Source organism: Oncorhynchus mykiss, chromosome 23 (assembly GCF_013265735.2).
Source record: "Oncorhynchus mykiss isolate Arlee chromosome 23, USDA_OmykA_1.1, whole genome shotgun sequence".
In the NCBI taxonomy this organism is placed as follows: domain Eukaryota; kingdom Metazoa; phylum Chordata; class Actinopteri; order Salmoniformes; family Salmonidae; genus Oncorhynchus; species Oncorhynchus mykiss.
Window position 1 is genome coordinate 12,282,572 of NC_048587.1, and position 103,202 is coordinate 12,385,773.

Consider the following 103,202-nt stretch of genomic DNA (forward strand, 5'->3'; position numbering starts at 1 on the left):
ATGGATTATCCTGGCTAAGGTGAAATGCTCACTAACAGGGAAATAAACTAATTTGTGCACACAATTTGAGAGAAATAAGCTTTTTGTGTGTATGGAAAATTTCACTACATGTTGCATTTATATTTTTTTCAGTATACTTAACTTTTTACTACTTTAATACATAATTTTATTTGTTCCAATACTTTTGGTCCCCTAAAATTAGGGGACAATGTACAGAAGTGCTGTATTTTGTAAGCGGTTTATCTGATATGGATGAAAATACCCTTAAATTAAAGGGTCTGCACCTTAACCTCCTTAGTCATTGTATCATTTCAAATCCAAAGTACTGGAGTACTTGATCTCACTCTAATTCCATTTTGACATTATGCAGTATTGTGTCTAGGCCAGTGACAAAATGTATTTTAGCAATTTTAAATTCAGGCTGTAACAACAATGAGGAAAAAGTCAAGGGATGTGAATACTTTCTGGAGGCACTGTAGATGTAATATATAAATGAAAGACAAAATATATTTTAATGTTGTTTTCGTTATTATTCCAAGGCACAATACAATGTATGTGTTGGCAGGCTGTCTGACAGTGTTTTATACGTACATTCACAGAATACACACCCTAACCCTGTGCACACAACACACCTATACATGGACAGGGGGCTCAGTGACTACATGCTCAATATGTAACCATAATAACATAAATAAAGCTTGTTAACAAGTGGAGTATTCCAGATATCGGGACTATCAAGTTAGCCACCAAACTTTAAACGGTCACATTTATCAAAAACATTAAGTTATTTCAAGCAATTTTGGAAAGTTAGCTGGCTAAAAATAAAATTCTACATTTTTAGAACTGCCTGTACTGTACCAGCATAAACCACAGTATTGACAGCCTTAAACCCAGCTTGTAGGCTGCTTTACCCTAAGCTGTACTGTGGTGCTTTACCGGCCTTAACCATTACAGCTTAATACCAATACTTGCATGCGCACACACACATAAACATATATCACAGACAAACACATTCACACTGATAGAGCAGGTGGACGGGATGTGTAACTGTAAAGATTGGCTTTAGTGTTCACTCATGAAAAAGTACCAAACTAACAGTGCAACTGTTACATGGAACATACAGAAAATAATAATCTAATCAGTGTTACAATCACACTGCAAAACGATCTTATTTAATTGTCTTTTTGAACTCCAGAAAACAAGGTTCTAATAAACTTGAGTACATTCAGTGTTTTCTAACTTGATCTTTACATCTGCATTAATTGTGCTTTTAAGGTTGTCAGAAAGTCCTATCATACACTACATGACCAAAAGTATATGGACACCTGCTCATCAAACATCTCATTCCAAAATCATGGGCATTAATATGGAGGCCACCACTCTTCTGGGAAGGCTTTCCTCTAGATGTTGGAACATTGCTGCGGGGACTTGCTTCCATTCAGCCGCAAGAGCATGCATGAGTGAGGTCGGGCACTGATGTTGGGTGATTAGTCCTAGCTCGCAGTTGGCATTCCAATTCATGCCAAAGGTGTCCGATGGGGTCAAGTTCTTCCACACCGATCTCGACAAACCATTTCTGTATAGACCTTGCTTTGTGCATGGGAGCATTGTCATGCTGAAACAGGAAAGGGCCTTCTACAAACTGTTGCCACAAAGTTGGAAGCACAGAATCGTCTAGAATTTCATTGAATACTGTAGCGTTAAGACTTCCCTTCACTGGAATTAAGGGGCCTAGCCCAAACCTTGAAAAACTTCCCCAGACCATTATTCCTCCTCTACCAATCTTTACAGTTGATACTATGCATTGGGGCATGTAGCTCTTTCTTGGGAAACAGCAAACCCAGATTCAGCCATCAAGACTGGTCAAGCGTGATTCATCACTCCAGAGAACGCGTTTCCACTTCTTCAGAGTCCAATGGCGGAAAGCTTTACACCACTCCAGCCGACACTTGGCATTGCACATGGTGATCTTAGGCTTGTGTGCGGCTGCTCGGCCATGGAAACCCATTTCATGAAGCTCCCGACGAACAGTTCTTGTGCTGACGATGCTTCCAGAGGAAGTTTAGAACTCGGTAGTGAGTGTTGCAACCAAGGACAGACAATTTTTACACGCCTCTGCACTCTGTGTTACCGTTCTGTGAGCTTGTGTGGCCTACCATTGAGCCTTTGTTGCTCCTAGACGTTTCCACTTCACAATAGCAGCACTTACTGTTGTCCGTGGCAGCTCTAGCAGGGCAAAAATTCTGATCTCTTCAGTAAGGCCATTCTACTGCCATTGTTTGTCTCTGGAGATTGCATGATTGTGTGCTCGATTTTATACACCTGCCAGCAACGGGTGTGGCTGAAATAATCAATCCCACTAATTTGAAGGGGTGTCCACATACTTTTGTATATACACTATTGTTCAAAAGTTTGGAGTCACTTAGAAATATCCTCGTTTTTGAAAGAAAAGCAAATGTTTTGTCCATTTAAAGTAACATCAAATGGGTCAGAAATACAGTTTAGACACGTTGTAAACGACTATTGTAGCTGGAAACGGCAGATTTTTTTGTGGAATATCTACATAGGCGTTCAGAGGCCCATTATCAGCAACCATCACTCCCGTGTTCCAATGGCACGTTGTGTTAGCTGAAAGGCTAATTGATCATTAGAAAACCCTTTTGCAATTATGTTAGCACAGCTGAAAACTGTTGTGCTGATTAAGGAAGCAATAAAACTGGCTTTAAGTCTGGCCTTAAGCAATAAGACTGACGAGTTTCAGAAGAAAGTTTTGTTTCTAGCCATTTTGAGCCTGTAATCAAACTCACACATGCTGATGCTCCAGATACTCAACTAGTCTAATGAAGGCCAGTTTTATTGCTTCTTTAAATCAGCACAACAGTTTCCAGCTGTGCTTACATAATTGCAAAAGGGTTTTCTAATAATCAATTAACATTTTTAAAATGATAAACTTGGATTAGCTAACAATGTGCCATTGGAACACAGGAGTGATGGTTTCTGATAATGGGCCTCTGTACGCCTATGTAGATATTCCATTAAAAAAATCTGCAGTTTTTTAGCTAAAATAGTCATTTAAAACATTAACAATGTCTACATTGTATTTCTGATCAATTTCATGTTATTTTAATTGGCAAAATGTCTAAGTGACTCCAAACTTTCCAACGGTAGTGTATAGTGTATGTTCATATACAGTGGTGTAAAACAAAGTCTTTGGTGAGGTTTGTGACATGTCAAATAAAATTCAGTAAAAACACAGGAAGCATCTCTTGAGCACCAACCAACACGCCAGCCTGACAGCTTCCAGAAGTCAATAAATAGCATCTCACACTCACTTCATATCATATTAACATCATACAAACAAAGCTGTCACTGTACGTCACATGCTATTCCCTATGTAGTGCTCTACTTTTGATCAGGACCCATAGGGCTGTAGTCAAAAGTAGTGCACTATATAGGGAATAGGGTGGCATTTAGAACCCATTCATTGTGTACCAGTGGTTGAAGTGGGCTGGTGACATTCATTTAGAATGGGACAGGTAAAAAAATAAGTCACCATGTTTAGAAAATATAAAAACTCTTCATGCTAAAAAAAACTCTTGAAACCCAACATACAAAAAATATATATTGAAGCTGTTGTCCTACATAATAACATGGTAACGGATAAATTTAACTTTGGAGCTAACAACTCAAACTTATTTCAACAGGGATGTTGTTAAGTGTACTCTACTAACTACACATACAGAGTATGCCGTAAAACTACACCTGTTTGTTTGTGTGTGTGTGTTGGCACCGGTATGTGTTACTGGTACCAGGGGGTCTTGCGGACCCAGCGCAGGGTGAAGCCTGCATCGGTGCGGATCTTGATTGAAGCAGCTTCGGCCTCTCTCACGGTCTCCTTGACTGACTGCATCAGGTTCTGGGCATTATGGACCAGCATCTCTGTAGCCTGGATGTTGGAGGGAGAGAGTGAGAGAGAGGTTAAACACTGTGGCCATTGGGGGAGCAAGGGAGTTGAAACAGGTTTGAAAATGTATAGAGTGCCTTCAGAAAGTATTCAGACCCTTGACTTTTTCCACATTTTGTTAGGTTACAGCCTTATTCTAATATCGATTAAATTGTTTTTATCCTCTACACACAATACCCCATAATTACATAGCAAAAATAGGTTTTTAGACATTTTTGCTCATATATATACAGTGCCTTGCGAAAGTATTCGGCCCCCTTGAACTTTGCAACCTTTTGCCACATTTCAGGCTTCAAACATAAAGATATAAAACTGTATTTTTTTGTGAAGAATCAACAACAAGTGGGACACAATCATGAAGTGGAACGACATTTATTGGATATTTCAAACTTTTTTAACAAATCAAAAACTGAAAAATTGGGCGTGCAAAATTATTCAGCCCCTTTACTTTCAGTGCAGCAAACTCTCTCCAGAAGTTCAGTGAGCATCTCTGAATGATCCAATGTTGACCTAAATGACTAATGATGATAAATACAATCCACCTGTGTGTAATCAAGTCTCCGTATAAATGCACCTGCACTGTGATAGTCTCAGAGGTCCGTTAAAAGCGCAGAGAGCATCATGAAGAACAAGGAACACACCAGGCAGGTCCGAGATACTGTTGTGAAGAAGTTTAAAGCCGAATTTGGATACAAAAATATTTCCCAAGCTTTAAACATCCCAAGGAGCACTGTGCAAGCGATAATATTGAAATGGAAGGAGTATCAGACCACTGCAAATCTACCAAGACCTGGCCGTCCCTCTAAACTTTCAGCTCATACAAGGAGAAGACTGATCAGAGATGAAGCCAAGTGGCCCATGATCACTCTGGATGAACTGCAGAGATCTACAGCTGAGGTGGGAGACTCTGTCCATAGGACAACAATCAGTCGTATATTGCACAAATCTGGCCTTTATGGAAGAGTGGCAAGAAGAAAGCCATTTCTTAAAGATATCCATAAAAAGTGTCGTTTAAAGTTTGCCACAAGCCACCTGGGAGACACACCAAACATGTGGAAGAAGGTGCTCTGGTCAGATGAAACCAAAATTGAACTTTTTGGCAACAATGCAAAACGTTATGTTTGGCGTAAAAGCAACACAGCTCATCACCCTGAACACACCATACCCACTGTCAAACATGGTGGTGGCAGCATCATGGTTTGGGCCTGCTTTTCTTCAGCAGGGACAGGGAAGATGGTTAAAATTGATGGGAAGATGGATGGAGCCAAATACAGGACCATTCTGGAAGAAAACCTGATGGAGTCTGCAAAAGACCTGAGACTGGGACGGAGATTTGTCTTCCAACAAGACAATGATCCAAAACATAAAGCAAAATCTACAATGGAATGGTTCAAAAATAAACATATCCAGGTGTTAGAATGGCCAAGTCAAAGTCCAGACCTGAATCCAATCGAGAATCTGTGGAAAGAACTGAAAACTGCTGTTCACAAATGCTCTCCATCCAACCTCACTGAGCTCGAGCTGTTTTGCAAGGAGGAATGGGAAACAATTTCAGTCTCTCGATGTGCAAAACTGATAGAGACATACCCCAAGCGACTTACAGCTGTAATCGCAGCAAAAGGTGGCGCTACAAAGTATTAACTTAAGGGGGCTGAATAATTTTGCACGCCCAATTTTTCAGTTTTTGATTTGTTAAAAAAGTTTGAAATATCCAATAAATGTCGTTCCACTTCATGATTGTGTCCCACTTGTTGTTGATTCTTCACAAAAAAATACAGTTTTATATCTTTATGTATGAAGCCTGAAATGTGGCAAAAGGTCGCAAAGTTCAAAGGGGCCGAATACTTTCGCAAGGCACTGTATATATATAGATGTTCAATCGGTGTTCAAGTCCGGGCTCTGGCTGGCCCCCTCAAGGACATTCGGGGACTTGTCCCGAAGCCAGTCCTACATTGTCTCTTTGTCCTGTTGGAAGGTGAACTTTCCTCCCCAGTCTGACATCATGAACGCTCTGGAGCAGGTTTTCATCAAGGATCTCTCAGTACTTTGCTCTGTTCATATTTCCTTCGATCCTGACTGGTCTCCCAGTCCATGCTGCTGAAAAACATCCCCACAGCATGATGCTGCCACCACCATGCTTCACCGTAGGGATGGTGCCAGGTTTCCTCCAGACATAATGCTTGGCATTCAGGCCAAAGAGTTGAATCTTGGTTACATCAGACCAGATAATCTTGTTTCTCATGGTCTGAGAGTCTTTAGGTTCCATTTGGCAAACTCCAAGCGGGCTGTCATTTGCCTTTTACTGAGGAGTGGCTTCCGGCCTGATTGGTGGAGTGCTCCAGAGATAGTTGTCTTTCTGGAAGGTTCTCCCATCTCCACAGAGGAACTCTCGGGTTCTTGGTCACTTCCCTGACTAAGGTCCTTCTCCCCCAATTGCTCAGTTTGGCCAGGTGGCCAGCTCTAGGAAGAGTCTTTGTGGTTCCAAACTTCTTCCATTTAAGAATGATGGAGGGCATTGTGTTTTTGGGGACCTTCGAGGCTGCATACATTTGTTGGTACTCTTCCCCAGATCTGTGCCTCGACACAATCTTGTCTTGGAGCTCTACGGACAATTCCTTCATGGCTTGGTTTTTGCTCTGACATGCACTGTCAACTGTGGAACCTTGTATAGACAGTGTGTGTGCCTTTCCAAATCATATCCAATCAATTGAGTATTCCACAGGTGGACTCCAATTAAGTTGTAGAAACATTAAAAGGATGATCAATGGAAACAGGATGCACCTGAGCTCAATTTCAAGTTTCATTGCAAGCTGTCTGAATACTTATGTAAATAAGGTATTTCTGTTTTTTTACTTTTAATTTAAAAAAAAAATTAATTGAAAAACCTGTTTCGTTTTGTCGGTATGAGGTATTGTGTGTAGATTGCTGAGGATTTTTTTTCTTAATTTTCTCTCTCACTTGTTCAGACTCCTCCTCGCTGATGTTGGTTCGTCCCAGCATGGTGGCTTTGACTGTTGACAGGATCTTCAGCTGAGTACTGATGGTGGGGATACGCTCACACACCTGGATACAAACAGCATGTTACAGTACACCCCCTGAGTGAGTGTGCGTGCAGGTGCGTGTTTGTATGTGCGTGCTTGAGTACCTGCAGCAGGTTGGTTCTGATGCGTCGGTCAGTACACTGCTTGGCCACCTCTTTGGCCAACCTGGTGACCTCATCCGAGGCTTTGGCAATGTCTTTAGCACACTGGATCATAGCCCGCTTATTACCGCTGCCGCCACGTACCAACCGGGACATCTCAGCCATCAGCAACGCCATCCTCTTGGCCGCCGCAATGATGTCATTTCCCTGTGGAGGAAGGGGGAAGGGTGTGATGGGGGAGATTGGGGGGAGGGACAATGGGAAAGAGGGAGTTAGTATTGTGGATGGGTGGGGTACTCCTGAATGCATCTGACGTGTTTCACGTTCCACATCTCCATGCCTCTGTGTTAGTCTTTCATACATGTATGTTCTCAGACATTGATCTTCAATGGTTGACGATCATGGGTAATGAAAATGTGTAGTCCAAAAGTTAGTTTTCTTGAGCTTGATTTAGAATGTTTTACAACACTCAGGCATGCACGTTCACACACACTCACATACATCGCCGATAGCTTATGTGATGATGGTCAGGTGGAGGTTAATATTTATCATCAGGCAAAGCAGGAAGTGTCATCCTACCAACAGCAGGCAGCTAGGAACACTACATCACCCAGAAAGTATTGAGAAACTGTCATCCTTGGCTTCACAGGTTGGACAAAGGCAGAGTCAGAGCGTCTGGCTCCTCCTCTAAACCACTTAGTTACCCAAGGGAGGGACTTGAGAAGCCAGTATCAGTTTATCCAGCAGGTGCAACAAAGGTGCCATTCCAACAACAATCCTCACAGGCAACCTTAACCCCAACAACGCAATGTAAACACAACTGTGTGTCAACTAAGTGTCCAGGAGTAATGCAGCAGCCATAGCTGATTGGATGTCCCCATGGTTACAGCAGGATGCAGAGCCGAGTTTCCATAGTAGCGGTGCAGATGGGATGCAGTCAGGACGTAGTCTACACCTTTCTGAAAACGTAATCCTAGTAAATTACAAGTTCCCATAGTAACAGTAAATGACTTGTTCCCATAGTAACAGTAAGTTACTTTTTCAACAGCAGGATGCAGAGGGGATGCAGTGGCCAGTACCTTGCTGGACCACTTGCGCGCCTCCTGATGAAGCGATTGTGCGGCGGCTAGGATGGGTTGATTTACGGCATTGCCGTTAGACGGCATCATTAACAGCTCTGGCTCATAGTCATCCTCACCGTCAGTAAACTCTTCTTCATCATCTACCTCTACACCCTCCTCTTCCTCAGGCTGGGGGTGGGTGAGGAGAGGAGGGGAGTGGAGTAGGAGGGATAGGGGTGAGGAGAGAGGCAGAGGGACGAGGAGTGTGATAAGATGGGAGGCAGCATGTAGAAAGTAGAGCGTTAGTATGACAGGCACTGAATGGAGAGAAGGACAAGAGGAAGTCTACAGTCGGGAGGAAGAGGAATGAGAGAATGGAGGGGAAAAAGCGATACTACCACTGGGGGAGAACGGAAAGAAGAGAGGAGAAGAGGCAGACAGTTCTATCAGTATCTATCAGAGGAGGGGAAGGAGGAGTTGGGCTAGGCAGGTAGCAATGAGGAAGGAGAACTGTGGTAGGGGGAGAGGGAGTCAGCCTGGGCTACAGTGTTCATTTAGATACAGGTACAAAATTATTCTATAATTGTTTCAATGTTGTGTAGCAGACAGAAACCAAACCCATATTGACTCTGACAGAGAGAGAATTGTGTTTTTGTCCATACTCTGTAAGACTGTTCTGTTCTAGTCCTCTTGTTTAGGGTTAAACAATTCCCGTAACTTTCCCAAAATTCCCAGGTTTTCCGGAAATCCTGGTTGGAGGATTCCTGGAATCAGAAAGGAATAAGCAAGAAATACGGAATCCTACAATTTCTGGAAAATCTGAGAATTTAGGGAATTTTTAGTAAAGTTAAGGGAATTTTGCAACAGACACCCTTCTCAGATGACAGTTTCCAGTTTTCGTCTGAAATTGGAATCAGCTCCCAGATCTTCATATTTCAGCAACACAGTTGTGTTGGAAAAATCCCTTTATTGCACAACTCAGAGTAGAGACACACAGGACATCAGAGAACCGCGTCTGTCATACCCAACCACTCCACATGTCTCCTATATCATAACCATAACCCCTCCACAACTCTCCTATTTGTCATAACCAATCCTTCCTCTGTAGATATTAATACAGTAGCTGAAGTAAAACTCTGCACTAAACCCAATAGATTACATTACCACTGGAACTAAGCCTGCATTAACACAGTAATACCACTGGTAGGGCCTACTTGCACAGCTAAACCGTATACAGTATACTAGTCCTGTATGAGAAATGCATGAACACCTGCACTAACACACATACACACTAGCACATACTTACAGCTGCACTAAAGCTAATGGCTAGCACCCTAACACCAGAGCAGTGTATGTATAGTGTGTGTGTGTGTGTGTGTGTTTGTGCTGACCTTGCTGGACCACTTGCGTGCCTCATCGTGTAGTTGCCTAGCAGCCACCATCATGGGCTCACTGAGCAGCTCTCCTGCCTTCTGCTCTGGAAAGTCTTCATCTTTGTCTCTCTCTTTCTCCTCTGGAGGTGGGGGGCGGGGTGGGGGCACCTCTCCCTCTGGTAGGGGGGGCTTAGGCGGGGCCTGCTCCTGATCACTCACCTGGAGGGGACAGACAAACAGACGGACGGACAGAAAGACGGTTGGACGGACGGAGAGATGTAGCCCCCTCTAAGCCCCAGATAGCATTGTTTTTCTTGTTTTAATTAACAATGCCTGACGCTGAAACAGTTCAAGAGTTTGTGTAACACTGCGTGTGTGTGTGTTTGTACTCACGTGTAGCTTGTCTAGGTCTGGGGGTGGAGGGGGGAAGTCTGGTTCCGGGAGGCTGAAGGCTTCTCTGACCTTCCCAACAGCAGCCAGAATTCTGAGGCAAGAATCTAAAAAGGCCTTCTGAAGGGCTGAGTGGGAGAGTATGGGCATAAATTACAGTCAAATTCTGTACATACAAGTGGCAGAAACAAGGCATATATGTGTGCGTGCGTGTAAGTACCTGGGTACTGTATATTTCCGGCCACAGCCTTAGCGTCTATAACCATAGGTGATATAGTGTGGCTAAGTATATCTGATGCACGTTTCACTGCTTCTCTGAACCATGGGTCCTCTGAGTTCTCCACCTCTCTCTTCGCTACCAGAAGTACACGATTGGCTCGCCGAGCTATGCTGGTCGCCCCGGCAACTAGCATCTGCGGCTGTACATTCGCTATGGCGACACGACACTTATCGATGTCCTTCTTTATCGCCTCCTCAGACGCATCCAGCAGAGACTTGGTGTCTATGGCTTCATCCACCAGACCTGCACACACAAGCATGCAAGCACACAGACACACAAAGAGACATGAGGAAGAGTGAAACATACAGTATACAGCCTTCAGAAATCTTTGTGTGTGTGTGTGTGTGTGTGTGGTTGCGGTTGCATATGCATGCATGCATGCATGCATGCGAGGGTGTGTGTGTGTTACCAGTGAGTTTCTCTACATTGTCGATCCACTGGTTCTTCATGGTGTCAAAGTGTTCGTAGGCCGCCTGGTTACCTGGATTCTTCAACAGGATACGAGCTGCGGAGGTCACCTGAACACACACTCATAATCAACATCATTGTTGTGTCTATCTAAAGACTAAGTCCGTGGACACACACACACACACGTACCTGTGGAGTGAGTTCTCTGGTGTGTTTAACGGTAGCCTGTATTCCCTCAACTGTGTTTTTATTAGCTGATCCCACGGCCGCTGCCTTCTCCGCTGTTGCGCCCAGGCGACCCGCATGGGCCTCAAAGTTACCAGCACGCTCATCAAACACCTGCAACACACACAAATTAGCCTCTACAAACACTGACCGTAACGCAACACAACGTTGTAGAAAGGAAATATACATATATAGACATACACAGACAGTACCTCCTCTCTGTGCGGGGCCTCTGGGGGGGCAGTCGCAGACACAGCCAGTAGTTTAATGGGGGTGGTGGTGTCACTGAACACATCGGATACTTCCTGGGTCATGACTTCCTGCATACGACCCTTCAAGTCCTGACAGACATACAGCATGGATATTTATATCAGTACATGTTTTTTACATTATGTCTAATGTACAGTCGTGGCCAAAAGTTTTGAGAATGACACAAATATGAATTTTCACAAAGTTTGCTGCTTTAGTGTCTTTAGATATTTTTGTCAGATGTTACTATGGAATACTGAAGTATAATTACAAGCATTTCATAAGTGTCAAAGGCTTTAATAGAGTCAATATTTGCAGTGTTGACCCTTATTTTTTAAGACCTCTGCAATCTGCCCTGGCATGCTGTCAATTAACTTCTGGGCCACATCCTGACTGATGGCAGCCCATTCTTGCATAATCAATGCTTGGAGTTCGTCAGAATTTGTGGGTTTTTGTTTGTCCACCCGTCTCTTGAGTATTGACCAAGTTCTCAATGGGATTAAGATCTGGGGAGTTTCCTGGCCATGGACCCAAAATATCGATGTTTTGTTCCCCGAGCCACTTGGTTATCAATTTTGCCTTATGGCAAGGTGCTCCATCATGCTGGAAAAGGCATTGTTTGTCACCAAACTGTTCCTGGATGGTTGGGAGAAGTTGCTCTCGGAGGATGTGTTGGTACCATTCTTTATTCATGGCTGTGTTCTTGTGCAAAATTGTGTGAGCCCTCTCCCTTGGCTGAGAAGCAACCCCACACATGAATGGTCTCAGGATGCTTTAATGTTGGCATTAAGTGTCTTACGTGCCAACATTGTGTCTTACATACTGACCACACCGCTCAAGCGCATGTTGATTTTGTCCACCCACACCAGACGCAATCAGTCCACGCAGAATGAAATATCAAAACAACTGGTCGAAAAGCATTAAGCATTTATGGCAATTTAGCTAGCTAGCTTGCTGTTGTTCGCTATTTTGTCCTGGGATAGAAAATGTTGTTTTTTATTTTACCTGAAATGCACAAGGTCTTCTACTCCGACAATTAAGCCATGATGGGATGTTTAATACTTAATTAACTCAGGAACCACACCTGTGTGGAAGCACCTGCTTTCAATATACTTTGTATCCCTCATTTACTCAAGTGTTTCCTTTATTTTGGAAGTTACCTGTATATTTGCCCATCACTGCGTGTGTGTTACCTTCAGACTTTCCTGTAGTTGTGAAGCAGTAGCTTTAGCCTGCGGGGCTTCGGCCTCTCCCCTCCCCGCTATGTCTGCCAGTGATGTCATCAGCGCCTCGTTGCGATCGCAGCAGACAATCATGTCCTGCCGGTACGGCCCCCCCAGCCCTCCAGCCAACCGGCGGCCCTCCGATACCAAGCCCCGGATTGCTGCCTGACCTTGAGGGTAATGCATGTGTAACACACTGGATTTGATATACTTTGTTGCAAAACATTTCCCATTTCAAAACGTTTTGCTACGGTGTGCACTAATGCGACTCAGAGTTCATGGCCATGTCTCTTATGACATGATAGTACAACTTTAGTATAGTAAAACGATATACAGTGAGCTCCAAAAGTATTGGGACAGTGACAAATATTTAGTTGTTTTGGCTCTGTACTCCAGCACTTTGGATTTTAAATGATGCAGTGACTTTGAGGTTAAAATGCTTGACTGCCAGCTTTCATTTTAGTGTTTCATCCATATCGGCTGAACCGTTTATAGTCCCCCCTAAAATTGGGGGACTATGTGGAAAAAGTGCAGTAGTTTCTAAACAGTTCACTCAATATGTTAGTTCAGTTCACTCAATAAAGCTGACAGTCTGCACGTTAACCTCAGTCATTGTATAATTTCAAATCCGAAGTGCTGGAATACAGAGCCAAAACAACAACAAATGTGCCACTGTCCCAATACTTTTACGAGCTCACTGTACAGCACAACAGCTTTATGGTTCAGTTCTCTGTAAAAGTAGTTACCTGAGTTGTGCTGTGGCCGCTCACACACTGCACTCAGACGGCAGCATGGCAGAAACAGAGTCCAACATAAACACACATGCACATAGGGGTGTGCAAAATAAATATGGACACTGTACTGTATTATCCTCTCCTTTCCTCTCCCCTGCCTTCTCCACTCTCCTCTCCCCACATCCCCTTCTCCCTCCCTCACTCACCCACACCCCTGTCATTCTGTCCAGGGTTGTTGACCCAGCGTAGGGCCTGCTCCATCTTGCCTTGCAGAGTGATGGCTGGTTTGGCAGGTCTCATGTTGGCCACCGCTCTGTTGGTCTTAGCCTGTAGGGTCAGGAGAGCTGCTCCAATGAGTTTACATAGCGCACGCACCTCTGGACTGTCCCCTTTACCCCTGAGATACAGGGAGAGATAGAAGAGAAGGAGAGAAACCGAGACAAAGTGAAAGAGTGAGGGTGAGGGCAAGAAAGAGATAAGCCTTTGTCACGAAGTGCTTTACAGTAGTCTGTCCAAGACAACAAAGAGCTAGCAGAAGCACAGTGGCAAGGAAAATACATACGTATGTAAGAATGCTGTTCATTGACTATAGCTCAACATTCAACACCATAGTACCCTCCAAGCTCATCATCAAGCTCGAGGCCCTGGGTCTGAACCCCGCCCTGTGCAACTGGGTCCTCGACTTCGTGATGTGTCACCCCCAGGTGGTGAAGGTAGGAAACAACACCTCCTCTTCGCTGATCCTCAACACTGGGGTGCGTGCTCAACCCCCTCCTGTACTCCTTGATCCCCCATGACTGCATGGCAAGCACGCCTCCAACTCAATCATCAAGTTTGCTGACGACACAACAGTAGTAGGCTTGATTATCAACAACGATAAGACCGTCTACAGGGTGAGGTGAGGGCTCTGGGAGTGTGGTGCCAGGAAAATAACCTCTCACTCAAGGTCAACAAAACTCTGGAGATGATCGTGGACCTCAGGAAACAGCAGGAAACACCCCCCTATCCACATCGATGGGACCACAGTGGAGAAGGTGGAAAGCTTCAAGTTCCTCGGCGTACACATCACTGACAAACTGAAATTGTCCACCCACACAGACAGTGTGGTGAAGAACGTGCAACAGTGCCTCTTCAACCTCAGGAGGCTAAATAAATTTGGCTTAACACCTAAAACCCTCACAAACTTTTACAGTTGCACAATTGAGAGCATCCTGTTGGGCTGTATCAACACCTGATATGGCAACTGCACCACCTACAACCACAAAGCTCTCCAGAGGGTGGTGCGGTCTGCCCAACGCAAACATCCCGCCCTCCAGGACACCAACAGCCCCCGATGCCATAGGAAGGCCAAAAAGATAATCAAGGATATCAACCACCCGAGCCACTGTCTGTTCACCCCGCTATCATCCAGAAGGTAAACTATTGTACGTTATTTTAGTCACTTTAATTATGTGCAAATATTGCATCACCCATATCATATGTATATAATGTGTTCTATACTGTGTCGTATCTTAGTCCAATGCCACTCTGACATATGTATATATTCTTCATCCATTCCTTACTTAGATGTACGTGTATTTTGGGTATATGTTGTGAAACTGTTAGAGCACTGTCGGAGCTAGAAACACAAGCATTTAGCTACACCCGCATATGCTAAACACGTGTATGTGACCAATACATTTGATTTGGATTTAATTTGAGTGTCCAGGCTTTCCCTCCGCTTGAACTCCTGAAACTAAGTCTACTTTGAGCAAGACCGAGGCCTGGGCAATACTTCCCATGTACCATGCTCTACATTTGATGACACCAGGGCCCAGCTTAGCGCAGTGCGCACAGCTAGCAGCATCAACGAGAGCTGCCAAAGTGTGTTTTTTTTTTATTTGATTTACCTTTATTTAACTAGGCAAGTCAGTTAAGAACAAATTCTTATTTTCAATGATGGCCTAGGAACAGTGGGTTAACTACCTGTTCAGGGGCAGAATGGCAGATTTGTACCTTGTCAGCTCAGTGGTTTGAACTTGCAACCTTACAGGATACTAGTCCAATGCTCTAACCACTAGGCTACCCTGCTGCCCCGTCTACGCCAAGGCAAGTAGCACAGAGCTGATGGGAGTCAGACTGGGTCATGTAGTGGCCGCAGTTGCCGGGGCGAGCCTTGTTAGGCTTGCGTCACTTCCTCTCCCCCTTGATCGGTACGCTGGAGGATATAATTTTGACCGGACAGACGAAACCAATGGAATTACCGGGGAGGAGGCTAGTTAGCAACACCACATGCTGCTGCTTTTCGACAGGGAAGTTGGACAAGACAAGGGGGGGGGGGGGGGGGGGGGGGGGATGTTCACAGCTGTGACTATTACTGGTAGAATGGCCGACATTTGATCGTAAGGAATTCTAGGTCAGGTGAACACCATGAGTTGTTCATCATAAAACAGAGGTGTTTATCTCTGTCGGCGCGATGCATGGAGAAGCCCAGTGACTGGACCAATTCCTACAACATATCCTGAGAGAGCCATGTTTCTGTGAAACAGAGAATGTTAGAATCTCTGATGTCTCTCTGGAAGGCAACCCTTGCTCGAATTTCGTCTACCTGTTGTCAAGAGACTGGACATTGGTGAGTAGTATGCTCGGGAGCAGTGAGCGATGTGCCCGTTTACGAAGCCTGACCAGAAGACCGCTTCATCTGCCCTTTCTGCGTCGCTGTTGTTTTCGGTCAGCTGCTGGGATTAGATCCACTGTCCTGGGTGGTGGTCCGAAAAGATTATCTGCTTCAGGAAAGTCTTATTCCTGGTCGTATTGTTGGTAAGTTGACGTTGCTCTTATATCCAATAGTTCTTCCCGGCTGTATGTAATAAGACTTAAGATTTCCTGGGGTAACAAATTAAGTAAAAAAAATAAAATACTGCATAGTTAACTAAGAACTCGAAGCTAAGCGACCATCATTGTTGGCACCATTCTATATCAACTTGTTGGGAAATGTTAGATTACTTGTTAGATATTACTACACTGTTAGAACTAGAAGCACAAGCATTTCGGTACACTTGCATTAACATCTGCTAACCATGTGTATGTGACCAATAAAATTAGATTTGATTTGGGAGTAACGGGGAGACTGTGTTTTTTAAATGGTACGGTATCATAGTATGACTTTTTTCTATTTCATTTTTTTGCTTTATGAGTAGTGCGTGACCCTAAGGTGGCAACACATACATTTTAAGTGATTTCAATGGATTCTTTCAACTTCAACCCCCCAAAAAATTCTGCATTTTCATACATTTCTGCATTTCCTGCTGTAATTTGAGAATTTCCACGCTGCCACTTAGGGTTGCACGATATGGGCAAACAACCTAAGCCAAATGTTGCAATTGCAATTTGACTTAAGGTTTAGAGCAAAACACTTGCATGAACTGTTGGAATCATGGACATAGAATGATTATTCTAATCCTATAGTTAGAATTTAATATAATAGTGTTGTTTGACATGACAACGAATTGAAATGTCAGGGAGGAGATATTGTGACAGGGTAGGAACCAAAGTGTGGACAAGCTGGCTAAAAAGACTACTGTAACTCTGCTGGAGTCACTTTTATTGATAACTTTGACACCTTCTGGAAACAGAAGATACTCTATAGGAATGATGAAGTCCATCTAGACAATCTGGACCCTCTCTTTCTAAAATGATCCACCGCAATTGTTGCAACCCCTATTACTAACCTGTTCAAACTCTCTTTCGTATCATCTGAGATCCCTAAAGATTGGAAAGCTGCCGCGGTCATCCCCCTCTTCAAAGGGGGTGACACTCTAGACCCAAACTGTTACAGACCTATATCTATCCTAGCCTGCCCTTCTAAATTCTTTGAAAGCCAAGTTAACAAACAGATCATCGACCATTTCGAATCCCACTAACTTCTCCGCTATGCAATCTGGTTTCCGAGCTGGTCATGTGTGCACCTCAGCCACACTCAAGGTCCTAAACGATAAAAGACAATACTGTGCAGCCATATTCATCAACATGGCCAATGCTTTCGACTCTGTCAATCACCATATTCTTGTCGGCAGACTCAACAGCCTTGATTTCTCAAATGACTGCCTCGCCTGGTTCACCAACTACTTCTCAGATAGAGTTCAGTGTGTCAAATCAGAGGGCCTGTTGTCCAGACCTCTGGCCGTCTATGGGGCTGCCACAGGGTTACATTTTCAGGCCGACTCTTTTCTCTGTATACATCAATGATGTCGCTCTTGCTGCTGGTGATACTCTGATCCACCTCTACGCAGACGACACCATTCTGTATACTTCTGGCCCTTCTTTGGACACTATGTTAACAAACCCCCAGACGAGCTGTTTGGCCCTGTCCAGGGGTATCATCGGATGGGGCCACAGTGTCTCCTGACCCCTCCTGTCTCAGCCTCCAGTATTTATGCTGCAGTAGTTTGTGTCGGGGGGCTAAGGTCAGTTTGTTATATCTGGAGTACTTCTCCTGTCCTATCCGGTGTCCTGTGTGAATTTAAGTATGCTCTCTCTAATTCTCTCTTTCTTTCTCTCTCTCGGAGGACCTGAGCCCTAGGACCATGCCTCAGGACTACCTGACATGATGACTCCTTGCTGTCCCCAGTCCACCTGGCCGTGCTGCTGCTCCAGTTTCAACTGTTCTGCCTGTGATTATTATTATTTGACCATGCTGGTCATTTATGAACATTTGAACATCTTGGCCATGTTCTGTTATAATCTCCACCCGGCACAGCCAGAAGAGGACTGGCCACCCCATTTAGCCTGGTTCCTCTCTAGGTTTCTTCCTAGGTTTTGGTCTTTCTAGGGAGTTCTTCCTAGCCACCGTGTTTCTACACCTGCATTGCTTGCTGTTTGGGGTTTTAGGCTGGGTTTCTGTACAGCACTTTGAGATATCAGCTGATGTACGAAGGGCTATATAAATACATTTGATTTTATTTGGAGTGCGTGCTACGGGTGGGTGCTGCTATGGTGACCAGTGAGCTGAGATAAGGCAGGGCTTTACCTAGCAAAGATGTATAGATGACTTGGAGCCAGTGGGTTTGGCAACGAATATGCTCCAGCAGGTATATTTCACTGGTCACCCCCAAAGCCAACTCCTCTTTGGCCGCCTTTCCATCCAGTTCTCTGCTGCCAATGACTGGAACGAATTGTAAAAATCACTGAAGCTGGAGAGTTATATCTCCCTCACTAACTTTAAGCATCAGCTGTCAGAACAGCTTACCGATCATTGCACCTGTACATAGCCCATATGTAAATAGCCCACCCAACTACCACATCTCCTTATTATTTATTTTTTGCTCCTTTGCACCCCAGTATCTCTACTTGCACAACCATCTTCTGCACATCTATCACTCCAGTGTTTAATTGCTAAAATGTAATTATTTCGCCACTATGGCCTATTTATTGCCTTACCTGTCACGTTCTGACCTTTATTTCCTTTGTTTTGTCATTGTTTAGTATGGTCAGGGCGTGAGTTGGGGTGGGCAGTCTATATTTGTTTTTCTATGATTTGGGGATTTCTATGTTTCGGCCTAGTATGGTTCTCAATCAGAGGCAGGTGTCATTAGTTGTCTCTGATTGAGAATCATTCTTCGGTAGCCTGGGTTTCACTGTGTGTTTGTGGGTGTTTGTTTCCATGTCTGTGTTTTTCACCACACGGTACTGTTTTGGGTTTCGTTTATTGTTTTTGTATTCAGTTGTTCATGTGTACTATTTCTTGTTAAAAGAACCATGGACACTTACAACGCCACATATTGGTCCTCTGATCCTTTTCGCCTCTCCTCTTCGGAAGAAGAGGAGGAAATCCCTTACATTACCTCCCTAATCTTACTACATTTGCACACACTGTATATAGACTTTTCTATTGTGTTATTGAATGTACGTTTGTTTATCGCATGTGTAACTCTGTTGTTGTTTTTGTCGCACTGCTTTGCTTTATCTTGGCCAGATCACAGTTGTAAATGAGAACTTGTTCTCAACTGGCCTACCTGGTTAAAAAAAAGGTGAAATAAAAAAAATACAAATCATCTTGGCTCCTGGAATCTGTCCACACATTTCAAGGCTGCGTTGAAACAATGACTGGTAAATGATCCAAGACCATCTCAGTTAACCCCTAACATTGTGACAATGAGTCGTCATAATGCTGCATCAAATGTACATGATCTTAGGGGCATTGGCAAACACAATGTAAGTAATTTAATTTATGTACCCCTAATTGCACCGAATACATCTGTTTATCCTACAGCTATCATAAGCCGTAATCGTGAGCCTATAAACCAGAGTTACACTGTTAGCACGTGTGCAATAGTGGGAAGACCACTTTATGCAGCTTTATGCAGCTCACCCTGCACTATCAGCACCAATGTAAATAACATGAGTAAGTCTACCTCTGATAAGCTTCCCAGTAAAGCATTAAAAACAAATCAAGCAACCCAGAAAAGTGCAAAAAATAGCCCATATTAACATATGTAGCCTAATTAACTTGTTACGGAGGTGGTCCCTGCACGGGGACAGCTCAGCGGAAATTTCAGAGCGCCACCTATAGTACTCGAGTATAGTACTCGATAAATCTCAAACGTTCATAAAAATACACATGCAAGGTACTGAATTAAAGCTACACTCGTTGTGAATCTAGCCACCAAGTCAGATTTGTAAAATGCTTTTCGGCGAAAGCATGAGAAGCTATTATCTGATAGCATGCACCCCCCAAAATACCAGCACGACACGTAAACAACAGATTTTGCGGTAGCCGGCGCTACCCAAAACGCAGAAATAAAATATAAAACATTCATTACCTTGGACGAGCTTGTTTGTTGGCACTCCTATATGTCCCATAAACATCACAATTGGGTCTTTTTCCCGATTAAATCCGTCATTGTATACCCAAAATGTCATTTGCTGAAGGCCAGTCTGATGCTGCAAAAAACCCATTTACAAGACGCAACGTCACTTTTTAAAATTACAAAAGTTGCCTATAAACTTTTACAAATCACTTCAAACGACTTTTCTAAACCAACTTTAGGTATTAATAAATGTTAATGATGTATCAAATTGATCACGGGGCGATCTGTATTCGATAGCAGCAAGTCTGGAAATCATTGTCCATTTTTTCAGTTTCACAACATACTGTGGTGCGCCTCAAGAAAGGAGGGGTCTATTCGTGTTGTAACCAAGGATAAATGAGTCAGAAATTGACAGCAATGGCGACATCGTGTGGAAGCTGTAGGCGTTTTCTGTCGCCTTAAACAATACATTGAATGGCGGACGAATATTTTTTTTGTGTTTTTGGTAAACAGTTTTACCAGGGATTTTTACTCCTAAACACGTTCTGTTATAGCCACAGACCCGATTTAACCAGTTTTAGAGACTTCAGAGTGTTTTCTATACACACATACTTATCATATGCATATACTATATTCCTGGCATGAGTAGCAGGACTTTGAAATGTTGCGCGATTTTTTACAAAAAGCTGCGAAAATTCGCATCATCCATAACAGGTTTTTAAACAAGATCCATGAAGTCAATAACTTGCTTGTAACAGAAGATATTCATATTCTGACTCTCTCTGAAACTCACTTAGATAATACCTTTGATGATACAGTGGTAGCAATACATGGTTATAACATCTACCAAAAAGACAGAAATGTCAACAGAGGTGGTGTTGCGGTCTAGAACCACATTCCTGTAAAACTTAGAGACAATCTAATGTTAAATACTGTTTAAGTAATATGGCTACATGTTAATCTGCCTCACCTAAAGCCCATTATTGTAGGAAGCTGCTATAGACCACCAAGTGCTAACAGTCAGTATCTGGATAATATGTGTGAAATGCTTGATAATGTGTGTGATATCAACAGAGAAGTATATTTTCTGGGTTGGAAAAAACTTTAAACTGTAACAAGTGCCTGCAACCTGGATCAGGTTGTCAGTTAAGCTAACAGTAGTTACAAACAGCACATTAATTAAATCATCAACATGTATTGATCACATCTTTACTAACGCTGCAGATATTTGCTTTAAAGCAGTATCCAAATCCATATGATGTGGTGAGCATTTCACTGTAAGGTCTGCTATACCTGTTGTATTCGGCGCACATGACAAATGAACTTGTATTTGATCACAATATAATAGCCATATCTAGGAAAACCAAAGTTCCAAAGGCTGGGCCTAATATAGTGTATAGGAGGTCATACGATAAGCTTTGTTGTGATTCACATGTTGATGATGTAAATAATATTTGCTGGTCTGTGGTGTGTAATGAGGAGCAACCAGATGCTGCACTTGATGCATTTATGAAACTACTTATTCCAGTTACTAATAAGCATGCACCCATTAAGAAAATGACTGTAAAAACGGTTGAATCCCCTTGGATTGATGAGGAATTGAAAAATTGTATGGTTGAGAGGGATGAGGCAAAAGGTATGGCAATTAAGTCTGGCAGCCCAACTGATTGGCAAACGCACCGCAAATTAAGAAATCATGTGACTAAACTAAATAAAAATAAACTACACTATGAAACAAAGATAAATTATATTAAGAATGATAGTAGAAAGATATGGGGCACCTTAAATGACATTTTGGGGGGGAAAAGCCAACTCGGCTCCTTCATTCATTGAATCAGATGGCTCATTCATCACAAAGCCCACTGATATTGCAAACTACTTTAATGACTTTTTCATTGACAAGATAAGCAAACTTAGGGATGACATGCCATCAACAAATGCTGATACTACACATCCAAGTATATCGGACCAAATTATGAAAGACAAGAATTGTACTTTTGAATTCCGTAAAGTCAGTGTGGAAGAGGTGAAAACATCATTGTTGTCTATCAACAACAACAAGCCACCGGGGTCTGTCAATCTGGATGGAAAATTACTGAGGATAATAGCAGACGATATTGCCAATCCTATTTGCCACATTTCAATTTAAGCCTACTAGAGAGTGTGTGCCCTCAGGCCTGAAGGGAAGCTAAAGTCATTCCGCTACCCAAGAATAGTAAAAGCCCCCTTTACTGGCTCAAATAGCCTGTTACCAACCCTTAGTAAACTTCTGGGAAAAAATAGTGTTTGACCAGATACAATGCTATTTCACAGTAAACAAACTGATAACAGAAATTCAGCATGCTTATACACCTTGACTACTGTTCAGATGTTTGTGTGCCACAAAATAGGACTTAGGAAAATTGCAATTGACTCAGCACGGCTGGCTAATATGCATGTCAATCTTTCCTGGCTGAAAGTGGAGGAGAGATTGACTTCATCACTACTTTTATTTATGAGCGGTATTGACATGTTGAATACACCGAGCTGTCTGTCTAAACTACTGGCACACTGCTCGGATACCCATGCATACCCCACAAGACATGCCACAAGAGAACTCTTCACAGTCCCCAAGTCCAAAACAGACTATGAGAGGCACACAGTACTACATAGAACTCTATTCCACATCAAGTAACTGACGCAAGCAGTAAAATTAGATTTTAAAAATCACCTTATGGACCAGTGGGGACTGTGAAGCAACACAAACATTGGCACAGACACATGCATACACACACACACACACACACGATAACATACGCACTATACATACACATGGATTTAGTACTGTAGATACAGTGGGAAGAACAAGTATTTGATAACCTGCAAAATCGGCAGTGTTTCCTACTTACAAAGCATGCAAATGAATTACTTAAAAATCATAAAATTCCGTCTCTCACGGTTGAAGTGTACCTATGATAAAAATTACAGACCTCTACATGCTTTGTAAGTAGGAAAACCTGTAAAATCGGCAGTGTATTAAATACTTGTTCTCCCCACTGTATGTGGTAGTGGTGGAGTAGGAGCCTGAGGGCACACGGTGTGTTGTGAATGTATTGAAATCTTTTTTAAATTGTTTAAACTGCCTTCATTTTGCTGGACCCCAGGAAGAGTAGCAGCTAATGGAGACCAATAATAAACACACAAAATACAAAGTGTTTCCTAGGGGACCCTATAATCTTTGGCTACATTGAATGTTTTCTTTTAGCTACTTCTAATTCACACTAATTCACTTTGATACTTAAGTATATTTAAAACCAAATACTTTTTAGACTTTTACTCAATTACGATTTTACTGGGTGACTTTCACTTTTACTTGAGTCCTTTTCTTTTAAGATATCTTTACTTTTACTCAAGTATGACAATTGGGTACTTTTTCTACCACTGACATTTATTAGGTAGCTAGCCAGTTAACTTGCGATTAGCATTAGTGGCTAATAAAGTTTCGGCCCAACTTGCTAAGAAAAGACAAACTAGCTGTTTACAGATGTAAGAAACACAAATGTATAGCGTAATTATAGAATGCTAGTGGATTTATATGAAGAAGCAAAGTGAAAATAGCATCATTGTCGTCAACATTGTCACATGTGCTGCATTGACCATGCAGACTGAACGCAACGGTTTCGTGGTCGAAGAACAACAAATGCACTCCTTGTGTGACATAGGGCAGGGCTAGGTCTGTGTGGAAAGCAGCATGGAGAAAGAGAGAGCGGAGAGAGAGAAAGGACTCAAGTAGCGAAGTAAACTATAAAAATAGAGCAGCGTATACCATTTAACAAATCAAACATTCAAATAGGGTTATAGAAGTAAAAACCCAAACTAGTCAGTGCATCAATACCGGTATATCGTAAAATATGGTATACCGACCAGCCCTATTAAAATGTACATATTATTGGTAACAGAAAACATAGCTGAAGAATAACTGTAGATTAAATCATGTAATTGGAAATTGCACACCCCATGTAGGCTACTGCCCCTTTAAGAGCTAGAATAGATTTTTCTACGTTGTGATTCTCACCAAATATGTTGGTGTCTTCTCACACTATTCAAACCCAAGATGGCATAGCAGTTCAGACGTATTTTTGTCCTCGTCCTGTCGTGTCCCGTATATATATATATTTACAACTTTTTTTTTCACATACATTTTTAATTTTCCAAAACTCATCTTCAGAACACTCTCCTGCAATCCGCTTCACCAATTTATATTTATATAAAAAAGTATTATTTACCTCAGATCTGTGATCCTCCGAGAGGCTAGCCAGAAATTAGCCAGAAGCTAGCCGGGAGCTAGCCAGAAGCTGGTCCAGAAGCTACTCTGAAGCTGGTTCAGGGGCTAGTTCAGAAGCTAGTTAGCTTATTTACTGGCTAATCGTTGGTACTCAGCTGACCACGGTTTGTGGTCATCGGCTGTCCTTTGGCTCGAGAATCTATCGCCAGTTTTGCACGGCGCGGTGCAGCGCAGCGCGGCTCGGAGCGGAACATATCGGACCAATTTTTCTCTCCATGTCCCTGGATTTCGGCCGCTGGCTCTGGACGTCCATGCCTGGATCTCGCAGCTAGCTAGCTGCTATCCGTGTGACTATCGGCTTTCGTCGATTCCGGAGCTAGCATCAATTGTTCCGGAGCTAGCCAGCTGAAGAGTTCCATCAATCACTCCTGGGCTGCAGTCACCTATCCGGACCCGTTTTGCTGCCTACGCGGAGCCCCACCGGGCCTTCACGGCTAGACTGCCGACGTTGTCTACCCGAGGGAATTGTCCGGCTGGTTCCTCCGGCGTAACGTTGCCTGGGCGCCCATCTGCGGCCTGCTAGCCGTTGGCTATCTTATCGGCTGCTATCTGAATAGACAATCGGACAATTTTTATTTTATTTTATTTTTATGTATTTATTTATTTATTTTTCTTCTTGGGCCTCTATAACTATATATATTGTTTTTATTTTTGTTGTTGTTGTTGTGTGATTTGGATTCATCCCCTCTACCACACGGAAACCCACTAATCTACTGACGGAACGCAAGAGTTAGCTAATAACAGACCTCCATCTTATGCTAGCTTGCTCCTATGCTAGCTTGCTACCGATTTAGCTGTCTAAATCGCCGTGACCCCCAACCAACCTCTCCACTCACTGGACCCTTTTGATCACTCGACTGAGCATGCCTCTCCTTCATGTCAATATGCCTTTTCCATTGCTGTTCTGGTTAGTGTTTATTGGCTTATTTCACTGTAGAGCCTCTAGTCCTGCTCATTATACCTTATCCAACCTATTAGTTCCACCACCCACACATGCAATGACATCTCCTGGTTTCAATGATGTTTCTAGAGACAATATCTCTCTCTTCATCACTCAATACCTAGGTTTACCTCCACTGTATTCACATCCTACCTTACCTTTGTCTGTACATTATACCTTGATGCTATTTTATCGCCCCCAGAAACCTCCTTTTACTCTCTGTTCCAGACGTTCTAAACGACCAATTCTTATTGCTTTTAGCCGCACCCTTATTCTACTCCTACTCTGTTCATCTGGCGATGTAGAGGTGAATCCAGGCCCTGCAGTGCCTAGCTCCACTCCTATTCCCCAGGCGCTCTCTTTTGACGACTTCTGTAACCGTAATAGCCTTGGTTTTATGCATGTTAACATTAGAAGCCTCCTCCCTAAGTTTGTTCTATTCACTGCTTTAGCACACTCTGCCAACCCGGATGTTCTAGCTGTGTCTGAATCCTGGCTTAGGAAGACCACCAAAAATTCATACATTTTAATTCCAAACTACAACATTTTCAGACAAGATAGAACTGCCAAAGGGGGCGGTGTTGCAATCTACTGCAAAGATAGCCTGCAGAGTTCTGTCCTACTATCCAGGTCTGTACCCAAACAATTTGAACTTCTACTTTTAAAAATCCACCTCTCTAAAAACAAGTCTCTCACCGTTGCCGCCTGCTATAGACCACCCTCTGCCCCCAGCTGTGCTCTGGACACCATATGTGAACTGATTGCCCCCCATCTATCTTCAGAGCTTGTGCTGCTAGGCGACCTAAACTGGAACATGCTTAACACCCCAGCCATCCTACAATCTAAACTTGATGCCCTCAACCTCACACAAATTATCAATGAACCTACCAGGTACCTCCCCAAAGCCTTAAACACGGGCACCCTCATAGATATCATCCTAACCAACTTGCCCTCTAAATACACCTCTGCTGTCTTCAACCAAGATCTCAGCGATCACTGCCTCATTGCCTGCATCCGTAATGGGTCAGCGGTCAAACGACCTCCACTCATCACTGTAAAACGCTCCCTGAAACACTTCAGCGAGCAGGCCTTTCTAATCGACCTGGCCGGGGTATCCTGGATGGATATTGATCTCATCCCGTCAGTAGAGGATGCCTGGATATTTTTCTTAAAATGCCTTCCTAACCATCTTAAATAAACATGCCCCATTCAAGAAATTTAGAACCAGGAATAGATATAGCCCTTGGTTCTCCCCAGACCTGACTGCCCTTAACCAACACAAAAACATCCTATGGCGTTCTGCATTAGCATCGAACAGCCCCCGTGATATGCAGCTGTTCAGGGAAGCTAGAAACCATTATACACAGGCAGTTAGAAAAGCCAAGGCTAGCTTTTTCAAGCAGAACTTTGCTTCCTGCAACACTAACTCAAAAAAGTTCTGGGACACTGTAAAGTCCATGGAGAATAAGAACCCCTCCTCCCAGCTGCCCACTGCACTGAAGATCACTGTCACCACTGATAAATCCACCATAATTGAGAATTTCAATAAGCATTTTTCTACGGCTGGCCATGCTTTCCACCTGGCTACTCCTACCCCGGTCAACAGCACTGCACCCCCCACAACAACTCGCCCAAGCCTTCCCCATTTCTCCTTCTCCCAAATCTGCTCAGCTGATGTTCTGAATGAGCTGCAAAATCTGGACCCCTACAAATCAGCCGGGCTAGACAATCTGGACCCTTTCTTTCTAAAATGATCTGCCAAAATTGTTGCCACCCCTATTACTAGCCTGTTCAACCTCTCTTTCGTGTCGTCTGAGATTCCCAAAGATTGGAAAGCAGCTGCGGTCATCCCCCTCTTCAAAGGGGGTGACACTCTTGACCCAAACTGCTACAGACCTATATCTATCCTACCATGCCTTTCTAAGGTCTTCGAAAGCCAAGTCAACAAACAGATTACCGACCATTTCGAATCTCACCATACCTTCTCTGCTATGCAATCTGGTTTCAGAGCTGGTCATGGGTGCACCTCAGCCACGCTCAAGGTCCTAAATGATATCTTAACCGCCATCGATAAGAAACATTACTGTGCAGCCGTATTCATTGATCTGGCCAAGGCTTTCGACTCTGTCAATCACCACATCCTCATCGGCAGACTCGACAGCCTTGGTTTCTCAAATGATTGCCTCGCCTGGTTCACCAACTACTTCTCTGATAGAGTTCAGTGTGTCAAATCGGAGGGTCTGCTGTCCGGACCTCTGGCAGTCTCTATGGGGGTGCCACAGGGTTCAATTCTTGGACCGACTCTCTTCTCTGTATACATCAATGAGGTCGCTCTTGCTGCTGGTGAGTCTCTGATCCACCTCTACGCAGACGACACCATTCTGTATACTTCTGGCCCTTCTTTGGACACTGTGTTAACAACCCTCCAGGCAAGCTTCAATGCCATACAACTCTCCTTCCGTGGCCTCCAATTGCTCTTAAATACAAGTAAAACTAAATGCATGCTCTTCAACCGATCGCTACCTGTACCTACCCGCCTGTCCAACATTACTACTCTGGACGGCTCTGACTTAGAATACGTGGACAACTACAAATACTTAGGTGTCTGGTTAGACTGTAAACTCTCCTTCCAGACCCATATCAAACATCTCCAATCCAAAGTTAAATCTAGAATTGACTTCCTATTTCACAACAAAGCATCCTTCACTCATGCTGCCAAACATACCCTTGTAAAACTGACCATCCTACCAATCCTCGACTTTGGCGATGTCATTTACAAAATAGCCTCCAATACCCTACTCAACAAATTGGATGCAGTCTATCACAGTGCAATCCGTTTTGTCACCAAAGCCCCATATACTACCCACCATTGCGACCTGTACGCTCTCGTTGGCTGGCCCTCGCTTCATACTCGTCGCCAAACCCACTGGCTCCATGTCATCTACAAGACCCTGCTAGGTAAAGTCCCCCCTTATCTTAGCTCGCTGGTCACCATTGCATCTCCCACCTGTAGCACACGCTCCAGCAGGTATATCTCTCTTGTCACCCCCAAAACCAATTCTTTCTTTGGCCGCCTCTCCTTCCAGTTCTCTGCTGCCAATGACTGGAACGAACTACAAAAATCTCTGAAACTGGAAACACTTATCTCCCTCACTAGCTTTAAGCACCAACTGTCAGAGCAGCTCACAGATTACTGCACCTGTACATAGCCCACCTATAATTTAGCCCAAACAACTACCTCTTTCCCTACTGTATTTAATTTATTTATTTATTTTGCTCCTTTGCACCCCCATTATTTTTATTTCTACTTTGCACATTCTCCCATTGCAAATCTACCATTCCAGTGTTTTACTTGCTATATTGTATTTACTTTGCCACCATGGCCTTTTTGCCTTTACCTCCCTTATCTCACCTCATTTGCTCACATCGTATTGTTTATACTGTATTATTGACTGTATGTTTGTTTTACTCCATGTGTAACTCTGTGTCGTTGTATGTGTCGAACTGCTTTGCTTTATCTTGGCCAGGTCGCAATTGTAAATGAGAACTTGTTCTCAACTTGCCTACCTGGTTAAATAAAGGTAAAATAAATAAATAAATAAAAAATAAAATAAAAAACCACAAATAAACAGCTTAGCCTAAAGATCACATATTGAAAACAAATCAATTGAACTAAAAACTCCACACATATTTTGGAATTTCTGTGCCTCGCTAATCAATAGGCTGTTTTTTCAGTGAATGTTCAATGTTTTTTCAGTGAACCTGCATATCATCATCTTCACTCTTATGTGGCACCAATGTGAAAGGGTTTATGGCAGGGGGAATGGTGTTGCAGTAGACTAGTGTGTGGTGTGGGAATAATTACAAAATAATTACAAGCGAACCTGGGGAGCTTTGTGTTCACATTGCCCTAAAAAAATGGAACCGGACAGCGGAATTCAAGCGAACCGAACTCAGACCACCTCAGACCTCTGAGATAGTCTCAGTTTGATTCCTTTCGGGGGCTCTTTTGAGGGGTCTGAGTTCCTTTGGAGTGTTCACACTGGACAAAAAAAAGTGAACTGCACTGAGTTCACAAAAATGTATGCGAAAACACCCCGAGATGTCAATAGCCGTCAGCAGGCGCTTTAAAACTAGGCAATTCAGATCAATCAAATTGTTCTTAAACTTTGTTGTCTTGTCTTCTGTTGACTTTTTAATCTGGACTGTCTCCAAACCATCCCAAAGAAAATATGATTTGTGGGTGCACGTGTCCACTCTACATGTGTTGAACCTGCTATAGTGGGCAGACAGACTCAGCCAGACAGGGCTCCCTGGGAAGGGAGAACATGCTGGTGGCATGAGGTTGCAGCATGTGCCTAAAACTGAAAAACTGACAATCACACAGATGACAACATTTATACACAGTGTGGCCTGCAAACAGACAACAGTAGTTACCCATAGTATGGCCTGCAAACAGACAAAATATACACACAATACAATATAGACAACAACAGTTACACGCTTGAAAAAACAGGCAACAACAAAGAAACAAACAAATTTACCGCTTGCGTAGCTCCACTAGTCGTGCGGTGAGCCCCGCAATCTCATTGATGGATCTCTGGATGTCGTCTCTCTCGAGGAGGTCTTCGCACAGGTCAGCGATTTTTTGGGCATTGGCCAGCAAGGCTCTGATGTTTTCTGCACCCTCTGGACCCCCATTATGATCTGCCAGCCATGCCTATGAGGCACACACACATACTTTACCTTTTAGGTTTTGTCCTTTTAAAATGTAATCTGATATTTCGACCAACCCAGAAACAAAACGTCAAATATTGGTATGTGTGTGCAGACCTGGGCAGCATCCAGTCTCCTAGCGAATGCCAGTTTAGCTTTAATTAAAGCCTCGAGCCTGCGGGTGGCACTGTCCACTTTCCCAAGCAGCAGGTCCAGACCCTGAGAACACTGACCGGCCCGCTGAACACATAGTGGAGACAGACCATGTCCTCTACAGGAGGAGATTATACACACACACACTTTAACACTTAGCAGCAGGTTTAATGTATTGTAAGATTGTCATGACCATGTATAATGTGTTAGAATCAACTCAACATGAAAATAAATACCAGCCATTAGAAAGTTGAAATGCTGATACATATAGACATAACATTAGGGAAGCACGATATATCGGTAAGTATATCGGAATCTGACGATATTAGCTAAAAAGGGCAACATCGGCCTCGGCCCAATGTCTAGTTTAACACCGATGTGCAAAACCGATGTCAAAGCTGATGTGCATACCTATATAATGTAGGTAGATGACGTAACGACGCCACAAAAAAATACAGCATTCCTAACCTAGCCCACAATGTCTGCTATGTGGATCTATTTTGAAGTTTCAAAGGAAGATAACAAAAAGGCCAGTAGCACAATGTTTGTGCTACTATTATTTCCCAAGAAGGGGGGAAAGTTAAATATTTCAATATCACAAACCTAATTACTCATTTGAAAGTACATCACCCCCAGATGTTCAGCGACTACTTAGGACAAAAGCCCTTGACAATCAACCGTTCTCTGTCGTGGATAATGTTGGCTTTCACCAACTGGTCGAGCACCTCGAGCCTCGGTACACATTATCAAGTAGGCGCTATTTTTCAGATGTTGCCCTACCGGAGTTAATCAAATACCCTCTATTCAGGGACAACGTTTATTTGTCACGTAGACCTTACAGTGAAATGCATACTTACAGGCTCTAACCAACAGTGCAAAAAAAATGTATTAGGTGAACAATAGGTAAGTAAAGAAATAAAAACAACAGTAAAAAGACAGTGAAAAATAACAGTAGCGAGGCTATATACAGTAGCGAGGCTATAACAATAGCGAAGCTATATACAGGCACCGGTTAGTCGGGCTGATTGAGGTAGTATGTACATGTAGATATGGTTAAAGTAACTATGCATATATGATAAACAGAGAGTAGCAGCAGAGTAAAAGAGGGGTTGGGGTCTTATTGCTTGGGGGTAAAATCTGTTGAGAAGCCTTTTTGTCCTAGTTACACAGTATTGTTGAAACGCACATCCATGAGCTACTTGCTATGGGTGTCACTGCTATTAGCTTAACGACTGACATTTGAACCAGCGATGTCCACCCCATGAGCATGTTGAGTCTGACAGCACAGTGGGTCGATTTCGTACTGCGGATATGCTCAAGAATGTGCTGGTTCTCATACCGCTGCTGCCATTTCAATGGCATTTGAGAACATGTTTGAAACATGAACACACTCTTAGCTCCATTCGAACAACTGACTCGAGAAATAAGCTCATCAACTGTGTCTGCATCAGACGTGATACTCTCTGTCATGGCATTGAAACGCCTGCTCAACAAAACTGCCGACAGACCGTGGGGTTAAAGCTTGCAAAAGTAGTCTACTAGAGGCTGTGAAAAAGCAATTCAGTGGCACTCTCTCTGAACCTGTTTACTGTGTCGCCACCATGCTTGATGCTAGGTACAAGGACCGCTACTTCGATGCAGACAAGAAACAGGGTTTATGTGAAATGTTACAGACACAGCTGGACAAGATGGAAACGGATACATTGACAGTGCGCACCGAAGAAGAGAACCCACGACAGAAGAGGCCATGGACAGACAGACCTGAGACTTCACTGCTTGACATGTATGATGAAATCCTGGTTGAGAATGAAACGACTGAACAAATGAACAACGAAACAGCACAGCAAGTACGTGAAAGAAATAGGTTTTGATTATGTTTTACTGGTAATGGGGACATATGTAAATGCCAACAAAATAACTTTTTAGCCAGTGTGTGTGTGTTTCAACTATTTAACTACTACAATGCTTAAAGGGCCGCACATTTTCTTTATATGGGTATCGGGTTTTTTGGCAAGGAAAATATTGGATATCAGTATTGGCCAAAAAGGTCATATCGGTGCATCCCTACATAACATAACGTAAGCCTTATCATGCGAGATTGGAACGGCTTATACATGGTTATTATAACAACGAGCAAGCACACACACACACAGTACCTGACACGTAGCTCTGTGACCTGGTCAGTCATCTGTCCCAGAGTCTTTGCTGTTCCAAGTGTGTCTCTGCGTTCCCTTCCAGCACACAGTTCTCCTACCTTCCCTGCCTCATCCAATATCACACGCACCGCTACATCCCCGGGCTCGCCTACACACACACACAATGAATTAACCATAAGGAGTGCAGTGCTAGTATTGTGAGGATGTCACTATAAGGATGATGGGGCAGGCAGGTATTTGGGTAGACTATCACTGGACCATGGCGGATAGGATTATGGATAGGATATGTGTGTGTGTACCTGGTTGTCCATGGGAGTCTTTGAGCCAGCCTTTCGCCATGGTCATCTTAGCCTCTATCACCGCCAGAGAACGTTTCATACACTCCATGTCCTAGAGAGACACAAAGAGAGCAGTTATACACTCACACACACACGCACTCACGCACCCACTCTCCTCACACAGCATTTACAGACATGCACACACTCACGCTCTCTCTCTCACACACACTGCAGCATGGCAGAGGGGAAAGAGACAGGCTTACCTTCTACAGGGAGGAAAAGAATGAAGGGAGAAAAAAGAAAATAGTTATAACAGAAGCCCAACAGAAGAAAAGAGTGGAAACTAAAGAGAGAAAGTGAAGTATGCATTAAGACAGGGTTTTTCCAATCCAGTTCCGGAGGTCAATAGTACTGCTGATGTTCACCCTGCCCTCTATTCAGGGACTAATTCAGATTTGGAAAACAAGGCGAGTGGACTCTCTGGTCAATCAATTAATTGCCAGGGAGAAAAAAACCAGCAGACCACCAGACCTGGATAGGAACACCCCTGGTTTAGGAAATGCTGCGTCTAGTGTAGAGGAAAATGGGAAGGGAGGGACTACCAGAGACTGGTGTGTGTCTGGAAGGGGAGTCAGGGGGTGAAGTGTGTGTGTATGTGTGTGTGTACCTTGTTGGCCCATGTGTCTTCATCCCAGGTGGTAAGCTGTAGGACTCTGATGATCTCACTAATCTCAGCACTCATCTTCTCAAACGTAAAGCATCTGTTTCTCTCTGCCTCATCCACCCCAGCACTATGTGTGCTCTTAGTCGCTACAAATATCTTTATGGCTGGTGAGAGAGAGATGGGGATTACTGCAGAGTACATGGACTAGTGTGTGTGCGTGAGTGTGCATCTTTGAGAGAATGAGAGCCTGAGTGAGTGTGTATAGCGAAATGGTGGGCTGGGAGTCATTCTGCCAGAGCCAAGTTCTAATTACCACTGCAATTATCAGTGCTGCTATGACAACTCTGGTATCTGCTGGGCGGCTGTGTGTGTGAGGAGTGTGCAGAGAAGACAGGCAGACACACACAAATAAACACAGAGAGACAAAGCTCATATGAGAAGAGGCAATAGTTGTTTGACAGTGTTCATGGAGGTGAGCAAATTCACACACACACACAAACACCAACAGAGAGAGAGAGAGGGAGAGAGAAAGAGAGAGACAGACAGTCCGACAGACCTGATATGAGTACAGGCAGTAGTTGTTTGACAGTGTTCAGGGAGTTGAATAGCATCTCTCTGTGTTCCTGATGGGTCAACTCCTGCTGTCGCTTCTCAATCATCTTAGACATCTTAGTCATACCTGTAGCCAATCACAACACGGAGTGAAAAATATCCTGAACCAATTATCTTCATGGTCAGAGGTTACCTGGTGTTCTTAGTGTAGGTTATCAGGGTTAGAGATCAGGTTAGAGTTTCAACCTGTGGTCTGGTGGTCCACATTTTTTAAGAGATTTTATTTTATTTTGTCAATATTTTTTTTCTTCCAAAATTAATAACAGTATTATTGGTATTCTAAGCAATTTAACGTTACTTTTACATTACTTTTCACAACTCAAATTGTTAATAATAATAGGGCTCTAATCTATTACCTTGTCTAGTTAAATAAAGGCTAACTAAAATAAATAAAAAGACTCCACGAATGGTGGTCCTCATGAACTTTTGATGTTGATTTGGTGGTTCCCAGAAGGGAAAAGGTTGGAAACTGCTGGGTTAGAGGTCAGAGGTTATGGGACAGAGGCTTAAGGTGAGGTCACCTGGTCCCAGTTTCTTTGTATAGGTGATCAGGGTTAGAGGTTGTTCAGAGGTTAATGGTCAGAGCCTACAGGTGAGGTTACCTGGTCCTAGGTTCTTGGTGTAGGTGATCAGGTCCTCCATGGTCTCCACAATCTCAGCTACAGTCAAATACTCCAGGATCCCCTTACACACACGAATGATCTTACGCACCTAACAAAAAAAAAAAAACACACATGTACACAACAGATAGTTAAGCTACAGCAACTCTTAACCATAATAACCTTAACATAACATAGCAGGTGTAAAATAAATGCCTGAAACTAGATCCCCTATATACTGGTCTTGACGCGATGAAAAAAAAAACTGTTGGGGGAGGTTTTCTTCTGCATTGGAGTTAAGATGGAGTGCCGCCTTGTTAACGTCCAAAAGCGTCCGGTTGTTGGGGTATCGGCAGAGGCTACCATAACCCTGACCTTATCTCTAACCCCCTGGCTCTAACCCATAACCCATCTAACTGTGTGACACCACAGCACACCCAACAGGACTGACCAACAAAAATGTAAACGCAACTTTTACTGAGTTACAGTTCACATAAGGAAATCAGTCAATTTAAATAAATTCATTAGGCCCTAATCTATGGATTTCACATGACTGGGAATATAGATATGCATCTCTTGGTCACAGATACCTCTTAAAAAAGATAGGGCCGTGGAACAGAAAACCAGTCAGTATCTGGTGTGATCACCATTTGTCTCATGCAGCGCGACAAATCTCCTTTGCAAAGAGTTAATCAGGCTGCTGATTGTGGCCTGTGGAATGTTGTCCAATTCCTCTTCAATGGCTGTGTAAAGTTGCTGTATATTGGCGTAAACTGGAACTCGCTGTCGAACTCGTCGGTCCAGCGCATCCCAAACCTGCTCAATGAATGGTGACATGGATGGTGAGCACATTTTTCGCTTCCAGGAATTGTGTACAGACCCTTGCGACATGCATGCATCACATTATCATGTGATGGCTGCGGATTATTGGCACGACAATGGGCTTCGGGATTGCATCACGGTATCTCTGTGCATTCATATGGCCATCGATAAAATGCAATTGTGTTTATTGTCCGTAGCATTGACATCAGAAAAAGCATTCCCCGTACAGTTCAAAACAGGATTCATCCGTGAAGAGCACACTTCTCCAGCATGTCAGTGGCCATCAAAGGTGAGCATTTGCCTACCGAAGTCAGTTATGATGCCGAACTGCAGTCAGGTCAGGACCCTGGTGAGGACAATAAAGTACATAGATGAGCTTGCCTGAGACGATCTCTGACAGTTTGTGCAGAAATTCTTCGGTTGTGCTAACACACAGTTTCATCAACTGTCCGGGCGGCTTGTCTCAGACAATCCCACACGTGAAGAAGCTGGATGTGGAGGTCCTGGGCTGATGTGGTTACACGTGGCCTGCGGTTGAGGCCAGTTGGACGTACTTCGATAGCAAATTTGAATTTACAAAAAAAAAATGACGTTTTCATCTTTTGAGCTTCTAGTCATGAAATCTATACAGCCTACTCAAATCACTTTTTATAGCTACTGTTTACAGGCCTCCTGGGCCATATACAGCGTTCCTCATTGAGTTCCCTGAATTCCTATCGGACCTTGTAGCCATAGCAGATAATATTCTAATCTTTGGTAGCTTTAATATTCACGTGGAAAAGTCCACAGACCTACTCCAAAAGGCTTTCGGAGCCATCATTGACTCAGTGATTTTATTTTGATTTGAGTGGGTTTTGTCCAACATGTCTCTGGACCTACTCACTGTCACAGTCATACTCAATGCTGTCTGATCTAGCTGACACCTAGATTTTTTGACATAATTTCCGGTCACAACTTGCAGACTTTTTTACGTGTTGCTGTGCGTTTTGTTGCCAAACTTACTTTGCTACCTGACAACTTTAAGGTTTTTACTTTTTAATAACCGTTTATAATTTTTGTTTTTCCCTTAACTTTATTTTTTCATTCAACTTTTTTACTCCGGACGCTTTATCTGGACATGGTTCGTCAGGACCTCCAACAGCCGAAGCTAAGTAGTAACATTAACATTATGCTTTATCTGGACATGGTTCGTCAGGACCTCCAACAGCCGAAGCTAAGTAGTAACATTAACATGATGCTTTATCTGGACATGGTTCGTCAGGACCTCCAACAGCCGAAGCTAAGTAGTAACATTAACATGATGCTTTATCTGGACATGGTTCATCAGGACCTCCATCAGCCGAAGATAAGTAGTAACATTAACATGATGCCTTCTAATTGCAGTCGCTGTACTCATAATATACAGGAGAACGATCGCCTTACGGCGAGGATAGCTGTGCTACAAGCCCAGCTTAAGACGCAATGGTTAGGCAAGGGTAATTTCAGTGTAGGAAAGGATGAAACAGCGTCTGTGCCACCAGTAACTACAGATAGTAACGTTAGTATAAATCCCCTCGCACGGTCCCCGCAGCCGGACAACTTTCTCACTGTTTCTGGAGGGAAATGCTGTAGGAATGCTCAACCGGTGTCGCTCATTCAGCCGACAGAAACTTTCAACTGGGTTTCCCCATTAAGCAACAAGTCGGAGTCAGAGGCCGAGCCTTCTCTGGTCTCTACTCCTCCCGTTACGGGGTCTGAGACACCAAAGCTTCCCACCATTAGCTCTGACAAATTGAAAACTCTAGTCATTGGCGACTCCATTACCCGCAGTATTAGACTTAAAACGAATCATCCAGCGATCATACACTGTTTACCAGGGGGCAGGGCTACCGACGTTAAGGCTAATCTGAAGATGGTGCTGGCTAAAGCTAAAACTGGCGAGTGTAGAGAGTATAGAGATATTGTTATCCACATCGGCACCAACGATGTTAGGATGAAACAGTCAGAGATCACCAAGCACAACATAGCTTCAGCGTGTGAATGAGCTAGAAAGATGTGTCGGCATCGAGTAATTGTCGGTGACTTTGATATTCACATGGAAAAGTCCACAGACCCACTCCAAAAGGCTTTCGGAGCCATCATCGACTTTTTTTGGGGGGAGTTTTGTCCAACATGTCTCTGGACCTACTCACTGTCACAGACATACTCTGGAACTAGTTTTGTCCCATGGAATAAATGTTGTGGATCTTAATGTTTTTCCTCATAATCCTGGACTATCGGACCACCATCTTATTACATTTGCAATTGCAACAAATAATCTGCTCAGACCCCAACCAAGGAACCTCAAAAGTCGTACTATAAATTCAGGCAACACAAAGATTCCTTGATGTCCGTCCAGACTCCCTCTGTCTAACCAAGGAGGACAAAAATCAGTTAAACACCTAACTGAGGAACTCAATTTAACTTTGCGCAATACCCTAGATGCAGTTGCACCCCTAAAAATGAAAAATAATTCTCATAAGAAACTAGCTCCCTGGTATACAGAAAATACCCGAGCTCTGAAGCAAGCTTCCAGAAAATTGGAACTGAAATGGCGCCACACCAAACTGGAAGCCTTCCGACTAGCTTAGAAAGACAGTACCGTGCAGTATCGAAGAGCCCTTACTGCTGCTCGATCATCCTATTTTTCCAACTTAATTGAGGAAATAAGAACAATCCGAAATTCCTTTTTGATACTGTCACAAAGCTAACTAAAAAGCAGCATTCCCCAAAAGAGGATCGCTTTCACTTCAGCAGTAATAAATTCATGAACTTCTTTGAGGAAAAGATCATGATTATTAGAAAGCAAATTACAGACTCCTCTTTAAATCTGCGTATTCCTTCAAAACTCAGTTGTACTGAGTCTGCACAACTCTGCCAGGACCTAGGATCAAGAGAGACGCTCAAGTATTTTAGTACTATATCTCTTGACACAATGATGAAAATAATCATGGCCTCTAAACCTTCAAGCTGCATACTGGACCCTATTTCAACTAAACTACTGAAAAAGCTGCTCCCTGTGCTTGGTCCTCCTATGTTGAACATAATAAACGTCTCTCTATCCACCGGATGTGTACCAAACTCACTAAAAGTGGCAGTAATAAAGCCTCTTGAAAAAGCCAAACCTTGACCCAGAAAATATAAAAAACTAAAATCGGCCTATATCGAATCTTCCATTCCTCTCAAAAATGTTAGAAAAGGCTGTTGCGCAGCAACTCACTGCCTTCCTGAAGACAAACAATGTATACGAAATGCTTCAGTCTGGTTTTAGACCCCATCATAGCACTGAGACTGCACTTGTGAAGGTGGTAAATTACCTTTAAATGGCATCAGACCGAGGCTCTGCATCAGTCCTCGTGCTCCTAGACCTTAGTGCTGCTTTTGATACCATCGATCAACACATTCTTTTGGAGAGATTGGAAACCCAGATTGGTCTACACTGTCACGAACGTTGTAAGAAGCGGACCAAAGCGCAGCGTGGTGTGAATCCATTATTTTATTGAATGACGAAAAACACAAAGAACACTTAAACAAAAACAACAAAACGAACTTAATGCTATGAAAACGAGTGCTGACACAGGCAACAACACAGACAATAACCCACGAAATACCCAAAGAAGATGGCTGCCTAAATATGGTTCCCAATCAGAGACAACGATAAACACCTGTCTCTAAATTAGAACCAATCTAGGCAACCATAGACCAACAACAACCTAGATGAAAACAACCCCATGAATCTACAAAAAACCCTAGACAGTAGAAACACCCTAGAATGAGACAAAAACACACATATCACCCATGTCAAACCCTGACCTAACCAAAATAATTTAAAAAACAAAGGATACTAAGGTCAGGGCGTGACAGTTCCCCCCCCCCCCCCCCCACAAAGGTGCGGACTCCGGCCGCAAAAACCTAATCTAAAGGGGAGGGTCCGGGTGGGCGGGCTTCTTTCACGGCGGCGGCACGGGTGCTGGACGTGGACCCCACTCCACCGTAGTCTTAGTCCGCTTTTGTGGCCTCCTAGGAAAAGCGACCCTTGCCGCCAACCTAGGACTGACAACCCTACTAAAGGGCCCCACTGGACTGAGGGGCAGCTCTGGACTGAGGGGCAGCTCCGGACTGAGGGGTAGTTCAGGACTGAGTGGTAGCTCAGTGCTAGCCTCGCTACACTGGCTTCCTGTCAAGGCAAGGGCTGATTTCAAGGTTTTACTGCTAACCTACAAAGCATTACATGGGCTTGCTCCTACCTATCTCTCTGATTTGGTCCTGCCGAACATACCTACACGTACGCTACGGTCACAAGACGCAGGCCTCCTAATTGTCCCTAGAATTTCTAAGCAAACAGCTGGAGGCAGGGCTTTCTCCTATAGAGCTCCATTTTTATGGAATGGTCTGCCTACCCATGTGAGAGACGCAAACTCGGTCTCAACCTTTAAGTCTTTACTGAAGACTCATCTCTTCAGTGGGTCATATGATTGAGTGTAGTCTGGCCCAGGAATGTGAAGGTGAATGGAAAGGCTCTGGAGCAAAGAACCGCCCTTGCTGTCTCTGCCTGGCCGGTTCCCCTCTTTTCACTGGGATTTTCTGCCTCTAACCCTATTACAGGGGCTGAGTCACTGGCTTACTGGTGCTCTTTCATGCTGTCCCTAGGAGGGGTGCGTCACTTGAGTGGGTTGAGTCACTGATGTGATCTTGCTGTCTGGTTTGGCGCCCCCCCTTGGGTTGTGCCGTGGCGGAGATATTTGTGGGCTATACTCGGCCTTGTCTCTGGATGGTAAGTTGGTGGTTGAAGATATCCCTCTAGCGGTGTGGGGGCTGTGCTTTGGCAAAGTGGGTGGGGTTATATCCTTCCTGTTTGGCCCTGTCTGGGGGTATCATCGGATGGGGCCACAGTGTCTCCTGACCCCTCATGTCTCAGCCTCCAGTATTTACACTGCAGTAGTTTATGTGTCAGGGGGCTAGGGTCAGTTTGTTATATCTGGAGTACTTCTCCTGTCCTAGCCGGTGTCCTGTGTGAATTTAAGTATGCTCTCTCTAATTCTCTCTTTCTTTCTCGGAGGACTTGAGCCCTAGGACCATGCCTCAGGACTACCTGGCATGATGACTCCTTGCTGTCCCCAGTCCACCTGGCACTGCTGCTGCTCAAGTTTCAACTGTTCTGCCTGTGATTATTATTATTTGACCATACTGGTCATTTATGAACATTTGAACATCTTGACCATGTTCTGTTATAATCTCCACCCGGCACAACCAGAAGAGGACTGGTCACCCCACATAGCCTGGTTCCTCTAGGTTTCTTCCTAGGTTTTGACCTTTCTTGGGAGTTTTTCCTAGCCACCGTGCTTCTACACCTGCATTGCTTGCTGTTTGGGGTTTTAGGCTGGGTTTCTGTACAGCACTTTGAGATATCAGCTGATGTACGAAAGGCTATATAAATAAATTTGATTTCATTTGATTTGACTTCCAAATTCCCTAAAACAATGTTGGAGGGATCTGTTTCACCTGTCTTCGTGATTGTCTCTACCACCCTCCAGGTGTCACCCATCTTCCCCATTATTCTCTATGTATTTCTACCTGTGTTCTCTGTTTGTCTGTTGCCAGTTCATCTTGTTTGTCAAGTAAACCAGTGCTTTGGTTTCTCAGCTCCTGCTTTTTCCTGTCTCTCTTTTTCTCGCCCTCCTGGTTTTGACCCTTGCCAGTCCTGACTCTGACCCCGCCTGCCTGACCACTCTGCCTACCCCTGGCCCTGCCTGCCGATCTGTAACTTTGCCCCACCTCTGGACTATTGACCTCTGCCTACCCTGACCCTGCCTGCCGTCCGGTATCGTTGCCCCACCTCTGGTTTTCTGACCCCTGCCTGCCTTGACCTGTCTATTGCCTGCCCCTGTTGGATTATTAAATCATTATTAATTCGACGTTGTCTGCATCTGTGTTTTACCTTCATACCTGATATATGGTCGAGAAATTAACATTAAATTCCCTGGCAATAGCTCTGGTGGACATTTCTGCAGTCAGCATGCTAATTACACACTCCATCAAAACTTGAGACATATGTGCTGTGTGACAAAACTGCACATTTTAGGGTGGTCTTTTATTGTCCCCAGTGTAATTATCATGCTGTTTTGTCAGCTTCTTGATTTGCCACACCTGTCAAGTGGATGGATTATCTTGGCAAAGGAGAAGTGCTCACTAACAGGGATGTAATCAAATGTGTGCACAAAATTTGAGAGAAATAAGCTTTTTGTGTGTATGGAGCATTTCGGGGATCTTTTACTTCAGCTCATGAAACATGGGACCAACACTTTACATGTTGCGTTTATATTTTTGTTCAGTATAATAGGATCTCTTCACTTTGACCAATTCTCCATGGATTTCTTCATTGACATGGATTTAACAGTGGTGAAAACTCCCTCCAGCCAATGCTTGCAAGTGCACACTTAAAGGATGTTGTTGCTTGTGATTGTAAATACAGTTTCACAACTACCTACATCTTTCCTTTTGAACCCTGCGTGTGTGTGTGTGCGTCTTGTGATGTAAGTCTTGTGATCGAGGGGAGTTGTGGTCGTTCAGTACCAGGGCAGCTGGTGATGAAACAGTGTGATGCCTATTACACTGCTACAGACAGACAGACAGACAGACAGACACACACACACACACACACACCACCCCCCCCCCCCCCCACACCTCAGCTTCGTCGAAAGTGAGCAGCAGGTCTGAGGTTCCAGACAGGATTCCTCTGGAACCGTCAATGAGGTAGTCTCTGGCAGGGACCGAGTAGGGATCCGCCTTCAACATCAGAGCTGCCTGCACGAGCTTAGAACACGCATTCTCCACCCTGTTAGAACATAGACCATAGAACCAGCTTAGAACACATGCATTCTCCATCCTGTTAGAACATAGACCACAGAACCAGCTTACGATATGTGTTCTCTACCCTTTTAGAACATAGATCAATCTTAGAAAAGGTGTTCTCCACCCTGTTAGAACACAGACCATAGAACCCTCTTAAAACAGACATTTTCCACTGTTAGAACATAGATACAACTTAGAACAATTTACCTACAGTACTGGATATATAACATGAATTATTATTGACAGCCCAGAGAAGGAAGGAAGGAAGCAATCAATGAAAGACGGAAATATGGAATAAAGTATGGGTAGAAGAAAGTTAAGGAGGGAGGATTTTAAGACTATTGGAACAGGGCCTTCCTGTGACCTCATTTGGTTAGAGTATCAATGGGTTGAGCCCTCATTGGCCAGAGTATCAATTTTCTGCAAAGAGAACTAAATATAGCAGGGTTCACATTCCCTCATAACCCCTGCTGAGAACCGAGTATGATATTTATGATGCAGTGCCAGTTTGTGTGTGTGTGTCTGCGTGGGACTGCGCTGTGGACTTCTCATGTGAAGAGATCTAAAAACTTTACTCCTGCAGCAGTTACCGGGAGCGAGAAGAGACAGAGAGTGAAAAAGAGAGAGGTAGCAGCAGGACTGCTGAGTAACGGAGTCTAATCTACGCTCACTCTCCTCTGGACACTGAGTGTAGCAGATCAGACAGTCAGTAGAACCCCACAGCAGAGTTCTGGACAGACAGACAGAACCACACAGCAGAACTAACATACTGATAGACAGACTCACAGCAGAAGACAGAGCACAGCTACAGTATACACCTCTAGGCAGAGCATTCTCAGGCAAAACAGACAGTCCAGTCAGGCCGGTTATTAAATTACATCACCAACAGACAGACAGAGTTCACATCCTGCTAAGCAAACCTAAAACGAATTATAATTATTATTTCCTCCACCGATGAGAGAGAGAAACAGACGCAGAGACAAAAAGACCAGATGGGCGGAGAAGAGAGCAACGTCACTCACTGACACAAGAGAAGGGCATCATTACTAAACCATTTATAAACTAAAGACAGAAGGCCTCTGAAACTGAACGCTACCAAGGCTAAAAGAGATGGTATAAAATATGTATAATTAGGCTTTGTTAGAATGAATCGAGTTTGATTTGACATGGGGTGTAAACCTCAGCCCTCCAGTCCCCCTTTCCTGTTGGTTTTTGTGTTTCTCTCTGGTACTTTACTGATCAATGAATGCTGCTGTTTAGCTGAAGAGTACACACTGCAAACCCCTAGAAATCAGTCCCAATAGTTAGTGTTAGAGGTTAGGGGGTCAGGAGTAGATCAGAGGTCAATGTAAGAGGCGTGACTCACTTTATGAAGGCGGGAGGCATGTCTCTCTTCATCACCTGGTCCTCAGTGGTCTGAACAGTCTCCTTTCCCACCTACACACACACCACACACGCACACATGCATGCACCACACACACGCATGCACGCACACATGCAAGAATGCACGCACACACCCAAGAATGCACGCACACACACACACACACACGCATACACATATAAGAACAGGAAGAGGGGTTGACAGTGTACAGTAGATTGGTGTGTCAGTATCAAAAGCATCAATAGCAGGGATACATTAGTAATGTAGTGCAGTATATACAGCACTAGAACTACACTGAGTATACAGTGCAACTCATTATTAGGAAGGTGTTCCTAATGTTTGGTATACTCAGTGTACAGAAATAAAGACAGGTTGGCAATCGATGTTTCAACCACTAAACATCATGAACCCTTGAGAATTACATCACATAGCTTGATGGCTGCCATGTAAACACCTCCTGGGCTATACTTAAGCAATAAGGCATGAGGGTGTGTGGTATATGGCCAAGGGCTGTTCTTAGGCACAACGTGAATGCGCCTTTGTAGGGGAGAGAGGATGGCCATCCTGGAATGTGATGAAGACTACGTTGGCGATTTGCTGGCGTGGGAGACCAGCATGTGGTCAATCACAATTTATGGAACTATCTAGATAATTTATCGTATTTTACCACTTAAAAGAGCAAGGCACAGCTGTGTTTGCACCTTCTCCACATGGCGGGACCTTCCCACGAAGTACAGGAGAATCCATGTGCCTCCTTGTGCCCTCAAGGCTGAAATATATTAAAACTGGACCTGACATTGTCAATGTATTTTGATGAATTTTATTGTCATGTTTGGATTTGTTTAATAGCTCATAAAGAGCTGAATATTTTGACATGACTTGCATTGTATGTTGTCTGGTTGATATCTTTTCAGAGAGACTGGGTTGAATTCATTTGTTGGGCTTATCACTTATCAGACAGGAGCATTCCTGTGTCCTGTCATATCATTTTAAGAATGTAATTAGATTACAATCCGTGTGTGATGTTTCTTCCTTTTGTTTTCGCCAGCAAAGTGTAAAGTAATGTTAGTTAATAGTTAATAGAGTTCCGTTTTTCGTAGTTAAAAGGACTGTGTCTCCTTTAGTTAATTGAGACCTTATTTGCAAGCCCCTTGTGTGTACAGACACACAGATCTTCTCTCTTAGAGGTTAATATCTGAAGTCTTATTAGTTGATAGTCATTTACTCTGTTTTATGCTGTGTAATGTCTTCCATGTACACTGTTATTGTTTGAGAGTTAGTTTATTCTTGATTAATACATCTATTAGTTGATTTGAGTGAATGCATTCCTCGTTCATAGAGTACCTCTTTGATTGACTACTTTCATAATGAATAAGAATTTGCCAATTCTAATTTAAGTTAATTACACACACATTGTATTCTTGAGGTACCAACTTGACACCTCTGCTTAAAACTGACTCAATTAATTAATTGATTAATGCTCTTTGTGTCTAGCCTCTTGTTAATTGCATAAAGGTTCATTTTAAACACATGTAAAAAAAATAATAAAAAGTCTGGTGATGCCCAAACTTGCTGCATGGCTAGACCCGTTAGTCACGAAAAGGGTCTCTTGCTAAAATAGTATGTCTATAAACCTTTATATTAAATTGGAGTCAGATTGATGAATGTAGATTATTAAACATATTTTAACCAACTACGTCTTATAGCTTTTATAAACTGGCTACCAACATTAAAACAATGACTGACATATTTGAATTAAAAACGTTATTTCGATAAGTACATTTCAAAAGTACCCTTTTTGAGTTAGCTTATTCTTAGACATTGTTTGAAGCAATATACTCTACAAGTACAGCAACTTTTCAGAGTGGGCTTTCTACTAATGAGCACCACCAAAAAAGTGAATGGGAAAATGGATTCAAACTCCCTCTGTTGGTGATTTGCTGAATGGTTAATGACCCTATAAAATGGGTTATATCTTCAAAAGTACCAGAGAGCACATTTTGGAAATTTGACGTGTTTGAAGAATATATTGTTCCGAACAATATGAAAATAATAAAAATACAAATAAAAAATCAACATCAAAAAGGCTGCCTTTGGGATATTAATATTATAATTTGTATTGTTGTATCGAGAAATACTCAATATTTGAGATCACACTGTAAGGAGTATAATAACACCAAGATGATTTCTGTATCATGTACGGTTTACAGATCACAGGGTCTTACAGCTTCTATCTCAAGGCCATCAGACTGTTAAACAGCCACCACTAACATTGAGTGGCTGCTGCCAACACACTGACTCAACTCCAGCCACTTTAATAATGGGAATTGATGGGAATTGATGTAAAATATATCACTAGCCACTTTAAACAATGCTACTTAATATAATGGTTACATACCCTACATTATTTATCTCATATGTATACGTATATACTGTACTCTATATCATCTACTGCATCTTTATGTAATACATGTATCACTAGCCACTTTAAACTATGCCACTTTGTTTACATACTCAACTCATATGTATATACTGTACTCGATACCGTCTACTGCATCTTGCCTATGCCGCTCTGTACCATCACTCATTCAAATATCTTTATGTACATATTCTTTATCCCTTTACACTTGTGTGTATAAGGTAGTAGTTTTGGAATTGTTAGTTAGATTACTCGTTGGTTATTACTGCATTGTCGGAACTAGAAGCACAAGCATTTCGCATTAACATCTGCTAACCATGTGTATGTGACAAATACAATTTGATTTGATACAGGAGGCAAGTATAGGTCTAAAAAGGGCCTAAAATATTGTAAAAGTGACATGTAAAAAGCATGTCAAACATCCTTCCTCCCAATAATGTTTCCAAGTGAGAATTTCCAGAACAATCTAATACCCAAAATATTTTTGTAATGTCCTTGTGTGGCCCTATAAAGAGAAAAAATGACCCTATTAGGGTGTGGTGTATGGCCTTAGCCTATCCGGTATTCAGGCTACCTGTAATTATATTGTCCTAAGGTACTATGAGTTCTGCTGACATTTTAGAAATGTTTCAGATGACAACAAATGTGTTATGAAAGAATTTAATCAAAAAATCTTTAAAAGATTTGAATGTCCATTTTAGACTATAACATCCATAATGGTAATTTTTCCTTTCTAACGTAATAATGGAAATGACAACTTTTTAAAAATTCTCATTTTTGAAAAGACTGTAAAAAATAAAAACAATTTAAGACTACTAGAGAGCGTGTGCCCTCAAGCCTGGAGGGAAGCTAAAGTCATTCCGCTACCCAAGAATAGTAAAGCCCCCTTACCTGGCTCAAATAGCCGACCAATCAGCCTGTTACCAACCCTGAGTAAACTTCTGGAAAAAATCGTGTTTGACCACATGCAATGCTATTTCACAGTAAAGAAACTGATAACAGAAATTCAGCATGCTTATAGGGAAGGACAATCAACAAGCACAGCACTTGCACAAATTAATGATGATTGCCTGAGAGAAATTGATGATAAAATGATTGTGGGGGCTGTCTTGTTCGACTTCAGTGCAGCTTTTGACATTATTGATCATAGTCTGCTGCTGGAAAAACATATGTGTTATGGCTTTACACTCCCTGCTATATTGTGGATGAAGAGTTACTTGTCTAACAGAACACAGAGGGTGTTCTTTAATGGAAGCCTCTCAAATATAATCCAGTTAGAATCAGGAAATCCCCAGGGTAGCTGTTTAGGCCCATTGATTTTTAAATTTTTACTAACGACATGACACTGACTTTGAGTAAAGCCAGAGTTTCTATGTATGCGGATGACTCAACACTATACACGTCAGCTACTACAGCGACTGAAATGACTGCCACATTCAATAAAGAGCTGCAGCTCATTTCAGAACAGGTGGCAAGGAATAAGTTAACAGTCTAACCCTAAATATTTATAAAACTAAAAGCATTGTATTTGGAACAAAACACTCACTAAAGCCTAAACCTCAACTAAATCTGGTAATAAATAATGTGGAAATTGAGCAAGTTGAGATGACTAAACTGCTTGGAGTAACATTAGATTGTAAACTGTCATGGTCAAAACATTTGATGCATTAGTAGCTAAGATGGGGAGAAGTCTGTCTATAATAGTGATGCTCTGCCTTCTTAACAACACTATCAGCAAGGCAGGTCCTGCAGGCCCTAGTTTTGTCACACCTTGACTACTGTTCAGTCATGTGGTCAGGTGCAACAAAACTTGCAAATTGCAATTGGCTCAGAACAGGGCAGCACGGATGGCCCTTGGATGTACACAGGGAGCTAATATTAATAATATGTATGTCAATCTCTTCTGGCTGAAAGTGGAGGAGAGATTGACTTCATCACTACTTTTATTTATGAGAGGTATTGACATGTTGAATGCACCGAGCTGTCTGTCTAAAATACTGGCACACAGCTCGGACACCAATGCATACCCCACAAGACATGCCACAAGAAGTCTCTTCACAGTCCCAGAACAAACTATGGGAGGCACACATTACTACATAGAGCCATGACTACATGGAACTCTATTCCACATCAATAAACTGAAATTTGACTTAAAAAACACCTTATGGAACAGCGGGGACTGTGAAGCAACACAAACATTGGCACAGACACACACACACACACACAACATACATACATACACATGGATTTAGTAATGTAGATATGTGGTAGTGGTGGAGTAGGGAAATCTATGAATGTATTGTAATGTTTTAAAATTGTATAAATTGTCTTAATTTTGCTTGACCCCAGGACCACAGGAACGGCATGGACACAAACACACCGAGTGCCTTTAGCGTCAATTAGCCATTTTAATATATAATTAATGTTGAGTGGTTTTGGGATTTAGCATTAGCCTGCTCCGTACTGTGGGAGGAGGCGTGTACCCAAGGGTCAATAAACACTGAGCAACCCTCAGATTGGAAAGGAAACTCAATATTATTTAACTTAGTCAGTGGTGTATATGTGTGTCCCTCCAAAAAAAATCTAAACCCATCAAACCCCTTCCACATGTCGCAAAATACAAGTTTCTCGTAAGGGTAATGAACCATCTGTTGTCAAGGAGTTGCCAAGATCATGTAAACCAGGGATGGACAACTGCAGGTCAACTAGAATAGTTGAACACAACATGCAATTTCGGGATTTGGTTGTGCATCAGCAGTCTTTTTCTTATGTCAGTCTCTGACAAGTCACTCAATTATCTCATGTCAGCTAAAAAAATTTAGATTGTTAAATTAGTCTAACCAGCTATCCAAACTTGTTGTATTCATGGTCAAATTACCGACCGGGAAGCCCCCATTGATTTTGTTAGTCACTCTCACTCAGATATCATTAAAATCTGCAAACATTTCTCTCCACCCTATGGCAGAATGTGTAGAATTGCAGGAAATGATCTGCAAAACCACAAATTTCTCTCTCCACCCCATAGCAAATTGAGTATAATTGTATGAAATTTGTTCTAAAATTGCTAAATCTTCTTTCTACCACATGGCAAAATGTGTAGAATTGCTGCAGACTTGCTTTAAAACTGCAACACTTTCTCTACGCCCCATGGCAAAATGTGTAGAATTACAGGAAATTAACTAAAACATAGATTATTTCTTTCTGCTGTCAAAAGGGAGGCAACTCAATTGTTTTGCTTAGGGCACCCAAAAGGCTAGGGCTGGCTCAGACTGCATGTGTGGGTATGGATGTGGGTACACTGCGGCCCCTTATGATGAGTGCCTCCACCCCCATCGAAGTTACCCATCCCTGAGGTAAACAATATATGTATGTAAATAAAATATTACTGTTTAGTCAATTTTGGTCAACTTTAGTTCTGTAGTTGCTGACAGAAATCCCTGCTTTCCGCAGTAGTAACAGTCCAGTTAGGACAGAACACTCTCTAGCTAACCTAGAATCAGTGTAATCAATGTATTGATCATTCCACAGTAACATGCCATAATGCACATGTTTACAGGCAGAAGGACACTCCAGCAAGTGAACTGATCCTCTAGCAACCACTGCATGGTTCCAACTCGCAGAGACAGGCGAGAGATTGCATATTTGGACCAGCACAAATGTGACACGGGACTGGAGGAGGAGGAGATTGTATCTGCAATGGAGGACAGGGAGTTGTGGAAGTCCCACTCTTCATTCTTCCAAGATGGTGTAGCAGTGCAGATGTGTTTTCTTTGTCCTCTTGTGTACTTTTGTATTTTTCATATTTTTTTGTATATATTTCAATTTTATTTTCAATCTCTTCTCCATTTTAGTTCAATTATACCTTCCGGTAACCTGCCACACCCAATGTGATACGGAACCGCTATTATTTTTAATTTCTAGACCTTATAGCAAGAACCACCTAGCCATCAGAAGCTAACCAGCTAATTAGCTACAAGCTATTTAGTCATTGTTAGCCACTGCTAGCGGCCTTTACCTTCTGCACAGGTACCAGCCCTTTTTTTAGCTTGGATAATTACTCGCCAGCCTACCAGTAACGGACTGTCTCTCCACTACAACGCCGTATTCCTGCCGTAATCCCTGGACCATTCTCCTGATCTTCACAGCTAGCTAGCACCGACTAAGTTACCCAGTACCGAAGCTATCCCTGAGGCCCACCTCCCGGCCTACTCAGTTGTTCACCCGGACTCCACCCAGACACGGTTATAACACACTACTCCACCGGATCCTTGCCGCAAGCTCTAGACCTTGGCACTGGATCACCGCTGCTACCGAGTGGCTATAGTGGCTAACGCCCCTGCCCCGGTTAGCCGTGAATCAGGCGCATCTCCCGGATAGAAAAGTAAATTACAACAACTATAATATCTCTTTCGCCATCTGGCTTGGATCCTTAGTCGACACGGCGCCCCTCCACACCACCAAGACAGGTCTGCCGACGAATACTCCATCCGCTGTGCCTTCAACCGGCCTCCGTCGGACGTAGGAGCAGACGCGTCTACAAGCCCCGGGCTACTAACTTTAAACGCTGTGTCGCCCACATGCTAGCATAGTAGTGACTACTCCGCGGCTTCCCTGTTCCATCTATTGCTGCCCCCTGGACCCTATGATCACTTGGCTACATAGCTGATGCCCGCTGGACTGTTCATTAATCACGGTAGTCCATTCTGTTTATTTTATTTTATTTTATTTTGTTCATCTATCGGCCCCAGCCGTGAACTCAGGCTCTGTGTGTAGTACCGACCCTCTCTGCCCATTCATCGCCATTTTACCTGTTGTTGTTTTAGCTGATTAGCTGTTGTTGTCTCACTTGTTGTTGTATTAGCTAGCTCTCCAAATTAACACCTGTGGTTACTTTATGCCTTGCTGTATGTCTCTCTCATATGTCAATATGCCTTGTATACTGTTGTTTAGGTTAGTTATCATTGTTTTAGTTTACAATGGAGCCCCTAGTTCCACTCATTATACCTCTGATACCTCCTTTGTCCCACCTCCCACACATGCGGTGACCTCACCCATTTTAACCAGCTTATCCAGAGATACAACCTCTCTTATCATCACTCAGTGCCTGGGCTTACCTCCGCTGTACCTGCACCAAACCATACCCGTCTGCACATTATGCCCTGAATCTATTCTACCACGCCCAGAAATCTGCTCCTTTTATTCTTTGTCCCCAATGCTCTAGGCGACCAGTTTTGATAGCCTTTAGCCGTACCCTCATCCTACTCCTCTCTGTTCCTCGGGTGATGTGGAGGTAAACCCAGGCCCTGCATGTCCCCAGGCACTCTCATTTTTTGACTTCTGTGATCGAAAAAACCTTGGTTTCATACATGTCAGCATCAGAAGCCTCCTCCCTAAGTTTGTTTTTCTCACTGCTTTAGCACACTCCGCCAACCCTGATGTCCTTGCCGTGTCTGAATCCTGGCTTAGGAAGGCCACCAACAATTCTGATATTTCCATTTCCAGGTACAACATTTTCCGCCAAGATAGAACTGCCAAAGGAGGAGGAGTTGCAATCTACTACAGAGATAGCCTGCAAAGTTCTGTCAAACCTTCCAGGTCTATACCCAAACAGTTTGAACTTCTAATTTTAAAAATTAACCTCTCCAGAAATAAGTCTCTCACTGTTACCGCCTGCTATCGACTGCCCTCCGCTCCCAGCTGTGCCCTGGACACCATTTGTGATTTGATCGCCCCCCATCTAGCTTCAGAGTTTGTTCTGTTAGGTGACCTAGACTGGGATATGCTTAACACCCCGGCAGTCCTACAATCTAAGATAGATGCCCTCAATCTCACACAAATCATCAAGGAGCCCACCAGGTACAAACCTAACTCCGTAAACATGGACACCCTCATAGACATTATCCTGACCAACTTCCCCCCTCCAAATACACCTCTGCTGTTTTCAATCAGGATCTCAGCGATCACTGCCTCATTGCCTGTGTCCGCTATGGGCCCGCGGTCAAACGACCACCCCTCATCACTGTCAAACGCTCCCTAAAACACTTCTGCGAGCAGGCCTTTCTAATCGACTTGGCCCGGGTATCCTGGAAGGATATTGACCTCATCCCGTCAGTCGAGGATGCCTGGTCATTCTTTAAAAGTAATTTCCCCACCATCTTAGATAACCATGCCAAGAACAGATATAGCCCTTGGTTCACTCCAGGCCTGACTCCTTTGACCAGCACAAAAACATCCTGTGGTGGACTGCAATAGCATTGAATAGTCCCCAAGATATGCAACTGTTCAGGGAAGTCAGGAACCAATACACGCAGTCAGTCAGGAAAGCAAAGGCTAGCTTTTTCAAGCAGAAATTCGCATCCTGTAGCTCTAACTCCAAAACGTTTTGGGACACTGTAAAGTCCATGGAGAACAAGAGCACCTCCTCCCAGCTGCCCACTGCACTGAGGCTAGATAACACGGTCACCACTGATAAATCCATGATAATCGAAAATTTCAACAAGCATTTCTCAATGGCTGGCCATGCCTTCCTCCTGGCTACTCCAACCCCAGCCAACAGCTCCGCCTCCGCCACAGCTACTCGCCCAAGCCTCCCCAGCTTCTCCTTCACCCAAATCCAGACAGCAGATGTTCTGAAAGAGCTGCAAAACCTGGACCCGTACAAATCAGCTGGGCTAGACAATCTGGACCCTCTCTTTCTAAAACTATCCGCCGCCATTGTTGCAACCTCTATTACCAGCCTGTTTAACCTCTCTCTCTTTCGTATCGTCTGAGATCCCTAAAGATTGGTAAGCTGCCGCAGCATCCCCCTCTTCAAAGGGGGTGACACCCTAGACCCAAACTGTTACAGACCTATATCCATCCTGTCCTGCCTATCTAAAGTCTTTGAAAGCCAAGTTAATAAACAGATCACTGACCATTTCGAATCCCTGGTTTACCAACTACTTTGCAGACAGAGTTCAGTGTGGAGGGCATGTTGTCCAGACCTCTGGCAGTCTCTATGGGGGTACCACATGGTTCAATTCTCGGGCCGACTTTTTTCTCTGTATATATCAATGATGTCGCTCTTGCTGCGGGCAATTCCCTGATCCACCTCTACGCAGACGACACCATCCTGTATACTTCTGGCCCTTCCTTGGACACTGTGTTAACTAACCTTCAAATAAGCTTCAATGCCATACAACACTCCTTCCGTGGCCTCCAACTGCTCTTAATTAAAACGCTAGTAAAACCAAAAGCATGCTTTTCAACCGTTCGCTGCCCGCACCCGCCCGCCCGACTAGCATCACCACCCTGGAGGGTTCCGACCTAGAATATGTGGACAACTATAAATACCTAGGTGCCTGGCTGTAAACTCTCCTTCCAGACTCATATTAAACATCTCCAATCCAAAATCAAATCTAGAATCAGCTTTCTATTTCGCAACAAAGCATCCTTCACTCACGCCGCCAAATTTACCCAAGTAAAACTGACTATCCAACCGAACCTCGACTTCGGCGATGTCATCTACAAAATAGCTGCCAACACTCTACTCATCAAACTGGATGCAGTCTATCACAGTGCCATCCGTTTTGTTACCAAATCACCTTATACCACCCACCACTGCGACCTGTATGCTCTAGTCGGCTGGCCCTCGCTATATATTCGTCGCCAGACCCACTGGCTCCAGGTACTCTATAAGTCTATGCTAAGTAAAGCTCCGCCTTATCTCAGTTCACTGGTCACGATAACAACACCCACCGGTAGCACACGTTCCAGCAGGTATATCTCACTGATCATCCCCAAAGCCAACACCCCATTTGGCCGCCTTTCCTTCCAGTTCTCAGTTACTGGAACGAATTGCAAAAATCGCTGAAGTTGGAGACTCTTATTTCCCTCACCAAATTTAAACATCAACTTTCTTGAGTAGCTAACCGATTGCTGCAGCTGTACATAGTCCGTCTGTAAATAGCCCACCCAATCTACCTACCTCATCCCCATACTGTTTTATTTACTTTTCTGCTCTTTTGCACACCAGTATCTCTACTTGCACATCATTATCTCCTCATTTATCACTCCAGCGTTAATCTGCTAAATTGTAATTATTCGCTCCTATGGCCTATTTATTGCCTACCTTCTCATGCCTTTTGCACACACTGTATATAGACTTTATTTTTTCTACTGTGTCATTGACTTGTTTATTGTGTTATTGGCTTGTTTATTGATTACTCCATGTGTAACTCTGTGTTGTTGTCTGTGTCACGCTGCTTTGCTTTATCTTGGCCAGGTCGCAGTTACAAATGAGAACTTGTTATCAACTAGCTTACCTGGTTAAATCAAGGTGAAATTAAAAAAAATACAAAAATTGTCGACTCCAGACAGGTAGTGTCAGTGTAAGGTGACAAATGTAAAATACAATTTAAATATATAAACTACCATTATTTTTATTTTTAAAAAATATTATGAATTCACAATGCAGATATGGTCCTGCGTATGACTACGAGGGGGCAATGCAGTTCAATCTACTGCACTCATGACTACCTACCAGACACAGCTCACCTTACTGCTGTTCCCCACCCACTCAGCAATGATGTTATTAATGCCAATTTCGTGGTATCCAATTGGTCGTTACAGTCCATCGCTGCAACTCCCGTATGGAGTCAGAAGAGGCGAAGGTCGAGAACTGTGTGTCCTCCGAAACGCAACCCAGCCAAGCCGCACTGCTTCTTGACACAATGCCTGCTTAACCCGGCATTGTACCTGGCGACCATATCAGCGTGCATTGTGCCTGGCCCGCCACAGGAGTCAATAGTGCGCAATGGGACAAGAACATCCCTGCCGGCCAAACCCTCCCCTAACCTGGACGACTCTAGGCCAATTGTTCGCCACCCCATGTGTCTTCCCTGTCGTGGCCAGCTGCGACAGAACCTGGACTCGAACCAGGAACTCTAGTAGACCACTCCACCACTCGGGAGGCCATTTTAGGTTCTGTTGTGTGCCTCTCCTCCATGTTCTCAGTTGTCAATAGATGGGACTTCATGTCCCACTTCTCATCAATGTGATGGCTCGTTGCAGTGATGTATGACAGCATGTTCATATATTCCAGTTAGCATTTCATCCCCTTCTCATTTAACTTTTCAAAATATTGCCATATAGGACTTTGCTGCTGACGCTTCCCTGTCTCACTCGCTGAAATGTTTTCAACTGTTAATGGCGATGACGTGCAGAGAGCTTTATATTTGTGGAAAATAATTTGAAAGATGCATACTTACAGCCTCTCCTCCTACTTACAGCATTGTTGCGTTAGGTATTTGTTTAATTTATATTTAGCCTTTATGATGATGATCGGGACCTGTTAGTGGTAGTTTTGTGATAACTGAACTATGATTTAAATTTGGTTAGGGATTAGCATTGTCGCGTTAGGTATTTAAATATCCTAGTGTAATGTATCACTAACTCCACACAGTAATAACTGTCCAATTAGGTTCGTTGCAGTATCTAGCTGACCTTGGATCTTTGTAATGTATTGAGCCCTCTCTCCACAGTAGTAACAGTGCATAAAGAGTAGAAGCTGACCTAAAAACTGTGTACTATTACTCCACTGTAAAAACAGTCCATGAAGCATAGAATAGTCTGGATCTGACCTAGGATCAGTTGAGTGTATTGATCACTCCACTTTAGCCTAATAACTGTCAATTAGGCAAAGAGCAGTATCTATCTGACCTGGATCTCCACTGTCAACATTGACTGTGACAGTGACAACAGGTTACACAGCCTCTGGGAGCTACACTCAATGAGGCACTAGAATATGTTCTGATATTACTGTAACCATAACAAACCACATTTATAAATGATTCGCTCTCAACCCTAGATAGCCGTAAACCTCAACTCTGGGAACACCCTGCTGAAAAGGAAAGGTCTCTGGTGTCAGTGTCTCCAATTGAGACTTTTCTTGGAATACACACGTGTGTGCATGCACACACGCAGGCAGGCACAAATGCACACAAACACCTTTCCACACACACACACACACATACCAGAGAGAAGTGAATGTCAGCCCTATCTGTCACGACTACTCCCACTCAACGAAATGATCCTCTCCCGTTGGCTCCGCGGGCCCCAGTTCTTTACCAAACTGGACCTGCAGAGTGCATACATTCTCATCCGCGAAGGGGATGAATGGAAGACGGCTTTCAGCACGATGTCTGGTCACTACGATTACTTGGTGATGACATTTGGCTTAGCCAATGCTCCGTCAGTGTTCCAGGCCTTTGATAATGAGGTGTTCAGGGACATGCTCGGATGCCAGGTGGTTGTGTATATCAAACACATCCTGGTCTACTTGGCTACCCTGAAAGTTTGAGCAGTCCTGGGACCCCTCCTGGCTAACCACCTGTTCGTCAAGGCTGAGAAGTGCCAGTTTCATCAGAAGACTGTTTCCTTCTTAGGCTACCAAATCAGCCCACAGGGAGTGAGGTTGGACGTCAAGAGGGTAGATGTGGTCAGGTCATGGCCAGTCCCAACCACCATAAAGAGATTACAACAGTTTTGGGGTTTACATCTACTGCTGTTTCATCAGGAACCAGCTCCGTCCCCACTTCTCTCAACTCTCTCCTCAAGGGTGGTCCTCGTAGGTTGGTGTGGAGCCGTCTCTCACTATGTCAACTCCTATTCCGTATGTGCCCAAACCAAATCCCCCTTTAACACTCCAGCAGGGAAACTCCTTCCACTTCTCATCTATCCATGACTTTGTTACTGATCTCCCCTCCTCTGACGATTTCACCACCATTTTGGTGGTTGTGGATAGATTTTCCAAATTCTGTCACATCTACAGCTCCTCCCCTCCAATGTTCGACATTGCCAGTATACTATCCAGCGGTCCTGACATCCATCATTACACACACCTGGCACCAATCATTACGCGCACCTGCACTTCATCATGAGGAACACCTGGACTCCATTACCTCATTTATTACCTCCCCTATATCTGGAATTCCCTTAGCTTCTTTCCACAGTCAGTATTGTTTATGTGCACTGCTATGTTGTCTTGTTCCATGTTTGTTGCTTTATTAAACGTACCACATGCACCTGCTTCTCGACCCTCAGCGTCTTCATTACACTATCCCAGCCTGCTCTCTGCCAGTCTCTGTGTTGCTGTCCAGTGGTGTAGTGGAGGGTACACTTATATGACGTAAGCCCATTTATTTTTCAGTGGGTATTGCATATATTCACTACTTAATCCCCATGGTGTGTATCAAAGTAGTGTAGTGGAGGTAAACGCCATACCAATTAATAAGGCTGATGGAACAGATCAGAATGGTTAGCTTAAAATGTTGTAAACTATTACTTCTTTAAAAAAGCATGAGCTGGCGCAACCGCAGAGAAAATTATTTTGTGTAGATGTGCTGACAAAAGGCGAATAAACTGTAAGCTATAAAATACATGAATTAATGTATGAATGTATTCCCTTTCCCTGATTTTACAGTGTTAAAATGTCAATGTAGCCTGAGATTGTCATAGAAAACTGTAGATATGCGTGCGACTCGCTTTATTTATTTTTATAAACTATTATTTCTTCACATTTTAGTTGCAGAAATGTGCACATAGCAGTAGGTGTATGCGCGAATGTTTCCAAATGCAATTTAAGGGAAAACACTGTTCTAAAATGCGCACTGCACATGCAAGCGGATTCATGGAAAGGGAAGGAAATATCTGTTTGAAATTTAGAAAGAGGGAAGATCTAAATATGCAATAACTATCATGGGTTGCTAATATGACTAGGATAATGCTTTTGGGTGCTACACAATGAACCAAAGTTGTAAGAAAATCAATAGAGCAGGAGAATGCATATGAGGAAGTGCTTATAAAATAATTGCCTTTACATTTCCATGGTGGGATTTTGGCTATAGGCTACATTGAAGCAAGGTAAGACATGCCTCATAACATGTAGAAAAAGTTCAGATTTCAAACAATTAAGGAACAGGTAAAGTATAGTGATGCTAATGATAGGCCTAACCATATCTGGTAGATGGAGAGGCTTTCCCAAAGCCTTCTAAATTACATGTAAACTCGACACAGAGTAGCCTATGCCTACCAGGCAGAATGATATGATTATTTGCATCAATCCAGTGGCTATTTGTTTTGCAAACTCCCTCTCATGTGCTACAGAAACACCACCATACAAACAGAGCTAGGTGCCTGCACACTTGAATTAAAGGGTAACTGCACAAGACCTCAAAATTGATCTCCTGATGAGGTTTAACTTCTTGAATCTACTTGAGACGCACATGTCCCAAGTAGGCACCTGGAAATGCAAATGCGCTACGCTAAATGCTAAATGTACTCGTTAAAACTCAAACCTTGATCAAAATTCACAAGCAGGGTATTAAATTAAAGCTACACTCGTTGTGAACCTAGCCAGCAAGTCAGATTTTTAAAATGCTTTTCGGCGAAAGCATCAGAAGCTATTATCTGATAGCATGCACCCCCCAAAATGCCAGCTCGACACGTAAACAACAGATTTTGCGATAGACGGCGCTACCCAAAACGCAGAAATAAAATATAAAACATTCATTACCTTAGACGAGCTTCTTTCTTGGCACTCCTATATGCCCCATAAACATCACTATTGGGTCTTTTTTTCGTTTAAATCGGTCCATATATACCCAAAATAGCTTTGTATAGAAGTAGTGTCATTCAGAAAAATTCATCGTTTTTAAACGCTGCGTAATTTTTTAAAATTAAAAAAGTCGACGATAAACTTTCACAAAACACTTCGAAATCCTTTTGTAATCCAACTTTAGGTATTAGTAAACGTTTATAATCTATCAAAACGATTACAGGGCGATGTCTCTTCAATAGGTCCTCACTTCAAAAACAATGCAATCTGATCTCTCCTTGAACTGCATCCGGGTGAAGACTGGAAAACTTGGGGTCAGACAGATGGATTTTCCAACAATTAATTCGATTGAAAATTAGTACAATGGCGCCATCGTGCGGAATTTGTATGAAGTGCAGGCAAATTTCCATTAAATTCTGTTCTCCTTTAACAACTGGTGGAAGTGACTTATGGAAATTATTTTTTGCTTTCAGAGAGCAGTTTTTCTTGCGTTTTTCAATGAAACACACGCTCTGTTATAGTCACAGCCGTGATTTAACCAGTTTTATAAACTTCAGAGTGTTTTCTATCCACACATACTAATCATATGCATATACTATATTCCTGGCATGAGTAGCAGGACGCTGAAAAGTTGCGCGATTTTTAACAGAATTTTCAAAAAAGGGGGGGGTAGATCTAACAGGGCAAGTTATGACTTACAACATCCAATTTCTTGTTTTCTATTAAAAAGTCTGACTTTGAGAGCAAAAAAATGTGAAAAAATGAACAAATCTGAAACACGAAGTATTTCCGACTCAGTTCACAGCCTCATTTATCTGTTTCAATAATATACCTTCAATTAGCCTACTTGCACAGTACAACATGGGTTGACGTGACTGTGAATTACCAATGTGGAATTTTTTATTTAAGGTAATTCAGAGTGTATGACACGGTTTCTCATATAACTTTTTTCACAGAGCATTTTTCCTTTGGAGGGCCGTTTTGGGAATCATTTTGCAAAATTAGAATATATGCACTTCTCCAGGCAACACTACACCACTGTTGCTGTCTCACTGAAAACAACCAGACATGACTCTGTTTATTACAGAGGAGAGAGAGCGAGAGTGAGGGGGAAGGAAATAGTGAGAGAGAGAGAGAGAGAGAGCAAATGAGCGACAGAGAGAGAGAAAGAAAGAGGGGGCATTCTTAATGCTGTTTCCTGTGAGGGAAACCAGCAGAATCCTCAAGTCTAATAGACTCACTCCAAGAGGGGAGACACACACACGTGCACATGCACATTCCCACACACACACACCACACCACAGTGTACACTGCCATGCACATGTGCTGAAAGGTTAGGCTATTCTGTTACTAGCTCAGTTTTCCAGAGATAAGATTCTTCCAAATGTACACTACTGTATGACATGCCATTTATTATGGCAATACTATTACACTGTTTTACACTACCTTCTTTCTGCTACAGATGAAGGTTTATTCAACATGAATGGATGCTGCCCTAACCCCATTTGACCAGTCCACAGTGACAGCAGTGCCTGTCTAGATTGTCCCTGTAACAAAGTGTTTACCACTACAACAAACAATAACAACACTCCCGTTTCATTCTGCTGCACAAACTCCTCTCGGTTCATTACCATCCAGTACATTACAAAATCACTACACCAAACTGAGTTGTGAGGAGAGAGGGAGACGCACTTACCCTGACAAGGTTACTGACCGCTGCTTTTACCACGGCCACCGGCCCGGTCAGATCCGGGATGGCCTTCCCGTCCACCTCCCCGTCCTCGTGCATAATGACCAGGTGGGAGATCTGCTGGGCCACCGGCTCAAGGATGCCCTCGATGGTCTTCGTGTGGAACACTGGCATGGTTACAGCTGTTAGCCCGCTCAAAGAGATCTGAAACACGGCTGCTGCAGCTCCAACACCCCGCTGGTAAAATCCTGCTCTATTCCTCCGCCGTCTTTACCCGACAATAAAAATTGACAAACAAAATGCCTTTTTCTTCTTTAGTTCCACTCCTGGAGTGCGTATTCCAGTGTGGACGGTCTGCAATGCGCGGTGTCAGCACCTTGTCCGCGATTGTGAGACGAACACCGAAAATCGTGACAGGAGAAATCACAGTTCGAGATCTCAGCCAATGACTGACTGCACGAGATACATCTGTTAATAGGATTGGTGGGCACAGACGGCTTCTCATCACACTCACACGCACACACGCACGCACACCGTTACCCCACTGCATGTGAAAGCTGTTCCCAAATGACGTCATGCATTCTGGTTGCCGAAAAAGGGAGTGCTAGAGTGAGATGGTGGGGGGTCGGGGAACGGGGGTGGGAGGGAGAGTGAGAGAGACCTGATATTAGTATGGAGTTATTGCAACATTTCATACCAGAGCTAGATGGTAACAAAGTAACTTTCGGACATGCCATCATATACCTTCAACCAGATCATAAGTAAACCACAAGTAGACCTCAACTTAAACCGTACCCACTCCAAGCCACTGGGGGAAAAAAAACACTCTCTCTGGTCTATGAGTCTGAGTGTTAGGCTGCTTTAGAGCTGGTGTCAATCCCAATTCTCCTGGTCTGTCACCTGATCTGGGTTAGCTAAAAGGAGGGTCAGGAGTTACCGTTAACGTGTCTCCAGCCTGTCGTTTTTGGCCACCAGCTCTATAATAAGAACAAGGGCTCCTTCTGCAGCTCCTAGCTGCCCCAGATCAAGCAGCTCAGCTATCTTCTGCAGCCCACAGGAGCTGGGAGGGGGAATGGAAATGTAACACTGCGCTACTACCCCACCCAGTTACCCCAGCCCAACTTTCCTTACTGCTTGCTGGGTTAATAAGGACATTGGAGGCTAGTTTCTCGCAATGGCAAATGGACTGCCTGGGTTTAGACTTGGCCAGAATTGGTTGTCTGTTTGGTTAAAACCTTGTTCCTCTGTAGAGCCTGCCTGACTGTCTAGTATGCTGAAAATGAAGGAGATGGAGTAGGTGGATGAACTACCAGGAGGATATTGACATTGGTATAACTCCAGTTCTCCCCCTCTCCAGGAGGTCTGTAGTGTCTGGTCAGTGCATTTGTTTTCTGGGCAGGCTTATACGTTTATTGAGTGTTTGGGGAATGGGTTGGGGTTAGATGTATGGTGTGTAGACTGTACATGTTTAAGTTTGGGTGGTCTGTGTGTATAAGCAGTGGCCCATAGAGGTTCATCTGAATCTAGGGTTGGAAACCAGAAACTGTAGCAGGAGCTGAGGGACTTGACTCTCTAGTGTGACCAGCTGCGCAAAGAGATGGGCTCCTCCTGATTTGAAAACAAACCAGTAGTACTTGGTAACTTAGTAACCACAAGTAGCCTTGTGGTTAAGAGTGTCTGCCCTAAGGGGCGGCAGGGTAGCCTAGTGGTTAGAGCGTTGGACTACTAACCGGAAGGTTGTGAGTTCAAACCCCCGAGCCGACAAGGTACAAATCTGTTGTTCTGCCCCTGAACAGGCAGTTAACCCACTGTTCCCAGGCCGTCATTGAAAATAAGAATTTGTTCTTAACTGACTTGCCTGGTTAAATAAAGGTAAAATAAGATTTGAAGGTTAGGGGTTAGAATTATCCCAGTTGAATCAACCCTGGCTGAGTCTTATTAAATACTTTAAAAAATTGGACCCCAATGCCTCTCTGCTTGGCACTCAGCATTAAGGAGATGGATTAGGGTAAGGCCCTGTGATAAACTAGCGTCCTATCCAAGCTGCCTCACACTACAGAAACAGGATATAGACTCCTGCCCTATGGGCCATTCAGGTTACTAGTAGTATTTTGGTATTAAGGCAGTACGGGTTTTATAGCAAGGCCTGCTAAGCGATCTTGATATTCTGTCTCCCTGTTATGTTCCTGTCCTTACAGAGCTCAGAGAAAGAGTTCTATACCTCAAGCCTCTCAGAGCCGTATAAGGGCCGTATAAGGGTCAGAGAAACTAACATAAATTGCATCATCTACTGATGTAAACTACATTAGCTACTGCAAACTATATTACTCTGTTGCAAACTGTGTGCATATGTGTGTGTGAGTGTTGTGTGTGTGACACAAACAGCACTTGTTAAAAAAAAATTGTGGGGGGGTGATAGGTGAGAATTGTCTGTTAATTTAATGATTAGAATATTCCGCCCTGAAACATATAATTGTATGGAATTGATTAGAATGTATCAAATCATAATCAATAAATGTGTAGTCCTAGTCAGAATTAGGGTAAAACAATGTCTTTATGGTATTTTAAACACAGACTGTCTGAGCTTGGTGCCGACCTGACTAGAGATTTGGAAGAGAACGGGTGTAAGGATTTTTGTTGGTGGAAGAAGGAGTGGACCAAAGCGCAGAGTGGTACATGTTCATGATGCCTTTAATAAACTGAACACTGAATACAAACAAACAAAATAATAAAGGAAACCCGAAACAGTCCCGTATGGTGAAAACACTGAAAAGGAAAATAATCACCCACAACTCAAAATGGGAAAACAGGCTACCTAAGTATGGCTCTCAATCAGAGACAACGATGGACAACTGCCTCTGATTGAGAGCCATACCAGGCCAAACACATAGAAAAATAAATTCTAGACCTACAACATAGAATACCCACCCACATCACATTCTGACCAAACTGAAAATAGAAACCTATAAAGCAATCTACGGTCAGGGCGTGACAACGGGGAGTACATCTCAAGGACAAGGTCACTATCTCTGTCGGCTGGGTAGTGAGACAGACAGTGTGTGCGTAGCAGGACATGTGTGTGCGTCTGTTTGTGTGAATGTGTGTGTGAGTATGTGTGTATGTACGTCTGTTTGTGTGTGTGTGTGTGTGTGTGTATGGCTGTGTGAATGTGTGGGCGTGTGAAGTGTGTATAAAATGAATTATTTTGTATTCTTGACTTTAGAACGTTCCATGAATAAACATTTAACTGTGGTAGACTGGGCCTCTGTCTGTTTTCATTTCTATCAGTATCTTACAAATCCTGATATAGCAGACTGAGTAATCACAATTAAAGTTATGAACCTGGAGAACAAAATTCTCTTATCAGGGGGTTGTTCAACGTATGGGGCATTAGACATGGAATTGTGAGGGGATGCTATAACAGAAAGAGGGACACACACACCAAGGATGAAACATTGCACCATGCACAGCTGTGTAACAAACAAAAAAAAATCCTTATTTTGTAAATTACATGTAGTTCTGTCAAGTTTTTTGTAGCAAAAGAGACATACTTGGATTTAACAGACCTGTTATCAAATAGTATTTGTTTTCTTCGCACGTTTGTTTGAGCTTGTCAGGTGGACAGGGTTTGTACAGTACTTTTGGGACTATCCCACTGCCAGACGAGCTCAATCAAGCTAAGATTTAGTATTTGAAAGAGGATCAATTCTAACACAGATGTGTCTCATAGAGCAGGACCACACGCCTCTGTGCACTGACAGGAACAACAGCAGTTTACAGAAAGGAGTGGTAAAGCGAAAGAGAGAAGATTTGATTGGGTGGTGGTTCACAAAGAAATAAAAGAGGTTGGATAGGGGGGACAAAGTGAGTGAGAGAAAGAGAGAGAAAGAGAGAATGTGTGTGTACATGTGTGCGAGTGAGGGAGGGAGTGAGTGAGTGAATGAATAATTGAGTGATTGCTTTTAGATTACATGTCTGGTTTGGTGTTCCCAGAGGTCTAGAGTTGGGTCTGTATCTGTAACTGTCCTTGGTATGAACGGGCTGTTAGAACTTATCTCTCAATCATCCTTACCAACCTGACCACTGCTTAACACGTATTCTGGATTTACCGTGTGTGTGTGTGTGTGTGTGTGTGTGTGTGTGTGTGTGTGTGTGTGTGTGTGTGTGTGTGTGTGTGTGTGTGTGTGTGTGTGTGTGTGTGTGTGTGTGTGTGTGTGTGTGTGTGTGTGTGTGCATTGTCTGTGTCAGTCTGTCCTTAAACCACTGGTAACAGGAAAGTCGTCCCCTCTCGACCCCTGAAATCAGCTCTCCCTCATATACCCTATAAATATGTCATGATCATGAAATAACCTGAAATACCCCTGACATATAGAGACATATAGAGAGTTTTCTATGGTGTTTTAGGTCCTCTGGGTTCTCTATGGTGTTTTAGGTCAGGGCGTGACTAGGGGGGTTCTAGGTATTGTGTTTATATGTTGGTGTATGTGTATGGTTCCCAATTGGCGGCAGCTGATAATCATTGCCTCTAATTGGGGATCATACTTATTGTGTTCCTTTTCCCACCTGCGATGTGGGATATTGTTTTTGTATGTGCGCTACGTATTTTCACGTTCGTTATTTCTTTGTTGTTTTTTTGAAGTTTCACAATCAATAAAATGTGGAACTATACTCACGCTGCGCCTTGGTCTGATTATTTATATAACGATCGTGACACTATGTTGTCATACACTGTCACACTGACCATTATTTGCATTGTTTGTTTCTATGTTTTGTTTGGTCAGGGTGTGATATGAGTGGGCATTCTATGTTGTATGTCTAGTTTGTCTATTTCTATGTGTTTTGGCCTGATATGGTTCTCAATCAGTGACAGGTGTTTGTTGTTGTCTCTGATTGGGAACCATATTTAGGTAGCCTGTTTTGTATTGTGGTTCGTGGGTTATTGTCTATGTGATGTTGCATGTTTGCACTCAGTATTTATAGCGGTCATGGTCATTTTGTTTGTTTAGTGTACTTCGTGTTTGTTTTCATCTATCATTAAAAGGATGTATTCACATCACACTGCACTTTGGTCTCCTCACTACGACGATACACCTTGTAACATTCTATTCTATTAAAGAGTTTTTACTCAGCAAAGTAACAACACAGTGTGGTCAAAGATTACGTTTTTACAATTTTTATTTAACCTTTATTTAACTAGGCAACTGAGTTAAGAACAAATTCTTATTTTAAAATGACGGCCTATCCCAGCCTAACCTGGACTACGCTTGGCCAATTGTGCACCGCCCTATTGGACTCCTGATCACGGCCGGTTGGGATACAGCCTGGGATCGAACCAGGGTCCATAGTGATGCTTAGACTGCTTTAGACTGCTGTGCAACTCGGGAGCCTCTCGGAAGTAACTTAGTTGTAGTCACGATCTGTTTACCTATAACTATATCCAAACACAGTTATGTTTGTGTTTTTACATATTTATTAACTTCTCTTAAAAACTACCCACAATACACTCTTTCTCAATGTCATATGGAGAATCTATTCTGAGTTAGATGCTGGCTAACATTAGCCACTAGCCATGCAGACCAAGTTTTGGCCGTGGTGAGTTACAATCCACCAATCACAAGGAGGTGTGTAGTAAACAACCAATCAGATTCCCCACACGTAGGGGCCACTTAATCTCTGTGAACATGGCCGGCCTGCCCATTGGTCAGGATTAGTCGGCTGCCTATGGCGGCAGATTGACAAGCTAAACTGTTTAAGACGCACCTCCAACAACACATAAAACCTCACATAATTCTGCCCAAAAACAATAACAATTTATCTCAAAAATTGGCATTTGGGCTTTTAAGGTGAGCGCTGAATCTGCCCTTGTGATAAGCAGTGACGACTGGCTCAAAATGTTTTGCTTGTCCATTCCCAGTGCGCCTCTCCAAGGTGCTGTTGGAGAGATTCATCGCTGGTGCGCTACACCAACGTTCCCGTAAAAAAATTATCTTACATAAATCATGTAGCAGATATAGATGACATGTACAATGTAACGAGATGGACACTTTTTTACATCATGCACGTTTCTCAAATCAAATAGCCTAACCTAAATGGTTCCCAATGAAATAAAAAATGCATTGACATGTTAACAAACACTATATCCTAAAAACAGGACAGGTCAAGGTAAAATGGACAAAATGGAATGGACAATCAGGTGTCATGACTCACCTGTGAGGATCCAAAAGTTCAGGCTTCAGTGGATAAACTCCACAGAGCTCTCTCTCTCTCTACCGCAAAGGGGGATAGGGATGGATGTGGGGGTTTTATGACACCTCACGTTGATCATAAACCATAGGCAGCAGACGATTTCTTTTGGGGCCTATTTTGGGTGATGTCTTTGTGTCTTATGAAGAGTTTGCCGACCAAAACTACAACATCAAACCATGGACACTGGGACAATATATTTCAACATCCGAATATTGGGAATGATGAGAGATGGAATATGGAAAATGAATGTCTATTTTGTGATGCCATTAAAAGTTTCATGAAGACGTTATAACAAAAACACTGTAACTTGAAGAGTTTTCATACTGTGTATATCATGTTACATGCTTTACGTTGTGTGGAAAATATCCAGGATAAATATAACGTTATTGTGACAATAAGATTGGGATTTTAGTTCTCTAAGAAGATCATAGTAAGTTGTGATACCTTGCCTCGTACATAGCCACGCCCCAGGGAACCCAGAGAGTGTGTCAGCCTGATGTAAAGGCCCCCTTTTTATCCGAGGGCATAAAGCATTTGAGTTAAGAAATAACATATCAGACTAAAACGGACCACAGGTGCAGCGTGGGATAAGATAGTCGTGACCCCGAAAATGCAACACAAAGTTGAAAAAGACAAAATAACCTCTTAACAATTAATGCTATGGTTGAGTAGTACTGTACTGTATCTAAGAAGGTAAATTTAAGTAGGACAATCCAGTTAATCTCTTCAAATCATTGTGTCCTACACTGCTTTCATCACCACTCTGGGATCATTGACACGGCTGATTAGCCATCCTCAGTAGGCCACTTGTCCAGAACGAGTGCAAATAAACAGACAACTAAGGACATTGTGACCTCTTGTGGACAATCAGAGACTTACACCTGAGAATGAAAGACAAGGCCATCTGAAGAGGGCCCAACAGAGATACACGACAAAGACCTTCAACACGTAAACACATCCTTACATTACTTCTTATCCAAAGGAACGGCTGTTCAGGGCAAGGATTTAGGGCTAAACTAAGCGTTGTTTACAAATGTATCCAAGTGTTGCTTCTCTTTCTCTCGCTCACTCTTTAAATCTTCATCTTGTGTTAATACAACAACAAATCCCTAGCGGACTAAGTTTCCAATCAATAACCTATATTGTGTGTATGTGTTGTGTGTGTGTGTGTTATCTTATGTTATCATTTAGCTTGTTAATAAATAAATAATAAAAATAAATTTGTGTGGTACAGAATGATTAGTATGATTGTGCAGATGTATGAAGTCAACGACGTTCAGAATGAGATTGATATGAATAAATTATTATTTAGTGACTGGTATGACTTTTCATGTGGTGCCCCAAATTCCTAATGAGTTCATTCTTACATGATTAATTGAATCGAGTAATAATTAAATGTAGTAGGTAATTATTCGATAAGTAGCATCACATTAATTATAGTCATGTCACAACACAGGCTACTCAAAACTACTGTCCAGGAGTTTCACCCCGTGAGCTAAATTGTCATGATCAATGGTTTCAAGTTTGTATCCGTAAATGTTTTTATACGAGCAGATCATGGCGAAAAAGAAAATAAACTATTGATTCTCATTGCAAATAGGCTCACTCGGGATAACTCCTGATAAAGTTGGGTAGCTGATATTAAATAGCCAAATTGATTAGTCACAGGAATCAGGACTAATAATGCAACTGCCTGGGAGGGTCTGAGGTGCCTGGAATGGAGGAATATCACACACAGAGCATTAGAGTAGAGGCACTTACAGAGTGGCGTGTATTCAGAGTAGAGGCACTTACAGTGGCGTGTATTCATGGATGCCAAGGGAAGCCAAGCTTCCCCCCAAAATTGACCAAGATTTGTTTTTTAAATTAAATAACAAATTTTTCGTCTCTGTGTTTTCATAATTTCCCTTCAATTCGCAAGAGGTTGAATGCATCTCACAGGAGAAAGCATCAGAGCGAGTGAAACAGTGCCTCACTGTAAGCCATCCATCTATCATCTGTCTGGTCATAAAGAGTATGACTGCCACCTGTAGCATTGAATACAAGGGAAGTCAGTGAGCATTGGCCTCACTTGATAAAATAATAGCCAATCAGCTTTGAGGTAAACTGAGTGAGCTCAACTGTGAATGGTCCTGGCTTACCAAAGAAAAGTGTTAAGGGAAGCCGGTTTGGATTTGACTTCACCCCTATCACGTAAAATAACTGAAACAACTTGAATTGTTGCACCTCATTGTGTTGTTGTCCTCCAGTGGCTAGCAAGTTAAAATGGACCCTTTCCTAAATTAGCCATGGATAGAGATAGGGATTTGGACTTGTGGTTTTACTCAATCCTCCGTAATGGCCATTTTAACTGAGGAGGTCATCGTTGTAAATAACAATTTGTTCTTAACTGACTTACCTAGTTAAATAAAGGTGAAATAAAATTTGTAAAAAAATATTAGAACGCCGAATCTGATCGAACCATAAAAGTACACATTGTGCCCCTGGACTGAGAGGATGGAAGTAGCTAGATGTAGAAGGCTAATATTACCTAGCTAACGTTGCCATGAAAGGAAGTTAGGATAGCGAGCAGGCATTTTCGCTAGGTAGCTTGGGACAACAAAAAATAAACACAGCTTGTACTGTATGACAGTCATTGACCGTTTCATCAACATGAAAGAGAGGAGGATGGCAGGGTGAGTCAACATGTTTTTTCTACACGAACGCACTCAAATCAGAACCATGGACAGCCACATCATATTTAGCTTTGATTGATTGAATAACTTGTTTTTGGTAAATTGCAAACCGTGTGCATGCAATATGAGGAGGACATTATAGTCCTAGAAAAGCTTTTCACTTTCACTGACTCACCCAATGACGCGCAGCTCAATTGCCCGCGATGGCGATAGGCTTTTGGCACGAGACTATCAATCGGCCTATTTGGAAGTTGATAAACTATTTTGGCATCCAACAGTCAGACTAGAGTGTTCTCTTTTAAGCAGAGGCCATTTGTTTTCCAACCTATGTTTTCTCGCAATTGTATCTGAAATATTGCGAAAGGCTTGTTCTGGCTGCATGCTGTTCACTGACAGATTTTCCGTGCGTTCCTGGGCCATGCCTTGTGATTGGGCTGCATAAACACAATCCATAGATAGACAATAAAAAAAATAAGCTATTGGTCCTGTGTGGCAAAATTATAGGCCTACTCCAATGTAGTAATCTGCATTATTTCATTTATTTCTGAACAGACAGGAGCAATTCTATAATTTTGGCAATGTTTTTCAATTAGCCTAATTAGGGGTGCTGCAGCTCCTCCAGCACTCTTCCCGCTGCTATGATTGAAAATAAATGATGAAGTGCAACACTGAAGAGTTGAGAGCTGCAGGCTCATGTCTCGCAGAGAGAGTGAGAGAGATCATAGAAAGTATCGCATGGGGAGACTTGTTCTGCACACAGATTGCGGCAACAAATGCGGTGACGTCAGCAACCATGGTAGTCCACCAAAAGCGCTGTTGCACAATGGCCAAGGTCCGACGAGAGCCCGGGTGGCAGGCAAGGTTAGAGGATCTGGGCCCCTGTCCGGGGTTTCGGCTGGGAATGCTGCGCCTCACGAACCTGCTTCCCTATTCCCCAGCTGAGTGCTGTCACCAGGCACGAGGTGGGAAGGATGGTTTTGGGTTCCGAGTGGTGTAGCCACAGGGCTATAGCGGCATGACAGCGCATCCGGCTTGGCATTCTTGGATCCCGGTCAGTATGAGATGGAGAAGTTAAACCGAGTGAAAAGCAGGGCCTACCTAGCTGAATGGAATTGAGACGTTTGGCGATGGGGAGATATTCCAGGTTCTTGTGGTCTGTCCACACAATGAACGAATGTTCCGCCCCTCCAGACAGTGCCTCCATTCCTCCAATGCCAGCTTCACCGCAAGAGAACATAATTCACCAGAGTCTAGAACACAGCAGGGGCGTTGGTAAGGCCAACTGACATGACCAGATACTCGTAGTGACCGTGTTGAAGGGAGTCTTCCACTCTTCTCCTTCCCAATCCGCACCATGTGGTAAGCGTTTCGTCCAGTTTGTAGAACACACTGGCCCCCTGGAGCAGCTCGAAGGCCAAGGAGATGAGTGGTAGCGGATAGTAGTTCTTCACCGTGATGTCGTTGAGGCCCCGATAGTCGATGCATGGGTTCAGGGTTTTGTCCTTCTTCTCCACAAAGAGGTACCCTGCACAGGTGGGGGAGGAAGAAGGACGGATGAATCCTGCAGCTAGGGAGTCCTCAAAGTACTTCTCCATAGCCTTGGTCTCCGAACCCAACAGGGAGTACAGTTGTACCCGGGGACAGAGTGGTGCTTGGGAGAAGGTTGATCCCGCAGTCATAGGGTTGGTGCGGCAGAAGCGAAGTGGTCCGGGCCTCACTGAACACCTCCCGGAGGTCCTGGTACTCCGCGGGAATGCTGGAGACATCCGGAGAAACTTCTGAGCCCCCAGGAAGACATCCCGGGGCAGGCTGAGTAGAATGGGCTCCAGCCCAGCAGGCCAGTCAATAAAAGAACTGTGTCACTGGAGCCAAGAGAATCCACAATACCACAGGAACCTGAATAACTTAAACAGCAGGAATTGGATTGTCTCGCTGTGGTTCCCTGACACACGTCGGTTGATGCGGGTGGAATTGTGGGTGACCCAACCCACGGGCGCTCTAACGTCCATGGGAATGGAGAGGGACTGTGTGGGGATGCCCAGCTCGGACAAAAGGGTAGCTTCCATAAAGCTCTCATTGGCCCCAATGTTGATGAGTACCCAGAGAGATTTCAACTGGTTCCCCCACAGATGGCATGAAAGGGGGTGCGAGTAAGGGGAGAGGAAAAGTTTTCAGTTTGGCCCACCAGAGTAGTCGTTCCTACCGGTGAGCCTGGTCTTTTAGTGGACATATGGCCACAAAATGACCAGTAGTCCTGCAATACAGGCAACTCTTCGTGTGAAGCCTGTATTGCCATTCTACTGGGGACAGCCTAGCTCTGCCTAGTTGCATTACCACGGGAAGAGGGGAATTGGCTGACTTCGGCGACTCTCGGGGTAACTCGGGCAGCCTCAGGTTCTCTCAGCAACGGAGCCGTTGAGGACTTCTGGGATGTCTCGGAGGCGAGGTGAAAGCCTTGGGCGGGCGAGTGAAATCTCCTCTCCTTCCTTCACTCCCGTAGTCGCCCATCAATCTGAATGGACAAAGCGATGAGCGAGTCGAGATCTGTCGGTAGATCCCGGGCTGTAAGCTCATCCTTTACTTTCTCCGATACTCTGTGCAGGAAGCATACTGCCAACTGTTGTTGCCCACACTACCGTAGCCCAGGTGAGAGCCCTCCCGGCCATCACTGTGATGAGGTACGCTATATTAGAGTGGTCTGAGGGGAAGGAGAAAGGCTGCAGCTCGATGATGAGGGAACACTGAGCGAGACATGCCTGACAGTTGTCCGACTCTCCATCGAAGCGTCCGTGGGAGGTAAGCGGGGTTCCCCAGGAAATCGGGTGGCTGGGGAGGTGGTGCTGTTAACCTGTTGAGTCTATGGGGGCGCTATTTCATTATTGGATAAAAAAAACGTGCCCGTTTTAAGCGTGATATTTTGTCACGAAAAGATGCTCGACTATGCATATAATTGACAGCTTTGGAAAGAAAACAGTCTAACGTTTCCAAAACTGCAAAGATATTATCTGTGAGTGCCACAGAACTCATGCTACAGGCGAAACCAAGATGAAACTTCAAACAGGAAATGAGCAAAATTTCTGAAGCTCTGTTTTCCAATGTCTCCTTATATGGCTGTGAATGCACCAGGAACGTGCCTGCGCTTTCTGTCGTTTCTTCAAGATGTCTGCAGCATTGTGATGTATTTGTAGGCATATCATTGGAAGATTGGCCATAAGAGACTACATTTTCCAGTGGTCTGCCCGGTGTCCTTTGTCTAAATTGGTGCGTAATCTTCAGTTGCGGTCATTTTCTCCTGGGATTCAGGACAGAAAGCACACTTCCACGAACGATATATCATCGAAGAGATATGTGAAAAACACCTTGAGGATTGGTTCTAAACAACGTTTGCCATGTTTCAGTCGATATTATGGAGTTAATTTGGAAAAAAGTTCGGCGTTTTGATGACTGGATTTTCGTTTTTTTTCAAAGGTAAATTATTTTATTTGAATGCTTTTCTGTTTTTTGTGAAAATGTTGCCTGCTGAATGCTAATGCTAAATGCTACGCTAGCTAGCTACACAAATGATTGTTTTCCTATGGTTGAGAAGCATATTTTGAAAATCTGAGATGACAGTGCTGTTAACAAAAGGCTAAGCTTGAGAGCTAGCATATTTATTTCATTTCATTTGCGATTTTCATGAATAGTTAACGTTGCGTTATGGTAATGAGCTTGAGTCTGTATTCACGATCCCGGATCCAGGATGGCTAAGTGCAACTGGTTAATACCCGGGTTACTGAGTGGCTGGGAATTTAGGCCGCCATGGTAGGCTGCCATCATCATGGTAGGCTACTGTCGTGGTAGGCTGCCTAACAGACATCCTGTGGAATTGCTCCAGCAATGTGTTCAACGCTCGGTCATGGCGTTCGGCCAAGGTCTGGAACCCTTCCATAAGAACACAAAGCAACTCCTTGTGGCTCCTTGGGAGGTGATGGTGTTGCGGAGCTGGTCAGAGTCTGCTGGGTCAGTCATGGCCAGTTCGTACTATCACGTTTCAGGAGTAGACCCAGATGCAGAACGACAAAAGTTTATTACTAGAACAGGGGCTAGGCAAAATGACAGGTCAAGGGCAAAAGGAGGTCAGTAATCCAGATCAGGGTCCATAAGGTACAGAATGGCAGGGTCAGGGCAATAATCCAGGGTGGTGCGACAAGGGTGGTAGGCTTGATGAACAAAACAAACTGGCAACAGACAAACAGAGAACACAGGTATAAATACACTGGGGATAATTGGAAAAATGGGCGACACCTGGACAGGTGCAAGCAAAAAAACAGGTGAAACAGATCAGGGTATGACAGAATGTGAATCTCATTCTCATTTTTTTTAGTGGGCAGGAGATAATGAAGAGGTAACTCGAATTAACTCTGGTTGCTTTTATTATAATTTTTACATTGCAAACAGGGATTTTTTTTATTCTCGCACGTAGAGGTACCCGATCCGGCCAAATAGGTTCCGGAACAAAACAGTTAAAAATGGAGAGGCTTGAATTAAGCACTGGGCCTACCACATGAATGGGCATTCGTAACATTCCATTGCAGGCTGACACTGTAGGCTACACTCCAGTAGTATTTTTTTATTTGATTTATTTCACCTTTATTTAACCAGGTAGGCCAGTTGAGAACAAGTTCCCATTCACAACTATGACCTGGCCAAGATAAAGCAAAGAGGTTTTACGAGGATATGTTTGGCAGCATGAGTGAAGAATGCTTTGTTTTGCGAAATCGGAAGCAGATTCTAGATTTCATTTTGGATTGAAGATGCTTAATATGAGTCTGGAAGGAGAGTTTACAGTCTAATCAGACACCTAGGTATTTGTAGTTTTCCACATATTCTAAGTCAGAACCGTCCAGAGTAGTGATGCTAGGCGGGCGGGCAGGTGCGGGCAGCGATTGGTTGAAGAGCATGCATTTAGTTTTACTTGCATGTAAGAGCAGTTGGAGGCTACGTAAGGAGAGTTATATGGAATTGAAACTCGTCTGGAGGTTAGTTAACACAGTGTCCAAAGAAGGGCCAGAAGTATACAGAATGGTGCCGTCTGCGTAGAGGTGGATCAGAGAATCACCAGCCGCAAAAGCGACATCATTGATGCATACAGAGAAAAGAGTCGGCCCGTGAATTGAACCCTGTGGCACCCACATAGAGACTGCCAGAGGTCTGGAAAACAGGGCCTCTGATTTGACACACTGAACTCTGTCTGAGAAATAGTTGGTGAACCAGGTGAGGCAGTCATTTGAGAAACCAAGGCTGTTGATTCTGCCGATAAGAATGCGGTGATTGACAGAGTCGAAAGCCTTGGCCAGGTCGATATATACGGCTGCACAGTATTAACTTTTGTCGATGGCGGTTATGATATTGTTTGGGACCTTGAGCATGGCGGAGGTGTACCCATGACCAGCTCGGAAACCAGATAGCATAACGGAGAAGGTACGGTGAGATTCGAAATGGTCGGTGGTCTGTTTGTGGCACAGTTGATATCTTTTGGACATATTTTTTTGTTTTGTTTTTTGTTTCTGTCCGGACCGGCGTAGCCACAAGAAGTAGGGATGCTGAGGGTACTGCAGCACTCCCTGAAAAATCTGAATACATCGTTTACATATTTTTTTTACAAAAGTAGTAAACAGGTCTTTACTAGTCCTGTATTCGTGGACCTACAGTGCCTTGCGAAAGTATTCGGCACCCTTGAACTTTGAGACCTTTTGCCAAATTTCAGGCTTCAAACATAAAGATATAAAACTGTATTTTTTTGTGAAGAATCAACAACAAGTGGGACACAATCATGAAGTGGAACGACATTTATTGGATATTTCAAACTTTTTTAACAAATCAAAAACTGAAAAATTGGGCGTGCAAAATTATTCAGCCCCCTTAAGTTAATACTTTGTAGCGCCACCTTTTGCTGCGATGTAAGTCGCAGCTGTAAGTCGCTTGGGGTATGTCTCTATCAGTTTTGCACATCGAGAGACTGAATTTTTTTCCCATTCCTCCTTGCAAAACAGCTCGAGCTCAGTGAGGTTGGATGGAGAGCATTTGTGAACAGCAGTTTTCAGTTCTTTCCACAGATTCTCGATTGGATTCAGGTCTGGACTTTGACTTGGCCATTCTAACACCTGGATATGTTTATTTTTGAACCATTCCATTGTAGATTTTGCTTTATGTTTTGGATCATTGTCTTGTTGGAAGACAAATCTCCGTCCCAGTCTCAGGTCTTTTGCAGACTCCATCAGGTTTTCTTCCAGAATGGTCCTGTATTTGGCTCCACCCATCTTCCCATCAATTTTAACCATCTTCCCTGTCTCTGCTGAAGAAAAGCAGGCCCAAACCATGATGCTGCCACCACCATGTTTGACAGAGGGGATGGTGTGTTCAGGGTGATGAGCTGTGTTGCTTTTACGCCAAACATAACGTTTTGCATTGTTGCCAAAAAGTTCAATTTTGGTTTCATCTGACCAGAGCACCTTCTTTCACATGTTTGGTGTGTCTCCCAGGTGGCTTGTGGCAAACTTTAAACAACACTTTTTATGGATATCTTTAAGAATTGGCTTTCTTCTTGCCACTCTTCCATAAAGGCCAGATTTGTGCAATATACGACTGATTGTTGTCCTATGGACAGAGTCTCCCACCTAAGCTGTAGATCTCTGCAGTTCATCCAGAGTGATCATGGGCCTCTTGGCTGCATCTCTGATCAGTCTTCTCCTTGTATGAGCTGAAAGTTTAGAGGGACGGCCAGGTCTTGGTAGATTTGCAGTGGTCTGACTCCTTCCATTTCAATATTATCGCTTGCACAGTGCTCCTTGGGATGTTTAAAGCTTGGGAAATCTTTTTGTATCCAAATCCGGCTTTAAACTTCTTCACAACAGTATCTCGGACCTGCCTGGTGTGTTCCTTGTTCTTCATGATGCTCTCTGAGCTTTTAACGGACCTCTGAGACTATCACAGTGCAGGTGCATTTATACGGAGACTTGATTACACACAGGTGGATTGTATTTATCATCATTAGTCATTTAGGTCAACATTGGATCATTCAGAGATCCACACTGAACTTCTGGAGAGAGTTTGCTGCACTGAAAGTAAAGGGGCTGAATAATTTTGCACGCTCAATTTTTCAGTTTTTGATTTGTTAAAAAAGTTTAAAATATCCAATAAATGTCGTTCCACTTCATGATTGTGTCCCACTTGTTGTTGATTCTTCACAAAAAAAATACAGTTTTATATCTTTATGTTTGAAGCCTGAAATGTGGAAAAGGTCGCAAAGTTCAAGGGGGCCGAATACTTTCGCAAGGCACTGTATATAGCAGTCTGTAGCGTAGGCAAAAAATAAGCGCCTATAATAACCTCTAGGTGAGATGAAAGGAGCAAAGAGAGGGAGGACATGAAAATAACAAAATAACAAATAACAGATTTACTGTGCCCCCTAACAATTCTCATAGGTTGTTTCATGAACCAGAAAGTGTTCAACCTCTTCCGTCCCCTTTCTCTGTATGGCTAGCCACTGACTACACTTTAGCTAGCAAGTTAGCAGAGCAGTAGATCAAAAAATAATTTGATATTACTTAGCCTAGATAATTGTTTGTATAGTATGCTGACGTCTGCTATTTCAGACCTTATGGCATTTTTCAAGGATGAGCTTAAGAGCACTACAAGGGGAGAAGAGCACTATGTCTGGCCATGTGGAGAAGTGCAAATATAGAGTGCTTGCAGTTGACATACGACGCCTCCTGGCGGCCATGTTGGAAGACCACCGCATTAATTATTTTGTCAACAACAGCTGAGTGGCTCTCCAAACTGCATAATTACAGTGCCTAAAACTAGTTGATTCATCAAAGACGGACACAGTCATTTTCTGTGGAGTGTTTGGCTGCTCGAACATGGAAGATTCCCCGTAATCATGAAACACCATTGGTGATGCCAATGAGAAAAGTGAAGAGACCTTTATGCCCGTCAAAACCTGAACGTCAGACAAAATTAGCTAGATAGCATATAGTCAGTCCACCTATTAGCATGTGTCTCGTGAGTTTCAAGTTTTGGGGAAGGTATTTTTTTCACCACAAAAAAAAACATCTTTATAGCAAAGGATAGCTAAATCTTTTTTAATGTGATAGTAGCTCAAGCCTACTCTACTGACACTGACAATAGATCAATAAAAACAACTTTGTCTTGAAAGCACAAACTACAACAAGATAATGATGGTTATATAAACTTTAGAAACCACGCAAGATACAAAATGGATAAGGCCAAATCCCAACATTACATAGACGCTGTTAATGACAATTTACATCAGCCTGGTAAACTGTGGAAAATGTTGGCTCAAAATCAACCCCATAAGGTAAAAACCGGTAGTATTGGCCTGGATATTGATGATTTTTTTATGCTATGACCAGGAAAAGGTTGCAAATTTGTTTGATCTGTACATGGTAACAGAGGACAACATCTCCAATCTAATATGCTTAATGAGCACAAACAAAGCAACTGGGTTGGATACCCTTCCTGCAAGATTCATAAAGGATAGTGCTTGTGTCACTGCTAAAATGATAATGCATATTGTAAACCTTTCTATTAGTAGTGGTACATTTCCCACTGTTCTCAAAACAGCCCGACTGGTTCTGCTCCACAAGAAGAGCAGTAAAACAAATGTAGGAAACTACAGGTCTGTGTCAATCCTCAGCATTTTATCCCAAGTTGTTGAGAGATTATTTTTTAATCAACTTGAGGGACTCAAGTCGTTGACTTCCGGCGCCGACAGAGATGGCCGCCTCGCTTCGCGTTCCTAGGAAACTATGCAGTTTTTTCTTTTTTTACGTGTTATTTCTTACATTAGTACCCCAGGTCATCTTAGGTTTCATTACATACAGTCGAGAAGAACTACTGAATATAAGATCAGCGTCAACTCACCATCAGTACGACCAATAATATGTTTTTCGCGACGCGGATGTCATGTATTGTCATGTTGTGTCCTGTTCCTGTTCTTTCTCTTCACCCTGTCTCCCTCTGCTGGTCGTATTAGGTTACCTTTTCTTCCCCTCTTTCCCCCAGCTGTTCCTTGTCTTCTCTAACTACCTCGTTCACCCCTTTTCCCACCTGTTCCCTTTTTCCCTCTGATTAGGTCCCTATATCTCTCTCTGTTTCTGCTTCTGTCTTTGTCGGATTCTCGTTTGTGTTACTCATGCCTGAACCAGACTATCGTCGTGTTTGCTGCAACCTTGTCCTGTCCTGTCGGAATCTGCCTGTTCATCTAACCTTGTCCTGTCCTGTCGGAATCTGCCTGTCCATCTGAGCCTACGTGTGTTTCGTCATTAAAGAAACTCTGTTTTGTTAATTCGCTTTTGGGTCCTCATTCACGCACCTGACAGAAGAATCCGACCAAGAATGGACCCAGCGACTTCGGATCCTCTCCACTCAGCCGTCGAGATCCAGGGAGCGATGCTAGGCAGACACGAGCAGGAATTGTCTGCTGCTCGACATGCCGTTGAGACCCTGGCCACCCAAGTCTCCAACCTCACAGAACAGGTTCACCATCTCCGCCTCGATCCACCGGCCACTTCCAGGGCTTTCGAATCTCCGGAGCCCAGAATCAATAACCCGCCGTGTTACTCTGGGGAGCCCACTGAATGCCGCTCGTTCCTCACCCAGTGTGATATTGTGTTTTCTCTCCAGCCCAACACTTACTCCAGGAGCACTGCTCGTATCGCCTACGTCATATCTCTCCTTACTGGACGGGCTCGTGAGTGGGGCACGGCAATCTGGGAGGCAAGGGCTGAGTGTACTAACCAGTATCAGGACTTTAAGGAGGAGATGATACGGGTTTTTGATCGATCTGTTTTTGGGGAGGAGGCTTCCAGGGTCCTGTCTTCCCTATGTCAAGGTAATCGATCCATAACAGACTACTCTATTGAGTTTCGCACTCTTGCTGCCTCCAGTGGCTGGAACGAGCCGGCTTTGCTCGCTCGTTTTCTGGAGGGTCTCCGCGCAGAGGTAAAGGATGAGATTCTCTCCCGGGAGGTTCCTTCCAGCGTGGATTCCTTGATTGAACTCGCTATTCGCATTGAGCGACGGGTTGATCTTCGTCACCGAGCTCGTGGAAAGGAGCTCGCGTTCTCCGTTGCCCCCCTCTCCGCATCACTACCATCTTCCTCTGCCGGCTCGGGTGCTGAGCCTATGCAGCTGGGAGGTATCCGCATCTCGACTAAAGAGAGGGAACGGAGAATCACCAACCGCCTCTGTCTCTATTGCGGTTCCGCTGGTCATTTTGTCACTTCATGTCCAGTAAAAGCCAGAGCTCATCAGTAAGCGGAGGGCTACTGGTGAGCGCTACTACTCCTGTCTCTCCTTCAAGATCCTGCACTACCTTGTCGGTCCATCTACGCTGGACCGGTTCGTCAGCTTCCTGCAGTGCCTTGATAGACTCTGGGGCGGAGGGCTGTTTTATGGACGAGACCTGGGCTCGGGAACATGACATTCCTCTCAGACAGTTAAGGGAGCCCACGGCCTTGTTCGCCTTGGATGGTAGTCCTCTCCCCAGGATTCAGCGTGAGACGCTACCTTTAACCCTCACTGTCTCTGGTAATCATAGCGAAACCATTTCTTTTTTAATTTTTCGTTCACCTTTTACACCTGTTGTTTTGGGCCATCCCTGGCTAGTTTGTCATAATCCTTCTATTAATTGGTCTAGTAATTCTATCCTCTCCTGGAACGTCTCTTGTCATGTGAAATGTTTAATGTCTGCTGTCCCTCCTGTTTCCTCTGTCTCTTCTTCACAGGAGGAGCCTGGTGATTTGACAGGGGTGCCGGAGGAATATCACGATCTGCGCACGGTGTTCAGTCGGTCCAGGGCCACCTCTCTTCCTCCACACCGGTCGTATGATTGTAGTATTGATCTCCTTCCGGGAACCACTCCCCCCCGGAGTAGACTATACTCTCTGTCGGCTCCCGAACGTAAGGCTCTCGAAGATTATTTGTCTGTAGCTCTTGCCGCCGGTACCATAGTCCCCTCCTCCTCTCCCGCCGGAGCGGGGGTTTTTTTTGTTAAGAAGAAGGACGGGTCCCTGCGCCCCTGCATAGATTATCGAGGGCTGAATGACATAACAGTGAAGAATCGTTATCCGCTTCCTCTTATGTCTTCAGCCTTCGAGATCCTGCAGGGAGCCAGGTTTTTCACTAAGTTGGACCTTCGTAACGCTTACCATCTCGTGCGCATCAGGGAGGGGGACGAGTGGAAGACGGCGTTTAACACTCCGTTAGGGCACTTTGAATACCGGGTTCTTCCTTTCGGCCTCGCTAACGCTCCAGCTGTCTTTCAGGCATTAGTCAATGATGTCCTGAGAGACATGCTGAACATCTTTGTTTTCGTTTACCTTGACGATATCCTGATTTTTTCACCGTCACTCCAGATTCATGTTCAGCACGTTCGACGTGTCCTCCAGCGCCTTTTAGAGAATTGTCTTTTTGTGAAGGCTGAGAAGTGCACTTTTCATGCCTCCTCCGTCACATTTCTCGGTTCTGTTATTTCCACTGAAGGCATTAAGATGGATCCCGCTAAGGTCCAAGCTGTCATTGATTGGCCCGTCCCTAAGTCACGCGTCGAGCTGCAGCGCTTTCTCGGCTTCGCGAACTTCTATCGTCGTTTCATCCGTAATTTCGGTCAGGTGGCAGCTCCTCTCACAGCCCTTACTTCTGTCAAGACGTGCTTTAAGTGGTCCGTTTCCGCCCAGGGAGCTTTTGATCTCCTCAAGAATCGTTTTACATCCGCACCTATCCTTGTTACACCTGACGTCTCTAGACAGTTCGTTGTCGAGGTTGACGCGTCAGAGGTGGGCGTGGGAGCCATTCTTTCTCAGCGCTCCCTCTCTGACGACAAGGTCCACCCTTGCGTGTATTTTTCTCATCGCCTGTCGCCGTCGGAACTTAACTATGATGTGGGAAACCGCGAACTGCTCGCCATCCGCTTAGCCCTAGGCGAATGGCGACAGTGGTTGGAGGGGGCGACCGTTCCGTTTGTCGTTTGGACTGACCATAGGAACCTTGAGTACATCCGTTCTGCCAAACGACTTAATGCGCGTCAGGCGCGCTGGGCGCTGTTTTTCGCTCGTTTCGAGTTCGTGATTTCTTATCGTCCGGGCTCTAAGAACACCAAGCCTGATGCTTTATCTCGTCTCTTCAGTTCTTCAGTAGCCTCCACTGACCCCGAGGGGATTCTCCCTGAGGGGCGTGTTGTCGGGTTGACTGTCTGGGGAATTGAGAGGCAGGTAAAGCAAGCACTCACTCACACTCCGTCGCCGCGCGCTTGTCCTAGGAACCTTCTTTTCGTTCCCGTTCCTACTCGTCTGGCCGTTCTTCAGTGGGCTCACTCTGCCAAGTTAGCCGGCCACCCTGGCGTTCGGGGTACGCTTGCTTCCATTCGCCAGCGTTTTTGGTGGCCCACCCGGGAGCATGACACGCGTCGTTTCGTGGCTGCTTGTTCGGTCTGCGCGCAGACTAAGTCCGGTAACTCCCCTCCTGCCGGCCGTCTCAGGCCGCTTCCCATTCCCTCTCGACCGTGGTCTCACATCGCCTTAGATTTTGTCACCGGACTGCCTTCGTCAGCGGGGAAGACTGTTATTCTTACGGTTGTCGATAGGTTCTCTAAGGCGGCTCATTTTATTCCCCTTGCTAAGCTTCCTTCTGCTAAAGAGACGGCACAAATCATCATCGAGAATGTTTTCAGAATTCATGGCCTTCCGTCAGACGTCGTTTCGGACAGAGGTCCGCAATTCACGTCTCAATTTTGGAGGGAGTTTTGCCGTTTGATTGGGGCTTCCGTCAGTCTCTCTTCCGGCTTTCACCCCCAGTCTAACGGTCAAGCAGAACGGGCCAATCAGACTATTGGTCGCATCTTACGCAGTCTTTCTTTTCGCAACCCTGCGTCTTGGTCAGAACAGCTCCCCTGGGCAGAATACGCCCACAACTCGCTTCCTTCGTCTGCGACCGGGCTATCTCCTTTTCAGAGTAGCCTCGGGTACCAGCCTCCGCTGTTCTCATCTCAGTTCGCCGAGTCCAGCGTCCCCTCCGCTCAGGCTTTTGTCCAACGTTGCGAGCGCACCTGGAAGAGGGTCAGGTCTGCACTTTGCCGTTATAGGGCGTAGACTGTGAGAGCTGCTAATAAACGTAGAACTAAGAGTCCTAGATATTGTCGCGGTCAGAGAGTTTGGCTCTCCACTCAGAACCTTCCCCTTAAGACAGCTTCTCGCAAGTTGACCCCGCGGTTCATTGGTCCGTTCCGTATTTCTCAGATCATTAATCCTGTCGCAGTGCGACTTCTTCTTCCGCGATATCTTCGTCGCGTCCACCCGGTCTTCCATGTCTCCTGTGTTAAGCCCGTTCTTCGCGCCCCCGCTCGTCTTCCCCCCCCCCCCCCCATCCTTGTCGAGGGCGCACCTATCTACAGGGTCCGTAAGATTTTGGACATGCGTCCTCGGGGCCGTGGTCACCAGTACCTAGTGGATTGGGAGGGGTACGGTCCTGAGGAGAGGAGTTGGGTTCCCTCTCGGGACGTGCTGGACCGTTCGCTGATCGATGATTTCCTCCGTTGCCGCCAGGTTTCCTCCTCGAGTGCGCCAGGAGGCGCTCGGTGAGTGGGGGGGTACTGTCATGTATTGTCATGTTGTGTCCTGTTCCTGTTCTTTCTCTTCACCCTGTCTCCCTCTGCTGGTCGTATTAGGTTACCTTTTCTTCCCCTCTTTCCCCCAGCTGTTCCTTGTCTTCTCTAACTACCTCGTTCACCCCTTTTCCCACCTGTTCCCTTTTTCCCTCTGATTAGGTCCCTATATCTCTCTCTGTTTCTGCTTCTGTCTTTGTCGGATTCTCGTTTGTGTTACTCATGCCTGAACCAGACTATCGTCGTGTTTGCTGCAACCTTGTCCTGTCCTGTCGGAATCTGCCTGTTCATCTAACCTTGTCCTGTCCTGTCGGAATCTGCCTGTCCATCTGAGCCTACGTGTGTTTCGTCATTAAAGAAACTCTGTTTTGTTAATTCGCTTTTGGGTCCTCATTCACGCACCTGACAGCGGATCCTGTGTTCTGCCTTACAAACAGGACAACGGAGTGGATTCCATGCAGCGACCCAAAAAAACGACTCCGAAAGAGAGGGAAACGAGGCGGTCTTCTGGTCAGACTCCGGAGACGGGCACACCGTGCACCACTCCCTAGCATTCTTCTTGCCAATGTCCAGTCTCTTGACAACAAGGTTGATGAAATCCGAGCAAGGGTAGCATTCCAGAGGGACATCAGAGACTGTAACGTCCTTTGCTTCACTGAAACATGGCTCACTGGAGAGACTCTATCCGAAGCGGTGCAGCCAACGGGTTTCTCCACGCATCGCGTTGACAGAAACAAACATCTTTCTGGTAAGAAGAGGGGCGGGGGCGTATGCCTCATGGCCAACGTGACATGGTGTGATGAAAGAAACATACAGGAACTCAAATCCTTCTGTTCACCTGATTTAGAATTCCTCACAATCAAATGTAGACCGCATTATCTACCAAGAGAATTATCTTCGATTATAATCACAGCCGTATATATCCCCCCCCAAGCAGACACATCGATGGCTCTGAACGAACTTTATTTAACTCTCTGCAAACTGAAAACGATTTATCCGGAGGCTGCATTCATTGTAGCTGGGGATTTTAACAAGGCTAATCTGAAAACAAGACTCCCTAAATTTTATCAGCATATCGATTGCGCAACCAGGGGTGGAAAGACCTTGGATCATTGTTACTCTAACTTCCGCGACGCATATAAGGCCCTGCCCCGCCCCCCTTTCGGAAAAGCTGACCACGACTCCATTTTGTTGATTCCTGCCTACAGACAGAAACTAAAACAAGAGGCTCCCACGCTGAGGTCTGTCCAACGCTGGTCCGACCAAGCTGACTCCACACTCCAAGACTGCTTCCATCACGTGGACTGGGAGATGTTTCGTATTGCGTCAGATAACAACATTGACGAATACGCTGATTCGGTGTGCGAGTTCATTAGAACGTGCGTTGAAGATGTCGTTCCCATAGCAACGATTAAAACATTCCCTAACCAGAAACCGTGGATTGATGGCAGCATTCGTGTGAAACTGAAAGCGCGAACCACTGCTTTTAATCAGGGCAAGGTGTCTGGTAACATGACCGAGTACAAACAGTGCAGCTATTCCCTCCGCAAGGCTATCAAACAAGCTAAGCGCTAGTACAGAGACAAAGTAGAATCTCAATTCAACGGCTCAGACACAAGAGGCATGTGGCAGGGTCTACAGTCAATCACGGACTACAGGAAGAAATCCAGCCCAGTCACGGACCAGGATGTCTTGCTCCCAGGCAGACTAAATAACTTTTTTGCCCGCTTTGAGGACAACACAGTGCCACTGACACGGCCTGCAACGAAAACATGCGGTCTCTCCTTCACTGCAGCCGAGGTGAGTAAGACATTTAAACGTGTTAACCCTCGCAAGGCTGCAGGCCCAGACGGCATCCCCAGCCGCGCCCTCAGAGCATGCGCAGACCAGCTGGCCGGTGTGTTTACGGACATATTCAATCAATCCCTATACCAGTCTGCTGTTCCCACATGCTTCAAGAGGGCCACCATTGTTCCTGTTCCCAAGAAACTGCACCGCCCTCAACCGTAAGGCTCTCCAGAGGGTAGTGAGGTCTGCACAACGCATCACCGGGGGCAAACTACCTGCCCTCCAGGACACCTACACCACCCATGTCACAGGAAGGCCATAAAGATCATCAAGGACATCAACCACCCGAGCCACTGCCTGTTCACCCCGCTATCATCCAGAAGGCGAGGTCAGTACAGGTGCATCAAAGCTGGGACCGAGAGACTGAAAAACAGCTTCTATCTCAAGGCCATCAGACTGTTAAACAGCCACCACTAACACTGAGTGGCTGCTGCCAACACACTGACACTGACTCAACTCCAGCCACTTTAATAATGGGAATTGATGGGAAATTATGTAAATATATCACTAGCCACTTTAAACAATGCTACCTTATATAATGTTACTTACCCTACATTATTCATCTCATATGCATACGTATATACTGTACTCTATATCATAGACTGTATCCTTATGTAATACATGTATCACTAGCCACTTTAAACTATGCCACTTTGTTTACATACTCATCTCATTTGTACATACTGTACTCGATACCATCTACTGTATCTTGCCTATGCTGCTCTGTACCATCACTCATTCATATATCATTATGTACATATTCTTTATCCCCTTACACTGTGTACAAGACAGTAGTTTTGGAATTGTTAGTTAGATTACTTGTTATTACTGCATTGTCGGAACTAGAAGCACAAGCATTTCTCTACACTCGCATTAACATCTGCTAACCATGTGTATGTGACAAATAAAATTTGATTTGATTTGATTTGATTTGGATACCTTCTCGAGCACAAACCTCTTTATGAACTCCAATCTGGCTTTAGAACAGCTCATTCCACCGATACTTGTCGTGTCCACCTTTTTGACTACATCAAGCAGGAAGGTGAAAAGGGGAATTATACAGCTATGGTCATGTTTGCTTTCTGCTAGTTAAAAAAAGGTTTTAAAAATAAGTTAGACTTGCAGAAAGCTTTTGAAACTGTGGACCATGATATTCTCCTGATGAAACTGAAATGCAAACTGAAATGATATAGCAGTGAATTGGTTTATCTGACCAACAGAACACAAGTATGTAACGTTGGTGATGTTCTGTCAGAAGCCAAAGAAATATCCTATGGAGTTCCGCAGGGATACATTTAAGGGTCTCTTTTGTATATGTTAATGATATGCCAGATACAGTAAAGTGCAAACTCCTGCTTTATGCTGATGACACAGCCATATTCTGGTATCAGAGAAGGATATAGTTTACATAGCGGAGACCCTGAGTAAGGAATTGCAGATTTTGTTAGCGATTGGTTAAATGACAACAAATTGTCACTACATTTTTGGAAAAACTTAATCGATTTTGTTTGGAAACAAATGTGGATTGCTTAGGGCTGACAAGATAAAGGCAAACTGTTCAGGCAAGGAGATTGAATCTAAAACAAGTGTTACTTATCTTGGTGTGTCCCTTGATAAATCCTTTTCTTGAGACATGATTACTGTTAAAATTATTTCTGAAATGGCGAACAAATTGAAATGTTTATATTGTAACACTAACTATTTTAACATCAAAGTTAAGATGAGGCGGCAGGTAGATTAGTGGTTAGAGCAATTAAGATTTCTAGATCGAATCCCTGAGCTGACAAAAAAACTGTCATTCTGCCACTGAACGAGGCAGTTAGCCCACTGTTCCTAGGCTGTCATTGTAAATGAGAATTTGTTCTTAACTGACTTGCCTAGTTAAATAAATAAAAATAACTGCTTGACTCAACCTTGATTCAGTGTCATTTTTATTATGCCTGCTCTGCTTGGTATAGAGGGATATCAAAAATGCTGAAAAAGAGAATGCAGGTCATGCAAAATAATGGTATCAGGTATATGCTGAACACTAGGACCCACATGGGGGTACAGGAGTTCTGTGAGGTGGGCTTGTTGCCTTGAGTTCAGAATTGTCCATAGTGTTCCGACTATCTCACCCTCACAGTACTGGACAATGTTATTCTTACAAATTGCATTAAACATGTTTTAGATCTTGTTTATGGAAAACTGTTTATAACTATTGTGGCAAAGAAGGGGGTCGAGTGATAAATGGCAGATATGTGAGAGCAGAACTAATAAACGGGCTCTGCCCGATCACTAAAATGGCCACCCCTGTCAGAACTACAGATCACAAAATGGCCGACCGCCAAAACTACAAGTCCCAGAAGCAAGGGGAACCCTCAGAAGGTGGAGCCGACCCACAGATAAAGGGTCAAGAAAAACCAGGAAGAGGGAGAGAGAGTGCTGGAAGGATCTATAAACAATAGAGAAAGAGACAATAGAGATTGGCTGGATTTACTGTGTATGAGCTGGATTGTTTTGGACTTACCTGATGGTGTTTGGACCTGGACCTACCGAGAACCCGATTTGTGTACCGAACCCTGCTATCCTTGACCTCGCCTACGGCCTGGGTGGACCAGGACGGAGAAACAAACACACAGGTCACTGTCCTGTTCGAAAGAACTCTCATTCTTGGGTGATTTGGTGACAGTTTACCACTTAATTTGTGACAAGCGCTCCTAACCTTGAAGAGATTTGCCACACTATTTTTATTGTTGCAACTTGCTGAAAATTGTCCACAATGTTCCTATCATCTAGTTTAAACAGTACAGCAAAAATTGTACTTAGAGTGCATCAAACATGATTTAGACCTTGTTTATGTGAGTGCCACTGGAAAGTTGGTAGACTATAATTACCTCCTCATATTGAAATGGTTCCAATCGTCTTTCCACCATTCATTTTTTCGTAGGGGATTTTAGAACTACTTCATATAAGGCCTGTGTTGTGTGTAGGCTTACCCTGACATGACGTTTTGATAACCGCGCAAATCTCTCTCGGACAAGGTAACATTTATCAATATATTCGCCTGTAATTACACCCCAAAAAAGGAAACGCTAACTAGCTGCTAATGTGGCCGCTAATCATACAGAACACACATCCTGTCACAAGTTTTGACTTCATCACTCATGGAACAGGGTGGGAAAAACATTAACATTTCTCCATTCAAACTCTCATCGACAAGTAGCAAGTAACCTAGCAAGTAGATATTATAGCCTTTTTAGTTTCTCATGTAAATAATTTATATAATGTATTTCTTGTGTGTATTCTTGTTTAGCATTTTTGTAATTACCTAGCTAGCTACCATTTTTTAATTACTATATGTTTTTTTAAATTACCCTGGCCTTTGAAGCTAACCTTAGGTCTCTTCATCGATCAGAAGCAAGGATGGTTCTGTGCTATGTACCAAATTGTAACTACTCTGATAAGCACACGTGCATGTTATCGTTTTCCAACCTCTGTAAGTCAGAGGCGTTGCTGGAGCTGTGTAACAAGGTAAGCCCTGTTTGCTAGCTGCTAACAAACTATTTTGGTTAGGTCAAAAATCTGTGGTTAGCTAGATAACTGTAGTTACGTGTACAACACACATTACCTTCCTTACAGCTAACGTTGTACCATATCTCACTGTGGTATAAGCAGACTTTTCCGACAGGTGTTGACATGCTAGCAAATGTTTCTAAAGTTAGCGATGTGCCAAACTAGCCTGACACAGCAGTGAAACATTGCATGCCACAGATTTAGGACCTGAATGTTACCCGGGTTAGTAGAAATCGTGGTCTTAATCCTTATGTTCCATCTCTGCATGTCAGTCCCTTTCAGACAATCTCCCTATCACTGTTGGTCTTCCTCACTGACCTCACAGCTGAGGTCTTTAACTTTCCTTTTGAGAATTAGTATCAGAAGTACAGTTGTAATATGTCACCTCTTCACCTTTAATTCTTCAAAAATGCCATATGGTCTGAAATTGACACCAAAGTCGATATACTGTACAAACAGTTCTTTAGGCCAAGTATTACAAAAAAATAAAAAATATCTACTGCACTGCTAACTAGCTAGCTATGGTGTAGTCAGTGGCTAGCTAGGACGGTAGCAGTGTCTTGCTGAATTAGTAGTCTTGCTGAGGTCTTCTCTGTCGCTAATTAACTTTTTTTTTTTTAAGTAAATGGAGGCGACTATATTGATAAAAACTCACCTTGTATGAGAGAATAACACAGTTATCAAAATGTCATGCGAATGTAAGTCTACACCAAACACATATGAAGTGTTACAATGTTTCCATTTCTATTGTCAGGGCTGTGGGTAACTGGTGAAAGGAGTGAGGCGCAGGAGATGCGTGGACAAGTTATTTAATACAAGATAACAGCAGTATAAACACAATACTACAGTGTGGAAAAAATACCGGTACCACTAAATTAACATGTAATGGGGAATTGAAACCAGGTGTGTAGAAAACAAAGACAAAACAAATGGAAAATTAAAAATTTATGGTGATGGCTAGAAGACTGGTGACGTCGACCGCCGCTCGAACAAGGAGAGGGACCGACTCCGGCGGAAGTCGTGACATCTATTGTCTAGTGACAAAGTGTTTTTTAATTGAAACGTCTTGACAAACGGCAGGGGAGGCAGATGGACGAATACTCCCTACAGCAAGAGAATCCTCAATGTACCTCTCCATAGTCTTGGTTTCCAGACCCGACAGGGAATAAAGCCGCCACTGCGGTTGTGTAGTACCCGGGAGAAGATTAATAGCACAAATGTAGGGTCAATGCGGAGGGAGAGATGTAACGTGGGCCTTATTGAAAACCTCCCGGAGGTCCTGGTACTCAACGGGAATGGCGGAGAGATCCGAGGCTTCTCCCAAGAGCCCTCCCAGACATCAGCATTTTCAAGTACGCTATCCTCGAGCGATCTGAGGAAAATTAAGAGGGCTGCAGCTCAAAGATGAGGAAACACTGGGAAAGAAACGCCCGACAGGATCCTGGATCTCCAGCATAGAGCTCCGGAGGAAGTAAGCTGGGTTCTCAGTGAAGCTGGGGTAGATTGGGGAGAAGCTCCTCTGGTAGCGTGGTAAATGACAGTCTGGGGGGTTACTGTAGTGGCAGGCTGCCTAACAGACAATCCGCGGAATTGCTCAGCAATGTATTGAAGGCACGGACATGGCATTCCACCAAGGTCTGGAATTCTTCCATAAGACCTTGAAGTAACTCCTGGTGGCTCCTTGAGAGGAGACGGTGTTGCGGGGCTGGTCCGAGTCTGCTGGGTCTGGTTTGTTATTGTATAATTAATTGTGTGTCTTTCCTTGTATTTCTATGATGCTCAAACTTATCTTAATAACCACGCTCACCAACATAGGATAAACTTTATCCCTCATGCTGGCCCTGACCAAACCGGTAAGTTGCCCCTAACTATAGAGGGCTAGCAGTTGCGTCACAAATCACTTAGCAACCGCACCAGGCGCCATGTTGGAAGATCAAAGTCCGTCTGTTGGAAGACCTCAAACCCTCCACTTAGCTGGCTGTGTTTTGCGACCACCGGAAATTTCAGGAAGATTGCCCATTATTTAGTCTTTCTAAGGACCCAGAAAATGGAGGCAGTGAGAGAACCTGTCAGTAAATATATTTAGAAAATTATCAAAAATTATGTATTATTAGTTGACTAGTTTGCTATAGAAACTTAGTGTACAGGCTAACTAAAACTCAACTAACTCAAACTCAACTATTTAGCTAACTTTACATACTGTATTGCTTACAAAATAGTATTTAAATATCACCAGCTTTCTAACTTCATTCTTGATGTATTTATCATCGTAACTCAAAATGCATTTGTGGCTAGGTAGGTAGCTAGCTAACAGCCATGATTGACTGTGAAAGAATTAGCTAGCAGTTCCAGCTGTCAGAGAAGGTATAGTAGGCTACTCTGGATGGGGCAGGTACCTTTTGTGGGAGGACATTATGAAAAGATTATTATTATTAGTTCCATTTCCTAGCAAGACAAACGTAGGACAGAGGGATATAGCAACATAATATTCAGTGCTGTCTATTTTGAGTATAATGCAACATGTTTCTTTTGTGATGTTTTCTGTCCTCAGATACAGAGAGCCGTAAAACCCTATCTCAAATCAAATTTATTTATATAGCCCTTCGTACATCAGCTGATATCTCAAAGTGCTGTACAGAAACCCAGCCTAAAACCCCAAACAGCAAGCAATGCAGGTGTAGAAGCACGGTGGCTAGGAAAAAGAGAGAAAGAAAGAGAGAATTAGAGAGAGTATATGTGGGATGGCCAGTCCTCTTCTGGCTGTGCCAGGTGGAGATTATAACAGAACATGGCCAAGATGTTCAAATGTTCATAAATGACCAGCATGGTCGAATAATAATAATAATAATAATAATAATAAGGCAGAACAGTTGAAACTGGAGCAGCAGCACAGTCAGGTGGACTGGGGACAGCAAGGAGTCATCATGTCAGGTATTCCTGGGGCATGGTCCTAGGGCTCAGGTCCTCCTCCGAGAGAGAAGGAGAGAATTAGAGAACGCACACTTAGATTCACACAGGACACCAAATAGGACAGGAGAAGTACTCCAGATATAACAAACTGACCCTAGCCCCCCAACACACAAACTACTGCAGCATAAATACTGGAGGCTGAGACAGGAGGGGTCAGGAGACACTGTGGCCCACTCCGAGGACACCCCCGGACAGGGCCAAACAGGAAGGATATAACCCCACCCACTTTGCCAAAGCACAGCCCCCACACCACTAGAGGGATATCTTCAACCACCAACTTACCATTCTGAGACAAGGCTGAGTATAGCCCACAAAGACCTCGCCAATCCAGACCGGATGACCACATCAGTGACTCAACCCACTCAGGTGACGCACCCCCTCCAGGGACCCAGTAAGCCAGTGACTCAGCCCCTGTAATAGGGTTAGAGGCAGAGAATCCCAGTGGAAAGAGGGGAACCGGCCAGGCAGAGACAGCACGGGTGGTTCGTTGCTCCATAGCCTTTCCATTCACCCTCCCACTCCTGGGCAAGACTACACTCAATCATATGACCCACTCAAGAGATGAGTCTTCAGTAGAGACTTAAAGGTTGAGACCGAGTTTGCATCTCTGACATGGGTAGGCAGACCGTTCCATAAAAATGGAGCTCTATAGGAGAAAGCCCTGCCTCCAGCTGTTTGCTTAGAAATTCTAGGGACAATTAGGAGGCCTGCGTCTTGTGACCGTAGCGTACGTGTAGGTATGTACGGCAGGACCAAATCAGAGAGATAGGTAGGAGCAAGCCCATGTAATGCTTTGTAGGTTAGCAGTAAAACCTTGAAATCAGCCCTTGCTTTGACAGGAAGCCAGTGTAGAGAGGCTAGCACTGGAATAATATGATCAAATTTTTTGGTTCTAGTCAGGATTCTAGCAGCCGTATTTAGCATTAACTAAAGGTTATGTAAGGGAATACCCCCCTGATTTGGACAAAATCAAATGGCGGTATATTGGCATTGGACAAACCATATACACGATGGCCAATACCACCCAATTTGGCGTTGATTCATGCAAAGTATATTGCAAATGCCATATGGCAATTGCCAATTGTAACACTTCAAAATTCCAATAGGGGGCGTGTGCGTTCCACCGGGGCATTTCATATTGCAAATGGCACCCAAGTCAACATCCAAAAGCCAAATTTTGAAAAATGAAAAAAAAAAAAAAAAAAACTTAAAACCCCTTAAAAAAGTGCTTTCTGGACCTTTTTTCGAAATTCTTTCGAGTTTTTTGTCAATTACACATGTGTAAGAACTGTATGAGTATACTTTTGTCATCATATATATATTTTTTTTAAGTACATGCGCATAAGGCATATGTTTTGTCCATTTGCAATATGATTTCATAGGAAGTCAAAAGTCAAAAGTCAAAAATGTCAAAATTTGGTAAAAAACTTCACACATCCTTAAAGTGCTTTCTGGACCTTTTTTCAAAATTCTTTCGATTTTTGTGTCAATTACACATGTATAAGAACTTTATCAACATACTTTAGTCATACTTTATTATCATATATATATATTTTTTTTTACTTGTGCATAAGGCATATGTTTTCTCCATTTGGAATATGATTTCATAGGAAGTCAAAAGTCAAAAGTCAAAAATGTCAAAATTTGGTAAAAAACTTCATACATCCTTAAAAAAGTGCTTTCTGGACCTTTTTTCAAAATTCTTTCGATTTTTGTGTCAATAACAAATGTATAAGAACTTTATCAACATACTTTAGTCATGCTTTATTATCATATTTTTTTTACTTGTGCATAAGGCATATGTTTTCTCCATTTGCAATATGATGTCATAGGAAGTCAAAAGTCAAAGTCAAAAGTAACGATTTTCCTCCGTGCAACTGATGATCTAAAATGTGCAACAAAACATTTTTGATTTTTTTTGTTTATGTTTCCTTACTTTTTCAAAGTCACTGTGCATTTGCAATATGTTTTAATGGGCAGGTACCATCACGAATTTGTCATGCTCAAAATTCAAACTTTACTTTGCTCAAACTATACCTTGGTCAACTTGTATTACATATTTCTTTTTGTTTTACTTGTGCATAAGGCATATGTTTTCTCCATTTGCAATATGATGTCATAGGAAGTCAAAAGTCAAAGTCAAAAGTAAATATTTTCCTCCGTGCACCTGGTGATCTGAAATGTGCACCTGGTGACCTGAAATGTGCACCTGGTGATCTAAAATATGCAACTGGTAACCCCCAAAAAAAATTTTGGGATGTTTTTTTGTTTATGTTTCCTTACTTTTTCAAAGTCACTGTGCATTTGCAATATGTTTTAATGGGCAGGTACCATCACGAATTTGTCATGCTCAAAATTCAAGCTTCTGATCTAAAATATGCAGCTGGTTACCCAACATTTTTTGGGATGTTTTTTTGTTTATGTTTCCTTACTTTTTCAAAGTCACTGTGCATTTGCAATATGTTTTAATGGGCAGGTACCATCACGAATTTGTTTATCGAATTTGTTTATGTTTCCTTACTTTTTCAAAGTCACTGTGCATTTGCAATATGTTTCAATGGGCAGGTACCATCACGAATTTGTCATGCTCAAAATTTTTTAGATGTATTTTTTTTTGTTTCTTACTTTTTCAAAGTCACTGTGCATTTGGAATATGTTTTAATGGGCAGGTACCATCACGAATTTGTTTATCGAATTTGTTTATGTTTCCTTACTTTTTCAAAGTCACTGTGCATTTGCAATATGTTTCAATGGGCAGGTACCATCACGAATTTGTCATGCTCAAAAAAATTTAGATGTATTTTTTTTTGTTTCTTACTTTTTCAAAGTCACTGTGCATTTGGAATATGTTTTAATGGGCAGGTACCATCACGAATTTGTTTATCGAATTTGTTTATGTTTCCTTACTTTTTCAAAGTCACTGTGCATTTGCAATATGTTTCAATGGGCAGGTACCATCACGAATTTGTCATGCTCAAAAAATTTTAGATGTCTTTTTTTTTGTTTCTTACTTTTTCAAAGTCACTGTGCATTTGGAATATGTTTTAATGGGCAGGTACCATCACGAATTTGTTTATCGAATTTGTTTATGTTTCCTTACTTTTTCAAAGTCACTGTGCATTTGCAATATGTTTCAATGGGCAGGTACCATCACGAATTTGTCATGCTCAAAATTTTTTAGATGTATTTTTTTTTGTTTCTTACTTTTTCAAAGTCACTGTGCATTTGGAATATGTTTTAATGGGCAGGTACCATCACGAATTTGTTTATCGAATTTGTTTATGTTTCCTTACTTTTTCAAAGTCATTGTGCATTTGCAATATGTTTCAATGGGCAGGTACCATCACGAATTTGTCATGCTCAAAATTTTTTAGATGTATTTTTTTTTGTTTCCTTACTTTTTCAAAGTCACTGTGCATTTGGAATATGTTTTAATGGGCAGGTACCATCACGAATTTGTTTATCGAATTTGTTTATGTTTCCTTACTTTTTCAAAGTCACTGTGCATTTGCAATATGTTTCAATGGGCAGGTACCATCACGAATTTGTCATGCTCAAAATTTTTTAGATGTATTTTTTTTTGTTTCTTACTTTTTCAAAGTCACTGTGCATTTGGAATATGTTTTAATGGGCAGGTACCATCACGAATTTGTTTATCGAATTTGTTTATGTTTCCTTACTTTTTCAAAGTCACTGTGCATTTGCAATATGTTTCAATGGGCAGGTACCATCACGAATTTGTTATGCTCAAAATTTTTTAGATGTATTTTTTTTTGTTTCTTACTTTTTCAAAGTCACTGTGCATTTGGAATATGTTTTAATGGGCAGGTACCATCACGAATTTGTTTATCGAATTTGTTTATGTTTCTTTACTTTTTCAAAGTCACTGTGCATTTGCAATATGTTTCAATGGGCAGGTACCATCACGAATTTGTCATGCTCAAAATTTTTTAGATGTATTTTTTTTTTGTTTCTTACTTTTTCAAAGTCACTGTGCATTTGGAATATGTTTTAATGGGCAGGTACCATCACGAATTTGTTTATCAAATTTGTTTATGTTTCCTTACTTTTTCAAAGTCACTGTGCATTTGCAATATGTTTCAATGGGCAGGTACCATCACGAATTTGTCATGCTCAAAATTTTTTAGATGTATTTTTTTTTGTTTCTTACTTTTTCAAAGTCACTGTGCATTTGGAATATGTTTTAATGGGCAGGTACCATCACGAATTTGTTTATCGAATTTGTTTATGTTTCCTTACTTTTTCAAAGTCACTGTGCATTTGCAATATGTTTCAATGGGCAGGTACCATCACGAATTTGTCATGCTCAAAAAATTTTAGATGTATTTTTTTTTGTTTCTTACTTTTTCAAAGTCACTGTGAATTTGGAATATGTTTTAATGGGCAGGTACCATCACGAATTTGTTTATCGAATTTGTTTATGTTTCCTTACTTTTTCAAAGTCACTGTGCATTTGCAATATGTTTTAATGGGCAGGTACCATCACGAATTTGTCATGCTATAAAAATCCTGCAGGAATGTGAAATTGACTGGCCCGATGAACTCGGGATGGCTTTGCAGTGATTCTGGGTCATCTCAATCGCTCGTTTGGGTTGATTTCAGAATGTCGCTTTTGGAGATGTTTTTTCACTATAGAATCATATTGCAAATGTACAAGAGTCAAGTGGACAAGAGTCCATCAGTCAATTAGATATCATTCTGACCACCAAACTGATACAAACTGACACCAAACCCACTTTTTCCAACTCGTTTAGTAGCCAACTATTACATACTTCAGAGCTGGCCCAAAATTCACAATGCCTTCGGTACAAACCATAAAAAAAACATAAAACACGTAGTTACGTTCTAGCTGCGGGTCCATTTCTTATGTTATGTGTTGGCCTAGCTGAGGCGACCCCGAATCCCAAGTTTCGGCTCGATAGGTCATTTGGTGTCCGAGAAAAACCCTAATTGGTGCTGAAAATCCACTATTTTCCATGACTTGCTACGGGGTCCTTGAATGAGATATCGGACAGAAACGTTGGGGTCTGTCTATATGGGCCGAGACGTTCGCAATGCACCTAGTCTTGCGACTCTGGGACATTTCTAAATGTCGTCATTTTCGTGATGCAAAAATGAATTGAAGTTATTTCAAATGTACGAGGCTGTTTCTCGGTCCGAGAACCTTCTAGAGCCACGTAACTCACCACGCACCATCTACGGGAGGTCTAGAACAGGTTTCTAAAGTTTCGGAACTCTAGGTCCGACGGTTCTTTTTTAGCTCCAACAAAGCTAACTATTGGAGCCACTGTCTGTCTCTACGCACCCCAATACGTCCCTCCATCCAAGTTGTGTTTTAGTGCAATTTTTTTTTCCTTTGATTTTTTTTGGGAAAAATGACTGATTTACAGTTCATGGGGGTTGCCTAATCACACATATGAAGTTTTGGAAAGATCAGACTTTTTTAACCCTTCGAAACAGCCCCTGAGACACCAATTATGGCACTTCCGGTTGGCACAGGAAGTTATAAATCAACACATATCCTCATTGGGGTATGCTGTTACAGAATCCTGAGTTTTAAGTCCTTACGTTAAGAATTGACTGATCTACACAGGGTTGAATGCACTATGTCTATCAAACTGCATGCATTGTATGGGTAAACACTTTTAGGGGCATTTGAACCACTTCCGGTTGGTCCAGGAAGCTTAGAATCAACACAGGTAGACCTCATAGTGGCCTGATGGACTGGTACCGAAGACAGGTTCATACGGCATTCATAACCCACATAGGCCTCAGGTTGAAATTAGGGGTGCAGGCTATGTATTCCTATGGGGAGAGATGACACTGTAATCTGTGAGATCAAAAAACACTGTTTTACTGTTAAGGGTTAATGCCACACGGTCAAGGTTAGGCTTGTTGAGATCGGGAGGACCTTAGGAACATTCATGTGGTGCAATTTTTCTTCTCACTCTAACGGTTCTCTCACTGTCACCCAAAAGCAAATGACATTGTGGTGCAGGCTTCATTTTGGGCCTACTATTCTAATGCTCGCTGCGCCTAGACCGAGCGAGCTACGGTCAAGCGGGATATCTCGCTGAACTCGGTACGGCCTAGGGATTATGGTAATGCCATTTCCTGCTCTCTGTGTCTTTAAGCACCGCACTTTATCACTCCATCCTTCCTGTGTGTGTGTGAGGGAGCTTTTCTTTGACATCTGTTGGGATTAATGACTGATTTACAGTTCAGAAGGGTTACCTAGTCACACATATGAAGTTTTGGAGAGATGTGACTTTTTTAACCCTTCGAAACAGAGAGTGTGACCCAATTAAAGGCACTTCCGGTTGGCACAGGAAGCTATAAGTAAACACATGTCTTGATTTACATAGCCACTTACAGAATCCCGAGTTTTAAGTCTTTACGTTGAGAATTGACTGATCTACACAGGGTTGAATGCACTATGTCTATCAAACTGCAGGCAGTGTATGGGTAAACACTTTTAGGGGCATTTTAACCACTTCCGGTTGCTCCAGGAAGCTTAGATTCGACACAGGTAGACCTCATAGTGGCCTGATGGACTGGTACTGAAGACAGGTTCATACGGCATTCATAACCCATATAGGCTTCAGGTTGAATTTTGTGGTGCAGGCTATGTATTCCTATGGGGAGAGATGACACTGTAATCTGTGAGATCAAAAAACCCTGTTTTACTGTGAAGGGTTAATGCCACACGGTCAAGGTTAGGCTTGTTCAGATCGGGAGGACCTTAGGAACATTCATGTGGTGGAATTGTGCTTCTCACCCTAACGGTTCTCTCACTGCCCCCCAAAATCAAATGACATTGTGGTGCAGGCTTCATTTTGGGCCTTCTTTTTTTCAAGTTTGCTGCACTCAGAACGAGCTACGGTCAAGCGGGGCGTCTCCTTGAACTCGGCACAGTCTGGAGACTATGGTGATGCCATTTTTTGTGTTGATTTCAGAATGCCATTTTGGTGATGGTCCCTCTCCGTTTAAACATATTGCAAATGTACAAAAGTCAACTAGCAAGTCAGTGTCCATCAGTCAATTAGATGTCATTATGACACCAAATGGATATCAATTGACACCAAACCCACTTTTTCCTACTCATTTAGTAGCCAACTATCACATATGTCAGAGCAGGCCCATAATTCACAGCGCCTCTAGTTGAAAACATAATAAAAAGGTAAAACACATAGTTACGTTCTAGCTGCGGGTCCAGTTCGGACATTATGTGAAGTCCTATGTGAGGCGACCCCGAATCCCGAGTTTCGGCTCGATAGGTCATTTGGTGTCCGAGAAAAACCCTAATTGGTGCTGAAAATCCACTATTTTCCATGACTTGCTACGGGGTCCTTGAATGAGATATCGGACAGAAACGTTGGGGTCTGCCTATATGGGCCGAGACGTTCGCAATGCACCTAGTCTTGCGACTCTGGGACATTTCTAAATGTCGTCATTTTCGTGATGCAAAAATGAATTGAAGTTATTTCAAATGTACGAGGCTGTTTCTCGGTCCGAGAACCATCTAGAGCCACGTAACTCGCCACGCACCATGGCCCGGAGGTCTAGAACAGGTTTCTAAAGTTTCGGAACTCTAGGTCCGACCGTTCTTTTTTAGCTCCAACAAAGCTAACTATTGCGGCCACTGTCTGTCTCTACGCACCCCAATACGTCCCTCCATCCAAGTTGTGTTTTAGTGCAATTTTTTTTTCCTTTGATTTTTTTGGGGAAAAATGACTGATTTACAGTTCATGGGGGTTGCCTAATCACATATATGAAGTTTTGGACAGATCTGACTTTTTTAACCCTTCGAAACAGCCCCTGAGACACCAATTATGGCACTTCCGGTTGGCACAGGAAGCTATAAATCACCACATGTCTTGATTGACATGGCCACTTACAGAATCCCGAGTTTTAAGTCTTTACGTTAAGAATTGACTGATCTACACAGGGTTGAATGCACTATGTCTATCAAACTGCATGCAATGTATGGGTAAACACTTTTAGGGTGATTTGAACCACTTCCGGTTGGTCCAGGAAGCTTAGAATCAACACAGGTAGACCTCATAGTGGCCTGATGGACTGGTACCGAAGACAGGTTCATACGGCATTCATAACCCACATAGGCCTCAGGTTGAATTTTGTGGTGCAGGCTATGTATTCCTATGGGGAGAGATGACACTGTAATCTGTGAGATCAAAAAACACTGTTTTACTGTGAAGGGTTAATGCCACACGGTCAAGGTTAGGCTTGTTGAGATCGGGAGGACCTTAGGAACATTCATGTGGTGCAAATTTTCTTCTCACTCTAACGGTTCTCTCACTGTCACCCAAAAGCAAATGACATTGTGGTGCAGGCTTCATTTTGGGCCTACTATTCTAATGCTCGCTGCGCCTAGACCGAGCGAGCTACGGTCAAGCGGGATATCTCGCTGAACTCGGTACGGCCTAGGGATTATGGTAATGCCATTTCCTGCTCTCTGTGTCTTTAAGCACCGCACTTTATCACTCCATCCTTCCTGTGTGTGTGTGAGGGAGCTTTTCTTTGACATCTGTTGGGATTAATGACTGATTTACAGTTCAGAAGTAAACACATGTCTTGATTTACATAGCCACTTACAGAATCCCGAGTTTTAAGTCTTTACGTTGAGAATTGACTGATCTACACAGGGTTGAATACAGTGATTTTCATAATGACAGGTTATGTGTTTCAAAACACTTTTAGGGTGATTTTAACCACTTCCGGTTGCTTCAGGAACCTTAGAATTGACACAGGTAGACCTCATATTGGTCTGATGGACTGTCATAGAAGACAGGTTCATAAGTCATTCATAACCCACATAGGCTTCAGGTTGAATTTAGAGGTGCAGGCAATGTATTCCTATGGGGAGAGAAGTCAATGCAAACTGTTTGAAGTAAACACCTTCTTTTAACTGCTAAGGGTTAATGCCACACGGTCAAGGTTAGGCTTGCACGGATCGGGAGGACCTCAGGAACGTACCTGAGGTCAAATTGTGCTTCTCACCCTAGCAGTTCTCTCACTATCACCCAAAACAAATGACATTTAGGGCTAGGCTTCATTTTGGGCCTACTTTTCTCATGGTCGCTGCGCTCAGACCGAGCGAGCTACGGTCAAGCGGGATATCTCGTTGAACTAGGCACGACCTAGAGATTGTTTATGCCATTGCCTGCTCTCTGTGTCTTTCAGCACCACACTTTTTCACTCCATCCTTGCTGTGTGTGTGTGTGAGAGCTTTTCTTTGACATCTGCTGGGGGAAATTACTGATTTACAGTTTAGGAGGGTTACCTAGTCACACATATGAAGTTTTGGAAAGATGTGACTTTTTTAACCCTTCAAAACAGACAGTGTGACCCAATTAAAGGCACTTCCGGTTGGCACAGGAAGCTATACGTAAACACATATCTTGCTTGGGGTATTCTCTTACAGAATCCTGAGTTTAAAGTCTTTATGATAACAATTGACTGATCTACATAGGGTTGAATGCAGTCATTTTCACATTTGCAGGTTATGTACATCAAAATACCTTTTGGGTGAATTTAACCACTTCCGGTTGCTCCAGGAAGCTTAGATTCGACACAGGTAGACCTCATAGTGGTCTGATGGACTGTCATAGAAGAAAGGTTCATAAGGCATTCATAACCCACATAGGCTTCAGGTTGAATTTAGAGGTGCAGGCAATGTATTCCTATGGGGAGTGAAGTCAATGCAAACTGTTTGAAGTAAACACCTTCTTTTAACTGCTAAGTGTTAATGCCACACGGTCAAGGTTAGGCTTGCACGGATCGGGAGGAACTCAGGAACGTACCTGAGGTCGAATTGTGCTTCTCACCCTAGCAGTTCTCTCACTGTCACCCAAAACAAATGACATTTTGGGCCTACTTTTCTCATGGTCGCTGCGCTCAGACCGAGCGAGCTACGGGATATCTCGTTGAACTCTGCACGGCCTAGAGATTATGTTTATGCCCTTGCCTGCTCTCTGTGTCTTTCAGCACCACACCTTTTCACTCCATCCTTGCTGTGTGTGTGTGTGTGTGTGAGAGCTTTTCTTTGACATCTGCTGGCGGAAATTACTGATTTACAGTTTAGGAGGGTTACCTAGTCACACATGTGAAGTTTTGGAAAGATGTGACTTTTTTAACCCTTCAAAACAGACAGTGTGACCCAATTAAAGGCACTTCCGGTTGGCACAGGAAGCTATAAGTAAACACATGTCTTTATTGACATAGCCACTTACAGAATCCTGAGTTTTAAGTCTTTAAGTTAAGAATTGACTGATCTACACAGGTTTGAATACAGTGATTTTCATAATGACAGGTTATGTGTTTCAAAACACTTTTAGGGTGAGCTAGCTTGATAGTTAACGTTTGCTTTAGTTTGCGCGCCAGCTCTGCAAATTCAGCAGGTGTGTGTGAAGGCTTCCAACAAAACGAATGACCTGCAGTGGATCAAACCATTGTGAGGCAAAGGGCGGGAGTCGCAATCTTTTGAAACTTAAAAACGCGCTATTAAGTGTCTATAATCAGCATAAGTGCTTTCATTGCGTTCATTGATGGGGTGATCCTGGAAATGAGTCACTAGTTCTGTGTGTAAATGGGCCCGTTTGATATTGTATAGAATGCTGTTTAAGTCTATTTTCTATTGTATACTGGGTTTCCCCAATGTAGTGTTTTTTGCTAAATGTGCAAGTGATTATATACATATATGACATTTGGAGTGTAGAGTGAAATGAAAGACAACCCCCCCTCTCCAAAAGTTGGGTCTGTGCTGTTGTGAGTTGAAAAGACTTGGATAAATTCATGATGAGAGGGGGTCAACTACCCCCTCTGCTGGGTAATCTAAGAAAGCAACTGGGGGAGGAAAGGGGGAGTGTACAGGGGGTTGGGGGGAAAAGAAGGGTGTGGTGTGGGTCCAAATTGTGGGTAGAGCCTATTCTAAATTTAGCTGCTCACACCAATTCTTAAAAATGAGGTCTGCTGTGGTTGTTGTTCAGTGTATCAGGTCTGTTGTGTGGAATTCATCATGTGGTATCTCCAAGAGAAATGGGCCATGTGTGGTGATGTAACCGTTAATGACTTTGAGGTTCCGTTTTCGATCTGGTGAAAGGAGGTGTGAGTGGTTAATAATGGGGATGTAAATAATTGCATTAGGGAAAAAGTGACTCTTGCTTCCTTGTGCATTGATGCATTCTGTTTGATGTTTTGTATGGGTCATTATCCATATTGTTTATGCCCACCGAGAGAACCACTATGCATGCTGGTGTCTAAATGAACCTCTGTTTTCTCCAGGACCTTTTTGAAATGGTAAAATGTTGCTCCAGGGTAACTCTCCACTTGTATGGGTTATGGGTTATGAAATGGAGGGATTCTATTAACATTTGAGTCTCCCAAGACTAGTATTGGTTTATTTCCCTTAAAATTCCAATCTGCCACCTTGCCATTTGGTGTAATACTTAAAGGCCCGTAGATGTCCTCCTAGGATCATAAATTAAACTGAGGTAAGCTCCAAGTTGCCTCTTTTTCTGGGTGACAGTGCAGAAGTCGATGTGGTGAGAGATTCATTCAACCATAGTGTTGTTAAATATGAACATAAACGCCATATTGTGCATTTAAATGGTTTCATTGTTTTGTTAAAGGAAAGGAAAAACCTAAAAGAGGAAGTGCCAAACTAAAACCAAACAAACCATAAATATATAGAGTAGAAATAAATTATGAATAAAACCATGTTCTTCTCCATCCATTTTCCTGTCTGTTAAAACCCATTTTCTAATACAGGCCATTTGGTGTTATTGTCTGTAGGTTCTGGATCCACTCCCGTGCTGCCCACAGGTCCAGAGGCCCACAGGTCCAGCCTATATGTGACTGTAACCCTGATATGGTAAGGTGAGTGATGGGGTGCTCCTGGAAGTGGGTTATGAGTAAATTGTAGGTTGATGTGGGCACTTGGCCAATGCAAGTTCAAAACAGACAGTGTGACCCAATTAAAGGCACTTCCGGTTGGCACAGGAAGCTATACGTAAACACATATCTTGCTTGGGGTATTCTCTTACAGAATCCTGAGTTTAAAGTCTTTATGTTAAAAATTGACTGATCTAGACAGGGTTGAATGCAGTCATTTTCACATTTGCAGGTTATGTACATCAAAATACCTTT

General features: G+C 43.3%; 1 protein-coding gene across 14 annotated transcripts; it reads right to left on the reverse strand.

Moving 5' to 3' along the window:
- Positions 1-3,058: 3,058 nt before the first annotated feature.
- Positions 3,059-60,551, reverse strand: LOC110502227 (vinculin). Of its 14 annotated transcripts, XM_021580085.2 has the most exons (24): positions 60,063-60,543; positions 43,338-43,408; positions 41,804-41,954; positions 34,283-34,391; positions 33,625-33,747; positions 33,072-33,232; positions 32,668-32,670; positions 32,426-32,516; positions 32,127-32,274; positions 29,935-30,088; positions 29,646-29,821; positions 13,256-13,446; positions 13,062-13,088; positions 12,286-12,485; positions 11,056-11,184; positions 10,808-10,957; positions 10,620-10,728; positions 10,151-10,453; positions 9,934-10,058; positions 9,559-9,759; positions 8,186-8,356; positions 7,110-7,313; positions 6,923-7,027; positions 3,059-3,946 (listed from the first exon to the last, which is right to left on the reverse strand). In XM_021580085.2, the coding sequence occupies exons 1-24, from the start codon at positions 60,228-60,230 to the stop codon at positions 3,800-3,802; spliced, it is 3,417 nt and encodes a 1,138-aa protein (XP_021435760.1). In that variant the 5' UTR covers positions 60,231-60,543; the 3' UTR covers positions 3,059-3,799. The 14 variants fall into 14 exon arrangements, with proteins under 14 accessions (XP_021435760.1, XP_036815877.1, XP_021435764.1 ...); XM_036959982.1 differs by lacking the exon at positions 6,923-7,027 and having other exon boundaries at positions 60,063-60,547; XM_021580089.2 differs by lacking the exon at positions 8,186-8,356.
- Between the last annotated feature and the right edge of the window lie 42,651 nt (positions 60,552-103,202).

Excerpts from the sequence above, each read along its gene's own strand:
- LOC110502227 (XM_021580085.2), bottom strand. The coding sequence starts at position 60,230 with ATGCCAGTGTTCCACACGAAGACCATCGAGGGCATCCTTGAGCCGGTG. Across the intron at positions 30,089-32,126 it reads GTCACAGAGCTACGTGTCAG|AGGACATGGTCTGTCTCCAC; the intron begins GTACTGTGTGTG and ends CTCCTCCTGTAG. Across the intron at positions 8,357-9,558 it reads CACGCAAGTGGTCCAGCAAG|CCTGAGGAAGAGGAGGGTGT; the intron begins GTCAGCACAAAC and ends ACCCACCCCCAG.